This window comes from Cyprinodon tularosa, unplaced genomic scaffold (genome assembly GCF_016077235.1).
Source record: "Cyprinodon tularosa strain WSP-4 unplaced genomic scaffold, ASM1607723v1 ctg90, whole genome shotgun sequence".
NCBI lineage: Eukaryota > Metazoa > Chordata > Actinopteri > Cyprinodontiformes > Cyprinodontidae > Cyprinodon > Cyprinodon tularosa.
This window is the reverse complement of record NW_024039674.1, coordinates 1,449,796-1,565,000: the sequence shown is the minus strand read 5'-3', so window position 1 is coordinate 1,565,000 and position 115,205 is coordinate 1,449,796. Positions and strand designations below refer to the sequence as shown.

Here is a 115,205-nt window from a genome sequence, read left to right as displayed (position 1 = left end):
TGATCTTATCTTACAGGTGCTGGTCATAAAATTAGAATATCATGAAAAAGTAGATTGATTTCAGTAATTCCATTTAAAAAGTGAAACTTGTATATTATATTCATACATTACATACAAACTCATATATTTCAGATGTTTATTTTGTTTAATTTTGATGATTACAAATGACAACAAATGAAAATCTCAAATTCATCATATCAGAAAATTAGAATATTGTGAAAAGGTTCAAAATTGATGGCCCCTGGTGCCACACTCTAATCAGCTAATTAACTCAAACCACCTGCAAAAGCCTTTAAATGGTCTTTCAGTCTAGTTCTATAGGCTACACAATCATGGGGAAGACTGCTGACTTGACAGTTGTCCAAAAGACGACCATCGACACCTTGCACAAGGAGGGCAAGACACAAAAGGTCATCGCTAAAGAGGCTAGCTGTTCACAGAGCTCAGTGTCCAAGCACATTAATAGAGAGGCGAAGGGAAGGAAAAGATGTGGTCGAAAAAAGTGTACAAGCAAGAGAGATAACCGCACCCTGGAGAGGATTGTGAAACAAAACCCCTTCAAAAATGTGGGGGAGATTCTGTGGCTGTCGCATTCCTTGTGTCAAGCCACTCTTGAACCACAGACAGCGTCAGAAGCGTCTTGCCTGGGCTAAAGAGAAACAGGACTGGACTGCTGGTGAGTGGTCCAAAGTCATGTTCTCTGATGAAAGTAAATTTTGCATTTCCTTTGGAAATCAAGGTCCCAGAGTCTGGAGAAAAAGAAGAGAGGCACTTCATCCACGTTGCTTGAAGTCCAGTGTAAAGTTTCCACAGTCAGTGATGGTTTGGGGTGCCATGTCATCTGCTGGTGTTGGTCCATTGTGTTTTCTGAGGTCCAGGGTCAACGCAGCCACATACCAGGAAGTTTTAGAGCACTTCATGCTTCCTGCAGCTGACCAACTTTTTGGAGATGCAGATTTCATTTTCCAACAGGACTTGGCACCTGCACACAGTGCCAAAGCTACCAGTACCTGGTTGAAGGACCATGGTATCCCTGTTCTTAATTGGCCAGCAAACTCTCCTGACCTTAACCCCATAGAAAATCTATGGGGTATTGTGAAGAAGAAGATGCAATACACCAGACCCAACAATTCAGAAGAGCTAAAAGCCACTATTAGAGCAACCTGGGCTATCATAACACCTGAGCAGTGCCACAGACTGATCGACTCCATGCCACGCCGCATTGCTGCAGTAATACAGGCCAAAGGAGGCCCAACTAAATACTGAGTGCTGTACATGCTCATACTTTTCATGTTCATACTTTTCAGTTGGCCAACATTTCTATAAATCCTTTGTTTTTATTGGTCTTCAGTAATATTCCAATTTTCTGATATGATGAATTTGAGATTTTCATTTGTTGTCATTTGTAATCATCAAAATTAAACAAAATAAACATCTGAAATATATGAGTTTGTATGTAATGTATGAATATAATATATAAGTTTCACTTTTTAAATGGAATTACTGAAATCAATCTACTTTTTCATGATATTCTAATTTTATTACCAGCACCTGTATATTAATTAGGAACACTTTTATGATAGTCAAAGAGCAACAAGGGCTATCTCGAGTGGGGATAAGAGAGTGAAACATCAGTCTAAAACAACCTATTTATCCCTGAAGAAAGTGGTGCTCAAAGGAGGTCCCACATCCAAAAGAGCCACCTCAGCTGCAACAGTTAACCAGCAAACAAGATATGACTCTATTTAAGCCATAGCTCTTTTCAGCAAAGTATCAGCTTTTAGTGGGACTGGGACTGGCTCATTGATCTACATTGAGCCGAGTCAAACAACTCAGCAAGCAAGCCGGGTTAAAATTGCCTTCAATCACCCTGGCTCTTATCAGCATACAATGGGAACGTTAGACCTGGGAGGACCCGCTAATTTACGTTATACCATTCAGTAAAATGAACGTACATCCCAACATTGTGCAAGTCATGTCTGATATAACAAGCCAAAACAACTCAGCTTACTTAATAAACATATCACAGTACTGGTAAGAGGGATTTGGGCGGATAAAATCTTTTCATCTTTCTCTCCATTGTTTACTTCCTGATTTTTGTCGTACTGATGACATTATCGACACTAGCCCAGTGTGATGGCATTACCAGACACGCAGCTGTTGGGGGGGACAGAGGCAACATAGCTTGCCATTCGGGGATCAGAACCAGTTTTTTTGCCAAACGGAAGGGAGCCAAATTTGGATAGTTAGCGGGTCTACCCATGTTTGAAAAACCTGCAAAAACTTCAGTGGGAAAGAGGCTTTTAAAAACAAAGCCATCCATGAGGGGAAAAACCTAATGAGACAAAATGCCTGTGCAAATTCTCAGTCATCTGGGTCATGGCAACCACAAAATAGATTTAAAATGTAAGGAAACTGGACTTTTGCTCAGTTTTATTTTAAGAAGTTTAGACACCTATCCAGTAGTCTTGTCAGGGTTTGGTTGTGGTTTGGAGGACCCAAATGCAGAGGCAGAGAGGTTGAGGTATACTTGTAGTTTTAATGATGAAAATGGTTAACAAAGGCAGGAATCCAAATATCCAACTAAAAAGGTAACAGACCAGAACCATGCAGACATCAAGGGAAAATACATACAAGGTGCCAGGGAGAGACAAGACGACAACAGCGATGACAGGACCAGCAACAACAAGGAACCAACAAGGAGTGACTGCAGAGGGAGAGTATACAGTATGTAGCTGACTGAGACAATGGCAGGGCTAATGAGCTGACAAGGAGCAGGTGTGAGGAGACAACGAAGGAGCCAAGGGGAAAGGAACACACACAAGAGGGCAACAGAGGAAAACAGAAAAACCTGAGAACTAATATAAATGTAAAACTACAACAAAATAAGTACTAAACCAATAAAACTAGGAAACATGGAGCAAAGTACAGCACAACATAACCAAAACTGTGACAAGTCTTTATTTATTCTGTTGGCTTGCACCAGAGCAATCTGTAGCCTGAGCTCTGATGTATTTAAGCAGCATAAAAGTATATTATGCGTCTTAAAGGATATTCCAAGTCAGATGGAAATCAAATGGCCACCCCTCATTGACGTGTTGGAGGCTTATGTTGTTGATGGGCTATGTGATTGGTCTTTTGCATCATGATAAAGTGCTAATGAGTCCACCACCTCTGTTTAAGGTTGGTTTTTCTTACTTAACATAGATGGCTTCCTTCACACCCCTCTTAAATCACACATTCTGGTCCTCAAAATAATTTCCTTTTTCCATAAGGTGTAGATCTACTGCAGATTCTTGTCCAGAGGATGTAGCTCTTCCATGTTGGGCCATGTGTCTGTGGAGAGGTTGTTTAGTTTCTCCTATATAAAGATCAGAGCATTCCTCACTGCACTGAACTGCATACACCACTCCGCTCATATTTGGTCTGGGGGTTTTATCTTTAGGATGCACTATTCTCTGCTTAAGGATCTTGTTTGGTTTTAAATGTACTGGGCTTTTGTGTTTGAAGAAAATCCTCTTGAGGTTTTCAGAGACTCCAGCAACATATGGGATGTTTTTGCATTTGATTTTCTCACTGTTATGTTCTCCTGCTTTGGAAATAAAGTCTGCAGAGTTTCTTATGTGATGTGGGGTGTTTTCAACCAATGGAGCCAAAAAATCTTAAAGTCAAAATAAGTTCTGAGAACACTGGTGATGCCAGTTATCTAGGACCTTTGCCCCAACACTCACGGCTATGCCAGTAAAAACTGTTTTCTGGCAAACTCTAAAGTGGAAGAATACCTAAGAAGAATTTTTTTTATATATTAAAGAGATAACAAAAAGAGTCACAGTTAAACCCATTAACCACAGAAAAAAAATCTGTAATGACTCGGAACAGAGTGACCCAGAATTCAGGCAAGACAGACAGTGGAATAACCTAACCTTGTCATGATCCTGGCACTGGTGGCTTGCTTGATTGCTCATTCCATTCACCTGTTTCACTCTGCCCGGTTTCTTATTACTGCTTATCTGATCCATCTGTTTCCAGCTCCTATATATGCTGCATGTTTTCCAGTTACCAGTGCCAGGTTATTCAAGCTGTTCGATGTGAGTAACTCTAGAGTTCTGATTATTGTTCTGATTTATCTGATTGTGACCTGTTTCTGCCCTGTGGATTCCGAGTTTTGCTTTGCTCCTGTCTGTTCTGCTAATCTTTTCTGTTCTGGACTGAATCCTGGATTCTACTGGCTTACCGAACCTGGGCTGTTCTTCTGGCCTCGGCTTGGATTCTCGTTCTGTACCTCATCGGCTCTCTGATCTTCTGGTCCATGAACTTGGTTTTGCTAGGAATTGGGCTCGGATATTCCCTTCGGGACACTGTTGCTCCTAGGCATCAGGTGGCATCAGCTGCGCTTATCACTCGGTGGCACCCGCCGCAAGTGGAGGACAATCTCCCTTTTGGATTCACCTGCTCCTTATGGAATGGGACTGAACTCTGAACCTGGTCAGTGACTATTGCTTTTGTAGTTATTCTTATGCTACGTTCAGACTGCAAGCAGCAGAAGCAGCATGCACATATTTGATGCTTGTACAAGTTTAGTTCTGACGCGTGGCTGAAGCATCTTTGCTGCTTTAGCTGCACCGTCGAAAAGTGGGTCTGATGCGCGTTTGGCTGAGCTACCCTATCCTCTCTTTGCCTGTAACAATGGCAGCTATATATTCTGTGATCAGTGGGTAAAAAGTAGTTTTTTAATGTTTATTAAGTAAGTTCATCCAGATTACGACCCTGCCTTCAAATATTGTTTCACTGTCGGAGCCGCACCAACCCCCATACACCGGCGGTGCTCTGTCACTAGAAATCCCGTTAAACAGCAACCTCTGGCCTGGTGGCCTCTTTGTGGTTTGTCGCTACTGTTCGCAGCGGATGGAAGTAGATCTTAGCCTTTTTTTACGTATGTAATCCAAACTGCAGGCACCAGGATAATAAAAGCAAACATGTTTTGCCAGCAGATTTCGGTATTTTAAGTTCATTTAGGAATTAATTAATAAACTGTTTGAGAGGAGTGATCATAACATCTGTATCGGCAGTGCTGTGTCTGTCTCCCTGCCAGCTCCCAGCTTCTCTGATTGGTTGATAGGCGTCAACCATTGATTTTGCATGTAAACCAGCTGCTGCCTTTGCTGCTTTAGGTGTGAATGTAGCATTAGTCACTGACCTGAGTTTCTGTTTCGTACAAAGGACCTGGTTTATCTGTTCCAGCTGATGGGCAGACAGGCAGAAACAGACCGTAACAGGGGCGATTAAATCTCAGGAGTCCAGAGACAGAAACAATTCAGGATCAGGTAATCAAAAATACAACTGGGTACACTAGAGAACTCTCACACACGGCTCAAGAATAATGTGGCATTGATGGCTGGATCAAAAAGTTTAAATAGAAGCAGGAGCAGGTGGATCAGATGACCAGTGATGAGAGACAGGGCAGACCTACTCAGGTGAATGAAAAGAGCAATTAAGCCAGCCATCAGCACCAAGATCATGACAAAATCTAAATTAAAAAAGGGACCAGACAAAATCTCAATAATTGACAATCCAACCCATAGGCCAGACAACACCAACAACAAATACCTTTTATTCTGCTTCATCACCATCAACAGATACCAATCACGGAAACCTAAAAGAAACCATAATAACCCATGATCTCTGAGCCAGTATTATTAACAGAATGTAAACATCAGGAGAAATAAGTTTATTTTTATTTTATATACTCTAATAATCCCAGAGGGAAATTACTTCTCTGCATTTAACCCATCCCCTTGGGTAGCAGTGAGCTGCCATTGTGTGGCGCCCGGGGAGCAGTGTGGGGTTAAAGCTCCTGCTCAGGGACCCAGAGTGGCAGTCTGTGGGAGTGGGGAATCAAACTCACAATCTCAGGATTCAAAGCCCTATGCCGTAACAACTAGTAGTTGTCAAAGCTATTTAAAAAGGTCCAGCCCCCAAAGACTGAGCATAAGTCACACACATAAAGTAGATGTGCAACCTAACTTGTGGAAAACTTTTAATATTAACTGTCCATTACAACAGTGGCGGTTTGAGGAGGATGTGGCTTAAGTTGGGTCTCTGTATGGTGTGTCTGTTTCTCAAGACATTTTTACAAGGGGGGTCTAAGTCGTCGCATTTACTAGATCATACAGATTAATCTCAATCAGAGACAGTTTTTTCTAGGAAAAAATCAGAGACAAAAGGAAAAAAAGACAGAATGGCTAGAAGCACAGAACTTGCATCTCAATGGAAACGTTCTGGTTTATCAAAGACTTTAGAAGAATTCACTACAAAGGGTGGCAAATGATTTTTAAAATAATTAAATAGCGGTTATTTTTTCATCACTTTATTGCTGGTTTGTTGGGATTTTGATTACCTGTTTTCCTATTTATACTCTTTATTTTTTACAGCTTTTTATATTGCAACACAAACAATGCAAATAAAGGAATGTTGAAAAAAAAAAAAACATAATTGTGAGTTGTTTACAGTGAGGCATGGAGGTACAAACTGTGATTTGTTAAAGTTGTAAACTCAACTGCTGAGTTTAAACATTCTGTTTTAGTTTTGGGCCATCATGAGCTGCTTCATTACCAATCCTTGAACCATTAACGTTTATGGACCTGGAAGGCTGCAGTGTCTCCAGCTATAAAGCCTCGCAACAAATTTCTCTAGTCAAGCTTCTTTCCTTGTTCTTTTCATGCCAAGCAACACAACATAAATTAATTTACTTCTCATACCAAGTACACCACAAAACTCAATTTAATCTGTGGTCTTTGCAAAAGAGGTCTCCTATTACTGCGCCTGCAGGTCTCAAAACAACCACAGGGAAGCTGGCTCAAAAGAGTTTTGTCATTTAGTCAACCATTGGATTCTTTATTTTACTTTAATAAGGATGGAAAATTAATTTAACAGAGGCCAGCATGATCTGTTGGCCAACAGAAGCTGTGATCTGCCTCCGCTTTTGTTTCATTTTTGTGGTTTTCCTAATTGTGGTCAGACCAAACTAATAATGAGCGCAGCTTTGTCCCTCATACTTCACACTCTCGGTGGGACCACAGCTGCCCATACTTTAAAATAAAACTTGGTGTTGGACATCTCATAAAACCATTTCTTAATCCAAGGGTACACATCGTTCCACGTCTGTATGGAAAACAGGAACTAAGAGGAATTATGCTGGGAGGATTGTAAAAAAAAGCAAGCTGAGGTGATGGGTCAAAGACTTCACAGAGGAGAGCTATGAGACCACACACGGCGAAATACAAGCATCTGGTGCTGATTTCCTCAATTTCAAAACAAACTGTTTTACAACAAATAAATGAGAAACAGTTTTTTTTATTAAAGAAACATATTTTATTGGTTGTTATTATTGCATAGTGTGTCTGTGAAAATCAGCTTTAATTGAAAGACTAATGGAAGAATATGCTGATGAAGATTCTCAGGCATCCAGGTCATAGTCATTCCGTAAAAGTTTAAAAAACAATCCACTGGTCTTGGAACTAATGGAAGAAGTTTGATAATAAGTCTAAAGTCTTAAGCATCCCCATGTTATGGGTAGCCATAATGATGGAGTCTGACATTACGCCTCATCCCGACAGGAGAAAGACTACAGTTGTATTTTAGCTCAGAATTGAATTGAATTTTATTTGAATACTTGTCTTTAAAAAAATTATTAGGAAGAAACTTGAAGAAAACATACAATGCAGAAAATATTTATATTTGGCCTTCTGTGATCCAGCTCAGTTTTGTTCTGTCAAAAAAAGTGATTTCTAAACAATGGACAAAATGAGTCCTGCTTGCAACGAGTCATGTATGTCATGATCTTGGCACTGATGACTGGTCTGATTACTCATTTCATTCACCTGCCTAGCTTCACCCACCACCTAGCGGCTTTCCAGCTTTCAGACCAGTCATCAGTGCCAGATTATTCGAGCCTGTGGTAAAAGTTCTCTGTTACGGTTTCTGATTGCCTGTTCCTGACCTGTTCTGCCTCTGGACCTCTTAGCCTCCCTGTCCCTTTTCTGATCTGTTTGCCTGAGCTGTCCTCGGACTCCTGCAGGATTTCTGCCAGTCTGTTAACCGAGCATGGAATTGTTTCCCAACACCATTTTAGATTTCCCTTTGGCACAAATTCGGTCCACTGATCTCCTGTCTATGACTACTGCGTTGTACTGAGTCATCTGCATTATTCTGCCTTCCTTCGTCCGCTGGGCTCTGATCTTCTGCCTGTCCTTCAACCTCTAGGACTCTCTGGGTGACAGCTTACCAGCTGGTACCCACCTCACCCTCTGGGCATGGACTGAACTATAAGATCATGATAGTGACTTACACTTTCATCATCCTCTGCCAGATAGACCTGGTTACTTACCTGTGTTCTTTTTCTGCGGAGGTTCCTGCCTTAGAGGCTGATGCTTCTAACTGCAGTTCCGTCTTTGATAAACCTTTTTGTTAAATCTGTCTTTCCACCTCAATTTCTGGGTCCTTTTGTTCTGAGCCTGAGAATGTAAAGAATGGGACAAATATTAGAAAAACAGTTCTCTGGTCACATGAGACAAAGACAGAACTTTTTGCCCTCAGTGTAAAAGTCTATTTTGAAAAATACTGACACCAAATTATCCCCCTAAATGCCCCAAATAACAGTAAAATCTGGTGGCGGTTGCATCATAGTACGGTGACTCTTTTCTTCTGCAGCACACATTAAAGGGAAGATGGAAGAATCAGCATAACACAGGATGATCCTGGAGGAAAACCCAAAACTATGAAGTTCCCCTTACTGCAGATTTAAACCCTTAGCATACAGCCAGTGCTAGAGTGAAATGGGTCAGTTGAAGGCCATACATACAGTAATTTCAACAAATCTGTGCCATATCAAAAACTTAACTTGAAAATGAGTAAAGAAGCAGGATACATGGTGACACAACTTATTACTCTGTACACCACCATGTAGATTCCCTGTCTTTCCCTTATATTTTCCTAAATAAGCATAGTTTTTCAATCCCATGCTCGATGGCCAATGAGCAAAACAAAATGTTCAATGATAATAGATTATAATTTTTATCCTAATGTTTCATTTATTAACCTTTTTCTATAAAGATTAATTTTCCTTGAAACGCACATGTGTACAGCATCAGTTATGATAAATCCTGAGGTATTTATGCTCCAAGAACACGTTTTTGCACAAGATAGACATTTAATTAAACTGTAGAAGTGATAAATGAGGCAACCAGCAGCTTAAGCCGAAGGGCTAAAAGAGGCATAAAACAACATGTGTTAGACCAGAAGAATAAAATACCTTATAACCTCTGTAATGTGAATACCAGAAGGAGGTTGCAGCGCCTTTAATCCTAAACTGAAATGATGCAAAACCGGATCAGTCTGCTATTCACAGTGATTTCCTATTTAATTGTCTTTGGTCATAAATTTGACAAACAATCCTTCAAATTGAATCAATCAAAAGGTGATAAGTTAAACTGTTTTCTTTAAAAAGTTCCACTTTTATTTGCATAATTTTTCAGAGCATAGCATTTAAAACACTCAGTTCCAGCTATTCAGTGCTAGTTTTCCAGAAAACTCATGATACTTGTTTTTTAATCTGCTGCATATTCATTTCGACATTTCGAGTTATTGCCTCCAACTTACATGAAAAAAAAAAACAAAACAAAAAAACTTAAATCCAACTTATACTTGTCATCTTATCTGGGTTTCAATAAGAATCGCCTCCTTTGAGTAAAGACCAAGGTTTTATTCATCGGTCTGGGAAGGTACACCGACTGGTAAATCAATGGTTTTCCCTCTTCACAACACTTTAAAAAAAAACTGAAAACAAAAATATCTTTATTGGGAACATGAGGAATGAAGAGTTGGATTCTGAACAAACAAAACATCTTTTTTTTTTTTTTTGGTCAGATCTGTCGGCAACAGCAGGTATCACTTCACCTTTCACTGTTTGCATTGTGGCAATGACAGATTTTCTATGATGCACATCCATCATACCCCTTACGTGTAATTTATTTAAAGGTATCATCATCTTTAAATCTATTAATGCTCACAAATATAATGATCCCCTTGATAACAACATAAAATATTGCAAATGCTTTCCAGTAGTGGCTCATGATAAACAAACCTCTACTTCTACTTTTTGGTCTGTGGGAAGAACCGACCCGGAGGGAACCCATGCTTTTACGGGTAGAAAATGCAAACTTCATGCAGAAGTCCCCAAAACGGGAATCAAACCCAGAACCTTCAGTGGGTAGCAGCAGTGCTACCCACTGTGCCAATGTGCAGTCCAGCCAAATAATAACACATATAAAACAGAAAAATCCGGTCATCCGGGTATTTATGCAGATGATACGACCCTGTTTAGTACTGGAAGTCAGAGGTGTACAGTGAAAATGAATGAGAGAGCTGTTGTGCTTCTTGGCTGCTCACTTCTTGATTGAACAGCTGACCCTTCAGTCTGACAAACTGTGGTCTGTTTGTCAAGTAGTATTTGATCCAGGCAAATGTTGATGCCTCCGCCTGAGTGTTCTGGAGTTTCTCACAAAGTAGGCCAGGCTGATTTGTGTTAAATGCACTGAAGAAATCAAGGAAACTGCAAGTAGCCGTCTTTGCGGTGTACATTTTGTATCAGGTGTGCTTCAAAACAAATCAGGAGTGCGAGCTTAGGCTGCTGTCTACTGGATTTAACATGTTGTTCAATTTCTTTTCCCCGAAAATGAAGTGATTAGATTACACCGATTAGACACATTGTGAAGAAGTGCATTTGATATTAAAATCTGAAGTGTTGCTACAGACATCATAGTTGTGTTTAGCTGTGTACATACAGTGAGCATAAAGATCAACAGAACCTCACTATTTGTATTTATAAATTTTTATTTTTACCTTCGCTTTAGATATATTGACTCATTTTTGTGTCAATAACCCAGTCAGTGTCAAGGCTCAGAACTGAGGACCCAGTATTAAAGGCAACAAGGACAGTAAGATTACTCAAAAAGCATTTATTTAAAAACAACGGATTGGCAATGGACAGCTAGGGCGTCTAAGCGACTGGCCTCTTCCTGTATGCATCTTTGCTTTCTCTGAAATTCACCTCAAATAGCTTTTGTATACTCCTCATTAATTCCCTGCCTTCTTTTCTCAAGGTTTGTTTTTTCTTGTTGAGCAGCTACGTCAAGTCACATGGTTTATTATTTGGTAAGCATTTCACTGTTCTGGTAGGGATGGTATTATCTATGCAGAAGTTTATGTAGTCAGACACACTCCCAGTCATTGCTTCCATGTCCTCTACCTGTGGCTGACACAGTGCATCCCAGCCTGTAGCCTCAAAATAACCTTGCAGGATTTATTCACCCTCCTATGTCCATCTTCTTACAGTTCTTTTTAATGCAGGTTGTCTCATAAAGTGGCATATACTCTGAGCAGAGAAAAACAAGATTGCGATCGGATTTCCCATGAGGAGGTCTTACTTCAGAGATGTAGGGGTTCTTGACATTTGCATAAAACAAGTCCTAAGTTTCTTTTTCTTTGGTACAACAGGTGACAAGCTGTTAAAACACTGGCAGCATAGCAGAGTGAGGCCGGATAAAATTCACCAGTTATTGCCACGAATGAATTTGTTGTTGCGTCTGGAGCTTTGCAAAAACAGAACTGTCATGTTGGGTCTAAGGAGCTTAACCCAAATGCAGAACACCACGGAGACAGAGTAAAAGTTAACTGTTTGAGAGATCACACAATAAAGTATGTTGAACTGATACTGGAACGGGTCCGGAACTGGTATCACAAGGCTCTCTGCAGAGAGGGACAGTTTGGTTAGCCAAGAAGCAGGAGAGTCTTGATAGAGCTTGGAGTTGATCTGTACCTGATGGTGGTTCAGACTGAGCGTTGGAGAGAGGGAACCAGAAGGGTCCAGAGACTGAGGATTCAGCAGAGGACTTAGCAGCGGCAGGGCTTGGCTTCAGACTAGTGAGATTCAGACCTTGAGTTGATCTCCAAGTTCTCTCCTGAGAACTGGCTTGCAGATTTAGACAGTGGGTCTTCAGGTTTGACTTCACAGAGCAGGCAGGCAGGTTTCTGACTATGAGCTCCTCCAGAGCTCCAGGCTTCGATCAGGTCTTCCTAGGAAGCAGAGAGGACAAAGACTGGTTAGAATCAAGTTTACTCCTCAGAGTACTCAGAGATTCTGACATGCAGGTTCGGCTCAGGCTTGCTAACCATAACTGGTCTAACACTCTGGCACTGAAGGGAAGTTCAGCCGCTGCTTATAAAGCTGGTCTCCTGATGAGATGATCAGCCGCAGGTGTGCTGGTGGCTTCAGCTCAGGAGACCCAGGGGCGCCCTCTGCTGGAGAAAGGTGGCAGATCTCCAGATCCCAACAAGAACTGATTATATCACATGCAATGTTGGCAACAGCAGAGGTTGGAATATAAATGGTTACTTACAGAACGCCATTAAAATCTTTGGGCAAATAATATACACGAAAACCAAGTTCAATATCCTGGCTGCAATGAAAAAATCTTCACAGTACAACGTCCTGGATGACACCATCTGTTGTTCACAACCAGTTTTTAAGTCTTCTTTAAATCTCTGTCTGCTCATATGATCAGAAACCGTGTCAGAGAGGTGCTGGAGGCCTAGTTTCATTCATGCAGTCAACTTTTCTTCACTCTGCAAAACATGTACAGAGAATGGTTTATATGCACCAGGCAGGCCTTTTTAAATCATTGCAGTCAACAAGCGGTCACTCAAAGTCTGTCCTACATTACAAATCTCCTTCAAGCAGGTGGGATTGCGATGCAAAAGGAGGTATAGTCAGATCTCTCTGAACCGTAGGAGAAAGGCGGCCACCTCCAGAGGAAAGGTGGCCACGTAATTTGACTTCAGCTAGAAAAGGCTTGCCTATTTGACCGGGGTCACAGGTAAAAACGAAGAAAAATGGGGGTTGGCTACTTCAATAATCTCTGTCGCAGTGATGTGATGTCAGGGGGGCTCTCATCATTGACATTTGATCTCCAAGATGTTTATAGTTGTAACAGTGGCTTAAATAGCTATGGATGATACGAAGATCCACAAGCAGGAAAGTGGGATGCATTTACTTTCAAGATTACATCACTCCAACTTGCCAGTTTCAAGTTCAGAGGATAATCAAATGCACCAAGAGTACCTGGAGAGAAGCTAGGCATGCACCTGGATAACCTGCAGAAAGACCCCAGGTCAGCATCTGAATCCATATCATCCGCTTGCAAAGCAACATGTTCATTAAAGTGTTGCAGGGTGGATAAATTGTATTACTGTGCAACAAACTAATGAAGTTCCCATATGGGCAGTGAGACATATAAAAAATGTTTTAAAATATGCAGGCTGTTGCTTTTTTGACCTTCCAGTTGGTCACTTCTTGTGGCCAACCCCCCCTTGTGGTGATTGTCAGTGACTGTAGGCTGGACAACTGCCAAGTCTCAAGTCTTCATCTTGATGACAGTTTTATATTAAAACTTTTTTTTTTCACTAGCCCGGAGGTCTTCAACATGGGGTCCGCGACCCCTAGGGGGTCAATGGAGGTTCTGCATGGGGGTCTAGAAAGTTTTGGTTGATTAGACTTTTTTTATATTCCCCTCTGCAATTTTTTCCACTAACGGAAATGTCTTTAAATCCACATTAACATGAACTCAACACACTGTAGTAAACAGATAAATGGAGGCAGAAGATGTCTTTCAGTCATCAATGCAGACATTCAGCAACACACAGGATCTCTTTCAAGCTGGGCACCGTTTCATTCACAACACCTGTCCCATCAACCCAGGAATCAGAATCAGAAATACTTTAATATTCCCAGGAAAAAATTACTTTCGTTACATTAGTCCATCTGTAATAGATTGACTATAGGACCAGTTTGATATAACGCAATTTTATACAATATATATTAAATTAGGGGTCCCCGCTCCATCTCGCCATCAGTTTGTGGGTCCTTTGCCTGGAAAACGTTGAAGACCCCTAAACTAACCCCTATGTTTTTTCTTTTGTATATACATTTCCATTTATCCATACATCTTGGACATTTAACTGGGCAGATATAGATGCTGCACGTTGCACTAATAAATAAACAATTTTGATTATATTGTAAATCAATGAGATGAACCTGAAACTCATTTCCAGACAAGTCTTGGATGTGTGCTGCTATTCCACCACTGACCAGCAGAGGGAAACATTTCTCTCTGCTCAGACAATAAAAACAAGGCGAAGCCCACAAAGGCGGCAGCATCTCAGCAAAGTCAAAGGCAGGCAGGCAGTGAAACATGGAAACACGGCCGCCGATGTGGGAAAGAGAGATGTAGCTGTAAAGATGCCACCCCACCGCATCTCCTGTTTGCTGCTCTTCCTGTCGGTTTGGGAAGCGCTGGCCAAATCTCTGCCGGATCAGGGATCATTTGGTAAGCTCTGCGGGCAGGGGGGGGGATGCAGCACAATGAGATGGGAGTGGTTGCTCGTTTTATGGCTTTTGTCGACAAAAAACCCAAAAACCTTGTAGATATCTGCAGCGGTGCGACCCCAGACTTCACGTTGCCTCAGGTAATCAGTGCGTGTCCTGAAATGTTCTTGGATAAACATGGGGTGGAATGACGGAAAACCAGCTGGAGTCATTGGGCTGAAACCACTGTCTAAATGTGAGATTGGAGCACAGGCCTGGGAGAGCTGCTCCTCCACAGGAGGCCTGTCTGCTGCTCATTGTTGCTGTGCACAGTGATGTCAGGGTGATCAGGAGAGGCTGAGGAGCTGGAATTGTTTAGATCATCAAGCCAAACATCTTTCTCTTTCTCTCTCAGAAAAATAAAATAAAACTGCTTTCCTACAAAGAAAATTCCTACCCTGATTTGTAATTAACAAAATGCATGAAATGATTAAGAATCTCCTGTGTTGTGTTTATGCTGCTGTGCATTTTGAAGGACATTATGTAATTACTGTGTATAATGCATGCCTGGAGCTGTTTTGAGATGCATGGATGGTCACAGACTCCTGCAGGAATGCAACTACCCACACATAGGCCACACTCTTTTAGATTAAGTATCTGTGTTGTTTACATTTATTTTGGCTTTCAGATTAATGCAAAACTTACTAAAGCCATGTTTACATAAGGACACGCACACATAATGTATACATTATATGTGTTTGTTTGTGTATGTGTGTATTTCATTTAACTGCTTTCAAAGTCAACGATGTAAAATTTGTTTGTGCATTTTACAAATGCATATCAGTAAAATATGCATTTGTAATACTACTTATAAAGCTCGGGGCACACTATCAATTGTAGTTAGTAGTATCATCCACTCATGATAGAATACATCAAATGTTGACATACAGGGCATTCACGGTCTATCCAATTGACCAAATGCATTGTTTTTATGCAGAGCATCAACCTATGGGGTTTGAAAGGCAGTAGCTTTTTTTTTCATATATTCTTAATTTATGTGATTTTAAGATATTAATAACTATCAAGACTGCATGGGTTTGTACTTGGTTTTGAGAAACTATGATTTTAAAGAGTTGTGGGTTCAATACTGGAAGTGTTTGTATCAGACGCCAGAGAAAGGGCTGCTGTGAATGGAGTTTTCTTGTGGCACCACCTGTGGCTGAGCACTGCATGTTAACTGACTGAAATAAGGGTCTTAGAATTTTTCCATTGCTTCCAACATAAAAAACAATCTGACCAATTTGTTGCATGAGAAGCACCAGCCAATACAAGAAAGTTGGTGATAAAATGAGAATAAGTTGGTGATAAACAAAGAATACGTTTGTGATAAAACAAGAATAAGTTGGTGATAAAACAAAAATAAGTTGCTGATAAACAAAATAAGTTGGTGATAAATCAAGAATAATTTGGTGATAAAACAAAAATAAGTTGGGGATAAAACAAGAATAAGTTGGTGATAAACAAAAATAAGTTTTTGATAAAAATCAAGAATAAGTTAGTGATAAACAAAGAATAAGTTGGTGATGAAACAAGAATAAATTGGTGATAAACAAAGAATAAGTTGGTGATAAAACAGAAATAAGTTGGTGATAGATCAAAAATAAGTTGTTCATAAACAAAGAAAAAGTTGGTGCAAAAACAAGAATGAATTTGTGATAAATCAAGAATAATTTGGTGATAAAACAACAATAAGTTGGTGATACAACAAAAATAAGTTGGTGATTAAAAAAAATATTAAAAAAAGAATAAGTTGGTGATAAAACAGCAATAAATTGGTGCTAAAACAAGAATAAATTTGTGATAAAACAAGAATGATTTGGTGACAAAACAACAATAAGTTGGTGAATTAAAAAAAAGTTGGGGATTAAAAAAGAATAAGTTGGGGATAAAACAAGAATATGGGTGGGATAAAACACGAATAAGTTGTTGATGAAACAAAAAAAAAGGTAATGAAACAAAAATAAGTCATGATAAACTAACGTTATTTGTTAACAGCTATATTTTGCTTTAGTTGTTAGACTATTTATACCCTAAGTACATTTTTAAATACTAAAGTTATTGGACAAAATGCAATTTTTTCTTTATTATCTGTTAAACTGTTGCAGCAAACTAACTTCATGCAACTCTTTCCATACTTACCATGACTTATTCACCTTGGGTGCTTGAGGCTTGAAACTAAAACAGTATGATACAGCTGCTTATGATTCAGACATCTAAAAGGAGAACTTGAGAATTTCCAGGCGTTATAAAATGTGAAAAAGATCCACTTTGTCCCCACTTTGAGCAGAATAATCGCACTCTGCCTAATCTCTTTTCACAGATTGGGGAAAGTGGGCGTGTTTTTAGGAAGACACAACGCAATAAGGTTAGATGTTTCCTTGAGGGGGCAGGAAATCACTGTCCTACATAGGAAGGTGATGACTGCTTGTTTTTCAGGGACAGGAAGGTTTGCCTCGCCTTGCCAAAGCTACTGCTAAGGAACATAGTAATCAAAATGTCACTTTGATTTTGATAATGAAATAACAGTAAAACATAGTTCATTTTAAAATTAGGTTTTGTGTAATATCGTCTATATGAATAATATGATACTTGTATGCCACTTTCAGTATTGGACAACAAGTTTCTACATTTTATTATGTAGTTTTGTCAGCTTTTTTTTTTTTTTTTTCTCACAGTTTCTAAGTCATAAAATATGATATCATTTTTTAATACAGTTTCAAAAATAGTGTACATTTTACTCTAATGTTTTATTTAAATACAGAAGTTTGATATAGAGTTTTTAGGGCTACTTTTGAAATTCCTCCCAGTGGCCCAGTGTGCTACACTGCATTACATAAGCAAAAAGTATAAGTAATAATCAGGAATTACAAATGTGTATTAATTGTGTTTCAAATAAAGGCCATTTTTTTAATTGTTACAGGAACACTAATTCACCACTGTTAACCATTTATCCACACATTCGCACAAATTGTTTGAATGCCAAACAGGTGATTACAATGTTAAAGAAACATCAGCATAAAGAGAATTTTTATACAATATTGAGCAGGTGAACATACGAGGGTGGAGTTTTTCCAACACAATCCCCCAATTGTCTATTTCAGCAGGTGTAGTTACTTTTCCCTGAAAAATTAAAACTGCCCGCAGACTGTTGACTAAAGTATTGTAAGGTCAAAAAATAAACAAGATAGTTTGATTTATGGTCATAGCAAAATATAAAACAGCAAAATTCTTATAAAGGCTAATTAAATTTGTCAACTGCAGAATTGATTTTATGTTAAAAGAGCATTTCTTATCCAAGTTCAATGATTTATATTGCTCTGAGTAGTTGCTTTAACACTTTCAGAGGAATAATTCCCACTGTGTGACACTATGACTCAGTGTTTCTATCAATGGAGCTGCTTCAAGCCAGTTTTTCAAGTGTGGAGTCCAGACTGAGGAAATCCTCTTCAAACACATACACAAAGAGGGCTTTATAGTTCCAATTATTCTAATGTGTGACAACATGTAGGCATGCTCAATGAACATAGAGGCACAGCTACAACACACATATATATGCTGCTAAAAGTCTTATACATATTAGAACAACCGCTGGTGTTGGGTTCTTTTTGTGCTGAACGGTTTCAGATGACCGCAGCTTCTCACTACACAGGAACTCAGCTGAGGGAAGAAGCACAACAAGGCAGCTTTGGGAGAGTTGGAGTGTATCCATAGTAACAGCGTGACCCATATCCATGCTGTCCAAGAGGCAGGATGAGGAACTAAATGTTGATAACATGATGAGATTTGTAGAGGGTGCGTCTGTGATGATCCATCTCTACTGGAGGTGAAGGCAGCAGGATTTTCTCCTCTAAAAAATCTGACCATGAAAGTATGAATTTTGGACTAACTTGGATTATTTTATTTTTTTTTCAAATACAATTAAAATAGGATTTAGTTTTTCCATGGGTTTTGAAACATCCAGTGTGAATATAAAGCATAAAAAATGTAGATTACCAAGATTTCTTTTAGGGTTTCAATAATTTAATTTTAACTAACTCAATTACCTTATCCCCATCTATTTCTAAATATACAAACAGATGATTCTCATTGATTGTCATGTTAAAATGTGTCCATTACATTACAGTTTGTTCTAATTGTGCTTTATAAATAGAAGTGCTGCACATGAAATAAACTTAGCTAAATCAATAGCTTGATCAAAAATAAGAAGTAGATAAATAAAGGTATTTATTCTTTTATTACAACTTTATTTTTTTTCATCATTATTCAAAGATATTTTGTGTCTAATTAAAACAGAAGCTCTTACGTTACTTTTCAGTCACTTTATCAGCAAAGATTTTTAATATTTTGGCTTTTTGGCCCCCTCTGTGTGACGGATGGTAAATGGCCTGTACTTATATATCACTTTTTAAAGTCTAGAGACTTGAGCAGTGCACTTTACACAACATTTAGTCACTCACCCATTCATGCACACTGATGGTGGCAAGCTACATAGTAGGAACAGCTGCCCTGGGGCTCAATGGCAAGCAAGGCTGCTGTGCAAATGCGCCACCATGCCCTCTGACAACAGGCAATGCAGGTGAGATGCCTTGCCCAAGGACACAGCATTGAAAGCCAGAGCCAGGGTTTAAACCTACAACCCTATGGTTGAAGATCAAATTCCTGCATCCAACATTTCTGTGTTCTTTAGGTACTTTAACGACTGTTAGCTTAAAAACTGTTAGTTCCCAACTGACCCATAACCTTTATTGTATTTTAGGTGACATAAAAATAAGATGATGCTTATTGCTTTTTGAATTCTAAACACAGTATATTTGGCCTCTGAAGTCACAACATAATTGTCCTTTGAAATCCTTTTCATAGTGGGTTATTTTACAAACATGTCTCAATGCAGATTACTGCATGCAGCTTCTAGTAAAGGACAGACTAAAAAGGGTTTAGGCATTTTAAAGACTTATGCAGCTCTATCCCTTTTACAACTAAAAACATATTTGCTGAAATCAAGCAAAACAAAAAAGCCACAAACATTTCCAAATGTTTTAACGATACCAATTAAGGAAAAATAACAAAAGACACCCATTTTCTTAGTATGTTTTCAATAGTTGTCATTTGTGTAAATTTTTATGTTTTCATAAGGATATATGTTTTTATTTCCTGTCAATGTAGTGATTATCAATTATGGTAGAATCATCATTAAAAATGGATTACCAGTCGGCAATAAAGATTAATAACACTACAGAAAATGTTATACCCTTTTGTGGATCTGCTTTATTTCAATTATTTTTAAGACATTGCATCTTTGTAAACCAGGCTTTATTTACAGAATAACTTTAATCAGACTTTTATTTTTTTAATCACTCATTACCTTTCTTTCTCTTCTTGCAGAGGTGCAAATAAAAGTCCAGGTTTTTGACAACAGCGACCTCTCGCCGTTAGCAGATGCTCAGGTAGAAGTCCACGGGAATCAGACGCTGTTGGCGTCCAGCCACGCCGGAAGAGATGGCGTGGTGAGGGTCAGCTTCCTGTACAAAGTCAGCACGTGGGTCATCATCGCAGCCTCCAAACAAGATTATGTCACCAACTCGGTGCCCTGGCACTCCAGTCGGATCCCCTGTAGGTCGACTGCACTTTCACCATCCTTCACTTTTAGTTTTACACACGAAAGCCTTGATATTATTTGAAAATATTGCACGTCTGTCACATAGAGTCAATTTAAATATGTGTCTTTGCACAAGAATAAACCATCAGACACTAATGCAGGGAGGCAGGAAATGTGCAATCCTGGGTTAAAATAGTTCGTCACAGCCACAGCAGCTTTGTTGGAAATATTCAGATGGTATTTATCTTCATGTATAACCTGAAAATCTAAAAAATAAATCAGTTTGCTGGTGATGGTGCTGTCCAAATAGCACGTAAGAGCACTGCAGAATTGATGTCTCATCACCAGGTCTGACATAATTTTAAATGATTATAAATGTATTATTATAAATAATAATTATGTCACATGGCTTCAGATCATCATTATATAGGATTCTATCATTATCAGAAAAATTTTCCTTTAAAATGATTCAAATTTAATAAAACACATGAGAGCTTTAGGTATTAGAGTCTTGCTTTCCTCGTTTGTGGAGATTTATGAAGTTATTTAAATTGAAATATTGTCTGTTGTCTTTCTTTCTCTTTCTAAATCTGTTTCTTTCCAAACTGGATGTCTGTTCTTTTCTCAGTGTATGCCTCAGTTAGCCTGTACCTTCTTGTAGAGAGGCCAGGAACCCTCATCCTGTACGATGACGTCCTGCAGGTCTTGTCTGGATCACCAGGTGAGAATAGAGTAAATTTGTACTGAATGCAGGTTTAGATTGTTCTTTTTTCCAAATAACCAAATTTGTTATTGAGTGATTCACTTTAATTGTGCATGTGCTTGAAATAAAAGCCATAAAAGTTTTTTTTATTTGTCTTTTGTCTCGTCACAGCTACAAAAATGTATGTATTTATCTGGGGTTTTATGGGTTAGATCAGCTTAACGTAAATGTTTCCTGTATTAAAAACCTTAAAAAGTGTGAGAATGCATGGTTGTAATCTTGGCTGGGTTTAAATTCGAGTTTATTTTTGCCTTTTTTTTTGCTTTGTACATCAATATACAAAAATCAATGCAATAGTAGAGAGTCAGTCAGATTACACAGGTGGGTTGTATATATTCAAAGTAAATTAAAAGAAAAAAAGCTGTAACACAAAAATCACTTTTAACAGCAAATCAAGCTTGTTAATCAATATCCAGAGTTGTTCAGGAAGTTAAGTTTTAACCAAGTTAAGGCTCACGAAAACAGCTTAAAAAACATCTCAGATGACATAAATTTGGCTAAACTTTAAAGGTTTTAGTTTTATTTCTACTCAAACGAAGGTTTCAGTAATTCTGTGAGGGCCTCAAAGGTTTGAAGGAAAACATAAACGAAATAAGAACATGAATAAGACCAAGGGAAACAAGAGACAGACCAGAAGGAACGTTTTAAACAGGTTTAAGTTAATAAAACAAATATCCCAGTGTTTAAATATCCCACAGAACACAATTCAATTCAAGATCAGTAAGCAGAAAAGACCACAGCACCACTGTAACCTACTGAGACACACCCGTCCAACTTCACAGGAGGGGAATTAATCATGCAAAAAAACCCAGGTGGATAATGTTGACTGGACAAATATTCATGTATTCTTCAAATTTGGCCTTTATGGAAAAATGCAAGATAAAAGGCATCAATGAAAGCCACAAGAGGCCATGCATGGTATAACACAAAAAATGGAGACAAATGCTCCAATCAGATGAAACCAGAACAAACCCTTTTCATCCTAAACACATTCCACAGTGGTCTTTTTAAAGTCTAATCCCAGATACTGTAAATAGAATTTGTGGCAAGGCTTGAACCACTGGCGTCATTTTCTGAAGGACTGGTGTTGACGTGTCCCACCCAATGGCATGGAGGGGACAGTCCCCAACAATAATTTCCGCTTTCTTCCCCCTTTCCGCTGTTTTACTTCAGCCAACAGTAACTGGGGTTAGGTGCAGCTGTCTGTGTCCAGAGCATTTTGAGTCTGTGTTTTTTTCCTCTCTCCCGCAGCTCTCGAGTCCTACCTCCCGGTGAAATATCATCGGATCTGTCGCTTTGGGACATAATATTATTTAGGGTTGCTATTTGCTGCGTACAGAGTAGCTACATGGAGGAGGAGAGACACAGCAGCACTCAGTGAATTATATCCGGCAGCTACTTCGATAGATGTTCAAGTGAATTTCAGGAGACCGGTTGGTTAAAAAAATTAGAGATGCCACAGAAAAATCCGTTCATTACACATACGGAGCTTTTTCAGCTAAAAATGGCAAGTGTACCTTTATATAAGTTTAAAAAACTGGGCTTCTCAAAGGTCCATTAGTCAGAGTTACAAATTAAAATTAACACATATCTGTTGTTTTCTTATTGAACAGAGAATAAGACTGCAGAGCTTCCAGATATCTTGTAAATGATTTTCTCTTGCATCATTATATTGGTAGACAGGTTCACAAATCTGTTTTTAAGCAGAGCAGAGACACAGTTAGGGAGAGCTGCTGATTTAAAGGTGAAACAGATTTACTGGGATATGCAACATGCAATCAAATATATCTCCAAGTTTACAAGAAAAAAATACGCAATGCTATAATAAAATTCAACATATCTTTATGTATTTTGTAGTTCAGCAAGACTCAGAAATAGCTGTGCCAGCAACCCAGAGACAGTCAGACTCACAGGACACAGACTTAAAATTAAAATATAGAAACCTCTTAAAGCACAAATAATAAAAATCAGTGTATAAATGATTATATTTTTGAAATATAAGGTTCGATAAATAGACTTTGGCTGTCAATGACATATGGGACACATTTCTAAATTTGATTTTGCTGCTTGTGAAGTAGGATAATCACTGATGCAGCTTAAAGGGAAGCCGTGCTGAATGGATGGATGGAATTAAGGTTGTGTCCATACTAGGGATGCATGATATATCAATGTTAGCATCGGCATCGGCTGTTATTTGTCATTTTTTTATACATTAACGTTTTTGAGCCCTTTATAAATAATGCACTAAAGGCAGGCATCTGTCTATAACTATACATTTTATTACTCTTCTGTTATCAATAATAGGAAAGCATTCAATGAGTATATGTTTGAGCTCATTTTTGGAAAGTATAAACCCTTTGAAAGCATTCGGGTTGAGTAGCTGTAGGTCTAACAGCCACCACCCTTAGAGCGTCTCCACCATTTTTTTTGTTTAATCACAAAGTTACACCCTTGGCTTGAACATTGATGTTATCAGATGATCTAGGTCCAGTCTTCAGCACATTTGCAGATAATTTGAAAACATCTCATTAGTTGCGTTTCCATTAATCATCAAATTGCACACACTGTAATTACAAAAAAAATATTTTAGTAAACGGAAATACAGTAGTTAAAAAAAACTATTTTCAGTAAAAAGTTTCTACACTTTAATGGGGTGGTTTTTGGTCATATTGAAATTGTTATATTTTGCACAATTGCAATTGCAATACATTATTTGGCATCACACAAGTCATGTGATCTGCAACTGGACCTACTGCCTCATAAAGCTCCTGTCACACCTTGACGATTTAGACCAGCGTATACATTACGTACGAAAAATCTGGGAAAAACACTGCTACATGTTCAATAAATTATGGGTACATTTTGTTTAAGTTATGAGTACGCTGAAGCACATTGACATACTGCAAGTATGTATGCCAGCGTATGCTCATATGTGGGCCATAAGTTACAGGAAAGTTATCTGATCGTTGATATACGTTAAGTGTAAGTTACTCATAAGTCCTGGTGTCTAGCTTATCCAAAACCTATGAGTATGTGTGCATAACTTATGCTTAACTTATCAAGAACTTCCAACACGTATCAACATATTTGATGTGTTCCAGACGACCGCTGAACGAGTTTCTAACTTACAGCTACTGTTTAATGGCATATTGGCAGCATTTTGGTATAAAGGGGGGTTCACAGAAGGAAACCGGCAGTTCTTCTCCAGATTGCATCCGCATCTTAGGGTGAATGAGAAGGTGAGTGTGATGGAGTGTGATGGATCCTTCCTGCGTTCATGCCCCATGGACATGACCAACAAACTAGCAGGCATGATGCTGAATCTGCTACAACTGCAAACCTTCTTTCTTTCTTTTTCTTTTTATTCTTTTTTTTTTGGGTGGGCCGTAAGCAGCAGCTAGGTTAAAGGAATAGTACACCCAAAACATGATTAGCCTTCATTTTCTACTCACCCCCATGCTGAACAACACTCTGGAGTACTTTTTTGATATCTCAAATGCACCTGGAGATCTGGGAGGCTTCTTGCTGTCTGCTGACATTCAAATAATGGATGTCTATGGCGCCCGAGGCAGAAAGGTCCATAAAAGTCCACAAAAAACATGTCAATATTCCTCCATACTGCTCGTCCAATGTATTCCAAGTGTCCTGAGTGGGTAGCATCCAGAATTTACTCGAAACGAAGTCATTTAGAATGTTTTTAGAGCATAAACAGTAGTGCATAGGATTTCCTGAATGCGCGCGCCAGCGCGTTCAGGACGCTACGGAAGCCGGCAGACCAAACCAGATGAAAGTGCGCATTCAGCGTCTGCTCTGCCGATAATGCAAGCGTAGAAGAAGAAATGTGCTGTTTACCTGTGCAAAGAAAGAAACAACGAAAGAAAAATGTTTGAGGACTTCAGTGTTGAGGAAGAGCATGAGTTCTTTGCCGAGCTGAATGCGCACTTTCATCTGGCTTGGTCTGCCGCGGTTTCCGTAGACTCGTGAACGCGCTTTCAGGAAATCCTATACACTACTGTTTATGCTCTAAAAACATTCTAAATGACTTCGTTTCGAGTAAATTCTGGATGCTACCCACTCAGGACACTTGGAATACATTGGACGAGCAGTATGGAGGAATATTGACACGTTTTTGTGGACTTTTATGGACCTTTCTGTCTCGGGCACAGTAGACCTCCATTATTTGAATGTCAGCAGACAGCAAGAAGCCTCCCAGATCTCCAGATGCATTTGAGATATCAAAAAAGTACTCCAGAGTGTTGTTCAGCATGGGGGTGAGTAGAAAATGGAGGCTAATCATGTTTTGGGTGTACTATTCCTTTAATACTGCAATCAAAGACATCTTTTTATGCAGGCGGGTGCACCTGAGGGGAGCAGCTTTATCTGATTCTTCGTAATGCCAATGTAATGATGCTTGTGCATCACTTCATGGGCATTGCGCTGCTGTGTGTTATGCATAAGTTCGGCTGTCATTGAACAGAATTCCAGACTCGTTATGAATATTCTATGTATACACCCCCAAAATTGAAAAAATACATAGAAAGTTCACCGTATCCCTGCGTTTTAGAAGATTCTGGGACGTCAGGCATAAGCTGTCTAAATCGGCAAGGTGTGACATGGCCATATAAAGACGAAGACTGGAGGTAGATGGTGGATGATGGCGCTCACTAGAGGAGTAGCTGAAATGTGGATACATCTCATTTCTTTACATCTGCTGTTGCCATGTGGTTTCGTATTCACATGCAATTTGAATTGTAAACATTTGATTGAAAAACAAAACAATTGCAAAACTTGTTTCTTGCAATTTCGATATGAATGAAATATCAACCTAGTTTTGCACACATTTGTTATGGAAGCGCACTTAGAGTGGATTTATAAAGGCGGCAAAGCGATGATGCCGCTATAAGTGTAGCCCAAGATAATTATAGACAGTATTGAATGCATATAAGGACGTTTTACAGATGGTAATTGACAAAGAAATCTGATATAATGTTTTAGCTTCAAATCTACCTTTTTTATCTTAATTTTACAACCCCTAAAGAGTAACATTGGTTCATGATTTTAGATGTTGAACTTGGTTAATTTGCTTTTAGGAGCTCGTAACCAGCCGCTGGTTCAGCTGCAGAGGAAGTCCATTCAGCTGCCTCCCAGCTCCAACTACACGGCGCTGTCTGCAGCTCTGACCACAGCCAGAAGTCAGTATGAGATCGGTGGGTTCCCGTTCCTGTTGGGCCAGGAGACCAACAGCTCAGGTTAGTCCCTGTGTATTTGGTTTTGGAGGCTGGTTCTGGTATTTTCAAAGGAATGAACAGGCAGTGATATTTCAAGAAAATAATTAGCAAAAGTTAAAGTGTCATCTTGACCTCTTTCTTATGTTCATGAAAGGAAATAAAACCTGCTTGCCAGTCATTTTTTGTTTAATGGAAAATGTGAAGTCTGTTTTTTTCAATATGGTTTTCATTTTATTTGTTTCTCTGAATCTTAAAACAATGATTAGGTTTGTCATTTAATTTGATCTTATAAGTGATAAGTAATGTTCTACAATTGCTGAACAGTGAAACAATTGTTCATCATTGTCTTCTAATTTATAAAATCCTTACAATACAAGATCAGCTGTATGCATTACTGCAGATTCTGTGTAACTTGCCAGAGAGTCGTGTTTTAGTCTATGTGTCAAGTTTGAAAGAAAAACGTCGGATTGTTGGCCTTTTTTCACATAAATTCATCCAGCATAAAGTACAGTTTATGCTAATATTGCTGATATTTTCTCTCCATGGGGCGGAGACAGGATGGACAGACTTGACAGCTCTGGCGGTTATCAGCATTCAGCTGTTTGATAAAGATGGCGGCACGATCCCGGTCTCTGATCCGATCCACATCTCTGTACCGCTACCGTCTGACACCCGAAACAGGATGGCCACAAGTGTCCCTACATGGCTGTATCAGCCTAAGACAGGTAAGGTAGACCTAAAAATAAAAGATGCTGAAAAAGAACATAGTTATGTTAATCTCCTAAAAAGAAACCACAGAATCAATATATATATATATCTGCTAAGATTTTGATGACAGATTTTGATGAAATGATGATGACATTGTGTTAATCCTGTAGGATTGTGGGTTCGAAACGGTACCGGCTACATACAAAAGGACGGAACGCAGTTTGTTTGGAACGCTGTGGTTCCTCAGATGGGATATTGGTTAGCCGCCTTTCCTTCATCTTCAGGTACTTACTTGGTTCCAACATGACCTAACTGTTCCAAAAATACAGATTTTAGAGTCTTGGAAGTTGTTGGGCTGCAGATCTCAGATGGAAATTTGTCCTTCATGGATTTTGCAGCATTTTCCTCAGTTCTCATGATGCACATTGATGTTAAAAGTAAATCCTTTGTCTTAGTTTTGTTTTTTGAAAGTTTTCAAATTAACAACACTACCACACTACTGTGTGTCTGCATCTTGTTTACATGGTAAAATGGAAAGCAAAAAATCCCATGTTGCCCTGCAAAATATGGCCCTGCAGCATGAACAGCTTGATCACCAGATAAGCCAGGGTACCACATAGTGTTCTTGGCATTAGCTTCTAAGCTCTTACACACTAAGGGCCTGATCTTCAAAGATTCTAAATAAGAGGGGCTAAATTGTACATGCAATCATGCATAAAATTGCCGTTATGTGGGTGATCTACAAATGTAAAGAAGTGCAGACGGGTTTGGTTTTGCCCATTAAAATGAGCAGATTACATGTTCCACAGGCAGTTTGAGAGTGGTGTAAAAGAAGGATGAGGTTCAAAACCATTAAAAAAATTATATCTTATTGCAAGGTTGCACAGTGGCACAGTTTGTAGCACTGCTGCCTTGCATCAAGAATGTTCTGGGTTTGATTCCCAGCCCAGGGTCTTTCTGCATAGAGTTTACATGTTCTCCCTGTGCAAGTTGGGATCTCTCTGGGTACTTTGCCTTCCCTCCATAGTCTAAAAACTTGACTGTTAGGTTAATTGGCTTCTCTCTAATTGCCCTTAGTTCTGAATCTCTGTGTGTGCAAAACATGTGTGGCCATGTAGCCCTTTGATGGACTAACGACCAGTCCAGGTTGTACCCTGCCTTTCAACCATAGACTGCTGGAGATCAGCGCCAGCCCCACTGTGACCCTGATGGAATAAGTGGAAGAAGATATATTGTATTTATAGTGCTTCTTGTGCACTTTTCACCCCATCCCTCCTGCATGTTTTATAAACGTTAAAATGCTCTGTTTTATTTTTTGGATTCAGTTTAACTGTAGAAAATAATTCTGTCCTCCAGCAGTATTGATTTGTGCCCACCTGCTTAGATGATTTTTTTCTTTATTAATATTATTCTATTATTTTTGGTGGTCCAAATATGATTTACATGCACACAGAATCTCCCTCAATTGTCTGGCATCGTACCAATGCCTCCATTGTGACAACAATGACTGCAGATATTTTTGCATGTCAGTTTACAATGCAGCTGCAGCTCTGTTTAAGGTGGGAAGAATTACCTTTTAAGTGATAAATGTTTACATTAGCATATCCTTTGCCCATGAATTGGCACAGTCTGGCCAGTAGAATATGATCTGCATATTGATTTATCCATACATGCAAGCAAGATTTGAACATTCTGTTTGCTGGACTATAAAAGTAAATTACTTTTTTTAAGATCTGCTGTGTCCATAGAAAAATGTTTGCACTTGTTTTAAGACAAGCAAACCTTCTGAAGATCAGATTCCAAGTTTAGCCACTTGCGCATCACTGGTGCAGAACTGATGAAAATGCAACCCGAATTCTTTTAGCAACAACAGAAAAATCTTTTGGCTGCACATGTAACAATATTATAATTCAATGAGTAGCAATCCTGTCAAATATGCCAAATGAAAACTTTGATCCACATCCTTATCCTCAAGATACAGCATTTTTAAGAGCTGCTAGATAAGACGACCTTGTAACTGTGTGGTAGAGTGAACTACTCAATCACACTTAAAAGTAAGGCTTAAAAATGGCAGTTCTGACCTACCTATAGTGCTCTGCAAAGTTATGGAAACAATGTCAATCTTTAAAAAGCTTAATTTGATATATTATGTGCTTTCTAGATGGTTTATTCCAACAGCATCATTGACTTTTTTGTGTAGACCTCAAAGATTTTGTAAGGTTGATGGAATTTAATGGATTCGTCTTTGTAAGATTAACTGTTAATACTATTTTTGCAGGTTTCGGTCTTTCTCATCCAGGTTTGAGGGATATCACCACCTACCACACCCTTTTCCTGCTGTCCATTCTGGCTTCTTTGGCTCTGCTGGTGCTCATCCTACTCTGTGTGCTGCTCTACTACTGCAGGTATAGCAAGCTTCCGCTCAAGTTTCAGTTATTATTCTTATTTGCCGATAAAAAAAATAAATGCAAAGCAAATAGTGAAACATGTTGTACCTAAAGAAATTTCTCCCTGAGGCCTGATTTCTGATGTTTATTTTACAGACGAAAATGTTTGAAGCCTCGCCGACATCAGGGCAAACCCCACACATCAAATCTAAATGGAGCTAAGAGAGACCAGGGAACATCGACCTCACGTCTGAATCTGATTTGTGGAGGCCATGTGGAGTCGGGCCCCTCCAACGACAAATCTGATTTGTCTCCATCTCGAGACTACCAGAGTTCAAGAGAAGACCTGACTAAGCATGTTCCTGCTCACATGCTTCGACATGCAAAAGGGAAAAACACCTCAGGTTCCCAAAGGGGAGAGAGCTTCCCCATGAAGGTCACACGTGCAACCGAGACCAACAACCTTGATAACCCTCTACTGCATGAAGACTACAACCGAAGCTACAGCCCCAAGGAGAGTAAGGAGTCTGAGTATCACAGACATCATAACGCCAACGACAATCGAGGATACTCCTCCGATCCTCCATCCCCACCTCGTTTCCAGGGATACGTGCCAAGTCAGTCCGACAAACCTCCAGAATATTCAGCAACGGCAGCAGACAACCTTGCCAGACCCACCTCCCTAAACACCCAGCCTGGTCAGATCATCTTCTGCAGCTCCATTGACCAGATGAAAGAGAACATGTACAGGAGTATGGTGCCAACACTGGTCATCCCAGCACACTACATGCGCCTACCTTCAGAGTTCTCTGGTAAGGATGGGAAGGACCAGAAAGACCAAGACAAAGATGGGACACCAATAGGAAGTGGCCAGCAGCACCACCACCACCACTCCCAGAAACAAGGCCAGCAGCAAGGCGGATCTCAGGGTGACGACTCTGAGGAACCTAGCTGGGCCTCTGACTCCTCCGGCGGAGCTGTGACCATCCCTGTGCTCTTCAATGACTCCACCATGGCCCAGATGAATGGAGAACTGCAGGCTCTGACGGAGAAGAAGCTCTTGGAGTTGGGTGTCAAACAGCACCCACGCGCATGGTTTATTTCCCTAGATGGACGCGCTAACGCTCACGTCCGTCACTCCTACATCGACGTCAGCAATGATCTCAGTGGCGGCGGATTCGGAGGTGGCTCCAGTAGCACTCAACGCGATGTGAACCTTGAGCCGCCTCTTGAGTCTCAAGAGAGAAAATTGTCTGGCAATCGTAAGGGGAAGGATGAGCGCTGGGGGACAGGAGGACGGAAGGGTCACGGCATCAGCAGCAGCGGCGGCGGTGGAAAGAATTACTCCAAACTTGCCTACCCTGATCACAGCGAGCCGAGCAGCAGCGAGGGACGCCCGGTGTCACCTGAAGAAAACTCCCTCACTCCTCTTCTGGATGAAGGATCGTCGTCACGTGGATCCACCATCCCGAGAAGAGGTCGTAGCCGAGGGAACAGCAGTCGCAGCAGCAACAGTGAGAATCGTCGCGACTCCATGACGAGCCCGGAGGATGATCCTGATGACAAAGATGAGAACAAGAAGAGCCCCTGGCAGAAGATAGAAGACAGACCTCTAATGGTCTTCCACCCCAGGAAGTGAGCTTTCAATACTTAGGGAGCACTGGATATTTGATAAACATAAAGGTCGAGAGAATAATTTCTTCAGAAAGCTACCAACAAGCACAACCACTGCTTCACTGGTAGTTGTTTAACCTTTCTGATAATCATATCAGTTGTCCCCTCCAGTTTCTGTCACTTCTGTCCAGTTAATGTGCATCCTGTAACATCACTGAACATCATCTGAGCCATCATTACACTGACTGTGGAAATAGCCATTTTGCAGAGTGAAATACATGAATAGAGCACTTAAACTTTGATAACTGAATAGTTATTTACCAAACGTAACCACACAAATTGCTTGTTTTATGGGATTTATTTGTATGTAGCTGAATTGAATCCCTTATATTGGTTCTAAATTTCAGAAAAAGATCATTCTTTTTTTAAATAGCGATTAGAACGATAATTTAATGAAGGAAACAGTGTCCCATGTTTTTTCTAAAGCACCTGTGAAAATATAATGTATTTGTTTTACTTTTCTCCTTTCAGAAAGTTAACATTTATTCTTCCCACTGTACTGTGTTAATGTATTGTGATTTTTTCTTTTTAAATCGCACTGATTTAAAATTTTAAGCATAATCTTGAAGTCACTGACTTATCACAGTGATGTACTGTACAATTTTGCCAAAATGTCTGCCTTTCTTGTTGAAATTTGTTTGGCCAGCAGAACCTTTTTGTGTAAATAGACCCTCAAAAATTTGAGTGACCACTTGTTATATAGGAAGATTGCATGCATATGAATGTATGAATTAACAGAAGGCACTAAAAGCCCCCTACTGTTTTTTAGGCTCCTGTGTAGCTCCTTCCTAATTGCCACAAGATATCTGCAACTCAGAAAAACCACTAATTTACTTGAAGAGTCACTGCTGAGATCCACACAGTGGTTTGTAAACTGGGCCTGTACCACTTATCTCCTGTAAGTGCCTTCTTTCACATAGGATCGGGTGATAGGCATGGTTTTTAAAAAGCAGGCACTAATAAGCACACTGTATTGAGGTAACAACATGTGACACTGGGAGGAACGCCTGCCAAATCTGACAGCTTTTCTTGGGGTTACTCTTTCCTTGAATACCTAACTTCTTGTAATGATCCTGTTTTTCACCAAACTTGTAAATTTAATGACGAATTCTATGAGACTTTATGTGTATAAAATGTGCATGTGATAGGTAGATTAGGGTGTTTTTATTGAAATCCTTTTGGAAAATATTTACAGGACAGTTGACACAGAATTACAGAATTATGTTGTCAAACGACTCCGTTGTGTGAAGAAAGACAGAGCTTTTCTCCCTAATGAGACAGCTTTTGTTTTGGGGGGCATTGTGTGGGAGACTTTGGAAGTACGGTACACTGAAAGCACAACAGGCAAATTTGGTTGTAATATCAGAGGATTTAAAACAGAAAAAAAGCTAAGCTTTCGTTTCTAAAGCTAACAGCTAATTGCTATCACCCTTAGCAAAAAGTGGTATACTTTAAGTAAATTCTATTGAGAATACTTAAGTATGAGTTTAGAAAGTATACCGAACAATGTACTTTTAGTGTACTTGAATTATTACTAAAGTAATCGAACTAAATTGGGACATTTTTAAGTTTACTAAAGTATACTTAAAGTATACTTTAGTAAACAATAGTATATGAAATACAGTTTAGAATAAGTAAACTCCAAGTGCACTGCCTGATTTTAAGTATGAAATTAGTGCACTTTTAGTATACTTGAATAAACGTCTTTTTGCTAAGGGCAAGCCAATGAGGACTCAGCTTATCATGATATAGCTAAATGCAAATAATGCTAAAAGTAATATAAGTTTGCCCAACTGTTAGTAAAAATCATGCTAATCATAACTTAGGCTAAAACCCAATCAGATAATACCTAATGGATTTTAAAAGTCAAGCTCATAGCTTCCTCAATTAAAAGAGACTTAAATACAGTGAGGCTATTGTCTAGCCAGTCACCTAGCTAATGACTAGGGGTGGGTATTGAAGTCACGATTCGATTCGAATCACGATTCACAGGCCACGATGTGATTCTATCACGATGCATCACGATACTTGAATTATTGCGATGCATTGCAATATTTTCTCCTCCATGTTTTGTTTTTGAATGACTCGGCACAGTATCCCGCGGCCGGAAATGCTTGTGACACAAGGCAGCGTGCGTCAACACATTTGCAGTGACATCTACTGTACTGGAAGTTGTATTACACTTGTTTTTGGCTGATGTTCGCCAACCATTCATGCAATTTTATTTATTAATTTTTTTAAATTAATAATCGATTCTTGACATCAAGAATCGATGCAGTAGATCACGAAAATTAGAATCACGATGCATCATCATCACGATTATTTTGCACTCCCCTACTAATGACCACATTTAAGTGTGTCAGGTAATAGCTAGTTCCTGCTAGGTAGATGACTAAAGGAGCTCAGAGTAAAAATAACCTTACCCTTCTGGGTAATAAACTACTCAGGCTTAAGATAAAGGCTAAATATGGGCAAGTAAACAGCAACTCAGGAGGTCTAGCTCTGATAACTGTGTGAAGCTAAAGTAAACTCAGCTAACTCTCAAACTACTGAGGACAGCTCCGTAAGGCCCATTATGCTTGACGCACAATGTTCTAGATACCGTAACTAATTTTGACATGAAGTAGAAAATATTTCCACTCCTCCATTGAACATTTCCCTGATTACCAAAATTTAATTTGGTTGGAATGCTTTCTACCACAACATGCTTACTGCATCTACCTACTCCACACAACCCCACTTAACAAAACGCCGTTTCTCCAATCTTTGCTGTAATGAAACTTACTTCCGGTCATAAATGTTTACAAGAATAACATACTGACCAACATGCACCCACTGTTGCTATCATCACTGCCTATGATTCATCAGCAAATGTAAACCGAAGCAAAATAAGTTTTGTGTTTTTTTTTCCTGCAGAGTTTATGGACTGGAATAATGGAAATGTTGGGAGAGTCATGCTGCAGTTTTTTCCCCAACCGTTTGCTGTTTATACGTGTCAGCACAAACTTAGGATGTGACTTAATTCTAAGGATTAACCACAATAAAATGCTCCTAATAAACTTATGTTGTCCTTTTTGGTACATGTTTAAAAAAAATGGTATAAGGAAGAATTATGGATTTCTTTTGAAGAGTGTGAACTTGTGACTTTCTTTGCATAAAATTCTTTTACACATTTTTTTTTAGCTGGTTTAGTGAAGTCGTATCTCAGAAACACATGTGCAGTTCAGTTTGTTGGATTTTACCAGTGCATATGAGGGTGAAGACGTCTGAACTAAAGGCCGTCATCCTGTGCACTAAATCATTTGCTTCATAAACCTGGTCAGTTGTTCGTAAACTGTAAAATGAATCCTTTCTGTATATTAGACAAGATACAAATAAATTTGTTCCCACAGTCTGCATGTGTTCTGGATGCTATTTTAAAATGTATTTATTACAGTTACAAAACTTGGATATTTTTTAACAAATGACTTTCTATTAATTGAAAAAAAGGAGATGAAGGATATCCTTAGAATTAACTTTTCAGAATATGACATGAAAAGTAGGACTTACATGAAATAAGCCAAGATATTGTAAAGAGACAAATCTGAAATAAAACTTCCATTAACATCAAGTAGCTCCATGCAAATGTTCAGCATAGAGACAGGTCCTATTTAGTAACAAACCTTTTTATTTTAATCATAAACAACAGCAAATTACATTGTAGAGATATTAACTTTTATTACTCCAAAAAGTAGCAAATAAATATAAAGTAGAGTTTATAAATACGTGTTTGTAAAATATTAACCTTTGAAACAGGGCCTTACAAATCTAAGAATAAAATGATCACCCATAATTCTTTTTTAGAAGAAAATAGGTGACCTTGCAGCTCTATGACTAACATCTTAACTATGAAGCATGGGAATAGAGGCGTGATTTTGTGTGGGTGTTGCTGGATCAATTTGCAAGATATGTTATATCCAAATCCTGTGGGGAAAAGATGTCAAATAAACATCAATGTGACGTCAAATACTGATATAAAAAACTGTTATCATAATTTATTAAAAAAACGTAGATCAACTTGAGATCAATCTTTTGACATCAATTCGATCTATATCAAATAATGATTGTATTCATGTCATTTTAACATTAAGTCATTCATGCTGAAAAAAAAACTATTTAATGGAGAAACTGACGGTCTTCATTGAAGAATGTCCTTAAGCAAAATTATACAATCTGTTCTCTTAATTTTGTAGCATTTTTTTCTTGCCATCCATTAGATTTATGTAGTTGCTATATCAGATTGCAGCCTTAGTGTGTTGCTATGTCAATAAAATCTGCCCAGGGCCTTTAAAATCAGCAGTGCTGGTTGATGTTACCCTAACAATATTAGTGAGGAACATTTTCGTCAAAAAATCACATTTAGCTAACAATCTGCATTTTAGATTCATTTTAGTTTAAAGTTTTTCTGAACTCAATGGCGGATACTAACTGGAGATACTAAGACCTCCTGCACAAAGACTGGAGGATAGGTTTTGTAAATAAATAATCAGCATATCTGGTGACTGATATATTTTAATTTGCTCACCGTATGCTTTTTTATCTGGTAATTAGATGCTTATTGAATATGAACAGCTACTGGTGATGGAAATGTAGCGGAGATGTAGTCATAGAATACAGGTTTGCCATTGAACTCAACTGGGCTTCTTGCTTAATTGATCTCTGAAGTACCCTCACACTAACCCTCCTCTCTGTTATACCTGGGCTTTATAAATTTCATATATGAAAACCAATGGTGTTTCATTTTATTAAAATGTGAAAGTGGTGATTTTATCCATTTGACAGCCAACGTTACAAATATGCAACAAACCCTTATTATTACAAAGATTGCATGTGCATTCCCTTAGTGCCAGTTATTACAAATTCAGTGAGCAGGAAACTCATGTTTCTGTTACAAGTGGTCCCTAGTAGTATAAGATATATACTACTATATATATATATATATATATATATATATATATATATATATATATATATATATATATATATATATATATATATATATATATATATATATATATATATATATATATATATATATATATAATGGTTAGGTTTAGGACTAAAGTGTGAATTGGTTATGGTTAGGAAGAGGTATGCATTGGTAATGGTAAGGGTTATGGTTAGTTTTAGGGTTAGGGCATAGAAAGGGTTGAAAATGACTGACAATCATTGGAAGTCAATGGCAGAATGAGTAGGTGTGTGGTCGGGGCTGTGTGTGTGTACGTGTGTGTATGGTTGTACGCAGTGGCGGTTCTTGACCAAATGCACTAGGGGGCCAGGGTGTTTTCATAAAAAACATGGCAAAGGATTCAAATATATTAATATAGTTGCATGAAGGGAAATTTCTATTCTATATCTCATTAGGTCAATATATACATTCATAATTTAGGAATTTCAAATAATTTTTACTTACGTTTAAGTTTAAGTGACTTTAAGATAAAATTACCATTTTCTATAAAATCTGAATTAGAACAAAAAAAAACTGATAAATTCAGCTGTAAAAAGTTTTTTTTTTAGCTGATGAAATACCACTGAAACTATTGACCTATCAGTTACCATGTCTGTTCCAGCGCATATCATCATTAGAATTTCTTTGAGTGTTATGTCTTTAGGACAGGGGCCATGACAAGGGCCAGGGCATGATCTACAGGGGCACTGGCCCCCGTTGACCCATGTCTAGAACCGGCTATGTGTTCATGTTTTTGCGTGCGTGTGTGTGTGTGAGTGTGTGTGTGTGTGTATGTGTGTGTGTGTGTGTCACTGTTTCTTTAAGAACTGATCAGCCTGGGAGGTCACGTGGGAGCGTGTCATGTGATAACTGCCTTAAATACTGTTTGTTTTTGTCTTGTGTTCATGACGATGCAGTAAAAAGAGTAATTTTCTTTATTCTATCCTTTGCATCTATCATACTGAAGAGGTAACGGCGCCATATTTTCTTCTTTTGGCAGAAATAAACAATAGATGGATGCTAGCAGTTAGCAGCTAGCAGCTAGGTGATCCGTTTCTTGGATTACAGAAGCTAACGTTGGCTGAAAATCGCTCCTTTCTGAATTAGTATTTAGACAAATGATATATATGGATGTTATTATGGATGCCAATAAATGTACCCCAAGAAAAATGTAAATTAATCCATAGTTATTGTTTTTTTCAGGCTGTGAGAACATGCATCAGAGGTCTATTAATAACATCTAAAGTGTTTTTGCCTCTGAAGCATCCACTCATTATGGTAAGTTTAAAGGAAAAACATCCTGCATTGTCTTTATTTATGGTATAGACGTGGCTTGAACTTTGGCTTTTTTAATCAGTGTTACAAATTTCTGATATTTAGATGTTTTATTTCCCTTTTTCTGTTAAAATCATTTTTTTAAACTATATTTTCCTCATTATTGAGTATTAAAGACTAGATTACCTTTATCGGTTAAAGCTAGACCTTGTTGTTGATCAACTTAGATTGCAAAACATTTATATTTCATAATTTATTTTGTTTTACGGCTTTTCCATGAGGGTTTAATGCTTTAGGAAAGGCAAGGCAAATTTATTTATTTAAAGAAAATAAAAAAGTGAATCCCTCCCCCCCCACCCCCCGTGGCCACCCCTACCATTTTTTTCCTCTCCAGTAGAATATTCAAAACATTTTATTTTTGTATATGTCAACAATAACTTGACAACAAAAACACTGCGGTTAATTATACACATCAATATACCAACATTAGAGATCATTAGTACAGAATTCATGCTCTTTCAGAACTAGATTTTGTTTTATATGCCGTAAAGAGAAAATGATGTCTCTGCAAGTCATCTAAGAGTCTTCAGTGAAATTATAGATACTATAAATAACTATTTTAATAAAACCCTATTAAATTATCAATTTATATAGATATTAGTACTTGTAAATATCATTTTAATGTAGAATGATATTGATAAAAGTAGGTAAGTAATGACAATGGAAAAGATGTTCGCTCCAGAACTCAAAGAATTTAATTCATTATATCTTTTATCTAGACGGATGTTTAAATATTTACATCTATTTGTTAGCAAAGTCTGTAGGAAACTATAGTTTGTCTTTATTTAGGAATATAGACATTGTGCTTGTTCCTGTTGAACAGTGTAGATTGACCCTGAGGTTCTGGTGCCTATCCACGTTTGGTCACCCCTCAGTATACAGTTGGTATTGCCTGGACACCCTTATAAAAATGTTCTGGCTACGCCTCTGTCTCTTTGAGGATCAGACTCAAACTTTATAATTCGATAAGAGGGAAGCATGATACTTTAAGATGGAAAACATAATACATCTGTTTTGCATCAAAAGGGAACTAGTTTATGGGAAGTTTCTTGAGTGTTGAAATTCACGTTATCAGCTGTAATGTTTGCACAGCTTTTCCACATAGTTGGTTCTTTACTCTGAAACTAAGACAGCAGTGGTGTTGGGCTTGTTATCTGATCACATTTTACCACACATTGCATTGTTGGGTATCTTTTTTTTTTTTTCTCCTCAGACTCTGAGGATAGGGGTTGTGTTCCTGTTCATGCTGAGCCTGACCTCGGCGCGGATCTGTCCTGATGGCGGCATGTGTGAAGATAAAAACACCTGTTGTAAGAACACCCAGGGAGGTTATGGCTGCTGTCCGCTGCCTAATGTGAGCTACTAACTACTCAGTTACTCCATCTGCGACCTGTTTTTGCTGGAACAATTTATTGAGATTTATTATATTAAACTTTTTCTCTCCTGTCTTGAATCCACATCCAGGCAGAGTGTTGTTCAGACCACCTTCACTGCTGCTACGAGGGGACGCTGTGTGATCTGGTCCATCAGAAATGTGTGAATAAAACAGTTTCCCTTCCGTTGATGAGGCGACTTCAAACCAATCGGGTACGCAGAGATGGGGAAATCTGTTCCAAAACTCTAACTTATACATCTTGAGGTTTTACACCAACTCTTTCTTAAAGATGGGCTGGTAAAATAAAATTTCTTACAGGTCTGCAAAGCTTCACTGATCTCCTGCCTTAGCTGGTGTCTCAGTATTCTCAGTCGAGACCAATATGTGAGGCAAAAGGCAAATATTTGCTTTAACTATCAGAGTCTTATTTGGGAATTTCTGTAGTCTGGAGCAACGGATGTTTTTATCATGAAAATTTAAGGTCCCAATCATTTCTGGAAGTTTTATGCCATCTTGGAATATGATTTCTTTATTTCTTTTGTTATTATACGTCAGAATCAGCTCAATCTGTTTATTACATGTGTGATGACCAAGGAAAGATTCAGTGTCTCAGCCTCTCAAACATCTACACACCCCTGCAAAGATTTAAGGATTTTTATATAAAAAAATATGTATGTGTCTTGATAAATCATGAGTTTCATCTGTTATGGTCGGATGATGCCGAACCTAAACTTTAGGGCCCAGGTTTGTTTAAAACAAAAGCAAAATTGCTCATTTCTGAGACGGGGATCTCTACAGCGAAGCACGATGGTGGCAGCCTTTGATTTTTGTTTGTATTCTCTCCACAACTCTTTGTGCCACAGTGTGTATTTATAAGAAAGGTTACAGTGTGATAAGTAAGGTCTAGAATTCTTCGCTGGTTTAAGATTTTTTATTTTTTTTAAGCTCTAGAGGATTCAGCTAGTGTCTTTGTGTTCCCACTGCTATTTTGGTTTAGTTTGTGTGTATAAGTAACCTTAGTTCTCATATTTGGTTTATTCACTGTGATTTTGCAGCTCGTTGGAAAACTTCAGGCGGTTATGTGCCCAGAGCAGGAGTCTGAGTGTCCAGATGATACCACATGCTGCCAGCTGTATGATTCTTCCTGGGGCTGCTGTCCGTTACCCCAGGTAAGGAGATCTGGTCTTAAACACTGACCTCCATCTTTAAAGGATGTGTTTATGTTCTCTGTTCTGATGGGCTCCTTCTTATGCTTTTGTCTCTAATGTGTAAAGAGGAATTATTGCACTAATAAGCTGGAAACATTAGAAGGATCACCTGTTTTTTCTTGCTTTCTGCCAATAAGAATATTTATCTTGATGCTTAAATTTCCCCCTGAGGGATTGATGTTGTCCCTTATTATACTGTGTAATTTTCTTCTGTCAACAGGCGGTTTGTTGTGAGGATAAACGTCATTGCTGCCCCAACGGATCGAAGTGTGATCTCGTCCATTTAAAGTGTGTCACTCCATCGCTGCAGTCCTTCCCGATGCTGAAAAAAATACCAGCCAAAAGTTTAAAGAATGAGCCAGGTTGGGAAATGTTCGCATCGGCATCAAATCTGAGTTTAGATTTCTACCAGGAAAGATTAAGAATAAGTGAATGTTTGATCGTCTGACCTTGATTCTGTTGTAGTTCCTGCTGCTGTTGCTGTCATTTGTCCTGATGGGAAAAGCAGCTGTCCAGATGGTTATACATGCTGCCAGCTGAGCAGTGGAGAATACGGCTGCTGCCCTTACCCTGAGGTAAGCTGTTATGGAGGAACAGTTTTAATGATAAAGGGGAAGAAGAGTATGTCTGTTAAGCATCAGCATGAAGATTAGCTAATTGATATATCCTAAATAATTTGCCACTTTGTTTTGATTTGTTAGACTCCTAATGTAAAGAGCAAAGCAGAAAAAGTTCACACCAATCAGCTGGTTAGGTACAAACTATTGCTAAACTCTGCAGGTTTTTCTCCTGTATTTCTTTGTAGTCTAATTCTAGTCTGTCTGGGGGGAAGAAAAACAAAACCATTCTCTAAACAAAACAAAAATTGTGGAATTTGATTGCATCGTTTTCAAGAACTGGATAAAGAGAGTATTTAAAAGTATTTATTTTCATTTTTTTCTTTGAGTATTTGTGGGTTTCTGATGGGGTTTTTTGCCGTATAAATCTTCCTTTATTGTAGACATTTTATGTTCTTTCTTTCCACCCTAAAATTATTCAAATTGTCTCTTTTTCATGCTTTTCTATTTTTTTTATGTCTGTCTTTTTTCTATTTCCTACCTCATGTCTTACTATTTCTTTTGTTTCTTGATATCATTAATTTATTTCATACTCGTTTTCTTATCTTCCTTTCTTTCCATCCACATCCTGCCCATGTTTCAGTTTCATTCTTTTCTTTCTTTTGACATAACACCCTCCCCTTTTTTCTTACTTTTCTTCCCTCCTTTATGTCCTCCTCAACGCATTCTCCCTTTCTTTAATGTTTCTGTTTCCCTCTATGTATTCTTAAAGGATTAAGAATACATAGAGGGAAGAATAATAATCTTGTTTTCTCTGTCTTTCTCATCTCCCTCTATCTGCGATGTAATCTTCCCACCTCCTTTTTATATGTTCTTTTCCTATTATTTTCTTTTGTTCCTTCCTTTCTATGGAGAACTGTAGCCTCCCTTGCTGGATTGGCCTTTAAGAAAAAACATGGACATTTAAAAAATTCTGCCTTTAAATGCTCCATTATTATTTGAAACCTTGTGTTAAGACAAGGAATCCTTAACAATAAACCAAAGTGTATTTATAAGAAGTATTACAGTACTGCAGCAAACCTGCGGGTGTTATAATGATTTTTTTCCCCCACTTGTGTCATATGAAGGCCACGTGTTGCAAAGATCACTTCCATTGTTGTCCGAGCAACACAACATGTGACCTGGAGCATGAAGTCTGCAAGTCTGGAGGGGCCGACCTTCCGCTGATTAAGAGGGTTTCTGCTGCGTCCAGCGATGGTGAGCTGCCTCTGCTGTGGAACATGCTGAACATGTAGAGATGGAGTAAAGTAATATTCTTTTTCTTTTTTAGTTCAGTGTCCAGATAAGAGATCCTTCTGTCCTGATCAAACGACATGTTGCCAGCTGACAAACGGATCGTTCGGCTGCTGCCCAATGCCCAACGTAAGCATCAGATATGACCTCAAAGAATGGGATGCAACAAAAACCACCACAGCTTCACAGTCAGATGTAGGGCTGCAAGATTAGAAAAATGTTGACCTGTTATAAAAATGTGTGTCACTTTTTTTTTAACCAAATCATGTTGATCAAATTACTTTAGTTACCTCAACAATCATGAAGTAGGCAATAAAAAAGTCTTTATATATGTCTTTATATGAAAAAGACTTTTTTACTCTTTATTGGAACATGCTTCTATTTTAATTGTTTTATAATTGTTTTAGTTAATACAGTGAATCTGATTAATCATTTCAGGCCTGGATTTCATGCAAATACATTTAAGTCAATCTGTCGCAGGTTAAATGCAAAGTGCACAAAACTTACGCCTGCTACAATGCTATCTCTGCATTTCTTTTTTCATCACATGCATAGATGAGGCTTGAAACCTTAAAAAAATAATAATAAATGCTTACATTTAAAGAAGGAATTTCATTATTTAAATTACCGAAAGTGTTAAAACTAAGGAATGTAGCTAAAGGGATGGGTGTTACAGTTGCTTCCTGTTGTCTTGCAGGCCGTCTGCTGTTCAGATCATATCCACTGCTGCCCTTCGGGCACCGAGTGCGACCTAAAACACAGTACCTGTGTGTCGGTCCAGTATCTTGCCCCTATGTTAGTTACTGCTGCTGTGACAGACCAGGAGCCAATGCAGAGCAAAGGTCAGTGAAGAGGTTCTAGATATCTGTTATTGATCCTTAAATCTTTTTGTCCAATGTTTAACATTTGTTCTAAAACAACTCAACCATCACTAAAGCAGACCTGTAGATTTTCTACTCTGCATTTAATCAGAACTTCAGTATAATTTCATAAACTATTAGACTTATTTAGGAGGGATTTGATTTTAAACATCTACTAAGTATAAACGTATATGAGTCTCTTAAAGTATTTAACTGGAGCAAATGTTTAATATAAAAAAGGTGGCAGAAGTTTGTTAATTGATGAAGGAGTTTACCAAAAAGGAAAGAAATGATTCTCTAAGTGCTGGCAGGTAACTTTACATCAGAGATTAGAAAAATCACATGTGGTGTTCTCAAAGGATTCATCTCCTATTCAATATCTACCTGCTTCCTCTAATTAGGATCTTAATAGAAAACATTAGTCACTGGATAACGCATACAGTAGGTATATGTTACAGTATGAATATGTTTAAGTGCTAGGCAAATGCAAAGTAGAAATCAGTGCGTGGATGGGACAAAGTTTTCTTTTGCTTGATTAAAAGAAAACTGAGGTAATAATATAAAAGTTAGCAATCAGCTTCAGTTAATACAACTAGAAAACACCAATCAGGTTTGAAATCTGGGAATAGTGATGGACTTAGACCTGAACCTTCAGGGGCTCATAAAGAAAGCAACAACCTTCTATCACCTAAAGAATATTTAAAGGACTAATGTATCCACAGGATCTTGAAGAGCGAGTTCATCTGTTTATGTTTACTAGGAATGATTAATGTAACGGTGTCCTCACAGTCCATCAGACAGCTACAGTTACCTGCATCCTCACTAAAACTGAGAAAGTAGAGCATATCAACCCAGTTCTAAACTCACTTGCTCCCTTTAGCTAAGAGAATAGAATTTAAGATACTTATATTAGCCTATAACAGGGGGTCATTAAAAATCATTAAAAGCCATAAGTAATTATTTTTTTAAATAAAGGCCTTAATTGGCATTAAAATTTCATTGAATGTGATTATCCTGGAATTTAAAATGCTATATTTGAAATAAAAAAGTAAAATAAAAAGTATTCTGTCATATATTATATTGCAATATATTTGGGCGGAACTGCTTCCTGTTGATTGTAAAGCTGTATGTTCGGAGAAGAAGCTTGAGGCGGAGAAAAAAGAGAACCGGAAAATGCAGATTTCACAAAAGTGGCCGGAAAACGAGATGTATATTTATACATATATATATGAGAGTCATGGGTATTTGTTGATGGCATTAAAATGATTTCTAAGATCATTAAAATAGCATTAAATTAAGAGTTCCTCATTCCTGTATAAATCACCAAATGGCTTAGCAGCAAAAGAGACAGACCTCTTAGGTATTCTGTCTCAAATCTACTCTACCGAACCAGAACCAAATGTGGAAAAACACATTTTATTTCTTATGCTCCACTAATCCAGAGCAAAATAATAGTAAAAAAAAAAAAAAACAGTAAAAGCTCTAAACCCTCAGTTGGTTTACAGTAAATAAAGATTGAAAACACATTTATCTAGATGGGTATTTGACTCTACTGTGTAAAGATTATTAAAGCTTTTATTCTAACCTTTTCATTTTATTATCAGTGATTTTATTACAAACAATTTTCTAATTAATAATACCTTATTATTCTCTTTATTTGTGTTGCCACATCTGTGTACTTTTTCTTTGTTTTTTTATATTTTCTTTCTTTTGTTTTTCATATCTTGTGTTTTATTTTTTTTTTAAGTACAGCAGTTTGATTTCTCTTGCTGTATAGATAAACTAGCCCTGCTTAAACCTTAATCTGATTTTAACTACACTCAGGGCAACTTAATGCTCATACAGCTTATTTTTTAAATTTGCTATGACTTCATTGAACAGGAAAATAATCAGATCTTTCAATATTTGGTCTTCTGGTCACCAGATGTGTTAAATTAATGGGAATGGGATGTGTTTTAATTAGTGGCTAATGATTAAAACACACTAGAAGACATGAGATGGGTTTTCTTTTTTAAACCAAATGAAACCAACTCTGTGAAAACACATCCTTGGCAACAGGAAGTGGAACCTCCTGCAGCTAAATTCAGGGGAAATATGTACGTAAGGCTTTCTGTGTCGCACCAAAGAATATTTTTTGAAAATATTTTTAAAATGTATAACTAAATGTGTAAACATGTAACAACCTCTCTGTGGTCGAGAGTCCCCCATATTGTTTATTTCAGATGTCCTGTTATTCCAAATGAAACCGTTTTAAAGTGGTTAAGATGCCCTTTGGAGCTGAACAGCAGTAATATTACTTAAACCCTCCTGGTTTGACTCGCATTACCTGAATTCTTTGGGGTCTGGAAGCAGATTAAATGTCTAAAAAGAAGAAAATAATTTTAAAAAGTCTTGGATCCAATAGTGTTTTAGGATTTTTATTCCGCTTTGCTCTGGATGAACTTTGCCTCCATGTCTTTCAGTCCTGGATGTTCCCTGTAACGCCTCTGTGGCCTGCGCTGATGGAAACACCTGCTGCAAATCGCCAAAAGAAAAGTGGGCCTGTTGTCCTCTACCTCAGGTACTGTCAGTTTCTACCCTCCATCTCCTCAGAGACTGTTTCATTTATTCTATGATGTAATCATGATTCTTCAGGTTTCCTGTAAATTCATGTTTAAACGCCAACATTTCGTTTTTCTCTGCTCTCTGCAGGCCGTGTGCTGCATGGACCACCTGCACTGCTGTCCTCATGGCACCATCTGCAACCTGGCCGCCTCCACGTGCGACAGCTCTACAGGCACAGCACTGATACCGCTGCTGCCCAACACGCCCAGCTTCCCTCTACTGACTGAAAAGGTCAAATGTGACGAGTCGTCCTGTCCTGGAGACGCTACCTGCTGCAAGACGACCAGTGGGGAGTGGGCCTGCTGCCCTCTGCCTGAGGTAACCCAGCTGCACCTGATCAAAGCAGTCCAACTTTTCTCTAATTAAATTCTGAATCTTCCAATGTTTCTGCCTTTTCTCCAATTTACCCGTTAAATTTTTTTTTTTTTTTACATTTTTTGCATTTGATGGATTTAGATCAAGTCATATAGCTTAAAAGTATCGCCACAAAAGAATCAAACCTAAAACCGAATTGAGCAAATGCTTTTAATCAGCTCAGGATTAAAAGATTTCCCAAATGACCGCCTGATGTGTAATGTGTTTATCTTTCAGGCTGTTTGTTGTGACGACCACATCCACTGCTGTCCTCATGGATCGGTTTGTGACTTGGAGAACAAAACCTGCGATGACTCTGCTGGCCTCTCTCCGCCGCTGCCCTTGCTCACCAAAGTTCCCGCTCTGACCCGCCGAAATCTGCAGGAGAAAATCATGTGTGACAATCAGACCAGCTGCCCCAGACACACGACCTGCTGCTTCATGGAGAGGAGCCACAGCTGGGGCTGCTGCCCTCTGCCGGAGGTAGGAGACTATCTATTTATGTGGGCGGTTTAATCAGAGCGCAGAATGAAACCTGATGTTTGTTTTTGTTTTTTTCAGGCAGTTTGCTGCAAAGATGGAAACCACTGCTGCCCCAGCGGACACACTTGTAACCCCCACCAATCCTCCTGCTCTACAGGATCCCACCATGTTCCCTGGTTCACCAAGCTGAGCGCTTTGAACGAGCCGAGCGCGTTGACGGACGTTAAATGCGACAACAAAAGCAGCTGTGCATCGGGAACGACCTGCTGCAAGCTGCCGAGTGGAGAGTGGGGCTGCTGCCCGTTGGTGAAGGTTTGAGCTCGTCTGATTTTACATCAGCACAGATAAAGGTGAAAACTAGCTAACAATAAGACGTGACTGTTTGTTTTTTGTCATCAGGCAGTTTGCTGTGCCGACCACGAGCACTGCTGTCCTCAGGGCTACACGTGCAACATGCAGACAGGAACGTGTGAGAAGAAGGGATCTGATGATTCGAATGAAGGGGAGCAGTCCCAGCTGAGAGAGGCAGAGGATGACACAGGTGTACCATGTGACGCCGCCGGGATGTTTCACTGCCCCCAGACATCCACCTGCTGTAAGATCTCAGCTACTGAATGGAGCTGCTGTCCCTCCGCCATGGTATGTTCATTGTGTCTCAGAGCATCGGCAGATTTTCTCTGAATTATTGTCACTTTTCTTTCCGCATCAACTATCACGCTCATATTAAAGTTAAATCCAGCATATTATACCTCTTTAGAATCAGGCAATCCTAAGGGAAATGATCATCAACTCAAATGCATGCTAACTATACACTACAAAAACCAATAACTAATAATTTGTCATCAACTTAGAATTCATAATTTTCAGATCCTACCTTGTTTTTCTGTTGTGGCGATCCGAAACACGCCCGAACATGGTAAAAATAGGCTCATTTTGTCCATAATACTCCACAGAAATATAATATCCAGTTAATTTTCCCAAAAAATAAACTGAAGCGTCGTAATAATCCACCAAAAGTGTTTTTTTTCCATCATAAAATAGAAAAAAACCATAAGGATGAAAACATATAATCCATCTCTGTAATGATACTTGTCCGCCATTTTAGATAATCTACGTTGCGTGGATGTATTCATCGACCTATTTAATCCATACATCGAGTGGAACTTTTTTGATTCATCCACAATACTATGGAGAATTCCTCTATGGAAAAAATACAAAAAAAAAGGCCCTCCCCATGCGCATGCTTCACATATTTATTTTCAGCTGGGGCTCCCAATATGGAGACCAATTGACCTTTGGTTGAAATATTTTGTTAGCCAATAAGATAAGCTATGCAATGATATATCGGGAGTGTAGAGGTGGACTGAAAATATAGGGTTTATTGCTGCAAGGACTAACAAGAGCGAACTTACAGAGTGGGCTTTCACACTTCAAAATTGGAAATATTGGGAAAAAAAAAAAAGGTGCTTGAATTAAAATTTTTGTAAATCTAAATATATAAATGTTATTTAGTCATTAAATTCAAATTAAATTCTAATGCTTATGACTAGAGATCTGAAATTTTAAACAGTTGTTTTCCACAAAATGAAAAACATGTGTAGTAAGTGGGAGAGGTCAACTATAAATTATCCATCCATCCATTATCTTACACGCTTGTCCCAATTGGGGTCGCGAGGGGTGCTGGTTCCTATCTCCAGCAACTATAAATTATGCAAAAGACAAAACATAATAAATATTTTAACAAAATTTATTAGAGGGGGAAAAAAAAGTTTTTTTTGGATATGTTTGAAGTTGCACGTCTCTGGTTGCGTAAAACCTACAGAGTCGCTGCACATATCTCCATAAACTAGAAGGTCTTTCAAATTGGATATATTATAAGCATGTGGGATTTATAATATTATTTTACTGTTCAGTGGCATTTTGGTTTTCAATACGTTTGTGCAAGCTATGAAAAGTTGGATTGTAATCTTATTGGCAAATTAATGTGAATTATCTTTCACTGAAGGGTTTTTTGTTATTTTCCAGGCTAACTGCTGTGCAGATTCAAAACACTGCTGTCCCTTTGGGTACTCATGTGACGAGAAGGCTGGAGGTTGCACTCAGAAAACCCGACTAAGCTGGGATTCTTTGTTAGGGCGCAGACATTGAGACTTTGTCTAAGATGGACTCTGATGGTGCAGTCACAATGATCTCATTCAGCCCTGAATCCATCGCTGATATTTCTGTGAGCAGAGTCCGAGTCTCTCATTATCATTGTTTCAACTTATTATTATTATCATTGTTTCAACTTGGAGTGCGGGTGGTGGTTTAAGCTAGCTTCATTTCAACTCAGAATGGGAACCATTTCAATTCCTGCTTTATGTCCTGGAATCACTCCTGATGTAGAAGCTTTCAATGCAACATTATGACAGAATGTTGCAAATGCACAAAAATAACAAGTACACTACTGATTAGTATATCAAATGTTTTTTGGGTTTTTCTTTCTTTTTTTTTTTTTTTTTACTTTTTTATTCATTTAAGAGGCTAGAGTGTGTTTTGTTCAGACGCTGATGGGAATGAATGTTTAAAAACTCACCAACCTGACCTCAGCTTTTATCTCTCTTGCTCTCCCCCTATGCTCTGCTTAATCTCTGGTTTTAACACTTATTATAATCTTCTTAATCTGTTTTTGCAACAAACGCTACAATGGCCGCCTGATTGGTTGTTTATGATTTTAAAACGTTGGTTTAACCAAGCATGAAGATGACAGAAAATCCATCAAATATTTCCATTATTTATATTAAGTTTTGGACTAAATTATAAATTTTTCCTTCCAGTCGACTAAAACTGTCACATATCGTAATGACTAAAATATGACTAAAAATGATAACAGTTCTTCTCCTGAAAACTAAGACTAAATCTAAGATGGCTTTCAAAAACAACACTGGTAGTGAGGGTTTATGGGGGGATATGATAAATTTGGTTTGATATACTATATCTGTGTTTTTAACATGGTCTTTCAGGCATTCTTTTGATGTCTGAATTTGTTTTTTGTTTTTTTGCTGTTTTAAAACCTAAAATAAAGGAATAAGGTGTGCCTTGTTTAAAACTGAGTGCGTTTCCAGTATATTGTGTATAGTCTTCTTTCTGTTTTTTTAATGTAAAAGTAATTTAATTCGTTAGAAGTTAAGGAGATTTTAATCTAAGCAATTCTCTTCTATTTTGTTTGTGACATGGGCTTAAACTCAAAGTGTTAAGTTGTTTTTTTTTTGCTTAGAATATTTTTTTAAAGTTGTTTTGACAGAAATATAGAAAGATCTTCATCTTGTTATTACAGTATAAAATATATGTTTACATACTCTGTAAAAAGAAAAAAATCAAATTCTCTTTTAGTTCAGTAAACCTATTTGTTTTAGCCTTTCACCTTTCCGTTAATTTAGCTCTAGTTTCATATGAATTTATTTTAGTAATCCTTTGTGAATTTCTGTTTATTTTTCCTTAGTCGGTCTTATTTGATCAGTTTGGCATTATAATGGTACAGCCAGCCTGCTCTCTTACTGTTGCTTCCTTTGGATCCTCAGCTGCTCGCTATCTCCCTAGTGTTTTTAGAGATTTTTATAATTTTATTTACTATTTCATATATGTTTCATGTTGCACGACTGTACCACAGAAATTTCCTAGTTGTGAACCTCTTCACTAACAATGGCAATAAACCCGATTCTGATTCTGATTCTATCTGAGCGTTGCTATGACGACCTGAGTAAACAGGAGTCAACTGAGTGGAGCAGCAGCTGCAGGACTGTCCTTCTGTTCTTCACTGCCAGAGCAGAACGGACGCGCTGCCCGGCTTGTATTCATCATGCACCCCCTGGTGGTCATACGTGGTAATGATGGCTCCTTTGCTTTAAGCTGAACGATGCTCAGTGTCTGCTGTAAATAAATCCTGCTTAAACATTTTAGATTATTTTCATACCTGGGGGAAAAAAATAACCAACTCTATGTACATTTTGTTGAGTTTCTAAACTGTTTATTTATACGGTTTTGTCACTGAGAAAAATGTTTATCTCTAATTGACCAAATAGCAGCTTAAGGAATGGGAGAAAAAATTGAAACAAGCTGTTAAAACATTTCCAACAAATAAAATATAAAATATTAGATAGATAGATAGATAGATATTGATACACTGTATTATGTACAATAGCCAAGTTAGTATGTTTTTAATAAGCCTACAAATGAGAAATGGACGTCAGCTTTGGTGAGTGAGTTATTTTGAGCTTTTTGTTTTAATAGGATCGAGTGATCATGCAACACAAGATATTTTCAAAATTACGATGTGGATGCTCATTCTATACACAGGCTCAGATATATAATTACACTCCTTCATAATATTTGGTTAAATCTCCTTGAGAAAATGACACTTTAGCGGCCAAAATCATTCTTGCCTGTGAGAAATTACACATTTAATCTTACATTTAGTCTAGGCTATCAGGCTAACTCTATATATTCTAAATCCAGCTTTGATTTGCTTTTATGATTGTTGTCCTAATTTATCATCCCACGAGTCTAAATTTCATTCACTTAATAAATATGAAGACAAGTTTAAACATTTGAAAGGTAAAGTACAAATGTAAGTAGAAAGTACCACAGCATGATGCTGCCACCACCATGTTTTACAGTTAGTTTAGGGTTATTTGATTGGAGAGTGTTATGAGATTCGATGACATCAAAACTGTCTCTAATGTGTGTTTGTGATCCCCAGTCACTTTATGGATAGACCAGAAGGAATTATATAGATTCTTCTGGGTTATATAAATACAGATCCAGTTTGGTTTAGTCGTTAATTTGACAGATGCTCGTCTGGAGAGATTTTGTTTGCGCCACAGAAATAACACCTGTAGACGCTGAAACAGCCGTCAGGAGTCTTTTCAGCTCTAAGTTTAGCTGAACTGATGCGGCAACAGCAAAGGAACTGATGTGAGGAAAAACCCGCTGACGTGTGGGCAGATTGTTTGCACAGCCTCTCCTCTATTGGCTCTCTGAAGATCCCGTTCAGATGTTGCCAGGGAGACAGGGAACGTCCACCTGAAATCCCACTCTCCTCTGGAACTCGACTGGAATTCTGTCCACTGTGATCCCGGCGCTTGGTGTTGCTGAGCAGGATGCATGGGGTGGTTTCAGTTTGGAAAGGTTATGGGATGTAACAACTTTATAAAATGATAATAACCCCATTATAAAATAACAGCTAAATCTAATTTTGCTCTGCAATATATATGCTTAATAAACGCCAAATATGGAAACCGTATAAAGATAATAAGCAATGTTTAAGGTTTTAGTTAAGATTGATTTTAATTCAAACTGTAACTTTAGAAAATTAGTTTATTGGACAATAAAACTTTGATTTTTAAAGTTTCTTTTAGCAGTAAAATCCTACATCTAAATTACATTGATCTAAACATAGAAGGTTGACTTTGAAATTGACTTTTATACATGTACTCCCTCTGAGAAAGGAGATGTATTTCAAAAGTAAACTGGATTTTACAGAAGGGGGAGATCTAAAGTTTGCAAGCTTAAAATGGAAAGATTTGCTTAACTGGTGAGCAGGTGCTCAGAAAGATCGTCTCTGAGAGGCAGCAGTTAAGAGACCTGGATGATTAACATTTGGACGTGCTCTGTGCTGAACCTTCAAATCAACTTCTGTCACAGTTTATGTGGCTGATGGTATTTTTTCTTCACTCTGATGCATACCGGCCTCAGCATTCGTATCTCTCCTAACATGGATCTCTGTTATGGTGAGGGATTCAGATGCTGTAAAAACAGTTTTAACCTCACAGGGCTTACTACAGTAAATACACATTTTACACACCTGCTTAATTGTGTTTGCCCTAATGTTTAATCCTTTGAGTTTTTCTTTTCTGCTGCAGTTTTTTTTTTATCTATGCCTTAAAAAGTGCCACATAGATTATGTTTAACTCAAGACTTTTGGTGTCAGGATCGCAGCCCCGATAGCTGATCTAAGTACTTACTTCATTCACCTGCCATACCCTCCCCACTCTCTAATTATCATTCATTTATCCACCTGCTACTGCTGCTTTACATACGGTTCAGCCCTACTATCGGGGCCAGATCATCTTAGTTATTCATGTTTGTTTGAGTTTTAGTTTTAGTTAAATCCATGGCTCGGAGTGCGAGGAAAGCCAGTTTTAACTTCCGTGATCCTGGCTCCTAGGAGGAGCCAGTTTAAAGTTCTGCAGTTCTCCTGGTACCAGGTCTTGTCTCTATCTCAATCCCTGGGCCCCCCTGTCTCCATCTGAGCATGTCTGTCTGAGCTCGCTGCTGGACTCTTAACCTGCCTGAATGCTCTGTGGATTCCAGGAACACTGGATCTGTCTGTTTCTGTTTGGATCGGAACCCCTGTTCGGGTTACGGAATCCTGGATCTCAGAACGGTTCTGTTCTGAACTCTTTCTCTGACCTGGATCTGTCTCCTGCTTGCTCACTGGGGTTGCTGCATCGGGGATACTCTGTAAGGCTCAGCGCCGCATTTCATTGGCAGTCCAGTGACTGGATCCTGCCTCACCCGAGAGGATGGACTGAACTGTTAAGCCAGGTAAGTGAATCACAAGGATAATCATCTTCTGTCAGATCATCGTGGTCACTTACCTGTGTTTCCCCCACAACCAGAGTGCCAGTGATTGGCGAAGCTCCACCTTCCCCCGCAGCCATTGCAGGTCCACTGATCCACCGCAGCCTGCATTCTGTTTTTGCTCTGTATTTGTTTTTTGTCATTAAACGTATTGAAACTTCTCACTGTCTGTCTCGCCGAAATACTGGGTCCATCTGTCCCGCTTTATGACATGTTGTAAAATTGTTAACTGTTTTTCTCACATATTTAGACTCAAATAGCGCAAAATAATCCTTATTATCCATATGACTGAACCCTTATTGTGAAGAACTGCTGAGATTGCAATAAATGTTAGCATATTATTTAAGTACAGTGTATTCTTCTGCAAAACGCATAAAAAAATAACAGTCTTAACAGTCTGTCGATCAGAAACTGCTATTGAAAACATTTTACAGTTGAGAATAATGAATTTGTTCACTATTTCCTGAGGTTTATCTTCGCCCTGTTAACAATGGTCAAATATACATAGACGGCATCTGCAGTTGATCACCTTCATTTTGCTAAGACACTGATAAAGAATAGTTTTTGTTTACATTAATTTTGCTTAGTGAACATGCAGAAGATTAATTTGGTGAAAAGATTTTAAGACCAGAAGACTACCTTACAGAAACACTTACAAGTGATTTGAATATTTCTTTTTGTTGTTTTTTTTATTCTCCTTCCCAATTTCTCAAATTTAATCTTCCAAATATTAAAACAATTTTTGACCAAAATAATTTAAATTTGACAAAAGGCAAAAAGAGGAGAAAGCTGCATAAAATCCTTCACACCGCTAATTGTCCCACAGCAGTTTTTATGCAAGTAACAAAAAAATTCAAAATGGTTCAAAGGCCTTTTAGTTTTTGTAGGATTTCTCCTGAGAAAGAATAGATGAGTGAATTAAAGGGGAAGCTGTGAGGTTACAGAGAAATTGGAGGATTTTAAGTACATGGGATCAACAGTCCAGAGCAATGAAGAGTCTTGAAAAGAGGTAAAGTGTGCTGCTATCCAACAGGATAGCAGGTTGAGAAAAGTGTCTGATGTTTCGTGTGGCACGAATATAAGCAAGAATGAAAGGAAAGGTGTGCAAGATGGTGACGAGAAGAGCATTGAATGTTTAGAGACAGTGTCACACTAGAATAAATAAAATTAACATTAAATGGGCATTTTATTGTCTTCTTTATGTAAAAGTTTGCTAAAAAGAAATGTCAAATCGTCTTGAACCATGGACGTAATTTTTGGGGGGGACGGGGGGTACATGTCCCCTGAACTTTTTCAGACGTCTATTTTGTTCCTCTGCCCTTTTTACTGCCCAAAAATTATTTTACGCTACGGTATACAGACATTCCTCGAGCACAAGGACCAAGCGGAAAACCGCAGCTCAAACTGAATCTCGCTTCTTTAGTTTAGATCGCCCACAAGCTCCTGATTGACCCACCGTCTTTTCTTGTGTGATCGGCTGTCACCGCTGTCACTCCTAAGAAGCTCACTATACAAACATCTGATGCGCAACTAAATAGGGTCCTTGATTGGTTGGTCAAGCATGCTGAAGTTAGTTACATTAAAAAATACTTGCCCCACCCCACTTCTGAAATAAAAATTTCTTCATGTCTTGAACTATTACCAATAAACTATTACCAATAAACCAATAAATACATTACACATCCACAGATTCGATTTATCTTAATAAATAGTGTCAAATCGGATGAGAATGGGTCCAGATTTAGAATTAAGTCAATGATCTGAGCTTCTTTTCCTCAAACAACACACCAAGGAAGCTCTGAGTGTCACTGAGGGCATCTGCATATTTAACGTGGAGTGTGGGATGGGTTGGGGGGGGCGGTCAGGGGGACTCATAAGTCAAACACATGGAGGGCCAATCAGACAGACCTGCGTGGGCAGAAAGCCGGTAGCTTCCACACAGGAAGCTCTTATTTGACCGGGACGATTTCAGAATTAGAAGACTGTTTGGATCATTTGATCTGGATCTGCAGCAACCAGACTCCTATAATAAGGTAAGGTAACTTTCTCTGGTTAGATTGCTGAAAAATCCTCCAGTTAGCAGAGATTGACTTGTTACTTAAGCAGGTTTGCTTCTTTGTGTTCCCTAAAACTTTTATTTCAGCTTAATTATCTCAGTTACAGTTTATTGTCAGTTAAACCCACAAACCTGTTGTTTCCCACCTGATCCACCCCCTGATTTGATCAAACCAAAGCCCTTCAGATACACACTCAGGGTCTGTCCACAATGTTACTCCTCTGATAGAAGTAGGTGAGTGTGTGTGCTTGTGTTTTGATCTTCCTGTGTTTGCTGTCGACATGGTGAGAGCTCAGGAAGAGAGACTCTGACAGCTGGGCAGCTGAGGGAAGGCATGTAGCTGCCTCTCTGAGAGCTATTTATACTCTCCTAACCGGTGTCTGTTCATTCACGCCCCTCCACGGCAAATACCGCCACATTAAAGTGCCGGCCAAGTACGATTATGTTTCCACCACTGCTAAATGAGAAGGGGGTGAGATACTTATGGAATTAAAGTACTTTAAGAATAAAAACCTGAAGCATATCCCTACTTGAACTAGGAACAATACAGGATTGATTATCTTTTTAAAAGAAGACAAATAAAAAAAAATAATCAAAACCTGAAAAAACTGAATTATGATCAAATATAAAAAAAACAAAATAGGATGCATAAATAGCTTGGTTAATGCCTTGAGGTACATTATTTACTATGTCATAAATATTTCTCATTTTACTCTTCCTGCATATTTTTCTTTCCAATTTGTACATCCCTGGATATTACACAACTATATATAATACTCATACTGTCAATTGAAACACTAGGACAAACCACAACAGTCTGTGAGTTTATTAAACATATTTGAACCTAAGAATATGATATCAGTATTAAAAAGCTGTTCTGATGGGGGGGATAGAGCGTGTTAAGCAAACCCTATCATAAAAATTATAAGAAAATCTTTACTCAGCTTTTAAACCTGTTGAATTCAGTTTGGTGCTACTGACTGTTTAATTTGGGGTGAATCCCACATGGGACAAGATGCCTGAAAAGTTGAACAGTAATTGAGGCTAATTGGGGTTCTCAAGAAATTGCAAATGGATTTTAAATTTGCCACAGTAAGGAAAAGATTCTTTAAGTGGAGGAAATGCCAAAACAGCTGTCCAGATGCCCATGTATGGTGACTAAAGCCAGTTCCTGAAAGTAGAGCGAGGGATGCAGGACTTCCTGCAGGGTGTTTCGAGGGCGGAAACCTCTTATCTCAGATTTAATTACCTGGACACCAGAAAAGAGGTCAATCTTATGAATAAACCAAACGCTGCATTTAGGAAAGGAAGTCCTAAAAAAATCTGATTACCGTAGGTGAATATTTAGTGATCTAAAGTTAAATACTTAGGTCATTAAATACAGGGTCATTTCTATCTACAACCAATAAACAAATAACTGAATATTGGGTCTTCTCAATCTCCTCTAGGTCCCACCACATAGATGCACTCTGACAGAGAGATGGCCATCCCCCGGATGTTGAACTCTAACACTCCATTCACCGTTGTTGCTGGTGGCTCTGAGGTCTCTTTTCTGGGGAAAGAGGAAAACAGCCAAGGATGCGAGGAGGAGACGGACTCGCTGGTTCGGGCCATCGGACCCCATCTGAGCCATGTAATGGAGCACGGCACCGCCAAACATGTGATAACAGACGGTCTGGAGGGGATTCCTTGTGTGTCTATAGTGGCACAAGCTGAGAGTAAGAGCACAGAAATGCAACACAGTAAAACATGTATAGATGCTAACAGATTTACTGTTTTTTTTTTTATTCATTTGCTACATAAATGGGGAGTGTTGGCGTAGTGGTTAGAGCAGTGAGCTTGTGCTCTGAGAAGGTTGCAAATACCTGCTTCGATCCCCACAGCTGGCACTATGTGTCTCTGAGCAAGACCCTTAACCCCACACTGCTCTCCGAACGGCGAACAGTGACAGCCCACTGCTCCCAAAAGAAGTGGATGGGTTAAATTTAGAGAGTTAAGTTCTCCATTGTGAGAATTTATAAAAACTTTCGCTTATTAAAAGATGTCAGTATAAATCAAAGTTAAAATCAGGAAATGGAAAAGAACCTACTCAAGTTTATAAAACATACTTTAATACTTAGCTTTTAGATCATGACTTATTCAGTGGAACTGCCTGACAAAATGAAGGAGGATGGGGAAAAAATAAAGCAACACATCAAATGAAATGATTTATAAGGCTTTTAGAGAACGAAAACATGTATTAATGATTGACTGACCTACCAAAATTACTCTAAGATGAATCATCCAGCTGAAAAAACCCAAACAAAAGCTTGCCCCATGAATCTTAACAAACTCCTTAATAATCCAAGAGACTTTTGGGAAGTAGTCAGTGTGCCAGTGAGAGAAAGAGGGAACCGTTTAGAAGGTGAGCATCGAAGACGTGTCGTAACAACCTGATAGAACCATGAAGTCTCCACTCTATCAGGAAATCCTAAAGGAGAACCTGAACCTTGGTTTAAGCAGGATAATGATGATAAGGAAATAAACCTTTGCAGTCGGTGACAGTGACGTTCCCAGATTTAAATTTATAACAGGAGGAAATATTCATGCTTTATATAATCATGCAAAATGTTTAACCTAATTTTTATTATTTCTAGGCGAGGACTTTCAAGAGTTCACTCCATCCAGCACTCAGCATCCCTACCCACAGTTTCACCTCCTCCAGAACCACAGGTAAGCACACCACAGAGAAAAAAAAATTTATTTGTAGAAGTTAGAATATCAACTTAAGCTTTTTCCTCAAGCAAAAGTGTAAAAGTACCATTTTAAAACAATTAAGAATAAGAAATGAAAGTAGTGTTGGAAAAAATGTTAAGGACAGATGCTTTACTGCACTTTCTTATTAAAGGACCATTTTTCTAAAATTCTGGATGATAACTTCCTTATACTTATTTTTCTTAGTTTTATAACTAATGATAACAGTTTGAAGTTTAACTCTGCATCCTTTGGAAAAAAAGATTTACTTTGGTATGTGGTGCACAACAAGTTGGTGCAGAACTGACTCCAACCACAAAGAAATTGTCAGGATGAAACAAATTATTTGGATGTTTTTTTTTTTTTTACTAAACTACTCCTTAAAGCTACAGTGTGTAATAATTACAGGGATATACAGTCAGAAATGTAATATATTATACATAACTATGTTATTTATCATCATCTATGAGCTCAGCCTCTTAACCTTAATATTTGCGTTGCCCTATTTATACATAGGAGCGGGTCTCGCAGCCATGGAGGCAGACATCTTTGTGCTACGGCAGCGCAGAGCCAACAAACTAGCGATTGCGAGATCGCCCATTACAATAACATGCTGCGTGATGATGCTGTTACTCTCCAGTATACTTATTCAGCAACGTCCCTGACGTTTCACAGGTAATGATTCAGTAATTTTCTGTAAAATAATTTTCTGGATATATACCTCGGTTACTTCTCTCCGGCTCCTTTGGAGATCTTCAAGCCTTTCCTCCTCTGCTCTAGTCACCCCACTGGCACCTCTCCCTCGCCTGGCCCTGGCTGCACGCTCACCCCGGCCTCTCTGCCCTCTTCCTCGCCCTCTTCCTCTCCCTCTTCCTCGCCTTGTAACCTCCGTGCCACAAACAAGACTTGGACTCTGTAAACGGGGAATATATATTCTTCCAGCGAACACAATCTCACTGTTAAACTAATGACTACAATTACTTCGTCTGTTTATATCACCATGCAAAGCAGCTCACCAAAACATCACAACGATGTAGAAAAAATAACGGGTATATTTATTATCTTAAGTCTACATGAAATCTATACCCTACACAGACTAATGAAATACCATCTGTAAAATTATCTATGTAAACAAACCTCATCACTTGAGAAGGTAGGTGATGCGGACGTCGTGGAAGACATTTCGTCCCGTAATGCTCGCCGTACTGTTGGGGGGGAGAAGCGGTGGGGGGGAGATGTTCACGTTGCTGCGGTCTGCAGTCTGACCGCTAGATGTCGCTGAAAATTACACACTGTAGCTTTAAATGTAAGGAGTAGAAAGTAAAAATAAGTACAATATATAAAGTAAGTAAAATGTTGTCTAAAAAATAAGTAATTCACTAAAGTAAAGATACACAAAATTTCTACCTGAAGGTGTAGTGGAGGACTTTCGCAAATTTTTTTAAGACGGCCTCTCCACTTAAAAAAAAGAAATTGCACATGCACAGCTCTGCACCCGCTCCCGAGAGAGAACGGCTATTAAACCCATGTGAGAGCGTGCATGAGCCCATTTCAACTATTTAAAAGTTGCTGTTTGCATCGCTCGGACACGCTTATTTCCAAAAGAAGATTTGCAATTTTTCCACTATCTCAGAGTCACCTTCGGTAAGGGAAAATGGGGATAAGCATGTAGGATGGCCTTACGTAAACATATCACCAGAATGATTGACAATTAGGAGGATCACTTATTTTAAAGATCTACCCGGAAAATGAACATCCTCCACTATACCTTTAAGTAAGGTAAAGAGGTATTTGTACTTTGTTACTTGACACTTCTGGTCATACCAGCTATGAAAGTAAATTCTGTGCTTTGCTCCACAACATCTATGTTGCCAAAATTATTTGCAAATCAGCAAACCTAAAATGTTAAACTCTTTAGAACTCAGTGAAATGCGGCATGGTGCCTTGATAGGTCTTCACCTCAGGTTTAGGGACTAGTTGTGATGTTAGTTCATCTCTGAGCCAACTAGTTTCATAGATAGTGGAGGCAATTCAAAACACAGTACCGGTAATTAAGAGTTCGGTCATAAAATCACAGAGTGGGGTTGGTGGATTCTGTGGCAAATAATACACGTCTCTGACACTCTATAAAGAAAGAATGTGTTGCTGCTCAGATGCATTTGTTTAAAGCATTGGACTCCAGATAATGGAGACAATAATCTGTGGAGTAATTATTAATAACTTTTCTTTGATTTTCTTAATGCTTCTGCAGAGCGAAACCATTTATAGTTCATACAGCCAAGCCTCAAGTTCCTACGTTTCTGATCTAGGACTAAGATGAGCAACTTCTTTTGGCTGTGAAAATGATATTTAGAGGTAGATTGTTGAAATAAAGGGTTTACAAATTGGAAGATGAGATAAGAAATAAAAAGACAGATATAGCATCTAATGTATCCAAAGGTTTCCGTAAAATCAACTTATAAGCACACCTTGACATTTTTCTGAGAGTTGGATGATGTTAAGCGTTTAATATGAAAAACTTGTAGGTTGTGCAAATAGACTGAGGAGAAAAGGGACAGATAGAGAGAATGGGAATGAAAAAATACTCAAACTAGTGAAACATTAAGTAAATTGAAAATGTGCCACAGAGTAGAATCTGAATGCAGAGGAGAATGCGCTAGAATTTTTAATTAAGAACAAAAATCGATCCAGGTTTTGAATTTGATTTACTCTTGGGAATTCCTGCTTCTCTCCAGATCTCCCAGTGAGGATGCTGACGTAATATGCGACTCTGATGATAAGGATTTGAATGAAGAATTTCACCAATCCCTCCCCAGGAAACAGCGCAGGAAATCTCGATGGCGGAAGAAGATGGAGGGGGATGAACCTCCAGTTATCCAAGGTTTGTGGGTGCAGGAGATCGACTGGTTGAAGGCCACTTTATCCCCTGAGATCATCCCTCCTCCTCCTCAGTTCACCGACTCCTGCTGCCTGCTGGACTCCTGCATGTCTGAGCATTCGGACGACTCGTCCAGCTCTGATGACAGAGAGGGCTCAGACTGGGAATCTGTTTTCACTCATGAGAATGAGTCAGACTCATCTGCTGCTGATCAATTTGGATTAGATTCACACATTTTTGATACGACCTCTGACCTGGTGAACATCTCTGGTTTCGACTCCGATTGGGACTCGGACTCTTCAGAGTTTGTGCAAAGCTTGCAGGAAATTTCTGACTCATCGCAAACATCTTATACTTTTGAAGACAGTGACTCAGAATTTGATGAGCTTAAAGGCAGAGTGATGCAGATACCGAAACTCTTCATTTCAACTTTCTTTCACAACTCAGTAAAACAGATACTGGATAACTGGACGACCACAAAACCTGCCAACGAGGGACTTATATTCCATCATGTAAGCCATAAATGTACAAAGAGGAAATAAGTATTTGAACACCCAGCTATTTTGCAAGTTCTCCCACTTAGAAATCATAGAGGGGTCTGAAATTGTCCACTATGAGACATATCTAAAAAAAAAAAAAAAAAAATCCAGAAATCACAATATATGTTTTTTTAACTATTTGTTTGTATGATAAAGCTGCAAATACCTGACAGTCTAAATTAGATGCACCAGTTAGGTCATTAGGTGCATAAAGACACCTGTCCACATGGAAGCAGTAAGACCAAAGAGCGTGGCCTGGCCAGTCACCAAATCTTAAACCCAATAGAGAATCTTTGGAGGGAGCTCAAACTCTGTGTTTCTCAGTGACAACCCAGAAACCTGACTGATCTAGAGAAGATCTGTGTGGAGGAGTGGGCCAAAATCCCTCCTGCAGTGTGTGCAAACCTGGTGAAAAACTACAGGAAAAGTGTCATGATCGGTTTAGAGATAAACCCACATGCAGAACACCACTGAGACTTGGTAAAAGGTTTAACAGAGTTTATTAAAGTTTCACACAAACAAGACAAGATTCAGGTTCTGGTCCGGGCTGGATTCTCTGGCGTCTGCAGAGACTGATAGTTGGTTAGCTGGGTATGCAGATAAGTTAAATGGGTTTTCAGATATTTCAGTGGATACCTTGAAGAGGTCCAGGTGTGTTCCGAGAGAGGGAACCGGTTGGGTCCAGAGACTGTTGGTTCAGCAGAGTGCTTAGGCAGCAGCAGCGTCTTACTTCTGACTTCCAGTGAACAGACCTTGGTTGAAGTGATTAGCTCTTTCCCAAGAGCAGCAGGTGGATTCCAGAATGCAGTCTTCAGGTTTGGCTCTCTAGGGCAGGCAGGCAGATTCAGGTTAAGCTCATCCAGAGCTTCTCTCGAGAGACTGGTTTCCTAGGAGCGAGAAGACAGAGGCAATTAGAATAAGGTTTCTCTAGGAAGATAACTATTAGTAAATTCTATTAGTAAAAAAAAAAAAAATTAAATGTATACATATATATACATGTCATCATCAGGGGAATGCTTTGCAAACCGTTTTGAGAACACATTATCTAAGAGGTGGAGAAAGATAGTGAGAAGGGGGTGTTTTTCCATTTCTGAAGCTCATACACAGACTTGAGGAAATATATGACGGTTACTAAATGTTTATAAAGTGAATTTTGCATCATATGGGACCTTTAAAGCACTTTTAAGGTCAGTTTTGGACCATCAGGTCTGAACCGTTTCTGCGGAAACTGATCTTTTTTATTTATCGCACACTGATATGACTGAATGATCCTTTACCACATCAAATCTAGAAAAAAAAAACAGATAATTAATTTGTCATTTTAAGCATTATGGCAGCACCAGTAACATGATGGTATTTATGATGAAACAAGTTTCAATATTGAAATATTTGTCATTTATTTGACTGTTTAAAGGTTAACTGAAAGTGTCTAAATCTTCCTCTCATCATGTTAGTTTCTAAGGGAAATGTACCAACTGTTTATTTTGAAAATATTTTCCTGTTGTTATGGAGCCATATACCATTTCATTGACTCTTCAGTATTAACATAAAAGAAGCTCTGCATTGGCTCAAACAAACTCTATTGTTTCCTCCTGACAGGATGCAGATCTTTTACTTTGTGTTTTTTTTTTTTTTCCCACTTAACATATTAGCTTCATGTTCTTTCTTTAAGCTCTTACAGCCCAACAATTTTCAGTACAGAGAGGGAGAGGAGTACTTCGTTCTTCAGCACATCCAGAACGGCTCATATGGTGATGTCTACTGTGTTCAGGATAAAAGCACCGGATTTGAATGTGCAGCTAAAAGGGTGAGGACAGCAATCAGAGAGTTGAAACGCAGAGAGGTTTTCTGGATTTTCCCATAAAAGTTGATGATTGTTAATTTGTGCTTCATGTAGATTCCCTTAAGTCACTTTAGCAGTGAGGAGGTGAAGATATGGAGTGCTCTGAACTCCCCCAGAGTTGTAGAGCTGTTTGGGGCAGTGAGGGACGGGCTCAGCGTCATTCTCTTCATGGACCTAAAACCCGGTAAACAGACTGCGATCTGTTGTGAAGCTCTTTAATATTGGTCCAAGGAATGAACCAGATGTTCCAAACCTTTCCAGCCTGCTTAGCCCAGCTTCTAAAGGAGATGACCTGCCTTCCTGAAGACCTGGCCTTGCATTACTTTCATCAGACTCTGGGGGCGCTGGAGCACCTGCACCACAGGAAGGTGGTACACCTAGATGTGAAAGGTGTGTTTCTGTTTATAGATATACATATGGAATCTATAAAATGATTACATCAAGGTGTGAAAGCAAATTTTTCAATATCAAAACTATACTTTTAAAGTCGTTTTAATGACTATTACACTGTTTCATACAGAGAGATAAGGTCTCTAATATAGAATATTCTAGAAATGAGGATCCTCACTTGAGAATATAATTATGTTTTTATCATAAATATATGTTTTACTGATGGAAATTTAAATGAACTGTAATTTTTTTTATGAAATTGTTTTATTTGAAAGAAAAAATAACACTAATGGTTTTATTTAACCTTGTTTTTACAGTGAACAAATCTTCAAGAAATTATTTTCTTATTGGACCAATTTCACTGTTTTTAGAAATCATAAATATCAAAAATCAGAATAATAAGGAAAAAATAAAGTTTAAGATGACATGGCTTGAAGGGAAGTTACACAATTACACACAGAAACCTGCTGGCCTTCTATTTAGACCCATAGACCCTGAAAAACGTCTATTTTCACTGTCCGGTAAATGACAGGGTTCAGCCTGGACAAGTCACCAGTCCGTCACAGGGTACCACAAGACAAACAACAATAATTGTGGTAATTAAGGGGGATGATTAACATAAAAGTTCAGGTTTTGAACAATGAAAGAAAGCTAGAGTATCCAAAGAAAAGCTTAGACCCAGAAAAAGGCTGCTGCTCCAGAGTTTGCTCCCAATGGTTCACAGAGTGCCTAATGGAAACAGCCTGTCGCACTGAATCCTGTATGTTGTTTTTAATTCCAGCTGACAATGTGCTGCTGTCTGCAGACTGCAGAGACACATTCCTTTGTGACTTTGGTCTCTCAGAGAGCTTAGATGACAGTGGATGGAGCACTAAAGCATTTAGAGGTGAGTTGAGGCTCAAACGTCTCTGGGAAACTGAGGCCCAATTTTCTTACTAAAACAGTGTAAATCTCTATATATCTACCAAGAAAATGCACAATGATCATTTTTCTTTTTAAGAATGAGGAAGAAAACTATTGTCTTAAAATCTCGACTAAGTTTGGAATTTGTTATGTTTTGCAGAATACTGTTATTCTGATATGATGCCCCAGCTTTTAAAATTGTGCAGCTTTTTAACTTAGCATGCATTTAATGTATTTCTATTGCACATCACATGCATAGATCAATACAGATGTCATGTTTTTTCTTTGGCATTAAAACAAGAAACAAAACAAGTACATTTTTTGGCCAACGGATTAATTTCAACTGGGAATTCCTGATACGTTTATTTTCTATTTAAAATGTTTTTATTTTTAGGCCATTTCTTTGAGTTGTTTCCATTTTGTTTCCTCGAAATCGGGTTCTTTACATCAATTATATCAAAAAAGGAACTCTGATCAGTTCCTCTTTTGATCTGTTGAATAAATTTAATGATACAATCAAAATGTTCAAATTTATCTACATAGGCTCATTAACTAGATGATGATGGGGTTGGTAAATGCAGGAACATAATCAGCTCCCTCTACAAAGCTCCATCTTTCATTCAGTGTCCATCTAAACTATCCCATATTCCTAACAGGCCTGGTTGTCTTCTATTTTTTGTTTTTGTTTGCTTTTGTTTGGTCATTCTTCCTGCTCTGGTAACGCATCTACAGCACTTTTTTACTCAGCATTTTTTAATCCTCCCAGTTGTGGTATATATCAACAACACTACATAATATATGCAATTGTCTGAAGACAATTTGTAAAGTTGGAAAAAGGTCTGGTTTCTTGGAGTAAATCTCAGTTTACCTATCTGTAGGAGCAACCTTTCCTGGGACAGAGACCCATATGGCCCCAGAGGTGGCGCGGGGAGATCAAGTGTGCCCCAAGGCAGATGTGTGGAGCAGCTGCTGTATGCTATTGCACATGCTCAATGGATGCCAGCCATGGATACGCTTCTATTCCCCCCCACTGTGTCTTCAGGTCAGAATATCTTCTTCTTTCTGTCAGAGGGAGATGGAAGGAATAGGGACTCAATCCACTCGGTTCTTCTTTTATCTATGTTATAGATTGCAAATGAACCTCCACCTCTGTGGGAGGTTCCGTCCAACTGTAACAACTTCACAGCCAATGTATTTAGGGCCGGTCTGCAGAAAGACCCGGACAAACGAGCGTCGGCCAAGGACCTGAGGAGGAAAACTACCAAAGCCCTCAGAGCAGGTTAACACATTACATGTAAACAAGAAGACTGGGATTCAACTAAATGGTTAATGTGGGATAATGTGGTAAACGTTACCTAATGGTGGTTCCAGAATTTAGCAGGGGCCCAGGGTGGGGCCTATACTTTTTCAAGGAGAAAAAAAATAAAAATAATAAAAAAAATAACAGAGCAAGCGCTTTATACTTTGTTTCTAAATAATTGGTCAAGTAAAATGTAAAATTCAAATTGGCATAAGGGACAAATCAGTTCTCATTTACTTACTATAATAAGAACCTAATTTAGCATTACAATGCAAAAAAGATTATCTAAAAAAGTAGAAGTTTCTTAAAATGGGCATGTTTGCCCTTAATTTGAGCAGTTAAATAAGATCGTCTGCATAGGAAAAAGGAGTTTCCCCTAAAACAAGATACTAGCTCATAGTTCAGACACATAATCGCTGCTTTTTGCTCTGTTGCTCTGTTGCTCTTGTAACTCTTCTTCCACCGCACGGTGCCTGCGCCATCTTTGTTATTAGTCGCAGCTGTCAGGTAGCGACAGCCTATGGCGACAGCGGGCCGCTGTGACAGAATAATCCCATAATGCTTTGCGAGGAGAGCTCTCAGCGCAAAGCATTATGGGATATATCGGCCTCTACTGAGGCCTTACTTTTCTTCTCATACACTTGGTAGACACTTTTTCTCTTATGACCCTCAGCCATAAAAAAAAAAACGTGGTGAGAAACGTGAGATTCAATGACTGTAGCTCACCACAGATATACGCCTGAAAGGTTACATGCACAGAACAATATAGCTAACAAGACAAGCACGCAGGACGATCTTACATAAACACATCACCAGAATGATTGACAACTAGGGAGACCACTTATTTAGATGATCCACCCGGATATAAAAGATTGTCCTCTATATCTTTTAAATCTGTGCAGTTTTTAGCTTATTTTGAGTTCATTCTCATTTCATCTTAAGGAGCTGTTAATTAGACTTTTGGCAGCTCTTGGATCTCAGACGTTGTTAGTTGGATTCTAGGCAGCAGCTTGTAGCTGGACTGTGAATAGCTCCTAGCTTAAACGGAGATCCTTGCAGGTTCTGTAGATTAAATATTGACGGTTTATACCTAATTCACCCAGTAACGCAGAAATAAATAAATAAAATAAATAAATATTTCCATTCACTCAAATCCCTACAAGCTGGATATTATTCAAGATCTCAAGGCTACACCAAATGCAAAAAATATATATTCTATGTTGTTTAGATATTTGTTAATATATAAACAGTAAAAAGTAATATGTAATTTTAGAGGAAATAGGAATGCATCAAAACAAAGCATTTTTTATTGCCATGATAAATATTAATTAGTGTTTACTCTAATAAGAATGATTATTACCATAATAACTTGTACCTGTACCTATGTAATGACAATAAAGTTTAATCTAATCTAATCTAATCTAATCTAATCTTATCTAATCTAATCTAATCTAATCTAATCTAATAATTCACCTTTTCAAAATGGTTACCTAGTATTTTAAAATGTTGTTTAGTTTAACAAAAATGTAAACTCAAGACATTTCTTTGCACTATAAAAGGGATAAGCAATTAATTAAATACAATTCGGATTCATTATTTCATCTGATGATCTGCATTATTTTATGTGATTTTTTTCCCCCACACAGTTGGTGGTCTTAGCCCTTCCTCTGTCAAAACTGCCTGTGAGAAGCTGCATCATAGCCAACATAAAGACAAACTCATTTCTCTGAGAGAACCATCACCCCAAACCACCTCCCCGGATCCGGCCATGATGTGGGTGAGCCCGTGGAGGACCGTGGCAGTGGAAGAGGACACCACTGAGGGGAAAGGTGACGTCTCAGAGACAGAGTCCATAGCAGGGGAGTGGGACTCCCACCCCAAGTCACTGCGAGATGATTACATGTATGAACCAGAGCAGGACAACGACTCTGAGTCAGAAGTGGACATATACATAGGAGAGGATGAGGAGCGCATGCAGGACAAGTGGCTGAAAACTGATGAAGACTATGAGGGAGATTGGGAGGAGGAGGATGAAGAACGGGACTCCTCTGCCTCCTCAGAGTACCTCCGTACGCTCCGAGACATGTTCCCTTTGCTGCGCAGAGGGCTGCAAACAGATGAAGCTTCATGGGGCTCAGAGGCGGAGCTAGAATATCTCAGGGATGGTGAGTATAGTTACAGCTGTTAATAATTTGTGACAAGCTGTAAAACATTCAACTTCTTGAGAGAAATTATAGCCAAAGAGGCCGGCCCTTCAGTCTGCATTATGTTACTCAGGAAACATAAAATCTAGATTTGTGATTTTTTTTTCTGTGCATGCTCAAATGTGTTGGAAGAAATGTGAAAAGTTAGATTGCTATACTTAAGGTTTTCACAAAACTATCCTAATTTGGAGGGATTATTAAGGAAACAGGAATTTAAATTTGACTTTGTGAGCTTGAAGTGGGGAAGTAGGACAAAACACAAAAGTAAGAAAAAAATACTGTAAAGAGAAAAAATACTCAACTTTCAACATAATTAGTCAGAAAATGAATGTATTTACAATCAATCAGCTTTTTCTTTTACTTTGACATTAAAGTCCTGCATACCATTCTTTTGAAGGTATCTTATTTAATATTTGATTACCTTTAGGTTTATAATTGCTGCAAAATCATTAAAAAAAGCATATTTTATTATGTATGTATTCAGTCTTTATTGCTAACCCTGACGTCTTCGAGGGAAAAAAAAAAGAATCATTAATGGTTTAAACTCTAAGCCCTTGCTGTAAAATGTCCTTTTCAGATGTTCCTGTAGGAACCACAGTCCAGACTCTGTCCCCAGAACCTCGGGATGAACCTCCATCTTGCTTCAGCTGCTCGGACACATCGCAGTTAGATGAGGTGCAATACTGTACTTGTAGCTGAAGATAAAAAAAAATCCATTAAAGAAACTTTTTCAAAAATCTTTTATGTTTTTTTAAGGAGTCAGAACACTCATCCGATGACCTCAGTTCTGGAGTGTTTTCTTCCTGCAACAGTCACTCTGGCAGACAGTTGGCATGGATACCTTCAGCTGATCAGCCCTCTTCACACTGCTTTGAGGGTAACTTCATTGCATATACTGGCATACTGTTTTAATGATTGGCTGAATAAAAAAAAAACATATTGCAGGTGTTGACATCTGGATTGAGAACACTCAAGGGGAGTGTTTCCGGATCCGAGAACGGCGGAGGGTCAAAGTGGGTCATGTTGCCATAGGAATCAGTAACCAGGTATGAGTCTGATTCTGAGAGGTTTATCAGCATTACTGAAGTAAGAAATGGTTTGAAAGGGGTGAAATGGAAGTAAGGGATCACCAGATTAGGAAAGGGGCTTAGAAAATAGAAACAAGCAGAAGAGAAATATGATAAAACACAGAAACACTGGAAAAAAGATCTAGAAATAAGTAAACATTTCTTTAATTAAGTGTATTTAGCCTTAATTTGAGCAGGTAAATAAGATTATTTGCCAATGGAATGAGTAATTTTACTCATAAAATAAGATAGTTAGATAATATGCACTTGAAATAAGGCAATGCATTTTTTTTTCTTATTTTAAATGTCAATTTTCTTGTTACACTGGCAAAATATCTCACTTTCCTTCTCAAATCAAGAAAACTGAACTTGTTTTAAGAAAAAAATGACTCATTTAGATTTAGATTTTCTTGCAGTGTAGGACAACCATAAGACCAACAGAAACATAAATAATTTCCAAACTCCATAAAACACACATGAATCCCAAACTGCCTGTCACACTGAGTCAGCATAATTTTCCTTGTATATTTTGAACTGCATCAGCGTTGTTGTTATTTTCTTTCTAAATTGTATGCTGGTTTATATAAATCCACATTAAAGGTAGATCTAGTCGTGCATTTCAATAAATGACACCATTACTGAGAGGTTCATTGATTTCTGTAAATGTATTCACATTGAAACAGAATAACTACACATCTTAAAAGCTTTATTTCTGTTAATTATGTTGATTTTCCACCTATAACTAATACAACATTTAAGATTAGTATATTTTAGCAGACTGATAAAAGCACATTTTTCATACAGAAAACAAATGAAAGTATAATCTAACCTCAAAACTGACATCACACTTTCAGAAACAATTAACTGGTAAAAAAAACACCTTATCAGCTTCTTAGCATTGACCTTAAAGCTTGAACAGAAGTTGATGGATCTTTATCTGAAGGTAGCTTTAAACTCCAAAGAATGACTATAAATTTTTAAATATTTTTTTTTACATCTTAATACAACAGAAACAGTCCTCATCATGAAATCAGTTTCTCCAAATTCAAGCTCTTCATAAAAAAGTATCTTTATTGCCTCATTCACTCAGTAGTGCTACTCTTACTTAAGTACAATTATTAGTATTTAACCCACTTCTGCAAATGATAGGTTTCACTGTTACTCTAAAGGACAGATTGCTTTTATGCTTATTTTTTGTTCATGTATAACACGTGTATTTGCTGATTGCTGTATTGGCTGCTTCAGGCTGTTCATGAGAATGATCAGGGTTTATATATGCCTTTTAATGGCTGTAATTAACATTGTTTAATTTAAGTTTTAATTTAAGAGATTAAATTAAAACTTATGTCTCTGATGGTATGTATCTGATCACAACGTAGCTCAACTTCTTCGCTGGGACAGGGAGGGGGATGTTAGGGGTGAAGAGACGGAGGTGCTGCTGGTGTTTCATCTGTTTACATGATGAAGAAGAAGGGACAAAGACAGTTAATATATTCTGTCAAACATTTACTAGCCCTGAAGTGATGGTAACCCTCTGAAGACTATGGTGTTTCCCTGTTGCCTGGTCTGCTTGTATCAATGTAAATTCTCAGCTCTGTGAGCTTTCTGGCTCAGTTGCTTGGCCTCTGTGTTAGTTACAGACATGCGATAGGCTCATTGCCAATGCTGGATTAATCCTGGATTAATTTATTGAAAATTAAAAACAAAACAAACAGCAAAAAAACTAAAAGAAAACAAAAACCTTATGATAATTTTCAGCTTAAGATGCACAGCAGTACCCAACCGACTGGCATCATCAATGATGTGATTCTGCTCTGACCTTAAAGGAATAGTACACCCAAAACATGATTAGCCTTCATTTTCTACTCACCCCCATGCTGAACAAAACTCTGGAGTACTTTTTTGATATCTCAAATGCATCTGGAGATCTGGGAGGCTTCTTGCTGTCTGCTGACATTCAAATAATGGAGGTCTATGGCGCCTGAGACAGAAAGGTCCACAAAAGTCCACAAAAACTTGTCAATATTCCTCCATACTGCTCGTCCAATGTAATCCAAGTGTCCTGAGTGGGTAGCATCCAGAATTTACTCGAAACGAAGTCATTTAGAATGTTTTTAGAGCCTAAACAGTAGTGTATAGGATTTCCTAATAGCGCCCCCATGCGCGCTCACGATTCTACGGAAGCCGGCAGACCAAACCAGCGCATTCAGCTCGGCAAAGAACTCATGCTCTTCCTCAACACTGAAGTCCTCAGACATTTTTCTTTCGTTGTTTCTTTCTTTGCACAGGTAAACAGCACATTTCTTCTTCTACGCTTGCATTATCGGCAGACCAGACGCTGAATGCGCACTTTCTTCCGGTTTGGTCTGCCGGCTTCCGTAGAATCGTGAGCGCGCATGGGGGCGCTATTAGGAAATCCTATACACTACTGTTTATGCTCTAAAAACATTCTAAATGACTTCGTTTCGAGTAAATTCTGGATGCTACCCACTCAGGACACTTGGATTACATTGGACGAGCAGTATGGAGGAATATTGACACGTTTTTGTGGACTTTTATGGACCTTTCTGTCTCGGGCGCCACAGACCTCCATTATTTGAATGTCAGCAGACAGCAAGAAGCCTCCCAGATCTCCAGATGCATTTGAGATATCAAAAAAGTACTCCAGAGTGTTGTTCAGCATGGAGGTGAGTAGAAAATGAAGGCTAATCATGTTTTGGGTGTACTATTCCTTTAAGGGGGATTAACTAAGTATTTGTAGCGAGCAAACAGCTACCTTGTTTTACCGAACAGGTTAATAATTTACTGTTAATTTAAACTACTCGGGTAACAAACCTCTCTCAGAAAACTGGGCCACGTATTGAAAGTCTTTCTCCATCTCTCCTTTTTTTCTGTTCTTTTTGAAAACCAGACTTCTATTGTTGCAGCGCTGCATTCTTCAGTTGTAGGCCTTTTTTTCCACACCGATGCTTCTTTATACATTTTCTTGTTAATTTGTGTTATTCGTTATCACTGTGTCAAATGACAATACCAGCAAACTGGTGCTGACAGATCTGAGGACAAAATCATTTCTTACAATTTCACAGGATGGGTTGGTGAATGTATGCATGTATGTCTGCATGCAAAAGATTATTTATTTTACTGCTGGATTTTCTTATAGTTGAAAAATAAATGATCCTAGGCCTGACGAGTTTGTTTATGAAAAACCGCTATATGAAGCAGAACCTTAAAAGCTCTTTGGCTTACTCTTTTATAGTGTGCTGAGTTTTCCTGTAGTTCTGAGTCAGTAGTGGTGCACATCATGGAATTCAGACATGAACCTTTAATTGCAGTAAATTTATTGTCACTTAAACAATGCTAAATTCTGCCTATAATCCTATTTTTTAATGGGGTTTGGTTAATTTTACCGTGACTATAAGATGCTTACAGGACAATATATAATTCAGCTTGTTGACATTTGAAACCCAGCTGATCTTAATCCCATGTGTCTCTCAGATCTCAGGGAAGACTTTTACATTGGAGACTCTGGACAGAAAGACGGTTTCCTTTGAGAAGGAAATCACTGAGTCAGGATCATGGTTCCGCTGTGTTCCTGCTTCTGACAGATGTCAGCGCTGGAGCTGGAGAGTCCAAGATGGGAAGCTGGAGCTCAGAGAATGAGACATTTATTGCTCAACTGGGTCAATTTTGTTCCAAAACACAGCATGAGATCTTAAAACCCTCAGAGCTTGAAATAATCTGAGCTGGGACCTCAGGACATCTTGATTTTGATATTCTCACAGCGTGGAGGCTGCTGATGTACAGCAAGCACCCATAAGGTTCTGCTGCAAGTCCAGCATGATGGGTCAACTCTCGCTGGAGTGTGGTAAAAAATTAAAAAAAGGTAATACTGTTGCAATTTAAAAAAAGAAAACTTTCTGCTGCAGCAGGGCTGGACTGTTGCCACAGACCAGTGTGGAGGATTCTCGCTCTTTAAACACATTTCTGCAAACTCAGCAGACATCCATCAGGCCAGGCATTGTGTTTTCACACCTCAGTACCCAGCTGTGCCCAGCTTTAAATAAACCCAAGCAGGGATTTGTGTGTTGCTGCATATATGTTGGATCATTTGTGCGTTCTGATCATCCCTCAGAGGCACTACAGCCTCAGCAGAACTGTTGCTATATCTGTTCTGCACCATTTTGACTGAACTCAAGAGGTTGTTGTGTTTCATATCAAGGACTTTGGCTGTTTTTAGGAAAACTACACAAACATTCAGACCACCTTCTGAAGAACAGAGAGAAATGAAAACATATATAAAAAAATATATATATATATATATATATATATATATATATATATATATATATATATATATATATATATATATATATATATATATGTTTTTCATTTATTAAAGTTTGTTCTGTTAACGATTATACTCTGTCATACATTGCAATGTTTTATTCATGGATGCCTGGTTTGTATTTCTATCTGTTTTCAGACATTAGAAATTTATTTAAGAAAAAATGCATATTTTACATAATGATATGAGGTATATTAATAAATGTGATTTATTGATAAAATAACAGTAGATTTTCTATAGATCGTTTGTCTATTTTTGTCTGTTTCCCCCAGTTATGTTAATTTTCCTCCTGCTTTAATATTTCTGAGTGTGTTTCTTTGACAATAACAATAATTTTCTCATGAAAATTATGCCAGATTATTGTTTCCGACTTCTTGTATTTTTTTTATCTGCAAACCTTACTTTTTGGCTAATTATAGCCATGTCAAATTGCTTGTAAACTGTGAATAAATAGCAGTACGGTGAGTTGCGACCCTCTCTGCACACTTTGGTTATTAGTTTATAAGATTTTCCTACTTTAATTCTTTATCTAGAAACTAGTCCCCGGCTGCTACATGAATCCTCCCAGCTGTTTTAAAAACCCAAGCTTTCATGTTTTTTTCCCCCTTTAACCCTTGGGCATGAACTACTTTGTTTTCTCTGTTCCTTCGGTCTCCAAAGCTGAAACATTTCTCTCTCTTTTTCTTTAGATGCTTTCTTGTTAGTTCCACCTGACCAGGGCTTAAAATAGAGCTCAAACATCTGCATCTATAGCACATTGTAAATGTTTACAGCTCTTCCAAAGAAGCAGGGCTTTCAGACTCCCAGGATTCACATGAGATCATGTGGCTTGTCACATGTTTCATGATAAATGATTAGAATTAAGGATCCTCCTCCCAGAGTGTGTGTGTGTGTGTGTGTGTGTGTGTGTGTGTGTGTGTGTGTGTGTGTGTGTGTGTGTGTGTGTGTGTGTGTGTGTGTGTGTGTGTGTGTGTGTGTGTGTGTGTGTGTGTGTGTGTGTGTGGGGGGGGGGGGGTTGTAGTGTGGTCCTTTAGCATCTTTTGTTGACTGTAAATAGGCATAGTCTGTTCATTCTTGTTGCCCCTTGTGCTTCTGATTGTGTAACAAGGAATTATTGTACTGTCTGTTGAATAATTGTTATTACTTAATTAAAATACATATATCCATTGTTTAAAGTTACCTTGGGGATGACAATTTGTTATCCATTTTCCACGTGTTTCGTCTTTAGTATTTTGTGTGGACATTATTTCCCCTCTTAGTCTGTGTTGTCACTGTTCAGGTTCATGTAGGGCCCTCTAACTGACCCTTGTGACCTTTAAGTACATTTGTAAAACAGCTGGGTCTTTTATCTCTGTATGGTATTTTCTGTCAACATCTCTTAAATGTTTCTGATATTTGAGAATTAAATTGGCAGTCATTGTTTCACCTTGACCTAAACTCTTTAGTTTAAAGTAAATATTAACTGTGTTGTCAGAGAAGTACTATTCCCTATTGGGGCTGTCAATTTAAAAAAACTCAGCATGCATAGCTGTATGTGCTGGTTTTGTAATGTCAAAAATATTTGCAGATGTTCGCAGAGGCTTTCTCAGAAACCACATGCTATGAGCAGCAGGAAGTACAGCGTCAAATTGGAAATGTGGCCTATTAGATCATCAACTTTTAGGAGTGCCTATCCTAAAACTGGAATGGCTTGTTAGGCCAAGTATGGCAGATTGTTGTAACAAAAAATCAAACCACACATGACTCATTACTGCTTTTAATAATGGAAAAAGGGAAATAAGAAATATTTCAAATAACTATCGGGCCAACATGATATATACAGCTTTATTTTATTTGATATTCCAAAGGTCAGGCTGGATGTGTATAGACATTTATTAAGACTCAGCTTTTCCTGGCTAGAAGAAACAGAAGTTCTTTTTTTCCCCTACAGTTAGCATTTTGGCAATGTCCAATAATGGTTTTCCTTAGTACTTTTATCGCGCAATTAAGGCTGTAGGTTTAGCAATAAATTCCATTTAACTTTTTTTTTCTTTTTTTTTTTTTTTGCTATTTAGAACTGTGTTAATGACATCAAATATAATTCCTTTTCGTTATCAATTTTTTAACCAAAACCTATCAATTTTCTGATGTCGACTGAATTATTTTACTCTAGTAAAAGTCAGTCAGATATACTTAAGAACAACCCAGACAGATGTAGCCATATTGATCAAAATCTAAGCTGAATTTGACAAATACAAAAAGATAAATATATGTCAAATAAAAGAAAAAAAAAGAAAAAAAATTACAAAAGTTATTTCGACTAAGTTAAAATTTTTTCCCATGACATTTAGACAGGAAAATATTATTAGGATTTTATCATCAACAAATTCATAATATTATTCTATATCCTATTTTTCTTACCCTGAATGCTGTTTTTTGTTGTTGTTGTTTTTTTTTGTAACAGATATTATTCTCTGAATTAATGAAACCAAAGATCCCGTATAGCATTGTGTATTAAATTGGTTTGCCCTACTTACATCACTTCCTCGACATTTTGTGCACCGTGCGCATACGATCGTGTCGTCGCCCTGATTGGACCGATAGAGAACCAGGGCGGGTTATCAGTTACACTATCTGTGTTGTGATTGGACGTGGCTTCAAACTGGGAAGTACGCCGGTGTCTCCCTGGTTGCGCAAGACGCCATTTTGGAGTGGCAGAGAAAGATAACGCAAAGATCGGGTTGCTGTCTCTCTAAAGGTAATATATAGAGTAGAGACAATCTTTTTGTACTCAAATGTCGCTTTGTGTGTGTTTTATATGTTTATGTTGGAATTAGTCGATTTGAGAGGCTTTTTGAGTGACGTCACTGTTTTCTGTGAACAGTGACGCGGCAGTTCGCTAAGGGCAGTTAGCCGCCGCGCGCTACGGCAGTTCCTGTCACGGCCCACCTGAAAACAGCTACAGTGGGATCCCTTTACCGACCTTGGCTTTGATTGCAACTCCGATTTCAGACCAAGTGTTGGAAATCTCGGTAATGTGTTGGTTTTCTTCCGACAGCGCTGCCTTTAAAACTGTTACCGAATCTAGTTAACAGTAAGCCAATGCATCCGCCCTTATGGAAGCTAACGTTGCTAAAGCTACCTGTCGTTTACTTTTGATAAATGTCTTTTTTTGTATACTTTAACACCCTGTCATCCTAAAACACTTGTTTGGGTTTTAGGCCGCGCTATTACCAAATAACCGAGAGCAATTTTTCTCTATATATGTATAACCATTGCCGAGTTTAACAGTCGGAGCGGGCCTATCTTATCAACTAGCTTGTTAGCTTCGAAGCTTATCCGGGTGAACGAAAGCTGGATCAGAGTAGCGGCCTATGAAATCAGTCTTAGTTTCTCTCACGTTCCCCTTTCTGTTTCAAAGGGACATATAGCTGTGTGTTCGTGTCACATGAAAGATGGATAAACATCCGGTAGAAGAATCAGAACCTAGCAAATGTCCTAAAATTGTTGATTGTCTCTAAATGTCAACAGTGCGTGAAACGACGTCTCGTTTAAACGGAACAAAATGTTTTAGAGAGCGTAATAGTCTAAATCTTTGTTTGATCCTTCTTGAATAAAATCCTTTCTCTTTCCGATGTTACCAAAGTCTTTAAGGTTTTTCTTTCAAAATAACCTATGATTCAAAATCATTATACATAGGTTATACAGAATAATTGCAACCATAGTAAGCAAATGGGTATTAGCTTATATTTTAAATCTTAACTTTATTGGGATGAAGGAAATTGATACATGTATTAGTGCCTTTTTTCCCCATTAAATTTCAGAAACTAATTCATAAAAAAAAAAATCAGGAAGTTCGAGTGTTTTTTTTTCTTTTCTTCCTGGTCTTAATTTAAATATTAATCAGTGCAAAATCTCTAAGTAAAAATAATATAACTTTTTAAAAGGTGTTTCAATAGAAAATGTCAAGCATCCTTTTTGGTAAGGTGAAAATGTTCATGTAGAGCTTCTTTGATTTGCTGCTGAAACTAAATGTTCAGTAGGTATAACAATATTTTGTATTAGGTTCTGATAGAGTTATAGAGACTTATATCTGTTTATTAAGATAGATATGTTCAATCTGCTTTCATTTTTTTTTTTTTTTTTTTTTTTTTAGAATAAATTGTTTATTATGAAGAATAAATGTTTTCAACCCATAAGTAATTTCCCTCTGGGATTATTAAAGTATGTCTGATTCTGATTTCTACTAAAACTTTATAAACTCTCCAAACTTAAAAGGAGTTTTCCTGATTTCAAGAAGGTGTTAGAATTGTTCTCTAAATGGAAACCTTGGTGTTGAATGTTGATTTTTTTTTCCCCAAAGTAAAGGTGTTGTTGTGATGGACCTTTTCTGATACAGATATGTTTGGAATGAGATGATGTTTAGGTGCTAAACTTGTTTGTGTTAGTAAATAACTGTTAAATTTTCTGGCAGAAATGGGGATCCAGGGCAATTTTGTACATGGTGTTCCCATAAACTGTGTACTCTACTTAACTGCTGCATTCTAACTTGATATTCATGACGGTTAGATGTTTAAGATGGATTATGAAGTTGAATAATCAAATAATTATGTTTTGTTGTTATACGTTTCCAATTTTTTTTTTTTTTCCCAAGATGGCCACCTCATATAGTTTAGTATAAGGTTTAGTAGTATAGTTTTAAAAAGAAGTGGAAATGTGGTTCCCCAAGCTTATTGTTTCTGCCCTAACAGAAGTACTTTAAGCAATTCTATATATTTTTTGTCTTGCATTATTTCCTCTTTGTGGGACAGAATTGACTCTCACTGTTTTCCTGAATACTTTTTCTAATTAGAGATCACTTCTTTTCTAATTGATGAATGCTAGAGAAAACGGTAGGATCCTAACGATGTAACCCTCCTAACCGCTTTCCTTTCTTCTTTTACAGCTTTGCCACCATGGGGAATGTATTTGCAAGCTTGTTCAAGGGCCTGTTTGGCAAAAAGGAGATGAGAATTTTAATGGTCGGCCTCGATGCTGCTGGAAAAACAACAATCCTATATAAACTGAAGCTCGGAGAGATAGTCACCACCATTCCCACTATTGGTATGTGTCGTTTTATCAAAAGACAAATGTTCTTATCACATTTTATCTGGTTGATACAGTGTGTATCTGTATGCCACATCACACAAAGTTGATAACGGATCTAAAAAAGGAAGTGTTTTTCAATTTACATTTTTTTTTAAACCGTGTTTGTAATATTAAGAAGTGAAAATAACCTAAGATGTTTGAAACCAGACATCAGTTAACCAGCTCAAGTTAACTTGTTTTTAAAAAAGTTGTTTAGTTCTTTTGTCAGTTTCAGAAGTGTTAAATTGTTTGCAGGTGGATTTTAATCTTTATGCAACATGTTTATTCTCACTTTAACACTTTACACAGAGCTTTCCGTCAGTGACTCATTGGTGCTTTTTTTCCCTCCTCTTTGCAGGTTTTAATGTTGAAACAGTAGAATACAAGAACATCAGCTTTACGGTGTGGGATGTTGGCGGTCAGGACAAAATCAGGCCGCTGTGGCGCCACTACTTCCAGAACACTCAAGGTGAGGACTTCTGTCAGAGCAGGCACTGGTCACTGCTGCCTAAAGGCAGAGGAGATGATCCTAAAGCAAGCGAAGCAGTGACTCACGCAGCATTGTTCCACTCTCAAAGGATGTATTGTGTGACTCCTCCCTTCCTGAACTCTAATTAGTCAGAATAATGGCAGGGAACTTTAGACTGTTGTTGCTGTCTTGTTTGGTTCTTGTTGATTTTCTGGGTTTTCTATAGTTTAGGCTAACATTAGCCAGCGAACAGGGTTTTAGTTTATTCACAGCTACTTGTCAGATCAGTTTGGTCATCTTGATGCTTTCTAATTATCAGTTTAGCAGCCAAAAAGTAATACTTGATTTTAAACTGAAGCGATGGAGCAGGTTAGTCCTCGCTGTGGTTAACGGACTACTGAAATACTCGCTTTTGAGGGGGATTTAGCTCTGCAGGTATAGACTAAGCACCAGCTCTTAGAAGTGAGTGGACTCATTGTCTGGTTTTGAAAAGATGGGAACCCCCATGTGTGATGTGATGTTTGCAACTAAAATATCAATATGACGGTTAGCACAGCATTGGTTACGCACTGAATTACCTTCTGATGTCCTCAGATTAGAAGCTGTCTCTGTGAATGAACTTGCTGCATGTCAAACGTCTGCCTCTGATCTCAGAGTTTTATCCTGTATCTTTGAAAATTCAAGGAATGTGCTGAATAAGGATGGTGTAAAAGAAAAAATACATGTATGTTTTTTTTTAATTAGTGTCAGTTGATGCTGTGTTGGTCAGTGTAGGCATTATTTTGCTTATATTTACATTGTTCTTTATTTTATATCAAGTTGAATTTCCCTTACTCTGCTCTGAATTAAACCAGACTTTTATCTATCTATCATCTATGTATAATGTTAAATGTTGGTTTTTAGTTGTATTAAGCCTAAATAGTTTTTACTCCCTAAATATGTTTCCAGTAACCAGAACAGTGGAGTAGAAAACTGCTTCACCTGTATGTTTGTTTTTTACTGATCTAAGAGCAGATTTTATTTTTTTTAATGCTACATTAAAAGTCTCAACAATTTTTAGGCCAGTTCGGGTTCAGACTTGTGTTGGGCAAATTGCATTTGTAATTTAATCGCAATTTAACAAAAGACATTTTTCAAATTGCAGAATATTAGTCACATTACATTTAACAAGACTAAGATTGTTTTTTCTCACTCCAGTCCTTTAGGTGGCGATAATATGCTTAAAGTTCTAGTTAGCATGTAGATCTATGCATGCAAAGACAAATAAGCTCTTTTCCAAACAAAGGTTACAGTAAAGTCCTGCAACGGTGGACTCTGGACAGGCAAGCTTTCAAAGTCAAGGAAAACCTGAAACCCTGGAGTGAAACATCTACATGCTTGTGGATAGGAAATCGAAATGAAATTACAATATTGGTTTTATTTATTTATTATTTTTTTGTCAAAATCTTTCAGCCCCCTGTTCAGACTGACAGTTTTTTGTTACCTACACAGCTTAATAAGCAGCAAGTCTGTTTACATTTCAGGTTCCTAACTATGTCACAGATAATTCGGGTTAATATCTGAGTTATTACCAGCTGGGGTTAAGTAAATGGTGTGCAGTGAGGAAATGAAGGGAAAATGCAAATCAGAGTTTGGCTAATGTTTCGTGTGGCTTTGCTCAGATAAATGTCTTCTGTCTCTGCAGGGCTTATTTTTGTGGTGGACAGCAACGACAGGGAGAGGGTGAACGAGGCAAGGGAGGAGCTGTCCAGAATGCTCGCCGAGGACGAACTGAGAGACGCTGTGCTGCTGGTTTTTGCAAATAAACAGGTGGAGTCACTTTTTGATACATTTTCATGTCACTTGAACTTTGTGATTTAAAAAAAAATAGATGAGCAGATTTCTACTTCTTCACAAATTCATAATGAATCAAAGGCACAATTTAAAGCCATAAAATAGTTTTGAAAACATTTTTTAAATTGCTGACTACATCCCTCTTTAAGTAGACTGATCAGATCTCATAGATGGTTACAGTAGTTATGAAGTTATGTGGAAGAAGCTTCCTAAGAGTTATTTATTCATCATGAGGGTTAAAACTGTTCCCAGTCAGTGTGTTTTCTAGCAGTATGAGCAGCCATATTCATCACTGTGTGTGTCCCCTTCTCCAGGATCTGCCCAACGCCATGAACGCTGCAGAGATCACAGACAAGCTGGGCCTCCATGCTCTCCGTCAGCGCAGCTGGTACATCCAGGCCACCTGCGCCACCAGCGGAGACGGCCTCTACGAGGGCCTGGACTGGCTCTCCAACCAGCTGAAAAACCAGAAATGATCCATTCCAACTGTTTTTGTTTTGTTTTTTCTTTGGTTTATTATTTTTTTTCCTGTTTGTGGTTTATTTTATTTTCTGTTCCGACACCGCTGCAGCACCGGATCCCGGCCCCTCTGCACCATCTCTCTCCCCCCAGTTCCCAGACCCAGCTCTTTCTTTCGAGAACTTCCTTCCTGCTTTCTCCTCTTGGTCTGTACTCTTGGGGCTCGAGCCTGTGCTGCTTGTGTCTGTGTGTGGGTTGTGTGCGAGTATAAGGGTGAATGCGTGTGTGTTCAGCAAGCGTGAGTGTGCGTGAGGGCGTGAAACTACGTGTGTGTGTGACGGCTGGGATTGGGAGTAACCCTGGCGTGCCTTTTACACACCTCCTGTGGAATCAGCAGTCCGGTTTTCAAGACCCTCTCCACCCACCGCCTAATCCCCCCACTCTGTCTTGCACGGCCCCCTCCCATCTCCCCACCCCAAGTCTGCAGAGGAAGCATGGTTTTCATACGGCTAAGAAAGAGCAAGGGTGTAAGCTCTCCCCCTCCTCCTTTTAGTCTGATCTGTTAAGTGAAGTGCTCAGCCAGTGTAGATTAAATGCTAAATGTTTCATTTTAACCTCCTTGATTTGAAAACCCACCTATAAGAGATTCAGTAAATTGCATCTTAACCTGTATCAGGTCGAAGCAAATCAAAAAAAGTGTTAAAACACAAAAAAAAAGGCAGTTCATCCTCGGTCATTCTAGTGTCATTTGAAAATCATGCTGTTTGTTTCATTATTATATTGGAAATAAAGCAGATTATTCTTATTATTGATGGCTCTCCATGGACACTAACTCCTCCCCGAAGCACAGGACAGGCCAGCGATCTTTAAAGTGAAATAAAAACTTGTTTTCGTGTGCAGCCTTCATGCTTTTTAGCGTCCTTGCTAGCCCTCCTTTAGTTCTCCTGGTATAAATTGGATTTTTGAGTTTGAATCATTCTGACGGTGTTCCCACTCTTGTCATATTTTTGCCTGAAAACAAGAGCTTCACATTATTCTCCTTTCAAGAGATGTTACATGTTTATTTTCCTGTCATAGTTTTAGCATTTCTATTGTAAAATGACTGCTGAACCAAAAGCATTTGAGCAGCATGACAAATCCTGAACATGGGCATACTGAGAGCATCTCTGAGGGCCTGAGCTGATATTTCTATTTTCCTTTTTTTCGCCAACGGTTGACAGTTTTACTTTGAAACCTGTAAGCATCCAGCTGTTTTGATTTTTTTTCATTCTCGGGATGAAGGATTGGCACCAAAAAAAAAAAAAAAAAATGAAGGCTCTTTAACTGTGAACGGTCTAGACGAGAAGAAAGGGAAAAATGGCTGGAATATCTGGGTGTCTAAAGGCCGGTACTCCTCAGTTATATTGCTGCGTACTTTAAAATGGAGGAGTACACCAGTCCTCCTCCTCCTGTTGTCAGAGAGAAGTACGGACTTGGTGGTAGACCTGTCGAGGGGAATCTGTGTGCAGTTACCTGGTGCTGAGACTCAGCAGGCCACCTCAGTGTTGAACCATGGGGGTAAAAGCTGGCACTTCTGTCAAGGATGATTGTAAATCTGTAAGTTCCCCTGTAAACTGTTTCCGTGGGGATTTCCTGAACACATTAATAAACATGATTTGATCCAAACTCAATGAACACTGTCTTTTTTTTTCATATCAACCAAACTTCTGCATGATGCCTGTGTATAAAAGATGATTAAAACTGTCCTGGTTTACAAAGTGACAATAATTGCTTCAGATTGTCCAATGTAGGTTCCCTACAGTTGTTCTAGATTTGCTAGTTTTGCCGATGACGTTGAGATGAGGAACCTTAGTCAACAACTGGAACAGTTTATATAAAAATAACCCAAATACAAAAGGTCCAAAAGAATTCCTAACTTATCTTAAACTCTGATGCTCCATGTTAGGCATAAAAAGTAAGAACAACAAACAAGACACACATTTAAATTAGTTTAAAGGATTTTTCTTTTGAATTTCTGATGTTCCTTAATGACATTGTGAAAATGACATTGAAATGGCTGAAGAACTCTACAGTAGTTTTTAATGAGGCCTTCTGGTACCACATAAGACCCTGAGATAGCTACTTGTCAGCATATTTATCAATATACATTTCTTTATTTCTGGGACTGCATGATTTTCACGGCTTCCTAAATAATAATGCTGAATCCATATTTAATTTTTACTCCAGAAATGATGACAAATGTAACATTTCTAATATTAAAACAATTAAACGAACAAAAAAATAAATCAGAAGTTCAATTAGGCAAAGATGAATTACAGATGCGTGAATGTTTGTGTTTTTTCTGTTAACGCCACAGACCGAAACGTTTTCTTTGTTCAATGAGCAGGAGGGCCAGTTAAACTTGACAAAAACCGAACAATAAAAGCTCACCGGTTTCTGTTAATGTTAAACCGCTAAGGGGAGACAAAGGCCAATGTGCTTAGATATTTGTTTTTATAAACATGGAAGGTAGAGCTTATTTTTAGACATACCCAATAATATGAACAGAATTATATATATTTACCTTCATGAATGTTTAACAATTTAAGGTATTGTAGTTTTTTTGACCAGGAAATTAATCAAATTATTTATGCTAACTATTCAATTCAGTTTATTTATATAGCGCCAATTCACAACACATCATCTAAAGGCACTTTACAGTTCATCAGATCATACAGTGAAATTGATTAAAATTTTTCCATCTAAGGAAAACCAGTTGATTGCATCAACTCATTGACTAGAAGGAAATCCCTCACATTAAGCATGCTTGTAGCGACAGTGGAGAGGAAAAACTCCCTTTTAACAGGATGAAACTAGAGGTGGGCGGATCGATCCCAGGATCGATACTATCGATACCAACGCTGGTATTTATATTGAACAATATTCGTTTAACAAGATCGATACTTTTTATCCTCTCTCGCGCGCGCTGACTGCTGCGGAGTCACCAGTTTCCCCATATGTGTAACAGCACTTTGCTCCCCCTCCCCTCTCCTACAGTCACATGGCTCAGCGGCGCCAGCCAATCAGCGCGCAGGCTTAGCTTGGCCTGCCCACTCAGCACTACGTCACACAGACAACCGCGCTGCCGGTTGCTGGGTGAGTGCTCACTCAGACTTGGATGGAGAGAGAGACCAAAGACCCGCCTCCAGCCTCAGACAGACATCTTTGACCCAAGCGTTTCAGTCCTCCAGAGAATATCCAGGTAGATAACAGTGGTCATCGTCTGCAGCACTTCATTATACATCATATATTACTCAGAAAGTGTAGTTAAGACCTTGAAAAAACCCAGTACATTTATCCCATTAAAAATTGTTAGCTAAAATAAGCTAACATTAGATAATCTCTTATTTATTCCACGATTGAGAACTTTATAGAAAAAAAGCAACAGGCAAGTGCAGCTTAAATGTAAAAAGTATCGGTATCGGTATCGATATCGGCGATACTGACCCAGTATTTACTTGGTATCGGATCGATTAAAAAATCCCGGTATCGCCCACCTCTAGATGAAACCTCCAGCAGAACCAGGCTCAGTGTGAGCGGCCATCTGCTGAGGCCGACTGGAGTTCAAGGAGACAGAAGCAGAGAAACAAAAAGCAGCTGTAAAAGGTGACCCATCCAGGAAACACACAGGAGGACGAGGAGAGCACATCCAGCCAGTCACAGTCAGAGAAACAGGACTTCACTGAAAAACAGGCCGATCTCCAACATCTATAAACAAACAAACCAACATACAAATGGTAAATTTGATGGAGAATGTTAAGAGACAAATAAATGCAGTTCATACATTTATTTACAAAACCATTTCTAAATATTCATTTCATTCTTATCCAGTGGTCTGGGATAATGACCCCAATTAAAGTCCTTATTCAACCAATATGAGGTCAATAGATCCTTTACAGAAATTAAAATATACAATAAACATTTGTATAAAATAACTGTCAAACACGACTGCTTGGTTTGTTGCATTTTGGATGTTATTGCACCAGAGTAAATTTTATTATAGAAGTGTTTTTGTACTCAGCCAATAGGTTAGGTCATGAGTCTCCTCTTGTGAGCCAGAAACCAAAAAGTTTGAGAACCTCTGGAGCAGTGAATGCTAGTAGGATTTCAGTTCAGTTCCTGGTGGAGGTGACTACATTACTCATGGAACTGCATAACAGTATATATTGTATTTTTATTGCATTTTAGTAATAATATCCTTGATTTTCTTCCCCAGGTCTTTCCAAATGTTCTTATGTGTGCGTGTTGTTCTTTTTGGGTACACTGACTTCCTTCCTCAGTTGAAACTATTAACTGTTACATTTTTTAGGGATTTAATATTTACACTATGTGTCAAAATACTGATGCTGTGTGCTTAAAAGTGCAACATTCTTTCATTACTTTTCCCACACATAGGAATACCAGTGGCGGTTCTTGACGTAATGTTCCAGGGAGTTAAGGGCAGACAAAAGCATGAAACAAACAAAACAGGGCAGGGGATTCAAATATATTAAGAGAGCTGCATAAAGTCAAATTTCCATTCAATTAGGTTTAATTAAAATTATATGTATTCCAACTTAAAAATATTTATTTTTGGCTTGAAAATGTTCATTTGGATTATCCTTAAAATCCCTTAGCATAGCAAAAAAGCAACTCAAAATATTGTAGCTATATAAATATCTAAAAGATCAAACAAAGCTATTATTTAAAATATTTGGTCAATATTCATTCATAATTTAGGAATTTTACGTATTTTAACTTCATTTAAGTTAAAATTATCATTTTCTATAAAAATCAGAATCAGAGCTCAAGAAAAACGGATAAATTCAGCTGTAAAACTTAGAGTATTTTTTTTTTAAACATTTAGCAGATGAAAATTGTGATCCTATCTCAATACCACTGAAGCTGTCACCTTTTTGTTTTTAGATAATTAGTAAAACAGAATCCTTTTAAGATGAAAAAAATGAAATAGATCCAATTAAAGGACCTATCAGAAACCTATGTCCTACCCTGCTAACATGAAACAATTGTGTTAAAGTAACTAAAAATGATTAAGTAAATGCCAAAACAGGTTGCTTTATTATATCATCATTAGAATTTATTTTAGTAATATGTCTTAAGTACACAGGGGCCATAACAGGGACCAGAAACAACCGCCCATGAGGCCAGCACCTACCTTTTCCTCTGAGTAATGGTTGGTTTTATTTTATTTTTTTCGTACTTGATAGGTAATATTTTCTCCAGGTTTTAGGGCAGCATAACATAGAAAATATATTTCAAAACTCTGCCAGTGTTAGTCAAAAAAAAGAGCAAAAAAATAAAGAAGTTTATTTTATTTTTTTTATTATAAAAAAAAAAGTATATAGCCTATATATATATATATATATATATATATATATATATATATATATATATATATATATATATATATATATATATATATATATATATATATATATATAATAAATAAAATGAAAAAATTAACACATAAATAAAGCAGTTTAACCATCCGCCATCTCTTTGACACGAGGGGGCGGGGTTTTTGGTTCATACCTGTCGGGTAGGCCACGCCCATCATGACGTCTCTACGCACGCTGCTGTCACCTTTCCGCACTCACGGCATCGGGTTTTTACCTACTTCGGAAAAAGCAACATGACGCAAAGTGTCTGAGTTCAGAGGCAGAGCCAGATGGCAGAAACCCGCCGAGAGACGCGGCGTTTAGCGCGCAGGTAGAAGCTCAGGTGGAACCCACAGAGATACAGGTGAGATCCGGGTTAAACTTCATTGTTTTGAAGACAGAGACGGCGCCTTAATGGCTCTGGACTGGGAAAGAAGTGACATTTTAGTACTGTTTAGGTTTTTGCTCAGTCAGACTGCGAGACTGTTTTAATAAACAGGTGTTTATTTATCATCAAAAGGAGGGCTTTGGTTTGATTTTAATATGTAATTGACAAACTCCATTGCTTTATTTACATTTCATCTATGCAATCAGTTTAATTATATTTATAACATATATTCCTTATCGATTCAGATTTTTTTTTGTGTATTCATGTCTTCGCGTGTCATATTGCGTGTTTGTAGGATTTCTGTTCAGTCTTTTTTTTTTTGGCTCGCTGCCACATGAGTCTATTTTGAGAAACAAAAACACAGAAACCAACCGTGCTGTTGTTCCTGTAGCGCTGCTTGTTAAAGCCTGAGATTTACTACCTTCCTGGTTTCACGTAATCAGCGGCAACAACATGAGAGATGCCAACCGGTCTATTAAAAAAAGCCCGGGGAAATTTTATGGCTGTAAAATAAAAAGGGTTTTGAACAGTCAAAAATAAAATATACGGAAGAGAATTAGAGCTACTGAGAACATTAAAAAATGTAACAGATTTTTAAATTTTATTTCGGTATAATATAAGAAAAAAAAAAGTCAGAATTCTGTCTCTGATCTCAGAATTTTGTCTCTGATCTCAGAATTCTCTCAGATCTCAGAAGTCTGACTTTTTTTCCTCAGAATTCCGACTTTTTTCTCCGAAGTTTGACTCTAATCTCAGAATTTTGACTTTTCTCTGAGAAGTCTGACTTTAATCTCATAAGTCTGACTTTAATCTCAGAAGTCTGACTTTAATCTCAGAATTCTGACTTTCATCTCATAATCCTGACTTTAATCTCAGAATCCTGACTTTTTTCTCAGAATTCTGATTTTCTGTCTCAGAATTCTGACTTAAATTACAGAATTCCGACTTTGATCTCAGAATTCCGAATTTGATCTCAGAATACCGACTTTAATCTCAAAATTCTTACTTTAATCTCAGGATTCTGACAGCTAACAAACATGTTAGCAACAAGCCATGGCCCTGTCTGTTTTAGAGACTAGCTCTCTTGTTTTAATGACCTTCTGGTCCTCCATTGCACGTAAAAAGTCGCCTTATTACGACATTTTTCACCAATGTGTCACTGGCCCTTTCAAACAACCCACTTTGTCTTTGTCAGTGAAGCTGAGTGCTTCCACATCTCTTCCTTCATGGTGCCCATCTACATTAAGTCTGAATTCTGAGATTAAAATCAAATTTCTGAGAAAAAAGTCAGAATCCTGAGATTAAAGTCAGAATTCTGAATTTATTCCTATATTCAACTTAAATAATATTTAAAAATCAGTTACATTTTTTTTTTCAGTGGCCCGGAAAAATATCTTGATACCAACTTTTAATTAAGATCTTTAGTGACCAAGCAACGGGTGGATTGATCCATGGAGGAATGAAGAGAAGGATGCATTAATAAAGGCAGGGATGGAAGGATGCATTGATGAATTCATAGAAAGATGGTTGAATAACTCAATGCAGGTATCGACCAATTCAGGATTTAAAGAAGGATGCAAGCATGGATAGGGAGATTTATCCTAAAAGTATGGATTGGATGAAATATAGATTAGATAGATTGATAATGAATAGATTAATATGTTTCGGAGATGGGTTATAGATGGATGTATCTATAGAAGATATATATATATATATATATATATATATATATATATATATATATATATATATATATATATATATATATATATATATATATATATATATATATATATATATATATATATATATATATAAGGTTGCCTTATTAAATGCAAGGATTAATGGGTTTATAAATGTAGTGGTGAATGACTATTGACTACTAATTGATATCTCAATTAATGAAGGATTAGTATGCTACAGATTGCTGGATTAAATTTTTTGTTCCAGTGTTTACTAAATATCTGCCTGTAGGGGTGGTAAAAGTTTTGGTTTCACAGTATTATGGATAATTTGTTTATTCTCATTCAAAAGCAAAATAAAAAAAGTTCTTAAAGACAAATGAAGCAATTTGAGGAAAAGTTCTACAGTATTTAAAGCGCACATCTTATATATCTCCGTACACTCACCATATGATGAAATTATAAATAGATAAATAGAGCCTCAACAAAGTATTTGCATGTACATTTCCACTGCGTCCGGATAAACTGATTTCCTCCTGTTTTGTAATCAACAGGAAGAAGGCTGCAGAAACCTCTGGGAAAGATATGGAGGACTCCTCGATGAAGGATTCCTCAGCTGGGGAAGAGGTGTCACTGGGCTGCTCCACTTTAACCCTGACTCCTCTGGTACCTGAGTCACCGCCTGTCCGCCGCTCCCAGCCCATCTCAATTATCTCAAGCAGGTAGGACCTGCAGGCGCACACACTCTGGTAGCACCAACAACAGGCTGGCTGTGAGTCACTGGGCTTCTGGAGGAGGTTCTGGGTGCTGACTCAACAGGTAAGCCTCTTTCTGTGGAGGTAGTGGAACCTCTACACGGTTAAAAAGTTCTTTACTGGAGAGGAGCCGATGTACATCAATGAAGCTGATGTTGATGTATCAGATTCAGGCATAATATGGGTTTGGTCAAAGAGTTTTAAACCATAATCTTCCACATGTTTACTATCTCCATGCATGATTTAGACAAAACTACAGCCATAGTTCTCTTTCACCCGGATCCTCACCTTTCTGTTGTTTCCTTTGTTTTGCATGGATACTTGCCCTTTTCATCATGTTTTCCTAAATAAGCCTTGGATCTCTGCAGCTCCCCCAGAGTTAATATGGGAGTGTTCCCTGCTGATCTTATTAATCCTCTCCTCTCCCAGCTTTTAAGTGACCAGTGTGTTCAATGGTGCTTCCTTTCCAAAATGTAGCATATAGGTAAACAACTTTGATAACATGCTTGGTAATATAACTTTTTCTACACAGTAAATTCCACAGTATTGAATGTGCAGTCTCAATGTACATTGACTCTTTTAGAGTTATTACAACAATAACTGGAGTAAATAAAATATGCACTACGTAGAGTTCTAATTTAACACTAATTCCGAGTGGCACTCAATGCAGTCTTAAAGTGTTTCTTTAACACTTCAAAATATACTGTGTATCAATTGTTTTACTATCTCAAAAGAAAGTAAAAAAAAAAAATAAGAATATGATTTAAATTAGTTTTAAGTTTGGTTTTATTTTTCATGTCTATTGTTGTTTTATTGATTTCATTTTTTTTTTATCTTTTAGGAAGAAAGGAGGTGAATTTTTGTCTCCCTTTGTGTCCCCCATACCAAACCCTTTTCCAGAGCTGTGCAGCCTCCCTCAATCTTCATTGCTTAACAGTTCACTTCCATCAGAATCAAGTGACAAATGTGTGAGTATTTATGCTGAGCAGTAATATCAGTGTTAATTGCCGATTACCCAGTTTGGGAAATACTTGGTAAAGCATCCCTTGGCATTGTACAGGGATCTGGGTGTTGGTTGGTGGTGGGTTTTTTTGGCATTATACACTCAACTCGGTCATTGCCCCTTTCCTGCTGTGTCCCCTCATAATCAGTCTATTGTCAGTCGGAGTGAAACTAGCTTTAATTTCTATCAATAAACTCCTACTAATAATAACACTACCAAAAATAATATTAATAGCAATTAATAATGTTTGGTGCAAGAAGCCTTCATCTTCCTGATGGGGGGCAGTAAGGGATGTAGATAGTAGAAATGGGGGAGGTGACCTGAAAAAGGTTGAGAGCCACTGATCTAGAAGACCGTTTAACTTCATCAGTTATCAAGGTGCATAACAAAATAATTAATTAGCTCACTAGAGTTCAGATTTAGTGCAGTTTGCTCTAGTTCTTATTTCTTAATATATAGCATCTAGGCTATTGAAAAAAATCATTTTTTCTTTTAGGTGATGCTGTTTTCTTGCTTCCATGCAAGCTTATTACTGCAATTTGTTTTTCATGATTTAAATATTCCCTTGCAACTAAATTGATGTATAGTTTTAAAGAGCAGTGTTGTGCCTTTTAAGAATTGAGTCCTTGGGCAACGTGTCAGACAGAGGTAAAGAAAGTATGTTGAAATAATCCCTGCAGGGTTTTTTTTTATGTTGTAAAGGATTATTGTTTTTAGGAAAGATTAATGATAGCCTCTGTCTTTTTCAGGAGGGGTTTATTGGGGAATAAAACAAATCCAAAATCTACAAAATATATTTCATCAAAATCCTCATTGCGTTATCTTCTTGTGTTATACTGCATTCTAAATCCAAAATTTTTATTACAGTTATGAAATCATAATAAATGAAATCATAACATTTAGTTGAGACTCCTGGCTTTACATACACCCATATTATGCAATGTGACGCATTAAAGACAGATTCTAATTGGACGATAAAAAAATATCACCATTAATCGATTCTCATAGTTGGTTTAGGAGCTGGGTCTATAGCTATGACTTAGTGGGGATGTATATCTGACCTATTTTTATTGACTTATACAGTGAGGAAAATAAGTATTTGAACACCCTGCTATTTTGCAAGTTCTCCTGAGTAGAAATCATGCAGGGGTATAAATTGTCATCGTAGGTGCATGTCCCCTGTGAAGACATAACCCCCCCCCCCCCCCACCCCCACCCCCACCCCCACAAAAAAACAAACAAAAAAAAAATAACAAAAAAATATCACAATGTATGATTTTTTTTAAAGCTATTTATTTGTATGATACAGCTGCAAATAAGTATTTGAACACCTGAAAAAAAAACAATGTTGATATTTGGTACAGTAGCCTTGCAAGTCCAGAGTTCAAAAGTTTCCTGTAGTCTTTCACCAGTTTTGCACACACTGCAGGAGGGAAGGAGGTTGTTCCCCAGAATCTTTCAATACATAGCCCCGGTCATCCTCCCTTAATACAGTGCAGTGATTCTGTTCCATATGCAGAAAAACACCTGCAAAGAATGACAGTACTCCATTCTTCTTCCTCCAAACACTGTTCGTGGAATTATGAACAGAAAGTTCTATTTTGGTCTAATCTGATCACATGACTTTCTCCCATGAATCCTCTGGATCATCCAAATGGTCATTGGCAAACTTAAGACAGGCCTTGAAATGTGCTGGTTTAAGCAGGGGAACCTTCCGTGCCGTGCGTGATTTCAAACCATGACGTCTTATGGAGGAGGTGGTTCTAGACATAACCTTTCACCCACCTACAAAGCACTTTTAGGAACTTTACTCAGAAGATTCACCTTCCAGTCGCCCTCACCTAACTCACACTTCAATGAGGCATGTGAACAAAAACACCTTGACGAGGGAGTTAACGACCCATCAGAACCCCCTAATGACCATTAACACCTCCCATGTGACCTGCTTGGCCAATCCAGTGGGAGGGATCAAACCTTCTGTCCCCCCTTATAAGGGACGGGCACAGCGCGTTGCATTCTGGGTACGCCGCCATATTGGCAGCTAGTTGCTACGGTAAACAAAGACCTAAAACAGCACAGAGAAAGAGCACAAAGACGAGTAAACAGCGATGTTAAAAGCGAAGAAAGGATGCGGAATATACCGAGACACACTGCAGAGGGAAGCCAGGGACCGTTATCTGCAAAAGATGGGCTTCATAAACGGACTTGATCCCTACGAAGTAGAAAGCAAGGAGTGGTGCGTTGGGGAAGAATTTCTACCGCCGTTTGCGAGGGAGGACATATTTTCCTATCTAGTGTGTGGCGTCAGTGCCTACACACATGAAGAGTTTCGCTGCTACAAGTCGCTAGAGGCTTACAAACAGCTGACAGATGGAAAAGTTCATGACATGGAAGTAATCAAACCGAATGAGAACACAGTCATCAGAGCCAAGGTAAGCTACCGTCTCAACATGGTGTGGTGTTTGTTGTGGTGATAAGACTAGGTGCTGGCACTAACGTATGGGAGGTGTACATTGCATCTACTGGCTTTCCTGGTGAAACAACCAAAACTATTAACCCTATTATAAACTATTAATGACAAAATAAACAGAGTAGGACAACTGTTTTGTGTTTCAGTGGACCTGGCTAACCCTCTGGAACACAACCCTACTTCAGCTCATGCTACATGCTACAGATCAGCCAACAACGGTTAACTTGAAATGATACATGAATAAAAACAGTATGTTCTGTAACTTACCAGAATGAAAATGCCGGGAACACACTCTCATGGACACAGGGATTGAGTTGAAAGTTATATTTGGCCGTCTTACAGCAGCGACCCATGCTAGCCGGCGACTCTTTGTTATGGAGGACATTTGTTTTCCATTGAGACGCCTCCAGGTTGGAAAACGGTAAAAAGACAATCCATTTGGGATTTTTTTCCCCGTCCAGTCACAGCTTGCGCTACTACACCCTACGACACAGCAACGGGTGACCATAACGACAGCAGAGGTAAAATGAAACGGCAAAAAACTAAGCAAACTACTAGCAGAAGAAAGCTAGTCCTTACAGGCGCGAAGTCAAAGTGTAAACAATGGGCTGACCAGCTTTCAATATGGCTGCCGCGCAACGTGTGACGTCATGTGCCCGTTCCTTATTCTTTGTTAGACCCACTAGTTAGAACTGAAGAAGCCTCTTGGATTAGAGGTGAAACGTCTTTGAGAGAGCTTCACGTCCAGTTGCCTAAACTGAATTTTTTCAGGCATTGCTCCAACAGTGGACCTTTTTTCACAGTGCATCTTGGCCATTTCCCCATAGCACTTTCCAGCCTTGTAGAGGTGCACAATTTAGTCTCTACTGTCTTTGGACAGCTCTTTGGTCTTGGCCATGTTAGTAGTTGGATCCTTATTGATTGTATGGGGTGGACAGGTGTCTTTATGCAGCTAACGACTTCAAACAGGTGCATCTAATTTAGGATAATAAATGGAGTGAGGGTCAGAATTCTATTTAATAGACAGGTGTTCAAGAACTTATTTGCAGCTGAATCATACAAATACATAGTTAGAAAAATCATATATTGTGAGTACAGGATTTTTATTTTTAGATTATGTTTCCCAAAGTGGACATCCACCTACAATGGAAATTCCATGATTTCTAAATGGGAGAACTTGCAAAATAGCAGGGTGTACAAATACTTATTTTCCTCACTGTATGTTAAAGTTCACCAAAAATAATGTCACCGGTGACATTGTGATAAAGAAAAGGCAAGTAAAGATTAGAAAATACATAAAAAAATGATTGTAATGAATTGCTTCCTTAAAATAATTATAGTATTGCCATTAAACATTGTGCAGCCATAATCAGCTTTGAAATCCTTTGAATCACATCATTGTGGCCCAAGCCTACATAGTCTGATGTGTGACTGCATTAAATAGATCCTCTTTACTTGTCTGAACTTGTCCTAAGTCAAAGTTTTGTGTTGTTTTGATTGAGAGGAAGGGCTGTATTGTAACACCGTGTGTGTCAGATCTGGAAACGCTGCCAGAATCAACATGTCTGTAATTATTTTTGCATGTCAGCCTGCGACTCCTGCCAGGGTTGAAATGCAAACAGGCTGACACGCAACACAGCTTTTGTAATACTGGGATCTCATACTGTAGGGCCTGAGCATTGTTTGTAGGCATTTAATCATTGTGTTGGTTTCTGGAAAACCCTGCGCTTCATATAACAATGTTTATTTAATCCAACCTCATTCAGATTCAAGCTTTAAAAGTTATATCAAAGGAATCCAGTAGATTGTATTAAATCATCCCCTCCATGCTTTATAGAAGAATCTTAATAAATTAGAATGTAATTGAAAAGTTTTTTTTTTTTTTTCAGTCGTTGACACCTTCCAAACTAACCCCTCATCTCACTTTTAGAGTGCAATATACATAATATAAATGGAAAGTTGAGTGGAAGGAAAAGTTAATGGGCAAAGAGGATAACAACAGCTTTAAGAGAACATTGAAGTAGATGCCACTTAAGCATTTGGGAGAAATTCAAGATGTCTGAACTCCACCTTGAATCAGAGCTTCCAATCTAGAGCCACCACACACAGACGTAGCCAGAGATACAAATATTGCATCCCAGCAGGGGGGAATGAGCTGCCAGAATGGGCCCTTAAGAAAGACACGCTGATGCCTGCTTTGGGGAGTGGCGGCCTAGTGGTTAGGGCGTTGAGGAATCCTGAGGTTCTGAGTTCGAGCTCCACTTCCACAGACTGCCACTCTTGTCCCTGAGTAAAGACCCTTAACCCCCACACTGCTCCCCGGGCGACCCACGAAGGCAGCCCATCGCTCCCCAAAGGGGATGGGTTAAATACAGACAGTTAATTTCGTTGCTCTGTAGCTGTGACATTGTAATGACAATAAGATTCTGGAACAATAAACATCACAAGCATGTCAACCTGGGCTGTGGAGGAGAAAGACTAAACCGTATGTAGGGATTTAAAGTCCAACATACATATTAAAAAGTTTCCATTTCACTGGAAATCAAGTTCCCAGATTCCAGAGGAAGAGTGGAGAGGTAGAAAATCCACTTTTACTTAGAATGAGTCCATTATAAAGTTTCCTTTGTGTAATGACTTGCAGAGCTAGATTATCTCCTGAGTTGACCCCCAAAGTCTGTCCAACCTTTTATCTGGAAAGTTTATTGTCAGTTTGCTATTATTATGCATTGGATCACTGTCTAACTGATCAACTGACTTAAACCCCATACATACTCCAAGGCAGGGATGTCAAACTCCCATACTGGAGGGCCAGAATGCTACGACTCTTAGACATCTCCCTGGTCCATCAAACCCAAATCAAATGGCTTAATTAGCCCCTCAGATTAGGTACAGTTCTCCAGAGTCTCCTTAGGACCTAATTATTGATGGGTTAAAGCAGAGACATCTAAAAGGTGCACCTTGGCCCTCAAGGTGTGGATTCTGATATCCCTGCTCTAATGAGTATCATGAAGTGGAAGGTGAGAGGGACCAGAAGCAACTATACAGATGAACACCTCTAGAATCCATGGTGCTCTGCATTGATGGATAAAAAGCATAGGAATATTTTCTTTATTGGTTTTCAGTGGTATTGAATAATAATTGAGATAAGCTGTAAATCTGACATACACTATATTGCCAAAAGTATTTGCTCACCCATCCAAATTATTGGAATCAGGTGTTCCAATCACTTCCATGGCCACAGGTGTATAAATTCAAGCACCTAGGCATGCAGACTGTTTTTACAAACATTTGTGAAAGAATGGGTCGCTCTCAGGAGCTCAGTGAATTCCAGCGTGGAACTGTGATAGGATGCCACCTGTGCAACAAATCCAGTCGTGAAATTTCCTCGCTCCTAAATATTCCACAGTCAACTGTCAGCTGTATTATAAGAAAATGGAAGTGTTTGGGAACGACAGCAACTCAGCCACGAAGTGGTAGGCCACGTAAACTGACGGAGCGGGGTCAGCGGATGCTGACGCGCATAGTGCGAAGAGGTCGCCAACTTTCTGCAGAGTCAATCACTATAGACCTCCAAACTTCATGTGGCCTTCAGATTAGCTCAAGAACAGTGCGCAGAGAGCTTCATGGAATGGGTTTCCATGGTCGAGCAGCTGCATCCAAGCCATACATCACCAAGTGCAATGCAAAGCGTCGGATGCGGTGGTGTAAAGCACGCCGCCACTGGACTCTAGAGCAGTGGAGACGCGTTCTCTGGAGTGACGAATCGCGCTTCTCCATCTGGCAATCTGATGGACGGGTCTGGGTTTGGCGGTTGCCAGGAGAACGGTACTTGTCTGACTGCATTGTGCCAAGTGTAAAGTTTGGTGGAGGGGGGATTATGGTGTGGGGTTGTTTTTCAGGAGCTGGGCTTGGCCCCTTAGTTCCAGTGAAAGGAACTCTGAATGCTTCAGCATACCAAGACATTTTGGACAATTCCATGCTCCCAACTTTGTGGGAACAGTTTGGAGCTGGCCCCTTCCTCTTCCAACATGACTGTGCACCAGTGCACAAAGCAAGGTCCATAAAGACATGGATGACAGAGTCTGGTGTGGATGAACTTGACTGGCCTGCACAGAGTCCTGACCTCAACCCGATAGAACACCTTTGGGATGAATTAGAGCGGAGACTGAGAGCCAGGCCTTCTCGTCCAACATCAGTGTGCGACCTCACAAATGCGCTTCTGGAAGAATGGTCCAAAATTCCCATAAACACACTCCTAAACCTTGTGGACAGCCTTCCCAGAAGAGTTGAAGCTGTTCTAGCTGCAAAGGGTGGACCGACGTCATATTGAACCCTATGGATTAGGAACGGGATGTCACTTAAAGGAATAGTACACCCAAAACATGATTAGCCTTCATTTTCTACTCACCTCCATGCTGAACAACACTCTGGAGTACTTTTTTGATATCTCAAATGCATCTGGAGATCTGGGAGGCTTCTTGCTGTCTGCTGACATTCAAATAATGGAGGTCCATGGCGCCCGAGACAGAAAGGTCCATAAAAGTCCACAAAAACGTGTCAATATTCCTCCATACTGCTCGTCCAATGTAATCCAAGTGTCCTGAGTGGGTAGCATCCAGAATTTACTCGAAACGAAGTCATTTAGAATGTTTTTAGAGCATAAACAGTAGTGTATAGGATTTCCTAATAGCGCCCCCATGCGCGCTCACGATTCTATGGAAGCCGGCAGACCAAACCAGCGCATTCAGCTCGGCAAAGAACTCATGCTCTTCCTCAACACTGAAGTCCTCAGACATTTTTCTTTCGTTGTTTCTTTCTTTGCACAGGTAAACAGCACATTTCTTCTTCTACGCTTGCATTATCGGCAGACCAGACGCTGAATGCGCACTTTCTTCCGGTTTGGTCTGCCGGCTTCCGTAGAATCGTGAGCGCGCATGGGGGCGCTATTAGGAAATCCTATACACTACTGTTTATGCTCTAAAAACATTCTAAATGACTTCGTTTCGAGTAAATTCTGGATGCTACCCACTCAGGACACTTGGATTACATTGGACGAGCAGTATGGAGGAATATTGACACGTTTTTGTGGACTTTTATGGACCTTTCTGTCTCGGGCGCCATGGACCTCCATTATTTGAATGTCAGCAGACAGCAAGAAGCCTCCCAGATCTCCAGATGCATTTGAGATATCAAAAAAGTACTCCAGAGTGTTGTTCAGCATGGAGGTGAGTAGAAAATGAAGGCTAATCATGTTTTGGGTGTACTATTCCTTTAAGCTCATATGTGAGTCAAGGCAGGTGAGCAAATACTTTTGGCAATATAGTGTATTTCAAACACTTGAAATAGTCACTGTTGGAGGAAATAATCCATGTAACTCTTTTGTGATATTTTGTTTATTCATGTTGCATCTGGAGAATAATTGAAATATTTATATATATAGGAAAGCTGTGTTTTACAGCATGAGTTTTTACCCCTTGGTGATTTTCTTCTTCATTTAAACATTTGTGTGCAATATTCCCTCTTCATTATTCTTTGTTCATAAAAGCCATCAATAAAATGCAAACACTCAAAATTGGGATATTTTGTATGTTACTGAAATTAGAGGCCGTATGACTTGTGCATATTTACAGGCATTCTTTACTTTTAAAGTAAAAGTTTCTTAAATTTTGCTTTTCTCAATGTTAATTTAGTTTCCAACATAATTTTTCAGTTTCCCTAATCGTTTTGTTGAACTGTAGGGAATCAAAGGCTGTTTTTAAGATATTTTAACAGACAGAAGTGACCAAAATCATCTTGAATCAGATCAGGGCTCTAAACTTCATCTGTCAAAGTGAGATTCTGTTCAGACATCTGCCAACCGAGCCCTTAGGGACCTTTTTATAATGCAGCACACACACACAGTTCTCAGAGTGCATTTCTTGTTTTTGCCCTACAGCAGTTTCCATAATTGTAACTTGATTGAAATACGATGCTATGACTAGACAAGAGTCTGAAGTTTTCAACATTTAGGGGAGGTTACTTTTTTATGTTGTAGAAACCACCCAATGTCAGGTAATTATTGAGTTTTTTTTTTCTTGCTTTGTTAGTGCCCAAAATAATCTGACTAGATAAGGTGAATCAGAATGCAGAGAGAGGTTATGGAAAGAGGTTTTTCTCCAGCGTAAACCTTTCAAGTCGATACAGCGTCTTCATTTCTGCCTGATTGACTCCAGCACTCACTCAACCAGTCTGATCTCATTTAGTGATAGGTTGCTTGCCGGGCAGGTTTGTCGTCTCTTGGCTTTAAAACCTGTCGCCGGATGCAGACGTTGTCTCACTCGATTAGGGAATCATCCTGCCATGTTAGTAATCTGCAAAAATTTAATCTTGTATACGAGCACAGCTGATTCTGAGTCCAGAGAGATGCAGGGTAGGTCCTGTTGTGTTAAGAGGGAGATTTTAAAGTGACCAATTTAATTGTCTTTTTGATCCCCAAAGCTTATCCATTGCACGGTTTTTGATTCTTGTAGTGCTCGAAATGTTCTTAGCTTCACAATTTACAGTAAGTTTATAAAAACTGGGGCTGCAACTAATCTGTAAATTATTTTTTTCGATTACTAATTGGATAGCAAAAGGTTTCTTAAAGAAAACTTTTTATGAAATTAAACCAGGTGAAACCAAAACTTTTCCACTTGAGTAATTCTGGATGAAAAGACGAAAAAACTTTTTTAAAATCTTGAATGCAAAATGTTTATATATATAAAAATTATATTATTTCTGCTCTAAGTAGGTCTGTCAGCTAAAGGTATATTTTAAAGTCTCTATACTCCAGTTAACGATTAATCGATTACTAAATTAGTTGACAATTATTTCAATAATCGATTCTTCACATTTAATCTAATTAATTGTTTCAGCCCTAATAGAAACCAAAACTCCAAACGCCAAAACACTTATGGTGAGTATCAGTGTATTCTGGAATAAAAGCAAGAGAGTCAGACACATTAATCACCTGGAATTTGGAACACTGAGGTTTTCAGATACTTCCATGTATTTGCAAGTTCGCAGTTCCTTTTTACTATGCAATCTCTATCTTTTTACTTTTCGGTTATTTGTGTATTTTGTGCTTAAAGGATTTTACATTCTGAGACAGATAGTTTTTATATCATAGATGTGGATGGAAGCAATGTTTGGATAAATGCTCACTGAAAAGGCCATAGAAATAATCCTTCTAAAACAAGAATAATGTTTTTGTTTTTGCTCAAATATGTTTTTCTGTCACATGTGTCTTTTCCTATTATGAATGTATAAAAAGTTCAGTTATATCCTGTGATGTGTTTTCTGATTATAGTGCGAAACTTATTTATTAAACAAACAAACAAAAAAATCGAAATAAATAAATAAAACAAACAACTGGAAAGAATCCCAGATTAGACCTCATCTAATTATATTTTTAAAATCAATTTTTATAATTTATTTTAACAACCAACTAAATTTGGAGACTAAACTTGGAAACGTAAATGCTCATAGTTCAACAGAGAAGGTTATTATGTTTTTAAGTAGACCAAATTATTGTTTAACATATAAAGAACATTGAAAATTACATAAAAAGGTCCTTTTTAATGAAGATATATTTCCATTTTTTTTTACCGTGGAAAACTTAAGCCTATTTGCTTAACATTAAAAAAGAATTGGGGTATAATAACATTAGTGGAATAATCGGAAAACCAAAATCATTGCTGACCACAAATGGCCATTAGACGAGTTTCAGTCTTTACCAAATTATAGAGATAAAATCTTAGAAAAAGATGCTCAAAAAAAAGAGGAAACTTTTTTGAAAAATACATCCAGCTATAGCTGCTGTAAAACTACTATACATTTAAGAAAAAATAGCATCTTTTACACCATGGTGGGGTAGAGTGATGTTTCGGGCTTTGCTGCTTCAGCAGCTGAATGGCTTGATTAAAGCAGGAATATGTGTGTCTAGAATAAAATCATGAACTTGAACTTTCAGTCTTGACTTTCAGTCTTGACTTTGCTCTCTTTTGGTATCTGTAGCACACCACCAAGTCCAACTCTGAATTGCTGAAAAAAAATCCCCCCCATAAAAACAGTATTTTGTTAGTGGCCTATTTAGAGTCTGGACTTGCATCAAGTTGGAATCATGTGGGATATCTTAAATACACTGTTCACGCTTGAAAATTTTCACTTGTCTGAACTAATTTAAAAAATCCCTCAGTTTGACACAACATTTTAGGGGGTACTTATTTTTCAGTTAGTAACTGATTGGTTAAGACAGTTTTTCCCCCCTTGATTAATAAAACCATGTGAAAGTCACCTTTTAAGCTGTGTTATCATGTGACCTTAGTCACATTTGCATGTGAGAGAAAAGCTTTGAACTAGTGTTGCGCCGATGCCCTTTTTTGGCCCCGATACCTGGCTGTACAGTATCGGCCGATACCGATACCATAATAATGTAAAATAATTGCCATCATGGCTTTGTCAAGCTGCTGCCTACCTTTGTGAAGCAGGAAATAATCTAATACAAAGTGAATCAAGTAGAACTTTTTATTGCCTACCTGGAATAAGTGATAATAGTTGAATAAACTTTTGGCTCTTAAAATGGTATCGGTGCCCTATTTGTTGGCACTCGCCAATACCGATACCACCATTTTAGGGCAGTATTGGGGCCCCGTCCGATACTGGCATCGGTATCAGTGCAACACTACTTTAAACAAGACCAGTGCTCCGGTAAACACTTTTTCAATGCAATGTAGTGGTCCTAGAGTGTCTCTTTTTAACTGCAGGTGTTGTGCTGCATTTTTTCTCAGTTGATTAAAGTCCATGGAGAGGACAACTCTTCCAGGTCTGTGTGGGTTTCTTCCCAAGCCACTGCCAGAGAGGTGTGCCTCCTATTGGCCCGGTCAGCTCACTGCAGTGATCACCAGAACTGGGCGCTCCTTGAACACTATCCCACCCTGGGCCTAGGTAACTCTGACCTTAAACACATCATGCTTCTAAATTTATTCATTTAAATCATTCAGTGGTTGATTTTATAAAGTAGAATTGGTCTGAATTTTTGGCAGTTGTAGCTATTTAGACATTCACCAGAGTAATTTCTTACGTCTTTCCGGCAGTGTCTTGTTTTGCTGTTGTCTAAATGCAAATGAGGTACTTAAAACCCCTTCAGGTTGAGGAGCGTTCCACTCCACCCAACATGTTTGTTTTGATAGCAGATGTATGATAATTTAGTAGTGCAGAAAATGTGTTAAAAGATGTCAACAGTAGAGTTGTCCATGAAAAGAAAAGTCCAGTCAGCAAGGAATAATCAGTGGATCATTATTTATACCTAAAACTAATATATTTGCAGTGATCTAATGAATTTAGCGTAAATCAGTAAAAAACTAAAAATTATAATTTTCGTCATTATCACTGGGGCCATTTTTGACCAAATATAGTAACACCTCACTCCTGACATCTTCCGGCAGTGGCGTCAAGGTGCAGTAAGCCTAGCGCCATTCTCCTCGCTTTACAAGCAAAATCAATGGGAAGAGACACATCTGCAATTAACAACAATTATTTAAGATTTCAAGAGGACTTCTCCATTGAAATTTGTGAGAGCTGTAGTTAAACTGACAATGCCCACGTGCATGGCAGTTGGATGTTGTAATACATCGGGTAAAAGTGAAAACAAAATCCAATTCATGATCCTCCACGGACGGGTTCGTTGTTGGATTGCAGACTTGAAGAGGGAGGTTTTCGAAGTTTTATCAAACTTTTGACCAGAGGAAAAAATATGTAATGTGTAGCCAGCTCGTTGTGACAAAGACCAGATACAGCATTGGGACTTGATCAACAGCCGATACCGCACCATGACGTCATAAACCAGTAGGTGGTAGTAATGTTCTTTAACAAACATGGATGCCTCTACTAAAGCACATCCAAATGAAAATTACTCTTAATTAAAAATACTTATCATTTATTGAACAGTATGTAATAGTTTCATATTTAAAGTACTTTCAGATATTTTAATTCTGAATATGACCGTACTTTTCCTTTAATTTCCCGTTAATGTGTTTGAATCTGACGAAGAGCAAAAGTGTTAAAGAAAAATGTCATTCAAAATGATGGCATCTGTGTATTTTATCCTTGAAGGTTCACCTTCTTGAACAAGCGCAGAGAAAACTTAGGTAATTCAAAGTAGTAACATAAACTGTAAACCTTTCACAACTTTCAGTAATGTTACTGATAATATTTTAACACAAAGTACACATTAGACTACATGTAACTGCCTGAGGGCTGTAGCACATCTGCAATAGGTAGACTTGAAGAATTCAGTTGGCTGATAAGGCGAAGACTTCACACATCCATTCAAAGTGATGAAAAGCAAACAGGAAGAGGCACAAATATATAGCCACAGGAGACAAAGTCTGAAGTAGTAATTTCAAAGTGAAAGTGAAATCTTTTATGCCATGTTAAACTTTGTTAGAGGCATATGTTTTTCTTCAATTATTAACGGTAATTCAAATAAGATGCATTGTTCAAAGGGGCAAAAAAAATTTTTTCTCTTATGCACTAAGGATACATGCTGCTGTCTTCTATGGAGAGCCATTTTATTCTAAATGAAATAAATACTGCTATTGATAAATTGTCAATAAATGTTCCATTGAATAAATATCCTCATGAAATAAAACAATATAAATATTTTATTTGATCATATTTCAAGATTTTTTTATTTAGTCAGAGATTGATTAATTACGTTATTTATTTGTCTCATAATGGACTATTATTTGTGACACTTTTAATTTGTAAAGCTACTTTACCTATTCAGTGACTTTTTATTCTTTGAGTTTTTCATTTTATGCTCCTTTTATTTTAAATGAGGCGGTGGTGAATATGTGAAGTAACTTCACAAAGTGAAAGTGTCACAAAAAAAACATCTCCATTATGGAATAAATAAATAATAAAATAAATAAACGAAGTAAAGAATCAATATTTGAGCAAAAAAAAAACCCAATGTTTTATAATGTTTATTTCATGGAGATGTTTTATTTATTTAATAGAATATTTATTGAAAATTTATCAATAGCAGTATTTATTTAATTTTGAATGAAACAGCTCTCAATAGTCTTTAGGCAAAAAAAAAAAAAAATTATCAAATGTATTACTCAATTTTAAATGTAGTGTGCTTTATCGAAACTTAAAATAAATGTCTTTATGTGGACATCATATATTTCAGACTATATGAATAAAAATTTATAAAATAAAAAAATAAAAATTGAGGTTTTACACTGGTCAAGTCCTATTAAGCCTGAATAGCTAAGAGAAATTAAGAATACACGCCACATAGAAGTTGGGGTCTAAAGATGTTATTATTAATAATTTTCTATAATATAAAACAAAATGTACTAGTTGCATATAATGCAACTCCAATGTGAATGAACACAGACTCCCTAAAGCCTTTTAATGACAGCTCCAAAGTTCATTTTATTTTTGTTCATAATGACAATAAGAATTTTAATTAAAAGGCCTCTTTTGTACAGGACCCCAACCGTCCATTGCCCACCTGTTGGCTACACTAGACATTTTAGAAGCCTATAGGTTTTAAAGGTTATTAAGGAGTTAATAATTTAGCAAAACTAGAGCCAGGAACATCACTGATTGCTTTTGGAAGCTGTGTTCCTTAAGACAAAAATGGAAACAAACAAAGAGGACTTAACATACTCATGTACTCAAATTTCCATGAAGAATAATTTTAATGGGCATCACAAGGAGGTTCTGATGTGGGTTGTTTAATCATCCTTTAACTTAAAATAAAATAAATAAATAAATAACTAAATAAAGCAAGGGGAAAAAAATTAAATTAGCTAGATTGTGTCCATGACCTTGTGATCAACAACAAATACTTAGACCAAACAGAAAATTGGACATTTTGGCAATTTGTCCAATTTGGCAATTGGACAAAATGACATTAACATGACATAACATTATATAATACATTAATGAAAGACCTTGAGAGAATAAATTTGTTATTGAACTTTTAAATACTTTTGGTACACAACAAAATTTATTTAAGAGCTAAAAAAAGAAGTAGATTTTGCATGATATCTCCTCTTTTACTGCACTAAAACTGATGGTAAGAAGACATGTTTGGGTTAAAGCTTCACCCTGACTTTTCAGAAAGATGCCTGGAGGATGACGAGCTCGTGCTGGAGGTTCAGGCCACCTGGTCTCTGAAGGACAAGACGAGATTTGTATTCTCCAAAAACTATGCCAAGTATGAGTTCTTCAATAAACAAATGGTATGTAAAGCTTTGCCTTTATTGTGTTTAATTATGTAGAGCAGCGGGTTTTATTTTGTGCAGACAGGCTTTAGATGTTATAGTCTGACATCTGTGCAGCTTAAGTATTTTAAATAATTCAAACTGATCAAAGGAGTTTCCCAGAGCTCTGTGAATTGAGCCCTCTCTGCAATTTGTGTTTCCAAAATGGAAGAAAGGTGAATATGTTAGTAAAACATTTCACATTTCAAACATTTGGAAAAATAACAGGTTTTTAAACACCTGCTCGTTGTATCAGGGAATCGTCTGGGTTTAAAAGAAGTTGTTTGTATCATTATTAAAGCTGCAGAAATTATGAAGTCATGTTTTTTTCCATCTCATGCTTCTGTAATCAGGAAATGCACATAAATGTGTCATAAAATTGATTTACAGCTAACAGACTTTGTGTCCGCCCTGGCAAAGATGTGTAAAAAAGAAACGTTAGGATAAATAAATCTTTTTCTGCAATTGAAAAAAAAAACAAAAACCCAAAAACATTGCAATAAAACATATTTATTATAGCAGTTATCACAGTTATTTAGTGTTTAGGGTGAGGTATTTGATTTTTAAAAAATAGGCAGCGATTGTGGATATGCAAACATGGTCGGTGTTACCATAGTGAAAACACAGCAACATCTGCCCAGTTTTATGCAAACCCTTCGCATGGCTAATAAAAATATATCTGAACCATTTCACATACAGTGTCTCTTAAAAAAACTAATTATGATATTTTCTGCACAAATAAAGGTTTAAAATCAAGAGCAGTAATGTTCGTTTTTTATTTTTTTTTATTTACATATTTTATTTGAAAATCTATAGTCTAGTACTTTTGTGAGTCAACAGAAACCACAGTTCTCATAATTTTCCTGCAGCGCTTCTTCCCAGAGGTAATGGTCTCAGACAGCACAGATGCCAAAAAGAAGATGACATCTGAGGAGTTCATTCAGGTGAAATAAGGAGCTTTTAAACAGCAAGGCAGTTTGAGAAAAGAATAATCTATAGATGAATTCCTCATCATTTGTGTATTTTATATGAGGTAAGATCAGAATCAAAATAAACATGTACATAAAATAACAGTTGTGTACATATTATTCAGAAGTTGTGCATAACAAACATTTGTAAACTCATGCAAAACATAAAAATATACTTTAAATCGTTACAAGTTCCATAACTAATGAATACAAATCCCAAGTTTAAATTTGTGCTTTATTCATCATGAATACAAACTAGAGCGGCTGTTTGAGAATACGGATTCACAACAGTGGTCTGACTAATAGGCCTATGTACACAACTGTGCTTTTATGTTCAAGTTTATTTTGATTGTGATCTTACCTCATACTTTTGGTTTAATTTTTATCATTTTTGATGATATATGTGAATGCATATTTGCTAGATTTAAATCTGTGCATCAGCGTAATAGAAGATCGGACAGCCAGTAGTGTGATTACCAATCAATGTTAAATTGAATATGTTAGTAAAAAAAAAAAAAAAAGAAACTAAAGATAATAATAAATAATTTTTAAACTGGTTAACTTCAAAGTAAACACATTGATAATGAAAACAAAACCTTGTTGATTGGATCCAAAGCAGTTAAGTGTGTGTTTTTAAAATGCATTTTAGAGATGGAGCTAATTTCTTTTTATCAACAGAGCCTGATGACACCCGGGACATCTCCTCAGATCCAAGGGTTTCTGTACTTGAAGGGGCTCAGAAAGAAGTCCTGGAAGAAGGTGTACTTCACCCTCCGACGATCCGGTCTCTACAGATCCACCAAAGGCTTTGAGAAGGTTGGGAAACCTCTTTTCATAAACTGGATTGCTGCTGAAAGAATTTCAATATTTACACAGTGTTTCCCTAAATGTTTTTTTTTATTTAAATGTTTCACAATCTTTATGTTGGAATCAGGATCCTCGGCACCTGAGATTCGCTGCTGATTTGGATGTTTCCAACGTTTACACAGTGGTTGACGGCTGCAAACTGTACGGAGCTCCAACTGACTTTAATTTCTGTATAAAGGTAGAAATTGTTTACAAAAATATTCCTCACCTTGTTAATCTTTGTCATATATTTCTGATATACATTTATTGTTTGATAACAAGAATATATAAATGATGCAAGTCAAGACTATATATAAATGTTTCCAAATGTAAAAAATTAAGGCTTTTTTAATAGGAGTGTTATACAGTGTGTATATATATACACTATATTGCCAAAAGTATTTGCTCACCTGCCTTGACTCACATATGAGCTTAAGTGACATCCCGTTCCTAATCCATAGGGTTCAATATGACGTCGGTCCACCCTTTGCAGCTAGAACAGCTTCAACTCTTCTGGGAAGGCTGTCCACAAGGTTTAGGAGTGTGTTTATGGGAATTTTGGACCATTCTTCCAGAAGCGCATTTGTGAGGTCGCACACTGATGTTGGACGAGAAGGCCTGGCTCTCAGTCTCCGCTCTAATTCATCCCAAAGGTGTTCTATCGGGTTGAGGTCAGGACTCTGTGCAGGCCAGTCAAGTTCATCCACACCAGACTCTGTCATCCATGTCTTTATGGACCTTGCTTTGTGCACTGGTGCACAGTCATGTTGGAAGAGGAAGGGGCCAGCTCCAAACTGTTCCCACAAAGTTGGGAGCATGGAATTGTCCAAAATGTCTTGGTATGCTGAAGCATTCAGAGTTCCTTTCACTGGAACTAAGGGGCCAAGCCCAGCTCCTGAAAAACAACCCCACACCATAATCCCCCCTCCACCAAACTTTACACTTGGCACAATGCAGTCAGACAAGTACCGTTCTCCTGGCAACCGCCAAACCCAGACCCGTCCATCAGATTGCCAGATGGAGAAGCGCGATTCGTCACTCCAGAGAACGCGTCTCCACTGCTCTAGAGTCCAGTGGCGGCGTGCTTTACACCACCGCATCCGACGCTTTGCATTGCACTTGGTGATGTATGGCTTGGATGCAGCTGCTCGACCATGGAAACCCATTCCATGAAGCTCTCTGCGCACTGTTCTTGAGCTAATCTGAAGGCCACATGAAGTTTGGAGGTCTGTAGTGATTGACTCTGCAGAAAGTTGGCGACCTCTTCGCACTATGCGCTTCAGCATCCGCTGACCCCGCTCCGTCAGTTTACGTGGCCTACCACTTCGTGGCTGAGTTGCTGTCGTTCCCAAACACTTCCATTTTCTTATAATACAGCTGACAGTTGACTGTGGAATATTTAGGAGCGAGGAAATTTCACGACTGGATTTGTTGCACAGGTGGCATCCTATCACAGTTCCACGCTGGAATTCACTGAGCTCCTGAGAGCGACCCATTCTTTCACAAATGTTTGTAAAAACAGTCTGCATGCCTATGTGCTTGAATTTATACACCTGTGGCCATGGAAGTGATTGGAACACCTGATTCCAATAATTTGGATGGGTGAGCAAATACTTTTGGCAATATAGTGTATATATATTAGTGCTGTCAAAATTATCGCGTTATTATCGCGTTAACGCGAGGCCATTTTAACGGCGATAATTTTTTTAACGTGAGATTAACGGTATGTGGTTTTATGGTACAATTTTCCAAGTACATCCCGCTGCAGCCTGCGGGAAGGCGGGGCTATTTTCCCCCAGTGTATGCATTTCTCATAGGCTTCGAGAGCGGACCTCCTCAAGGGAAAAAGACGCTCATACACTGGGTGACGCTAGTGCCTTTTCTTTAAGCCCCACCACCAACAAAGAAGTGGAGTGTCTGGTAACTAGTAGCAACCTGAAATACGCTGAGAAAACAGATTACTGAGGTGAAATGGAATCTGCTACGGCACTCTTGCCGTCTGTGTACGCCACAGGTCGGTATCGTGTGTGTGTGTGTGTGTGTGTGTGTGTGTGTGTGTGTGTGTGTGGGTGGGTGTGTGTGTGTTCTCATTCTTGTTAAGAGGCTGAAAAGTAACTTTCTAGAGCATAGACTACCTCCATTTAGTGATGTCGGTCTATTGATTTTGATGTATTGATTGAAAATTGTTCATTAATACCTTGGTTAATTAACATCTAATGTTAACTCTACTAAATTTTATAGCAGTAGGGTAAAATGCTTGTCTTTGTTCAAAAGACTGTATTAACTGTAAAGACTGTCTTTTACATCAGCCTGTTTTCAGGGCCTTTTTTTTGTCTACATATTTGTTATTTTTGGCATAAATCAGTATCTGTGACCTGTTTTCATTTTAAAAAAAGAACATTGGCACAAACCTAGCCTGTATGTATTTTTTTGTATGTCATCGAGAGTATTTAAATGATTTTCAATCAGGAAAAAAATGTGCGACTAAAATGCGATTAATCGCGAGTTAACTCAGGCATTGATGCGATTAATCGCGATTAAAAAAATTTTATCGATTGACAGCACTAATATATATATATATATATATATATATATATATATATACATAGTAAAAAGTTTTGACTAAATTAGTGAATCTTAGCTACAATGTAAAAGGGAAAAACATGGTTGAAAACCAAAATCGAGAGATAATGCAATGATATCAAAAGTTAGCTTGGATTTTGTGTTGAATACCAAAGTTTATCTTTCCGTAAAAATTCAAAAAATATCCACTGGACTTGGTTTTCAAGATTTGAAGACGTTTCGCCACCTCTCCAGGAAGCTTTCTCAATTCAAATGTCTGGATCCGCAGTGAGTTTGAGTGTTATATAGACACGCCTTGTATCGCTTGGAAACATGCAATGGTAACCGATGAATGGGTCGTTAGTTCCATCGTTAGCCTGTAATATCTGAACCTGTCTATGATTCTAGGGGTCGGTCGTTAAAGGGGGGATTGCCATTAACGGGGGGGATTGTCTCCTGTAATACCTGAAACCTGTCCATGATTGTTAAGGGTTGGTCGTTAAGGAGGTATTGTTCACCGGCTGGGGCGGGTAGGTCCCTCGTTCCTCTGTGATGGGGTGGGGGGTTTGGTGATATCTGGAAGGTTTATCTTGAATAATTTAGTTAGATAAAATTACTTTTAAACTAATTTGGAGCTATTGGAATCTTTTCAAACCAATTCACAATATTACATACAAGAGATGAACAAAACATTATTTGGAGAAAAATGTTTGATTAAATGATTTTCTTAATCAGGAACCAATATCCTTTGGTTAACTGATTCTTTACCTTCTTTAAATGAGCTAGGAGCCAGCAGACATGAGGACTCCATTAAAGAACTTTTGGCCATAATTGGTAATCAAAATATGAGCATATGAGAAAACACATGAACTTTAACAGTATATATATGTCAGAATCTCAATTCTGAAACTCAGAGAAAATTGTTGCAAATGGTCTGTTTTGCAGCATTTCTGGTTGCATCATGACATAACCTTATCAGTCTGGAGATCCGGACCTTGGACCGGGGTTTTCCATGCTGGTGCCTCTTACAATAAGACCCCCCCAGACAGTTTCACAGAAAGAGAAAGAGATCCAATGTGGAGTGGTTTTTCTGTCCTCAAACACCGTGGGGGGCAAAGGCACAACCAAGTCAACAGCAGAGCAAAACTTTTATCTTCATCACCCAATGGACATAGTTAAGATAATGAATTATTATGGTTTAAGGCACAAGATACATATATATCAGTAAAAAAAATGTAATTACTCTTCATTGCAGTGTTTGTAAAAACATACAAGACTTAACAATGGTAAGAGGAAAATCCAAAGTAAATTATGGAAAGGAAAATATTGGTAGCTAAAAGATATATTTGTAATTTCCTGCCATAAAAGAGTTGAACTTATTCAACAAAAATTATAAAATTGCTTCAACGGTCATGCACATGACTGACAGATATAATTTCTGATGGTAACTTATGTGTTGTTGATGTTTCTGCACAGCCTACCAGGAATCAAGGCCAAGTTAAGGATTTAAAGATCATATGTGCTGAAACTGAACACATTCGAACACTCTGGATGTCTGCTATAAGACTGTTTAAGGTAGTCATCATCATATTTCTTGATAAATTAATTGTACGATTTTTTTTTATCTCATTGTGTCAGCAAAATACAGACATAAACGTTAATTGTGAGCATTATGTGTGTTTTTGTGTATGCAGTATGGGGAGCGGCTTCGGCATAATTTCCAAATGTCCAAGTTGGCGCCAAGTAGCCCAGAAGGCTCAAAGCTCACAGACGGCAGAGTCAGTTTGTTCTATAATGCAACCTACTTATTCGATCTCATATTTCTGTACGCGGTGGGCTTAAACTGTGCATGTGGTCTTTGCAGTCCAAGTCGGAGGACAGCTTGGTGGCCATGGACTTCTCAGGTAATGCTGGAGGACGTGTCATAGAAAACCCGACAGAGGCGCAGAGAGCAGAGCAGGAGGAAGGACAGACTTGGAGGGTGAGAGGGAACAACTTTCCGTCTGTTGTCTTGTCTTAAGATTGATCCTAAAAGACACCCTGGTCATTAGACTGATTAACGATCCAACTGAAGTTGGAAATTCGCAGTCGTAGTTTAGTGATTTTGTATTCAGAGGAGTTGATGGACGATAAAAATTATTGCAACAATTCATATTCATTACAGTTTTGCAAATTGAACTCTTGCTGTCACATTCTTTTTAGGAGGAAGAAGCTTTCCCCTTTAGCCTTTCTATAGAAGCCATCCCTATTTCTTCTTTTCCTTCATGTCATGAACCTTTACATTTTAAAACCCGAGGCCTCCAGAGACTCAGCTGGAGCTGAGATGGGTTTCTGTTTTATTTTTTTATACATAAATCAGAAGGTATCAACTTAAAATAGCTATTGAGAGAAGAGAAATAATCTGACATTTGTTGACCTTTTCCGTTGCTTGTTTTGTGACAGAAAAGAGAGGCCCTTAGGTGCTGCCAGTCGAACATGAACGCAGAGCCCGGGACTTCCTGTAAGTCCACGTGAGGCCGAGGGGGAAGCGAGTTCAAATCCCAACATGTTTTCATAAGAAAATAAAAAAACAACTGATTTATCTCTCCTTCCTTATAGTCGTTCACAAAACTCACCCGTGGTTTCATGGTGGTTTATCCAGAAAAGAGGCGGAAAGGCTGATAGAGAAGCAGGGGCTGGCAGACGGGTAAGAAAGAAAATGTAGTTTCTCTATTTTCATTTTAAATGCTGAACTGAAGGATCTCTTAAGACATACTGTCTACTTGGGCTATTCATTTGCAGGAAATTGGCGATATGATACTTATGACTCTTGGCGCTGCCAAAGCGGCTGGAAGTTATTAAAAAAATTAGACAATAAAATGGATGTTTGCCTTGGGATATTTAAAAAAAAAAAAAATCGATTCAGCTCTATTTTGAATTAAAACCAACATATATCTATATAGATAGATAGATAGATAGATAGATAGATAGATAGATAGATAGATAGATAGATAGATAGATAGATAGATAGATAGATAGATAGATAGATATCAATATCCTGATATTTGAATGATTTTGTTTTTCTTACACCCTTACTGTCTACAGAATCACATTAGAGATGTCTGGAATAAAGTTCTTGAATATCTCAAGTTTTAGACATCTGACAGCAGACAACTTTTATCACTTCATTTGAAAAGAACACATTACTTATTCTTAGCCTGTTGTGATTATTTTGCCTAATGATTAATGTGTCGATTATTTATTTTTTTTGGATTAATTGATAAATAAGCGGATAGCAAAAAGTTCCTTAGGAAAATATTTATAATATAATATAATATATATATTTTTTCCTTAAATGCGAAATATTGATTTTTGGTATTATTACTGCTCCGTGTGGATTGTTCTGGAAGCTAAGTTCATTTTATAGAGTCTCTATGCTCCAGTTAACGATGAATCGATTACTAAATTAGTTGACAATTATTTAAATAATCGATTAATCCGATTAATTGGTTCAACCCTAGTAAAATTCCAATAATATTAAAATGTATCTATAGATAAGATATTCTCCTGATTTGAATTAAGTTACAATAATACATTTTATTTGTCCTCATAGATGGTTCCATAAAGTCACAGTCAAAAAGTTTGTTTAATTATTGTAATTATTTATTTTCATGCAAGTTTTTGTTTTCATCCTGTCTATGGGTCCTCAGGGTGTTCCTAATACGTAGAAGCCAGATGCATGAGAACTGCTTCGTGCTGTCTTTATGTTACGAGCTGAAGGTCAAACATTGCATCATCGTCCCGGTGAGTTCCCGTCACTATTACCCTATCATCTTTAAATCTCCCTCCTAAGAAAAGGCCTGACTTTATATCTCAACCCTTCTGCAGATGTTGAAGGATGGAAAAAACTTTTTCAGCATTGATGACGGCGAGACTCTTTTCATTGACCTCCTGCAGCTGGTTGAGTTTTACCAAATCAACAAGGGCAGCCTGCCAGTGCGCCTCAAACGCCCCTGCATCTGTGTGCAGCTTTGAGGTCCCTCTGCTCTCTGGACTGCTTCATCACGCACCAAAAGCCATAAAAAAAAAAAAAAAAAAAACAAGCTGTCAGGCCTGTGGGCAAAGAGTGTAAACCAGAGAGGAAACTTTTCATCTGCGCCTCCTCGCTTTAGATTTCTTGATTATTTTCCACGTGTTGCTGCAGATGCTGGCTGTTTTTATTGTAATTAATGAACGACAAACAGTCCCCACAGAGACAGCTTAATGAGCCATGCTGGACAGGCTTTCAAGCTTTGAGGGGAGTGTTTGGAGAAGATGGACGTTGAACTTTACTTTCATTCAGTGCCATGTTGCTGAGTAGCTTTACATGGCTGCAGAAACCTCTGAATGTGTCAAATCAGAAAAAAAAAACAGGGAGGAAATGAGCCACACTGCACACTAGAGGGCGCTCTGACTATGATTCAGATTTCCATGAACAGGGAAGACATTGATGTTTCAGTAACATAAAAGGTGCCATGAATTCATTTCTGAATTGCACCTTAAAGTTATAACAGGATCTGACCTAATTGAAACAATATTAAAAGCTGCACCACTTTATTCTGGTGTATTGGATCTTTAATGCTTTAATGCATTTAAGGTTTAAAAAATGTCTCAATGCTATTTTGTACGCGAAAGTATCTCAGGTAAAGACACTAAAATAACTGTTTTATACAGCTGTGTGTAAAGGTTTACATACCCTCAAATTAAAGAAAATTATAAATTCACACTACTAGTTCAAATAATTCAAAGCTTAAAAAAGTTATGATCAATAAATATTTACTAAATGACAATTTAGTAATATCAAATATTGATTTAAAATATTTATAAAAAAGAAAAAAAAAATGCCCCAGACACATTAAAGTGCCTTGCTCATGAACATTGAACTGACATACCTTTCAACATGTGCAGAAATCTTATTGAATATTTCATGGGGTCCGTTTCACGATGGTTTAACAAACTTAAATTCAAATCCGCAACTCTATATTGATCTAGCCTAAAGTCAGGAACTCTTTTGAGTTTTTGATTTCACAACAGCTGCTATGAGTTAGATCAATCAACTTTAAGTGGGTCCACTCACAGAAGCGCGTGCGTAACAAGTTTAGAAAAGCCATCAGTCAAGCCCCGAATCAACGTGTCACCATGACAACAGGCAACAGGAAGTGCCTATTTTACCCCACCGGAACTAGATTTAAAAGACAAAGAAACAGCAATACAGCTACAAAGGTGAGGATGATAGAGAAGGAGAAGATTGTTGCTCGAGTTAATGTGTAGATGTATGTGAAGTGAACTATGGCAGGCCCTTTTTTACATTTAATAAAAACCGTCTCAAGGCAAGGCAAGGCATATTTATTTGTATAGCAAAATTCAGTACAAAGACAATGCAAAGTACTTTACATGATTAAAATACAGGAAGATAAAACCGAATCAAAGCAATTCTCGTCACAGTTGTTCTGTTTGTAGATCTATAAGATTCTTCCTGATCAAAATCACATTCCTAGAGTGAACTATAATTTTTTTTTACATTTTTTTTTTACAATTTACATTTTTACAGCAGAAACTGAATTTCGGGGGGGGGGAACAAAAACAAAATTATACTAATAAGAATTAAGTTTTCTATACCTAAAAATATTTACATATTTTAAGTGGCTGTTTTGACATTTATCAGATTGACTCAGTATGTATTTATGATAACTGAAATCCATCTTTTATAGTCAAAATACAAGGAAGATATTGGGAATACTTGTTAAGTAAAAATAATTCTCTGTAAAAAAAAAAAAAAAAGTGCTGATGTATTTTTTTTTTTTATATACACAAAACTAGGAGAAAATTTAGACTTAATCAGGAAATAAAACAAAGTTGGCTGTAAGGAGAGGGGAAATAGAGGACACTGAGTTTACTGAACAAAACCTGCTCCCGACCAGGTTAACTCTGGGGAGAATGCAATAGGGTGACTGGAAAAAAGTTGAGGAAACTCTCTTCATGAAATGGAAAAACTCTGAGCTTTCCATATTTCAGGTTTAGAAAACTGAGTTTTTCAGTAAACCTGCTTTGTGAAACGGACCCCTGCTCAGCAAAATGTTAAACAATGTTATATTAAACAAGCAGCTCCATCAGGCTTGTTTAACATATACAGTGCGAGGTTTCATACATAAAGATATAA

The 115,205-nt window shown here is 38.0% G+C and overlaps 5 protein-coding genes across 10 annotated transcripts; all 5 read left to right on the top strand.

The window, feature by feature from the left end:
- The first annotated feature begins 14,222 nt into the window (after positions 1-14,222).
- Positions 14,223-32,067, top strand: LOC119775944 (protein FAM171A2). Its single transcript, XM_038274103.1, has 8 exons — positions 14,223-14,441; positions 19,862-20,089; positions 20,704-20,796; positions 25,929-26,087; positions 26,624-26,791; positions 26,945-27,058; positions 29,053-29,179; positions 29,318-32,067. The coding sequence occupies exons 1-8, from the start codon at positions 14,354-14,356 to the stop codon at positions 30,798-30,800; spliced, it is 2,460 nt and encodes an 819-aa protein (XP_038130031.1). The 5' UTR covers positions 14,223-14,353; the 3' UTR covers positions 30,801-32,067.
- A 4,586-nt stretch (positions 32,068-36,653) lies between these two features.
- Positions 36,654-48,204, top strand: grnb (granulin b). The gene is made up of 16 exons (XM_038274171.1): positions 36,654-36,791; positions 37,026-37,100; positions 38,371-38,511; positions 38,622-38,744; positions 39,588-39,701; positions 39,961-40,102; positions 40,206-40,315; positions 41,425-41,554; positions 41,628-41,719; positions 42,288-42,432; positions 44,913-45,010; positions 45,142-45,372; positions 45,646-45,891; positions 45,970-46,203; positions 46,291-46,530; positions 47,917-48,204. The coding sequence occupies exons 2-16, from the start codon at positions 37,098-37,100 to the stop codon at positions 48,037-48,039; spliced, it is 2,172 nt and encodes a 723-aa protein (XP_038130099.1). The 5' UTR covers positions 36,654-36,791; positions 37,026-37,097; the 3' UTR covers positions 48,040-48,204.
- Positions 48,205-54,392: 6,188 nt separating this feature from the next.
- LOC119776029 (mitogen-activated protein kinase kinase kinase 14-like) lies at positions 54,393-72,708 on the top strand. Of its 5 annotated transcripts, none has more exons than XM_038274237.1 (15): positions 54,393-54,545; positions 56,017-56,286; positions 57,205-57,280; positions 60,118-60,691; positions 62,391-62,525; positions 62,616-62,745; positions 62,823-62,951; positions 63,733-63,837; positions 64,733-64,896; positions 64,983-65,133; positions 66,801-67,319; positions 67,936-68,033; positions 68,115-68,235; positions 68,304-68,404; positions 71,921-72,708. In XM_038274237.1, exons 2-15 carry the CDS (start codon positions 56,031-56,033, stop codon positions 72,083-72,085), a joined length of 2,724 nt encoding a protein of 907 aa, XP_038130165.1. In that variant the 5' UTR covers positions 54,393-54,545; positions 56,017-56,030; the 3' UTR covers positions 72,086-72,708. The 5 variants fall into 5 exon arrangements, with proteins under 5 accessions (XP_038130165.1, XP_038130164.1, XP_038130163.1 ...); XM_038274236.1 differs by having other exon boundaries at positions 60,037-60,691; positions 63,757-63,837; XM_038274235.1 differs by having other exon boundaries at positions 60,037-60,691.
- Positions 72,709-75,351: 2,643 nt separating this feature from the next.
- On the top strand, positions 75,352-82,307 carry arf2b (ADP-ribosylation factor 2b). 2 transcript variants are annotated; one of them, XM_038274112.1, is made up of 6 exons: positions 75,424-75,507; positions 75,634-75,781; positions 77,695-77,852; positions 78,235-78,345; positions 80,030-80,154; positions 80,493-82,307. In XM_038274112.1, the coding sequence occupies exons 3-6, from the start codon at positions 77,705-77,707 to the stop codon at positions 80,652-80,654; spliced, it is 546 nt and encodes a 181-aa protein (XP_038130040.1). In that variant the 5' UTR covers positions 75,424-75,507; positions 75,634-75,781; positions 77,695-77,704; the 3' UTR covers positions 80,655-82,307. The 2 variants fall into 2 exon arrangements, with proteins under 2 accessions (XP_038130039.1, XP_038130040.1); XM_038274111.1 differs by lacking the exon at positions 75,634-75,781 and having other exon boundaries at positions 75,352-75,507.
- Positions 82,308-86,260: 3,953 nt separating this feature from the next.
- grb7 (growth factor receptor bound protein 7) lies at positions 86,261-113,876 on the top strand. The gene is made up of 15 exons (XM_038274068.1): positions 86,261-86,418; positions 88,679-88,846; positions 89,721-89,847; positions 101,160-101,316; positions 104,509-104,630; positions 105,521-105,595; positions 106,298-106,435; positions 106,554-106,664; positions 110,504-110,602; positions 110,722-110,805; positions 110,892-111,008; positions 111,470-111,527; positions 111,626-111,713; positions 112,717-112,810; positions 112,895-113,876. The coding sequence occupies exons 2-15, from the start codon at positions 88,710-88,712 to the stop codon at positions 113,039-113,041; spliced, it is 1,554 nt and encodes a 517-aa protein (XP_038129996.1). The 5' UTR covers positions 86,261-86,418; positions 88,679-88,709; the 3' UTR covers positions 113,042-113,876.
- The last annotated feature ends 1,329 nt before the right edge of the window (positions 113,877-115,205 follow it).

What these genes read in the sequence shown, in the direction of transcription:
- LOC119775944 (XM_038274103.1), top strand. Translation starts at nt 14,354, where the DNA reads ATGCCACCCCACCGCATCTCCTGTTTGCTGCTCTTCCTGTCGGTTTGG. An exon ending in GCCGGATCAGGGATCATTTG is followed by an intron (nt 14,442 to 19,861) that starts GTAAGCTCTGCG and finishes CTCTTCTTGCAG; the next exon opens with AGGTGCAAATAAAAGTCCAG. An exon ending in CGCCTTTCCTTCATCTTCAG is followed by an intron (nt 27,059 to 29,052) that starts GTACTTACTTGG and finishes CTATTTTTGCAG; the next exon opens with GTTTCGGTCTTTCTCATCCA.
- LOC119776029 (XM_038274235.1), top strand. Translation starts at nt 56,031, where the DNA reads ATGCACTCTGACAGAGAGATGGCCATCCCCCGGATGTTGAACTCTAAC. An exon ending in GGTACACCTAGATGTGAAAG is followed by an intron (nt 62,952 to 63,732) that starts GTGTGTTTCTGT and finishes TTTTAATTCCAG; the next exon opens with CTGACAATGTGCTGCTGTCT. An exon ending in TACCAAAGCCCTCAGAGCAG is followed by an intron (nt 65,134 to 66,800) that starts GTTAACACATTA and finishes TCCCCCACACAG; the next exon opens with TTGGTGGTCTTAGCCCTTCC.
- grnb (XM_038274171.1), top strand. An exon ending in GCTGCTGTCCGCTGCCTAAT is followed by an intron (nt 38,512 to 38,621) that starts GTGAGCTACTAA and finishes ATCCACATCCAG; the next exon opens with GCAGAGTGTTGTTCAGACCA. An exon ending in AAGTTTAAAGAATGAGCCAG is followed by an intron (nt 40,103 to 40,205) that starts GTTGGGAAATGT and finishes ATTCTGTTGTAG; the next exon opens with TTCCTGCTGCTGTTGCTGTC.
- grb7 (XM_038274068.1), top strand. Translation starts at nt 88,710, where the DNA reads ATGGAGGACTCCTCGATGAAGGATTCCTCAGCTGGGGAAGAGGTGTCA. An exon ending in CAAAGCTCACAGACGGCAGA is followed by an intron (nt 110,806 to 110,891) that starts GTCAGTTTGTTC and finishes TGGTCTTTGCAG; the next exon opens with TCCAAGTCGGAGGACAGCTT. An exon ending in AACATTGCATCATCGTCCCG is followed by an intron (nt 112,811 to 112,894) that starts GTGAGTTCCCGT and finishes ACCCTTCTGCAG; the next exon opens with ATGTTGAAGGATGGAAAAAA.
- arf2b (XM_038274111.1), top strand. Translation starts at nt 77,705, where the DNA reads ATGGGGAATGTATTTGCAAGCTTGTTCAAGGGCCTGTTTGGCAAAAAG. An exon ending in CACCACCATTCCCACTATTG is followed by an intron (nt 77,853 to 78,234) that starts GTATGTGTCGTT and finishes TCCTCTTTGCAG; the next exon opens with GTTTTAATGTTGAAACAGTA. An exon ending in CTACTTCCAGAACACTCAAG is followed by an intron (nt 78,346 to 80,029) that starts GTGAGGACTTCT and finishes CTGTCTCTGCAG; the next exon opens with GGCTTATTTTTGTGGTGGAC.